At 45.6% G+C, this 144,179-nt stretch overlaps 1 protein-coding gene across 3 annotated transcripts; it reads left to right on the plus strand.

Moving 5' to 3' along the window:
- Positions 1-27,721: 27,721 nt before the first annotated feature.
- WNT9A (Wnt family member 9A) lies at positions 27,722-104,430 on the plus strand. Of its 3 annotated transcripts, XM_061586889.1 has the most exons (5): positions 27,810-27,893; positions 50,502-50,581; positions 85,742-86,001; positions 87,759-88,021; positions 96,774-104,430. In XM_061586889.1, coding segments are annotated over exons 2-5 (999 nt in total). In that variant the 5' UTR covers positions 27,810-27,893; positions 50,502-50,579; the 3' UTR covers positions 97,248-104,430. The 3 variants fall into 3 exon arrangements, with proteins under 3 accessions (XP_061442872.1, XP_061442873.1, XP_061442874.1); XM_061586888.1 differs by lacking the exon at positions 50,502-50,581 and having other exon boundaries at positions 27,722-27,893; XM_061586890.1 differs by lacking the exons at positions 27,810-27,893; positions 50,502-50,581 and adding an exon at positions 71,515-71,608.
- The last annotated feature ends 39,749 nt before the right edge of the window (positions 104,431-144,179 follow it).

Consider the following 144,179-nt stretch of genomic DNA (forward strand, 5'->3'; position numbering starts at 1 on the left):
TAGCAGCGAACTCTTGTGGAGAGTGCCGAAGGAAATGGGGGCAAAATGGGGACACTGAGAAGGAAGGGGGGAGGTATCATGATTCTGAGGTTTGCACAAATAAAAAAAATTAAACATCCCTCTCCCTCAAAAAAAAAAAAAAAAAAAGCCTAAAGAAGATTGTATGCAGTAGTCATGGAGTGTTAAATCTCAGTTGGAAAAAACATTGAAAAGAGGGGACATGGAATGCTTAGAGCCTCTTACAGGTTATAATATCCTGCAGTGTGTAATTCTCTGCATGAATCCTACTCAGAGTAAGCTTTATTAAGTTTACTGACATTTAAACTCAGGTACCTGTGTACAGGACTGCAGCCTAAAAATCTTATTTCATACTAGAGGTGTCCCCAAACCATAAAGCACTCTGATCTCACATTTTAAATACATTTACATTCAGAAATTCACCTTCAAACTCTGAGTAGTACAACAGAAAAAGTTGCCAGATAGATAATATTTGTTTCACCTCCATTTATTGCCATTGCGCCCAAGTAACTTAAAAAACAACACAAGTTTCATTTCCTAATTTGTTTTTAAAATTCAAGGGATGAGGAACCCAGGGCTCTTCAGGCGATGTTGCTCGACTACAACTTCTGTCAGCCCCTAGCCAGCCTGGCCATAGAATCATAGAATAGTAGAGTTAGAAGGGGCCTATAAGGCCATCAAGTCCAACCCCCTGCTCAATGCAGGAATCCAAATCAAAGCATTCCTGACAGATGGCTGTCCGCCTATGGTCTGGGATGATGGGATGATGGCCAATGGTCTGGGATGATGGAAGTTGGAGTCCAGCGCCATCTGGAGGGCACAAGGTTCCCCACCCTTACCAGTGGAGGCTGGCCATTAGGAAGAGTGGGGCCATCTGCCTGCCTTCTTACCATATCAGGGGGCGGCACTGCCTGTCAGTTTTTGTCCTCCTCTCTGTATTGGCTTGTAGAACTCAACAGGGAGGATGTTTACTCTCTCTCTCTCTCCACCTGGGCAAGCGAGAGGCATTATCACAATTCAAGTACACATGCCACGGTTACAATGCTGGACTAGGACCTGACAGACCAGGGTTCAAATCCCCCTCAGCTATAAAGCTCACCTTTTGCTGGTCACAGTCTTCCAGCCTAACCTACCTCACAGAGTTGCGGTGAGGATAAAAATGGTGGGTGGGAGGAGAAGCAGGTATGCCACCTTGAGCTCCTTGGAGGAAAGGTGGGATATCCTAGAATCATAGAATAGTAGAGTTGGAAGGGGCCTATAAGGCCATCAAGTCCAACCCCCTGCTCGATGCAGGAATCCAAATGTAAATGTAATAAATAAATAAAACCACTTGAATGGGGCAGGGAGCGGGGCCATTGATGAGGGTGGCTTCCTTGGACCGTTCCTTGAAAGTTCAGACTAAAACCCGGAGCGGATTCCGCTGCCCCACTGACACAGCCGCCACTGACATTAAGCTAGATGGACCAGTGCTCTGGCTTGGTACAAGGCAGCTTCCTGAACTGTCCCCAGATCACTTGGAAGTGTCGGTATGCAGCCGAGAAATACCCTACACCTAGACGCTGGTTGATGGCAACCTCTGATCAAGAGCTGAGGTGGTCCTGCCCATCTTCACAGCCTCACCATAGGTCATTTATTTCAGCTAAAACACACTTGACGCAACCGCCAACAACTCGGGCCTCAGAAGCACAGCTCCATTTGACTCACCTGGCCTGAAAAAGTTCTGGCCATCATGTTCTTGGCTGGCTGAATTATCCTGACTTAGCCCATTGGTGGAGAAGGCCAAGGTCAGTCATGGGCCATGCCTTCCCTTCCAGGCCGGGACTACCAAGGAGGCCTCCCTTACGGATTCAGCTTCCTATCCCACCACCAGTTCAAAGCCTGAAGGAGAAAGTCTGCAGAATCTCACTCCTAAGGCTGAGCTCAGGAAAGAACGAGAGAATTGATCCCCCCCCCCCTCGGCAGCCTGCTCTTGAACCGCTGGTAGCCGCTGGGGAAAGCAAGTTCTGTCACCCTGAAGGAAGCCAGGCCCACCCTCTAAGCTTGCTCAGTCATGTTCAGAAAGGCAACAATCAAGCTGAGGGGCAGAAATAGGAGGCCCTCTGAGCCAAGCCCACGTAAACCAGTGAGTTACAGGTCAACTTGGCCTCAGTTTCAGGACTCGTAGCAGGCAACATCCATTCTGCAATGCATTGTTTCCCTGCGAACCAGCTGCCGAAAGACGTGCTGTCCCTGAGAGTTTCCCTCAAGCCCCCACGAGCAGCTCTAGGTTTGAGGGGGAAACCTCCAATGGACGTGGGACCCTAACAACACGTGGTCATGAACCAATATTTAAAACGTTTCCGCAAGGTTGACATGGTGAAGCACTCTGGGAAGTTTAAAAGGGCAGGTCGCTGACCCAACCACATATCGGAGAGGGCCTGGGGGAAAGTGGGCTCTGCACCCCAGCAGGTTTGTAGTTGTTGTAAATATCCCACTCTTCCTCCCAAAGGAGTCAAGGGTTGCAAACAGCAAAGCAGCCAAACAATTAAAAATAAAATAGAAACACATTTAAAACATTTAAGAATATTCAGAATATCTAAATACATTTAAAAGCAGTAGCTAGTCGTTCTCAGAAGTACTATTTAACTTTCAGAACTGGCCCCTGAGTGTTGTTTCCTTCCTCTCCCCTCCCTGCCCCCTTTTCCTTTTGTGTCATGTATTTTTGTAACTCGACCCAGGGACCATCTGGCAAAGGGTGGGCTATATTTTTTTTGGCTGAAAAGGATAGTCCTCTATTGGAAGGAATGCCCAGTTCAACCCCAGTGTAGAGTTCGAGAACTCTAAGACGAGACAGTCGGGAAGGCCTTGAGGTTGCCCATCAACTGTTAGCACCTGAACAGCAGACTGAGCCACCTCCCAGCCTTCCCCGTGATGGTGAGATCATGCGTTTGCATTTCTGTTTGAATTGCAGTCCCTGTTTGTACATTTTCATCTCCAACATATAAATTAGCATGTGCAATTTTAATGCAAATTGGCACCTGCTTTTGTCTTTTTTGGGGGGGGGCAATGCGTAAGTGATGGCCACCAGCTTGCATGGCTTTAAAAGAAAATTACACAAATTCGTGGAAGATAAGGCTATCAGTGGCTACTAGTCATGATGGCTGTATTCTACCTCCACGGTCGGAGGTGATATGCTCCTGAATACCAGTTGCTGGAAATTTCAGGAGGGAAGAGGGCTCTTGCACTCAGGTCCTGCTTGCGGGCTTCCCATTAAGGCATCTGGTTGGCCACTGTGAGAACAGGATGCTGGACTAAATGGGCCACTGGCCTGATCCAGCCGGCCCTCCTTACGTTCTTATGCTTTGAATTCTAAAAGAAGATGTGGGCAAATTCAAGCGCGCAGCTCCAACATCATGGCTAGTTTGATCCTGAATTAGAAAGAGTATAGTTTCCTGCCTTTGCTTTCCTGGGGGCAGGGAGGAATTCCTAGTGCTGATTAGGGATGGGGTAGAATATCTGCTAAATCGGACTTAGTACCAGATTCTGAATGAATCTGACAGTCCACTATCTTTTTGGATTGGCACTGAACTACGGTGGCTGTAATTGGCACGGATTTCTCCCCCTAATTCCCCCCCGATTTTACAGCATTATCTTCATAATTTCCTCTAAGTTGATGCATTCTTAACAGTGTGTAGGTGTGATAAATAGGAAAAAATAAACCACGTGAAACCCTGTGATCATTTACACGAGCATTTACGTTAAAAATTATGCGAATGTTTTTTGCAAATGAAAAAACCCAACAGCAGATTGAATCGGCAAGTGGGAATAAAAAAGGGGCGGATCGGGCTCGAACAATGGACTATCGGAATACAAGTGGATCAGAACTAGGCAGCGAACCCAGTCCCTAGTGCTGATTCACAGCTATGCTAAGATCTTGGATTTCTCCCTTGTTTTCTAAGTGACTTCTATTCCACAGAGTGGAAGGGGGAACAATGGTGCCACAAATATCCAAGAAACGCCAAATTATTTGGAGGCCAGACTATGGAGTTATCATTCAAAAGACTTTTAACATGTACAAGTCTATGGAGAGAAGTGACTTCTTTTGCCACTGAAAGGAACCTGCGTGTGGAGAGTCCTGTGTCTCTGGCTACACTCAGAGATGCATTGCATCCCTCAAAGGCCTCTGCAATCTACAGGCTTTCCTTCCATAGACATCCCTCCCATCACAATGACAATCATGTTGCTACCTAGTAATTCCTAGTACTCCTCCTCCTCCCAATTTTCCAACTGGTGCTAAAATCTCATGACTGGACTACTGCAATGTGCTCTACATGGGACTACCCTTGAAGACGGCCTGGAAGCTGCAGCCAGTGTAGAAAGCTGCTATCAAGCTATAAAGTGAGTCAGCAAGATGGGAACATACTGTATATCACAGGTCCTTAAGCCACTATACCAGCTGCTTATGTATACATATAATAGCAAATAAATAAATATGTGCTCCTGGGCCCAATTTTATAGATGGTATTGGCTCAGGGCCCAAGGACTTACAGAATCATCTTCCCAATAGCAGCCAACCCATACTTTGACATCTGTGGGGGACGCCCTGTTGAGGGTGTCCCCAAGGAGTATGGCCTGAGAGGTGGCAATTCACGACAGGGTCTTCTCCAAGGTGGCCCCCTGTTGATGGAATGACCTCCTGGATGTGTGTGTGTCTGAGTCTGTCCTCTACTTTGCTGGGTTTTCAATGAAGACTAAAGACATATTTGTTTGCCCTGGCTTTTGAGACACCAATACCCATGGAAAACTCAGGTGCCAGTTTTTTTTGTTTTTCATTTTTAAGGATGTATTTTAAACATGTTTTTCGTTGTACCAGTTGTCTGTTTATGCTGCTCATTGCCCTGGGCTCCCATAGGAGGAAGGGTGGTCTACAAATGGAAATGATGACGATGCAAATTCTGGGAGGTCAAGCTCAAACCCTTTTCGAAGGCAGTATTGGAAACGAGAGCTTGCTTTCTGACGTTTAGGACAGGGTTTGGGGACCCTTTCAGCCCAAGGGCCGCACTTCCTCAAGGGCAACGTTCTCAGGGCCACATGCCAGTGGTGGGAGGGGCTGGAGGTGACAGTGGGTGGAGCAGCAGGTATTATTCTTCCTGTTGCACAGCAGGCTCCCTTCCAGCCACACAGAAGATTCCAGCCAGGCAAAAGCGCTCAACAGCCAGTGAGGGGATGTGGCTGGGGAGGGCTGTGTGGCCGTAAGCGTGAGGTGCAGCCTCGGCAGAGCCCTGAGGACCGAATAGAATGGACTGGAGGGCCACATTAGTCCCCCGGAGCCTTTCCTTTATCAAAAAGTGGTGCGTGTGGAGTGGAGTCCACCACGCTGCTCGGGTTTCCAAGCGCTGCTGAGGATGCCACGCTTCATCGGTGATTCCCTGACCTCTGGACCCAGGCAGGCAGGCATGCGCTCCTGGCAATGATTTACAGGCTACAGACTGTCCGCTGCCGGGCACATTCCTTGATTGAAATCGCGTTGCTGCTACCCGGTGCATACACTGATGGAATCGCAGCAGGCCTTGATTAATGTGCCCCGTCATTGAATCACGCTGGAGCCCTTGCTCCTTCCTCCCACAATCTGCAATGCCCATGTGAAGGAGAAAGCACATCCAACTCCACGGAGGGCCGCTTTAAAAGTTACAGGATGCTTCTGTGGGAAACCGTTCTCTGGAGGAATGGCTATGCCTTCCCTGTTGGGAGGGGGCATGTGGATGTGAACGGGTGCTAAAGTCCCCCACCCTTTGTGGCGTGGCCAGTAAACATCACCCCCTCCCCAAAGAGAAGACAACAGAGGGGATCAATCTGCATCCAGTTTTGCACATCCTGGTGTATATGTAGAGGTACAAATCTAGAAAGAGTCCTGCAGTTTAGATAGTGATGTAATTCATCTTAATCCAGTGGGAAAGCCTGCAAACAGGTGAGCTGTGCGCCTGCTCAGCGCCTCCTCCAGAACCCTTGATGGGCAGATTCAAGCTGTCCCTATAATCCTTCTTTAAGGTCCTTTACCTTTAAACCAGACTGAGGAGCCCTCCACACGGTCTGCTCTGTGCCCCCAACCAACCAACTAGCCTGCAGCTTGGTGGTGGTGAACACTGGACGCCTCCAGAGACACTTCATCTTGTGCATTCCTCATGATTTATGCTCCTGATGCTACTCTTTGCTCCTGCAAAAGTTTTGGGGCAGGCATGCGGTTTCATTTCCAATCAGTGCGGGTCCCATAGCCTCCTGTTGAACTTTCATGCCACAAACATTACATGGCTGGTTTCGTTTTTTGGTCATCCTTTTATTGCACCACAGTGCAAGGGTGCCCCTTCCGGGCGGCAATAGTACAAAACAACTGATCAAGCAAAATAGTGCTTGGATGGATGGTCCAGTATAAATCCACCATGAATGCCCTATTATTGCATCAATGACATGTTGCAGAGCACACCTGCAAAGCCAGCAGACGAAAAAACACTCTGGAGGGGACTTTGGACTGGGCCATTCTTCAAACAGAGGACACCTCCAAATAGAGGACTGCTCTCAGTAAAAGAGGAGACACAGCCACGCTGCACTCTCTTCTGCTGAGGGCTTTCTTATAAATGGAGCTCTCTTCGCTATAGTCTAGTATTATGTATCGCTTGATTGTAAAGAGAACCTCTAAGCAGTTTACAAACAAACAATAAAATTATCAATAAAAGGGGGAATTAAAAACAGGAACTTAAAAATAAAAAAAATAGCTAAAATCTAGAATAAACCAAAAACAGATTGAAACACATATTTGGAGAGGCTTGCCTGAACAAAAATGTTCTTAGCAGGTGCTGAAAAAAGTACAATGAAGGCTCCTGCTGGATGTCAATAGGCAGGGAGTTCCACAGTGTAGGTGCCGCCACACTAAAAAGATCAACGTCTTACAAGTTCACTCACCTTGCTCATATCACTGTACTTGAAGCATCTAACCTTACTCCCCATCCCAGCTTTATACATCATTGAGGCAGGGATGGATTTAGTGGAAGACTGCATAGATGTTGGGTTGTTGCCTTTGGGGCCCACCTTTCACAGACCAGCTACTCAACTCAGCACTCAACTGCTCAAACAAATCAGACAAACGAGTCATCAGGCATGTGAGTAAATACTACAATTTCCCCAACTCAGGGTCCCAGTGCTAGCCTGAGGAGGGGACTGATCCACATGATGCACCAATCCCCTCGCCCTCAGCACCCCCTCCCACACTGCCCTGGCCGGAGGACGTGGTGCTTCCATTAGCCTCGGAGTCCGACAATGATTCCCCTGGAAACTCTCCTGTTGCACCACCATGCAGGAGCAGGTGGCTGCAGAATAGGCCTTTAAATATGGCAAGCAGCTCTCCCGGGGGAGCCGAGCCAATGGAAGGGAAAACTGTGCCAGCCTCTTTAAAGCTTCAGATAACCCCAGGTGTTGGCTGAGCAACACCTTCACAAGCTCAGCAAGTAGGGCTGGGGCTCCATCCGAACCGGATAGTGCAAATGTAGAAATCTTCATGTGCGAATGTACCGAACGGGGGTAAATAATGCAGGCACATTCTGCCTAAAAATGCAATTAAAAACAAGGGATTCAAAAGTCAAACAAACGGAGATTTTTTCCAACATGTGTGACACTTCTCACCTGGGCTACGGTCTGGTCTAGGGCCAGCCAGGGCCGGATTTATGTACAAGCTAAACAAGCTGCAGCTTAGGGCCTCACATTACGAGGGGCCTTGCGTCAGAAAGAAAGAAAGAAAGAAAGAAAGAAAGAAAGAAAGAAAGAAAGAAAGAAAGAAAGAAAGAAAGAAAGAAAAACCTTTATAACATTGCCACCAGGAAACCATAAACATCATACAAAATGAAGATCATTCTTGGTGGGTATGAATATCATTGTTGCGGCTTGCTTGCCGACAACAGTGAACAGCAAAGAACTCTATAGAACGTCGTACACATGCGGCATTTTGGATTCTTGCAGAAAACAGCCTGCATGTATATATAAATTATATTATATCTAATTTATATATGACAACCATATATTATATTGTTTAATTGTGTTATGTGTTTGACAAACTCCTAAATAAAGAATGTGCACATGTATACCTTGCATTAATACCTATATTACGTGGCTATTAAATTCCATTTAATTGTACAGCTCATATTTTGCATTTCAAATTTTGATTATTTGTTGAAGAGGGAAGGGCGTCACTCATGTTATAGTTTAGGGCCACAACAAGTTTCAATCCGGTCCTGGGGCCAGCCCTGGATTGGAACAAAACCCACAAACGGGTGTCATCGACATCTCGTTTGACCTGAATTGTGGGTTGCTTGTCATGTTCTCCATAGCCACTAGATGTCTCTCTTCATCATGCAGAGGGATGCCAACAGTTGCAATAACAAACGGCCAGCTAAGGGTTGAAAAGGTGCCTCAGGCAATGATTGTACATCAAGGATGGGGAAATGTGGCTAGTCCTCAAGTTGGACTACACCTCCCATCATCCCTGATGATGTGCTGGATGGGGGTTGATGGGAGAAGAAATCCAACAGCATCTGGAGGGCCACAGGTCCCCCATCTGTGTTATAAATCCAATGGGGATGCTTAGGAGTTGATTCTTTTCTCTGCAAGGCCATGTGGTACCCTCCAGACTTGGCTGAACTCCCATCAGCCCCAGCCAGCATGGCCAATGGAGAGGGATGATGGGAGCTGTAGTCCAGTAATAGCTGGAGGCCACCACATTGGCTATCCCTGCCTTAGGGAAACACCTCTGCATCTTAGAAGAAGCATCCTGTTGGCTGCTTGCATAAATGCCACCGGGCTGCAAAGCACATGGGAGACATGCTCCACTTAACTCTGAAGTGCTGTGAATCATTTTGGCTCCTTTTCAGACACACTTCTGTTATTAATTTATTGAATGGATTTGATTTCCCCCCCCCCCAAAAAAAAGATTAAGATCCCACATTGGAAATTTAATGTGACTTTGGAGTGTAAAACTGATCAGTGTCATCCATCTAAAGAGACTGCAGTACTAACTGCAGCAAACCAACTACTGTGGCATAGAAAAATCAGTTTTCCAAGAAAAAAACAATCCACAGGACATTCACAGACGCCTGCCTAAACAGGAGAGACGCCGTCTGGCTTCTGAGAGAGGAGGACATCAGATCCTGCTGGACCTCCATTAGGTGAGAATCTAGCAGTTGAAGGAGTGTAGGCAAGAAAGCTTATTACACCAGTAGCTGGACCCATAGATCTTAGAGGGCACGGGGGAGGGAGGGGGAAGGTTTCTAAACCTTAGAGCAGGGGCTCCCAAACTGTGGTCTGCGGACCACTGGTGGTTGACAAACTTCATTCAGATGATCCACGGCAAGTCTGTGGATTTGCGGTTAAAGATGGAAGATGACACATCCATTGCATTGAATACTCATATTGATTATTACTTGCATTTATATTGCTTCTCTTATGTCCTATTCTGCACTTTATTGTATTGCAGTTTGAATTCTATGGGATCACGATTGCAGCAACAGGAAGAGAAATCATTCAGTGGCCCACGAAGTCTAGCAGTAATTTTCAAGTACCCCATGCGGAAAAACATTTGGGAACCACTGCCTTAGACTCTATGATACAATGAGCCCGGCTTGTATACAGTGTAAAATATAATTGCTAGCACTTTTGAGTTGTGCTTGCATGCCATCACACCTCCAGTGCAAGTTATAAAACTCAGGTCTTCTGTGCTCCTGGTGGACCCTTGAAATGCAGTGGGGAGGGGGCAGTATTTTTGCGACAGCTCCAGCTTCCAAATAGTCTTCAAGGGCAATTCCACACAGATCAGATTGCAGCAGTCAATCCTGCCAGAAATCACAAAGGACAGCTACCGGATCCCTACTTTCTCAGGGATTTGAATCAGATAGGACCAACTGCTTTGGGCTGAGGTTCACACATCTCTCTCCCCTTCACCCAGGCAAGCGAGAGTCACAGAGTTCAAGGACACATTCTAGTCAGGCAAAAACACGCGGAGAGGGTGCAAAGCAGGGAGGGGTGTGGCCAGGGGAAAAGGGGTGTGGCTGAGGAGGGGTGTGCTTGAGGAAGAATCCTGAGGGCCAGCTAGAGAGGCCTGGAGGGCCGCATTCGGGAGTAAGGCTCCCTAACCTTGCCCTAAAGGCCAGCCAGATCAAGAGAGCAGCATTCAGTGCCAACTCCATTCCCCAGTTTTTAAGAATATCTCACAAGGGGTGAGGTGCTGTCTCCTTTCTTCCCTAAAAAGCATAAAGGAACACAGCTGCCTTGCATTCTTTCTCCTCTAGGCCTCGATCGTACTGATTTCCAGATGTTTCCAAGGTACCAGCTGTGGGTCACCTGCAGGCTAAATCAACTTCAACTCAGGACTGACCTACGATAAACTAGCAATGTAAACAAGCCAGGGCTGGAAGAACGTGTCGATTTATTTATGTAGGCCTTTCCCCCCCTTTTTTTTCTTTAAATTGTCTGTCCCCCCAGGCTCAGTGAGGATATCAATCCTCTTATAGAATATAAATATAAAAATCCTCCATACAAAATATTCAAAGTCAAGATAAAACTGCAGGGCTAAATGATTCCCATCCAAAACTACTGAGCAGGCTTTCATATCGGTTGGCATCAATGTCTCTTTAAATAGCCTTAGAGCATAATAGCCTATAAATAGCAGGCTTTGCCAACCTGGCGCCCTCCAGATGCTTGCTGGAGCTGATGGGAGTTGGAAGTCATGACATCAGGAGGGCACCAGGTTGGCAAAGTTGGCTTTATTAACTCTGAGATCCTCCACTCCGTCATGGGTTTCCACTCTGCCACCCCCACCACCCCCGCCAGAGCACGCCTCTACGCATCTACTCAGAAGTAAGTTTGCCTAGGATTGCTGCTCAAGTCTTATTTAATCATTTATTGCTGAGGCTGAGGCTGCAAACCTAACCCCACTTCCCTGGGAGTAAATCCCATTGAATTCAGTGGGGCTCACTTCTGAGTAGACATGCAACAGATATGTTGCAGGAAATGTTGTCATGGATCATCCATTATTTATTTTTCATTAAAGTAGCCACAGGGCAGACTGAGAGGCTCTGAGTGTGAATCAGCACTAGGGTTGCCTGGTTCATGGCCTGAGACTGATCCTGTATCTTTAGGAGAAGAGAAAGTCAGCCAAGTGCAGGTGTTCTTGCAACACTGTAATGAGAAAAACCACAAAGTGGAATCCTCCCTTCCCCCTGCACAACTTTTAAAGATACAGAAGACCTCTTGGAGGCTGACAACCAAGAGGTCTTTTGTATCTTTAAAAGTTGAGCAGGGGGAAGGGAGAGTTCCACCTTGTGGTTTTTCCCATTACAGGGTTGCAAGTGCACTTGGCTGACTTTCTCTTCTCTTAAAGATACAGGATCAGTCTCAGGCCATGAACCTGGCAACCCTGCTCTGGCCCCCTGTGGTTTCCAGCAAATGGCAATCAGAGACATACGGCCTCCCACTATGGAGGTAGAGCATAGCTATCATGGCTAGTAGCCATTGATAGCCCTGTCCTCCATGAATTTGTCTAATCTTCTTTTAAAGCCATCCAAGCTGGTGGCCATTACTGCATCTTGTCGGAGCAAATTCCAGAGTTTGACTATGCGCTGAGTAAAGAAGTACTTCCTTTTGTCTGTCCTGAATCTTCCAACGTTCAGCTTCTTTGAATGTCCACGAGTTCTAGTATTATGAGAGAGGGAGAAGAACTTTTCTCTATCCACTTTCTCAATGCCATGCATAATTGTATACACTTCTGTCATGTCTCCTCTGACCCGCCTTTTCTCTAAACTAAAAAGCCCCAAATGCTGCAACCTTTCCTCATAGGGGAGTCGCTCCATGCCCTTGATCATTTTGGCTGTCCTTTTCTGAATCTTTTCTAACTCTACAGTATCTTTGTTGAGGTGAGTTGACCAGAACCGCACACAGTATCCCAAATGAGGCCGCACCATAGATTTGTATAACGGCATTATGTATTGGCAGTTTTATTTTCAATTCCTTTCCTAATGGTCCCTAGCATGGAATTTGCCTGTTTCACAGCTGCTGCACCCTGGGTCAACATCTTCATCGAGCTACCCACTACGACCCCAAGCTCTCATTCCTGGTCAGTCACTGCCAGATCAGACCCCATGACAGCATATGTGAAATTAAGATTTTTTTGCCCTGACATTCATCACTTTACATTTGTTTACATTGAATTGCATTTGCTGTTTTACCGCCCATTCACTCGGTTTGGACCTGGGAGAGATTCTTTCGGAGCTCTTTGCACTCCCTTTTTGTTTTAACAACTCCGAACCATTTAGTGTCATTAGCAAACTTGGCCACCTCACTGCTTACCCCTAACTCTAGATCATTTACAAACAAGTTAAAAAGCACAGGTCCCAATCCTGATCCTTGAGGGACTCCACTTTCTACATCCCTGCATTGGGCGAACCGCCCATTTATTCCTACTCTGTTTTTCATTTCCTTGTCAGTTCCTGATCCACAAGAGGACCTCTCCTCTTATTCCATGACTGCTAAGTTTACTCAGGAGTCTTTGGTGAGCTACCTTCTCGAAGGCTTTTTGAAAATCCAAGTGCATTATGCTGGGCCTGGGAACCAAGAGGTCTTCTGTATCTTTAAAAGTTGTGCAGGGGGAAGGGAGAATTCCACCTTGTGGTTTTTCCCATTACAGGGTTGCAAGAACACCTGCACTTGGCTGACTTTTTCTTCTCCTAAAGATACAGGATCAGTCTCAGGCCGTGGACCTGGCAACCCTAAGTGCAATCCTTCCGATGCCTACTTAGACTAGGGTGGCCACTAATGCCTTGGCCCAAAGAGGCAAGGCACCACCACAAGATGGTGCTGATTTGCATAACATTCGCAGATGCCGAGGGCCCCTGCAACCCAGAGGGGCCCTGAAGGGTCCCTCCTTTGGGTGGGAGGGTAGCACTCCAGTTCCATGATATGTGGCAGCATCAGCTCCCGTCCCTGTCGCAGATGGCTGAGAGGGAGTAGCCAGGCTCCCTTCGCATGCTCTGCCTACCTTTCTTGTTGTAGTGCATGTGCTGCACACGCGTACCTGCCATCAACCAAGATGGCAGCGGAAGCTTCTCTAAGGGGCTGATGCCCCCGCTGCCATCTTGGTTGATGGAAGGCATGTGCGCCTGGAGTGTAGCTTGCATGGCTGCCATCAACCAAGATGATGGTGGGGACAGAGGCCCCTTAGGGAAGGCCCTACTGCCATCTTGGTTGACGACAGCAGGGCGCACGTAGCACGCATGGCATTCATGCTGACGTGGCAGGAGAGGAAAGTGTGCCACACCCAATGGGGAATGCACGTCCAGGCTAGGCAACAGCCACAATTCAAACGAAGGTTTTACTTATTTTTTAAAGAAAAGAAGCCATTCTTGGAGGACGTACAGCATAACAGTTCAAATGGATTTCTGCAGGGTGGTGATATTCCTGGTTGCAGTTGGCCTGGGATGGCTCAGACGGGTAAGATGTTGAAGCCAGAGGGTCCCCAAACTGGGGAGTGGAGGGACAGGGAAGAAGGGCATCCCTAGGGGAGAGAAGGATGTTTACTGGGGAAACTGCCTGGCGTGCAGGAGGTCCCAGGTTCAATCCCTGGCATCTCCAAGTAGCGGTGGGAGAGATGCCTGCCTCAGGCCCTGGAGAGCTGCTGCCAGTCAGTGTACTGAGCTAGATGGACCAATGGTCTGACAATGGCATAAGGCAGCTTCCAAGGTTCCGTATATTCTGTCAAGTGTATAAAATACAATTAACTGAAACAACAGTATCAAAATAACATTCCTTTAACATCTGTCTGACAGGCAGGAACACAACAGGTGAAGCCATCTCCCATCAGAGCAGCTGTATGCTGGGGAAAAAGTGATGCCTGTTAAAGAGGTGGACCCAGTGTGCGGCAGCTGGGGTCTAGCGAGGGGGGGGAAATTTGGGCATTGCTCCCCCCCAAATGATAATTCTGCCCCCCTGTAAAATTTTCCTTCAGGCCCCAAATTTCTAGCATTGCAGTAACTTAAAACTTCAGTTGAGCTTTTAGAAATACAGCTCAGGCATCCAAAGAGAGGGTCAGGGCAAACTTACCAAGGGAATGTGAACATGGCAAATATAAGAGTGAATGGTGTGAATGAAGTGAATACAAATCTTAATGGAGGGGGGGGAACGAGCTGGCAAACCTAAAGGTTTGCAACTGGAGGAAGGGAAGGCACATAGGACAGTATTGTTATGCACTGCAGAGCATCTCCCCTTCCCTTGTAGTGCTCAGCCAGCCTCTGAAGGTGGTGAGTGTTATTAGTGCATCTGGTGGGTGTGCCTAGGCTTTGGGGCCTTGACTGTGCAGCAGCCTAGCCTAGTCCAGTCCAGGGTAGGACCTGAGAAGCAGAGAGGTGAGCGAGCTGGCTCTCCAAGGCCCAGGAAGCCTCATCAGACCCCTAAGAACTTAGCCCAGGCAATGGGGTGCTGGAATATTGTATGTACGTACGCGTTTGGGAGGCATTTCTTCCCCAGTTTGTTAAAATAGTTGAAAATATATCCTTTCACTCCTGTCAAGCTGGTTCCATTTCAAAATGGTTTTGAAGAGTATATTGTGGCTAGAGCCTTAGTTGCAACAGTTTTAGACCTCCACCCAGCTGTGCAAGTTATCATTATAAATAATTCACCTAATTTAACTTTTCTCATGTGAACTTATGCACTACCAAAATAGGGCATGTGACATTTGCTCGTAGAGCCATCAGAAGCAGGGTTAGTTGACCGGCCCAGGACCTTTCTGTAGAAAAGAGATTGTGTGCTTATATAGTTAATTCTAGTGCCTGTAGTTCAGAGAGATGTATAGTTCCTATGTGATATGCTGTCAAGCATTTCCTTATGAAAAGTGATGTTTATGGGTATTAATTTAATTTTTAAAGTGAAATTTCTCTTAATTGCTTTCCTGGCATGGCCAAGGAGACCAGGATAGTTAGTTGCGAGAAGCAGTTGCCTCAGGAGAACTGAACTCATAGTTCATGAGCTTACTAAAAACATAGCACCTGTACAAGGAAGCCTTTCCATGCCTGTACACTTGATAACCAGCAGGACTCACCTTTGGTGCAGCTACAGCTATGTGAGAAAATCCATTCTCAAGTTTGACGCATGTGCTGACACCATACAGGTGTTCAATGCTTCATTAGTAATCTTGGCTTTTGAAAGGAACGTATTTGGAGGAATTTCAAGTGAACAGTTCCTCTGTAAGTTTGCAGAGAAGTCACGGCGCATTAAACTTTACTAACAGTTCAGATCATTATGGCAGGATGACTTGCACAATATAAATTTCCTTCCTAATCACTGTTAGTTAGCTTACACAGCTATTTTGCATGTGGATAATATTGTATTTTAATTTATTTGCTTTTTTGTAAACTTCACAACTCATTGTTCCTAATTAAAATGCATGTTTTTGTTATGTGCCTCCAAGTCGACTACGACTTATGGCGACCCTATGAATCAGTGACCTCCAAGAGCATCTGTCATGAACCACCCTGTTCAGATCTTGTAAGTTCAGGTCTGTGGCTTCCTTTATGGAATCAATCCATCTCTTGTTTGGCCTTCCTCTTTTTCTACTCCCTGCTGTTTTTCCCAGCATTATGGTCTTTTCTAGTGAATCCGGTCTTCTCATGATGTGTCCAAAGTATGATAACCTCAGTTTCATCATTTTAGCTTCCAGTGACAGTTCTGGTTTGATTTGTTCTAACACCCAATTATTTGTCTTTTTCGCAGTCCATGGTATGCGCAAAGCTCTCCTCCAACACCACATTTCAAAGGAGTTTTGTTGTTGTTATGTGCCTTCTAGTCAATTTTGACTTATGGCGACCCTATGAATCAGCAACCTCCAAGAGCATGTCGTGAACCACCCTGTTCAGATCTTGTAAGTTCAGGTCTGTGGCTTCCTTTATGGAATCAATCCATCTCTTGTTTGGCCTTCCTCTTTTTCTACTCCCTGCTGTTTTTCCCAGCATTATGGTCTTTTCTAGTGAATCCTGTCTTCTCATGATGTGTCCAAAGTATGATAACCTCAGTTTCATCATTTTAGCTTCTAGTGATAGTTCTGGTTTAATTAAAATGCATAAATTGGGGGGGGGTTTGTCAGTACCTAAGAAAACGTTTCCCCCCAGAAACCTCTTTTATAGTGACCGATGCGCCAGCCTTTCTGCCCTCCCCCTCCAATTTTTGTCTCTGCCCACCCAATGGTCTCATTACACTTCTGGATAGCTGTTGGTAGACCTTTCCTTCTCCAGAGAAGGGCTGTAGCTCAATGGACGGCATCTGCTTTGCATGAAGAAGGTCCCGAGTTCAGTCTGGGTAGGGATGGAGAGATCTGCCTGGTTCGGTTCTCTCAGTCTCTCATTTTTCCAATGTTAAATTCAGTTCTCTACATTTCTACAGCGATCTGCGATTTTTTTAAAGAAAGAAATCCTCATGAACATTCTCCACTATTTTGGTGCGAATTTCTCCAAATAAACACATTTTTGTAGGCAGTTTTGACAACAGGACACATTTTTGCAAGCCATTTCTCATCACTTCATGCCTTTTTGCATGCTATTTTCACTCATATATTCATTTTTATACACATTCCCCTAATATATGCATTTTTATAATATTGTTTAGTTGGCAAACTGCATCCCAAAATTCTAATAAATGCGAATTTCAAAGGATGGCTGGGTTTCGGTTCTCATATTGTTTCAGAAAGTGGGAATCTGATACATTCTGCTTGAAATGCGAACTGAATTGAAATTCTCACCCATCCCTATCTCTGGGTAAGGATGGATAAAAGACGTTTCTCTGAAACCCTGGAGAGCTGCTGCCAGTCAGTGTTGACAATATACTGAGCTAGATGGGCCAATAGTGTGTCTCCATATAAGGCAACTTCCTTGGCTCCTGCAAGGAATTTGCCTAATCCCCTTTAAAAGTCCTCAAAACCAGTGGCTCTCTTACCACATCTCGTCTCTATGAATCCCACTGCTTAATAGCTACATGCTGCTGGACATGTTGTCAGTTCTGAAGCTATCATGGATTGACTTTGTCAAATGTTCTCCAACTTTGACTGTGATGGGAGAAGGGGTCTCCCGATTTCCACAGGCTGCTGCTGATGGCAAAACAGTCCCGTTAGGGGCCAAACTCAGTTTGTTGTGAAAGATCCATAGTTCCCCCCAATGTAAGGTTTGATCTATGGTTGAGAACAGCCCAAGTGAATGAAGTGGTGATGGAGAAGTGGCTGGAATCAGAGCCACAATGCTCTCTGTGTGTGCATGGATTTGTCTTTTTCCTTTTCATCATTTCCTTAATGGGATCTGACCCCCACCCATGAAACTGATATTAGCAATGGGAGAGGAATCAAGTATCCAGAGGGGTGGTGGTGGTCAAGCAGGTTGGGGCGATATAAGCTGGGACTCTGAAAGGCCCAGAGAGCTATTATAGGGACGTAAGAAGCTGCCTTATGCTGAGTCAGACCATCTGCTTCAGTACTGACTACAATGACTGGCAGGATTCCAGTCATAGAACATTCCCAGCCCTGCCTGGAGCTGCTGGGGATTGAACCAGGGGGCTTCTGCATGCAAAGCAGATGCTCTCCCACTGAGCTACCACCCTTTTCCATACTAGGAATGGAGGGAGCCACTTTATACTGAGTCAGGTCAACTGTCCATCTAGCTCAGTATTGTCTACACTGACTGGCAGAGGCTCTCCTGGGTTTCAGGCAGGGAGTTTTTCCTAGCCCTATGTGAAGATGCTGAGGATTGAACCTGGGAACTTCTGCATGCAAAGCAGATGCTCTCCCACTGAGCTGTGACCTTTTCCCTTTCAGACTCTATTCTGTACTGGAACAGATGCTGAAACCTAGACCACGGGTTCCCAAACTGTGCTCTGTGGACCACCAGTGGCCTGCAAGCTTCGTTCAGGTGGTCTGCAGCATGTCTGCATTAAATATGCATATTGATTTTAACAGAGCTTGGAAAAGTTACTTTTTTTGAACTACAACTCCCATCAGCCCCAGCCAGCATGGCCACTGGATTGGACTGATGGGAGTTGTAGTTCAAACAAGTAACTTTTCCAAGCTCTGGATTTTAATGGTATTTTTGTTGCTTCTTTCATTTCTTATTTTGTATTACAATCTGAGTTCTATGGAATGAGACCTGTAATAAAATAAAATACAATATAAGGGGGGGGGGAAAGCAGTAGTAAAAATACAATAAAAATCATATAGCCAGGGCCAGGGCCATCTTGGTGGCAGGGGCATCACCCCCTTAAGGAAGCCTCGGCCGCCACCTTGGTTGATGGCAGGCATGCACGTACATTCACTTCAAGGAAAAGGTAGGTGGGGTGTGCAGGCAGATGTTGGGGTCCAGAGCAGGCTGGTGCCCAAGGGCCCCGGCATGCCTGACACCATCCCTGCATACATCGGCTAGGATAGCACATTACAATTGCTACAACTGGCAGAAAAATAATTAAATGGGCCACCAAGACCATCAGCAATTTTCAAGTGGTCTGTGCGGGGAAAAAGGTTTGGGACTGACCTAGACAATATCTCTTTCTTACCTGCAAACTCTACCCCATTGGTTTAGTTCATTAATGCTAATGATAATAAAATTAAAAATACCTATTCTACCTTTCCACAATGGAAACTCAAAGAGTGTCTTACAACATCCATTAAAAATCACAAATGTGACTGCACCATAGATTTACAGAAAACCCTTGTGATATGATACCATTGGAAGTCACCGCCAACAATGGAGTTTCCACTCTGCCTCTGCCCAGTTCCACAACTTGGATTTTCCCCAAACATTACCAAATGCACCAAAAATCTGTGAACAGATTTTTTCTCTCCCAAATCAGGCTAACATATTTGGTGAGAAATTCTTTGAGGAGACCTCCCCCACCTCTTTTTTGGACAAATATTTGTTTGTTACATTTATGTACTGCCTATATAAATATTACAGGCTCTGAGTAATTTGCAACAATCTTGCAGCATGGTCCAGAGGTATTGTTAGAATTGTATTGCAGGTTGGGGTTGGTCTGAAGTTGAGTCAGTAGCTTACAACAACCCTGCAGTGTTAATCCTACCCCCCCCACACGTGTTGCATGTTGATCTGAAAGTAGTATACAACAACTCTGCTGTATAGTTCACAGATATCCCCTATTGCAGGTTGGGGGCCTGTGTTGAGAGAGAATTATGTAAAGCAGCCTTGCAGTGCAGTCCATTGTAAGGTGCGGCTAAAGATACTTAGAACTCCCAGTCAAAAGTCCCCCATATCTCTTGGGTCATACATAACAACAGGCCAAGCTACTTAAATTGCCCTCCCCTTTCCCCTGCCAAATCAAGCATTTACTTGCATGCAGAAATTTGTGCTCTGTTGAGCTGTATGCAGACTGATTGCGCCTTTAAAAGGAAAGCAAACAAAAGCATTAAGTTACAGCAAAAGTACCTGTATTTAATGCTAACTTTTGCTTCTTTTCCCCCCCAGCCCCCTCAGCCAACTCAGGTAGCACACACATGCCAGAGACATGCTACATTTTCTTGCAGAGCCAGTTGAGTGGCATCTTTCAATCTGCACACCATCTGCCTTTCAGTAACCACCGCTGCTCTTCTTATTCACATCTGCTGTTCCTTCTTTATATTCCAAACAACTGGAAAGTATCCTAATATTAATACTTAAAAAACCTGTTCCCCCACTTATTAAGAAAATATGAGCAGCCCTGCTGGATCAGGCCAGTGGCCCATCTATTCCAGCATCCTGTTCTCACAATGAACAACCAGGTGCCCATGGGAAACTCGCAAGCAGGGCCTGGGTGCAAGAGCACTCTCTCCTTCTGCAGTTTCCAGCAACTTCCCGTCAGTAAGCCAGATGCTGGAAACTGCAGGAGGGGAGAGTGCTCAGGTCCTGCTGGTGGGCTTCCCGTTAGCTCATCTGGTTGGCCACTGTGAGAACAGGCTGCTAGACTAGATGGACCATTGGTCTCACCCAGGAAGCTCTTCTTATGTTCTTATTTAGAGGCATACAGCCTCCAACACTGGAGGCTGTATGTAGCCATCATGGCTAGTAGCCACTGATAGCCTTATCCTCCATGAATTTGTCTTTTGAAGCCATCCAAGTTGGGGGCCATCACCATTCCACCAGATGGAATATTGTGGTAGTGAATTCCAGAATTTAGCTATGCTCTGTGTGTGAAGAGGCACTTTCTTTTGTCTGTCTTGACTTTTTCAACATTCAGCTTCATTGGATGGCTCAAGTTCCTAGTGCTGAGAGAGGGAGAAAAATGTCTCTCTGTCCACTTTATTCACATGCTGTCTGATTTTATACTCATGTCACCCCCTTTTTGTTGTTGTTATGTGCCTTCAAGTCAATTACAACTTATGGCGACCCTATTAATCAGCAACCTCCAAGAGCATCTGTCATGAACCACCCTGTTCAGATCTCTTAAGTTCAGGTCTGTGGCTTCCTTTATGGAATCAAACCTCAGGTTCATCATTTTAGCTTCTAGTGACAGTTCTAGTTTAATTTGTTTTAACACCCAGTTATTTGCCTTTTTCGCAGTCCATGGTATGCGCAAAGCTCTCTTCCAATACCACATTTCAAATGAGTTGATTTTTCTTATTCACTTTTTTCACTGTCCAGCTTTCACATCCATACAGAGATTGGAAATACCATGGTCTGAATGACCCTGACTTTAGTGTGCAATGATACATCTTTGCATTTGAGTCACCCCCTTACACACTGTATTTCTAAACTGAAGATCTGCATAATGTTGTAATCTTTCTTCACAGGGGAGCTGCTCCAACCCCTTGATCATTTCGGTTGCACTTTCTGGCATCTTTTCCAGCTCTATAATATCCTTTTTATGGTGAGGCAACTGGGGGGGGGCAACAGCCAGTGTGGTGTAGTGGTTAAGGTGTTGGACTATGACCTGGGAGACCAGGATTCGAATCCCCACACAGCCATGAAGCTCACTGGGTGACCTTGGGCCAGTCACTACGTCTCAGCCTCAGAGAAAGGCAATGGTAAACCCCCTGTGAATACCACTTACCATGAAAACCCTATTTGTAAGGTCACCATAAGTTGGAATCAACTTGAAGGCAGTCCATTTCCATTTCAACTGGGGGGGGGGAAATAGGATTTATACACTGATGCATATTTCCCCAGGATTCCATAGCTAACAGACACATCCCCAATACCTTAGTCTCTTAAGTGGCTACAGGCCTCCCAGATCTCCAGACAACACCAGCAGTCCTGTCAACACATTCCACAGACGAGCTGTATATGAAGAACTTTTCCCCCTGAATTCATCAGATTCAGACCTGGAGTGGAAGAGTTAAGATTTGCCATGAAGTTCCTCCTTAAAATGGTGAAGGTGGATGCCTGCAATTCCACATGCAATTCAGTTAAAACAACGCCACAGATTAAGACATCAGCAGCTGACACATTTGATTTGACGATGTAGGCAGTCAGGCTAATTCTTTGCCTAATTTGTTGTTGGTTGATATTGGACTGAGTGGATATGAGGCTGGAGTGGGCAAGTGATGAAGTTCAGTAGTTGGCTGAGTGAACCTGGTCGACATCTGATTAAATTAAATCCAACAAACATGAACTGGTGTATACAGGCTACCCGACACAATCTAAAGAGAAACCAGACTGAAATGAATTGCACCAGCTCAACAACCTATCTGAAACAAGCTCAACCAAGGTGCAATTCATTCAGCCCAAATTGTTAATCGTTGACTCAAGGATTGCCTAGGAAAGTAATCCTAGTGTTAAATGAAATTAATCAATTCAAACTGAATTACACTTTATTGTCCTAAGAGGCAAAACTCTGTCTTTGGAGACAAACGATTAAAGGCACAACAGAGAGTTTCTGAAAGTTTCTGTCTTTGGGCCCCTTTCAGTTCTCCCCCCCCCTCTATTTGGTAAAGGAAAGGCATATTTGAATTCCAGACAAAGAGGGACCTCTTCCAAAATGGGGGAATATTATTTTCAGAAAATGAAATTCAGAGTTGCCGTCTGTATTTCCTGTTCTTTAACAACAGCTGGGTGTGCAGAAATCAGAAATATGCACACTCATCTTACACAATGACAATTTCTGAGGACTGGGGTCTACTAAAGAAGGCATCCATCCTACCAACATTAACATTCTGTCTTTCTCTGAAAATTAGCATATGGATGAAAAAATTTGGCACGGGATTCCTCTTTGTGCAATGCGCCAAATACTCTCAGAGGCAGCATGCTTCTGAATACCAGGTGCTGGAAATCTCAGCAGAGGAGAGTGCTCTTTGCACCCAGGTCCTGCTCACTGGATTCCCAGAGGCATCTGGTTGGCCACTGTGAGAATGAGACGCTGGAAAAGATAGGTCACTGGGCTGTCTTAAGTCCTTTATAATTGTGGGAACGGGTTTTCACAGTATTAATGTTAATTAATATCAATATTAATGTAGCATATGGTATTATCTACATAAACACCTGGTCCAAACTCTGCAAACTGAACCATGGCAGGCTGGGGAGATCATATGTTTAAGTGCTTCCTTGCATTTAACAAGCCACCCTTGTAAGTAGAAATCTAGCACAGCAGGGAACCGGCGAATGTGCTAACTTTTAACTGTCAAGGAGCATTCAAAATGGTGTCTGCCTCCTGAAGTGGTACAGGCACTGCAGATTTCTACCACCTCATTCTGCTGGATGCTCATCTAATTGCTGCCAGGGATGGGGTTTGGTAGCTGGTTCCTATCCGTGTGAATTCCGACAGTGTGACTTTCAGTCCGCAGTGCCATTTCATCCTGCCATTTTTTTTAATTCCCAATTGTTTGTGCAATTGCTAGTTTGTGTTTTTTTCCAGTGAAAAAAAATAACGTAATTGCTAAAGAAAATACTTATGCTGTAGGCACTTGTTCGGCTGAGATAAGTTAAGAATGCATCAGCTTAGAGGAAAGCTTATTATGAAGACAATAGTGTGAAATTGTGGAATTTTTGTTAAAACCGTGCCAGTGAGAGGCATGACCCGCCGCAAGAAATCAATGCCGGTCCGAAAACAATGTGGATTGTTGGATTATGTCAAAATCTGGTAATGAATCCAATTTAGTGAATATTCTCCCCCATCTCTAATCGCCACACACAGCCATAGTGACAGGGGGCAGGAAGAAAAACAGAAGATTGTTGAGACCTGGCCACTCAGTCCCGAACTCTGAATTTCCAGCTTTCAAAATTTCAGCCTTGCCCTTTCCCCATCCTGTATCCTTCTCCTTTGCATGCATGATGAATGAGATAGACTCCAGCTTTTTGCTTCAGAACAAACCACAGTTTGCTGTGACATTTGAATATGGAACTGGCTGCATTCAGGCATTCAGACTAGCTTTATAAACCATGGCTTATGAAGCAGTGGCCAGGAACGATGGCTGTATGCTCCTTCCTCATCATGGATGAACCCCTTGGCCGTGCACTGCTCCCTTGCTGGTTCCTTTGCCACTTGCTAGGGATGGAAGGAACTGTCCAATTTCTCATTTTCTCATTTTTCTATACTTAAATTCAGTTGTCCACATTTCTTCAGCAATTGGAGATTTTTTAAAAAATCCTCATGAACATGAGCATTTTAGTATTAATTTCTCCAAACAAACACATTCTTGTATATAGTTTTGACATACACATATTTTTGAAAGCACCATCTCCTAATGGCATGGATTTAATTATTTTTCCCCACAAATACAGTAGTGTACTGGCAAATTCAGAAGTGCAGGGTCAGTTCATGATAGTCACAGCCACACACACAACCTTTTTTGCTCCTAGATTCAGAATGAGATCCTTGCTAATGCCTTCTCCCACTACAACAGACATCTCTAGGAGCCAATCAGCATGAAAAGCAGGAGTCTTAGCTGCTGAAAAGAGTCTTCTCAGTGGCTGACTCACCTCCTTTCACTCTAACTGACTCCGATCAGCAAGAAAGACAAGGAAGCATATTAGAAGATTGACTCCCTTTTCATGCTGATTGGACCCACCCAAGACCCTGCACGACTATACTCCTGCACAAATATATTCATTTTTATACACATTTTCCCTGAATAAGTGCATTTTTCTAACATTGTTGGCTGGTGAACTGCACTGCAAAATTCAGGTAACTGCAAATTTTGAAAGATGGCTGTGATTCGCTTCTCATATTGTTTTGGAAAGTGTGAACTAGATTAGCGCTTTTGTTTGCTGCCCTGGGCTCTTGTCAGGAGGAAGAACGGGATATAAATCAAAGAATAATAATTAATAATAAATAAATGTGAACTGAATCAAATTTCTCTCCCATATCTACTACTTGCGCCCTTATCTTGGCACGGAGACCCTGGTTTGCCTTAAGCCACTACATTCTAACCACCCGGCCAGATCCTGTATAATTATTTTGGTTAGTTAACCAACATTAAACCAATATAACAAGGAAATAAGAACATAAAGACAGCCCTGCTGGATCAGGCCAATGGCTCATCTCGGCCAGCATCCTGTTCCCACAGTGGCCAACTAGCTACCTGTGGGGAACCTGCAGCCAGGACCTGAGCACAACAGCAACTTTCCCCTCCTGCGGTTTCCAGCAACTGGTCTTCAGAAGCTTACCGCCTCCAGATGTGGAGACTGCAATGTGCAAGCAGAGATCTGCAGGCCAAAGCTGGAGCATAAGAGGAAAATATTCCACCTTAAACATCACAGTGAGTCGGAGCCTGAATCCAACAGGGTTGGCCAGGACACTGTCTGAAATCTTGGAGAGCTGCTGCCAGTCAGGGCAGACAATATGGAGCTACATGGATCAATGCTCTGCTTCAGTATAAGGCAGCTCTCTATGTTAAAATGATAAGGGAGAGCCTTATAATCATATTCCCTCAAAAGCCTGGGAGAAGAGGTACATCTCAGCCTGGTGCTGAAAGGGTGTCAACGCCAGTGTCAGGAGGGGTTCGCTGGGGAAAGCTGTCCTTAGATGGGGGTGAGAGCACACCTGAAAAGGCCCCATCGCTTGTCACCACCCTCTGAATCACTCTCGGGGGGCAGCTGGAGAATGGCCCCAGATAAATGGATGCAGGGTCTGGGCATGTTCAAGTCAAGAGAGGTGTTCTCTTGCAAAAAGAAAAAAATCCTGGGAACTGTAGCATGTTAAGGGTGCTGGGAATTGTAGCTCTGCGAGGGGTAAACTACCGTTCCCAAGATTCTTTGGGAGGGGGCAGGAATGTGTTTCAAATATGCTTTAAAGGTATGGTGCTTATGGAGCCTTAATCTGGTGCATTCATAGATTTTACAACACAAGCTTACTTTGGAAAACAACGTGCATCAGAGGGCAGCTAGAACAGCCCTCCCTTTCTTTAGGGCTGGAGTGGGAAACTGTATCTGGCTAACAGGCCAGATCCTTATCTCCCCCCTCCCACCCCCTCATCATTTGACAGGAGAGCTGGGCCACGGGAATCACAATGACATCAGGTGACCCATTTTTGCCCACATGATTTGAAATCAAAATGCACAGGCAGAAAAGTGTGCATGGCCCTTCTAAAGTGGCAGCAACTTGGAAAGCCTCTTCTGTGGCACTTCCCAAGCACCAACAACCAGCTGATTGTGGGCACCTCCGGTTAGCTGATTGGCATTGTTTTCAAAGCAGCAGTGACTGGTGGCTCCAAGTCAGTGGGGCACTGGAATCCGCTCTGGGTTTTAGTCTGAACTATAAAGGAGCTGTCCTAGGCGCTGACAGCTTCTTGAAGGTTCAGACTAAAATCCGGAGCGGATTCCACTGCTCCACTAACGTGGAGCCACCAGTCGCCATTTGTTCAAAGCCCCTTTTGTCCAAGTCCTCTCTTTAGCTGTCTCACGACATCAGGTGTAGGGAAGGTGAGCATAGCTTGGATGAAATGCCCAAGATGGGGAGACCTGATGGGCCTAATTTGGTTTGTGGGCTGTAGGTTCTGTACTCCGGGCTTAGGGCCTAAACTAAGGGTGCCATCCTATGCATGCATGCTTATTTGGAAGTCCCATAAAATTCACAGGGACTAACTTCTGAGAAAACCTACACAGGATTGCACTGGAGGGCTTACTCTTTTTTTGCCAGAGCTTCGTCTGGGCATCAGAGTTCAATGCCTGTGTCTAAACTTTGAATCTATGAAGCAAGAATGGCTGCAAGGGCCCCCAAGCAGAATGGGTTGGGCCACTCACCAGAGAGAATCCCCACATCCCAGGGATTACAGTTTCCAGATCCAAGGGTACATTTGCATCATATATTTAAAGCACATGACTTCCCCCAAAGAATCCTGGGAACTGTGCTTTGTCAAGGCTGCTGGGAATTCTAGCTCCATGAGGGATAAACTACAATTCCCAGGACTCTTTGGGGAGAAATAATGTGACTTCGGTGTACTTTAAATGTATTTCCTCCTTTGTATTTATCATATATATATATATATATATATATATATACCATCTTTCTGATGCAAAACTCAAGGCAGAATATCTGGAGTTCCTAGGTGGGAGTCCTAGATCTGTTTCTGGTGGCAGCAGAACATGCCCAGGGTCTAGAGTATTTTGGAAAGGAAATATTGCATGGCTAAAATCTTTTGTACACTTCCCTAGAACCCCTGTTGATCTCAGTGGGACTAAAAAGCTCCAGATGTTCTAACCTTTCCTTGGGAGTCGCTCCATCCCCTTGATAGCTATAGTTGACCATTTCTGCACCTTTTCTAGCTCTACAATGTCCTTTTTGAGGTGTGGTGACCAGAACGGTACACAGTATTTGTATAATTTGAGAGACAGTGTGCTGTAATGATTAGGGTGTTGGACTATGACAGGGGAGAGACCAGGGTTCGAATCCTCACTCAGCCATGAAGCTCACTGGGTGACCTTGGGCCAGTCACTGCCTCTCAGCCTAACCTACCTCACAGGGTTGTTGTGAGGATCAAATAGGGAGGGGAGAACCATGTACACCCCCTTGAGCTTCTTGGAGGAAAGGTGGGATATAAATGTAATAAATAAATAAATAATGGCATCATGACACCAGCAGTAAGTCTTTCCTAACCATGCCTAGCACAGAATTGGCCCTTTTCACATTTGCTGCTATGCAAGATTCATAATTAATTAATTAATCAATCAGTCGTCTTCCACAGATGAGTCTGAAAGCGATGTAGACAATATAATTAAAACAGCTTAAAAAAAAGCCTGCAACAGATATACTCCATTAAAACAACACATCTCTACATAACATTTACATAAAATGGGACCAAATAATCATTAAAAATAGCAATGAACACAGTCACATCCATCAAATGACGAAAATGTAGATAAAATTAACAATTTTTTTAAAAAAACCTGCATAATAAAACTCCAAGTTTAGTCAGAGCATGCCAAAAAAAAAAAGTTTTTAGCAGGCGTCGAAACCAGTGCAATGTCGGCAGGGGCTTCTACCGTCCGGAAACGCCAATTTTTCTCTCCTCTTCGTCTGTCCGCCCTCGGATCCGACGCTCGCCGACTTTGCAAACGCGAAGCGGCTTATTCCTCGCTCTGCCCGGGAAGGAGGGCGGGTGGGGGTGGAGCCGAAGAGGGGCAGGGCGGGGCCTCTGGGTCTGGCCCCGCCCCCTCGGCTTGGCCTCCTCAGCGTCCGCCCCGCCCCCGCCTCCCAGCTGGGCTCGGGCAGCCGACGGCTGCCTATAAAGCGGGCGCCTCGAGCCACCCGCCCGCTGATCCGGCTCCGCAGGGGAAAGAACGAGATGGTCAGCCCGCGCGCCGCAGCAAAATGCTGGATGGACACCGCCTGCTCCGCTGGCTCTGCTTCTCCGCCTCCTGCGCGCTCCTAGTGCTGCTCGCCGGCGCCCCGGGACCCTCCCTTGCCTACTTCGGGTAAGCCCTACTTCGGGGAAGGGTACCTCGCTTCGGGGGTCAAGCGGGCGTAGGATCGGGGCTCCCCACCACTCCGCTTCCACCTCGACGGGGTCTGACTCTGCAGGCGATCGGGTCGCGGTGCAGCGCTAGAGCGCGCTTCCTCGGGAGTAAGGGAGCCCGGGGTCCCTCCGCGGTCTTGCCGCGGGGCCCGACTCCCTTAGATCGGGCTGCAGCAGCGTGCGCGCTGAGCCGCGTGGAAGCGAGGCCGCGGTGGTTCGGTGCTGGCTAGCTCGGAAGCAAAGCGTCGCCCAGTATTGGGGTTTGTGTATGGGGAGCGGGGGCTGGCCGGCTCCGGCGGCAGCCCCTGTCCGCGTTTCCTCGCGAGCAAAGCACTGGTGGGGGGGGGGCGCGGCGCGCGCGGCGCGCGCGGCGCGGCTTTTGAGGAAACCTGCTGACAACTTTTCAACGAGCTTTTATGGAAGCCTGGCTCGCCTTTTGCAACTTTGCCCCTTCCTGCCTTCCAAAAAGCTCTTACTGCTGCGACTTTTTTTTTTTTTTGCTTTGCAAGGCTCTCTTTCTCGCTGCGTGCGCCCATCCCCGTGCCATCAAACCGGCCCCTTCCCCGTGAGGACCTCCGCCTCTCCGGGGTGCCGCTTGCAAGCCCTGCATTTGCAACTTTGGCTGCGCGTAAGAGCCGCCGCGCGCTTTCTCGCGCCTTCCCTGAGGTTTGGATGTAGGGCGCCTGCCGCCCCCCACCTTCCCTAGCGTGACTTGGCCGCGGGCCGGCCGGCCGCCTCTGTCTCCCTGAGGAGTGCCCCTTAATCCCGCGTCACCTTCCAACAGAAAGCGGCAGGTTCCTGCGGCGGCGGCGGCACGAGCCGCGAGCGCTTCTCTGCGGCGCGCAAAAATCATGCCGCAAAAAAGCGCTTTCTTGTGTGGCTTGACGCCCCCTCCCCGGTGCAATCTGCATTTCCCCTTTCCTAATGTCTCCTTCTTATGAATCGCTTCCCTCGCCCACGCCACAACCCACCACACATCCTACTTCGGTCGCGCTAGGAAACGTTTCCCAGACCCCCCCCCAAGTATAAATGCGCGCCCTGGGGGTCAGCCACCTTCTTCTACCTGCCGGCTCTTTCTCCAAAAGCCCTTCGCATGCATCTTTCACCTGCCTTCCCGCCCCTCTGGTTCTTCTGCAGATGGAATCGGGGCTGTTTACTGTACAGAGTAATCCTCTTTATTCTCCCCTGCCCCCCCCCCCATGGAAGCATTTGGGGTCTCATCCATCAGGCTCATTTCTAATTCCGTGTCCCATGCACAACTTGGAGAGCCAACCTCCTTAAAAAAAGAAATCTGATTGCGTTGAATGAAGGTGTGTCAGGGGCATGGGATGCTTTTTGATGCACATTTCCCTGCTCAATCGTGTTGCTCTCTGGAAAAATGGAAAGGGACTGCCTTCAAGTCGATCCTGACTTATGGCGACCCTATGAATAGGATTTTCAATGGGGTGTAAAAAGCAAATATCCTGCTTGATTCCCTGCCTTGCCCCCTCTACTGCTCTTTTAAAAGAATTGTGCCTCCCCTGTCCCCAAGAGATGCAGTCACTCTTCCCCAGGTGTGTCCAAAGATGGTTTTGTGCTCCCCGCTGCCCTCCCAGTTACCTTTCCTGATCTCGAAATAACAAGGTGTCTTTTCCCAGGCTAAAGGTATTACAGTGGGTGTTCAGGGAGAGGTGGCAAAGGTTGGGTGTGTGTGGCTGATTTGGCTCTCTATAAATGACCCCCCTCCCTTGTGCTGGGCTCCCTGTCTGTGATGCTAGCTTTAGGCAAAGACACCCCCCCTTGCATTCTGGAAGAGTATGCATTGCTTGTCTCGCTCCGCATTTCTCTGGAGGCTTCAAGAGGGACAGGTTTGCTATAAGACATTGTGCTGATCTGGACACACTCTTATTTATTTTTCTCTTCTGTAAGATTTAGCGGCCTGGTTCTGCAAGCTGACATTGGTTTTCACATATCTGTGGTCCCTTCTTCCTTTCTGTCTCCTGGTTTTTGCTGGCCCTGCAGTTTACTGCTGATGACTCCATTAGGAAGCGGGAAGACACACCAGATTTCTACCAGGGGTCATGGGACAGGTCGTCCCCTAAAGGGTCAGATGGCGCTACCTTGTGAGGCGGAGGGCTCATTGCAGGACAAATGGGGGCATCTCAATTGGCATCTCTCTTCTGTTTTCCGCAGTAGTGAGACTGACCACGTAAATGAGATGAAAAAAAGAGGGAGGGTTTCAGACGAAGATTGTTTTCTTTTTGGTAGTGGGTCTCTTATTAAAATTTGGATCGGTTCAGCCTTACAAACCAGTCCCCAAAGGACATAGTCCTCTTATTCCGTGCAGGTCTAGGATGGCTTGGAAGAGAACAGGCTTCTGCTCCTTGGGAGGACATCTTCCTTGCATGCAGAAGGTCCCAGGGTCAATCCTCAGCAACTCCAGATAGGGCTGGGAGGGACCCCTTGCTTGAAACTCTGGGGAGTCCCTGCCAGTCAGTGCAAACAACACTGAGATAGATGGACCAATGGTCTGACTCAGTATGAAGTTCATTTCTGAGCTGGAGGTGAAAGGCACTTTGCAAATGGGTGGTAAGAAGCCCCTGGAAAGAGCTGGCAGAACTACTTCTGCAACTTAGGCTGGGATCTTGCGGAAATAAGCATCGCGGTCCTTAAGAATCCCAATTATAGTGAGTTTTATCTTTGGGGAGTGCAACGTTGCTGGGTGCTGTGGACAGTGCGTGTGAGGCTTCTCTTCCAAGGGCCCAGGGAATGCATTTCTGGAGGGGTCTGGGTGCATTTCTGGTAGCCGTGGAGGGGGGCATGGGGCTACTGCATCTCTCTTCTCCCCCCCCCGCCCCAGCCGTAGTGATTACTCCTAGCATGTGTTTCCAAGTGCTGGCATTTGGTGGGCAGGAAATCAAAGAAAAGCAAGAATAAGCTTTTTTTCTTCCTGTATTTCATAAGACTCTTTCCACGTCTGGGAAAGTTCACCCTCTCCCCCCCCCCCAAAAGAACTTTCTAGCCTGTCATGGAAGTAGATCTCTCCTCCTCCCCCTCCCCACCCCCGGCAGGCTGGTATGTTGGATTTTTTTTTTTTGCCTGCTCTGGTTTCTGCAACTTCCTTTCTGAAAATGCAAATTGGGTGGGGAGCTGTCATAGGTCGAAAGGGCTCTTCTGGCTGTTGCAGATCCCTCCCTCTGGGAGGGGCAAAAGAGGAGCAAAAATGCTGCATGCTGGGTGTCTTGCAGCTCTCCCCCCTCCCACCCCTGGCACATCATCCCATGTTTATGGACAATATACCTAATTTACTCCTGTTTGATCATGCACACTCCTGTGGCTCTCTGATCTACTATTGGACTACTCCTTCTTTGAATTAGGTCTAATGGCAATTGGGGGTGCCTCTCTGATGCTGTGTATAAAATCGGCTTTAAGGAAAAACTTCCTAACTGTTAGAGCCATATGACAATGGAACCAATGACCTAGGGAGGTAGTGGGCTCTCCAACATTGGAGGCATTCAAGAGGCAGCTGGACAGCCATCTGTTGGGAATGCTTTGATTTGGATTCCTGCATTGAGCAGGGGGTTGGACTGGATGGCCTTATAGGCCCCTTCCAACTCCACTGTTCTATGATTCCTTGCCTCTTGCTAAACTCGCTGGTTGAGGTAGGGGAGCAGATGGTTTGAAGTGCAGTTCCCACACTTGCCAGCAGAGGGGTCCATTCATCCATGAATTAAAAAAGCAAACAAACCCAGCTACCCTCTGGTGTTAAGACTTGCAGGTGTATCCTGTTCTCTAAGAAAATAAAATATTTTCATGGGAAAGTTTCTTTTTGCACTCTCCCTCCCTCCCCTCTACTTGTTCATTCCTATTTATTTTGTTTCTCTCTCTGGGAGGATCCATTCTCTGTAGGCTGGAATCTGAGGCGAATAGCCACCCCACCCCCCGCCACCCCAAATACCATAGCAAGATGAGGCTTCTTTATAGGGCAAAAAATGAAACTAAAATGCAAGGGGTTTACTTTAATCTGTTTCCTTCATTGGCTTTCACCTCTTCAACCTGCCAAAGTCCTCGGCTTGAAGCATGACCCTTTCTTGCCTCCCTTTTAAATCCATTTCTTACTCGATGACTTGCACTCCCCAAGAATGTCACACACGGAAAGTGCTTCTGAGTACATAGCAGTCATCAGTGGATCTTTTTTATGCATGGACAAGAGGGGTCCATATGCCAGATGCAGTGGAATAGATGTGATTGTTGGCGCATGTGATGATCTGCATAGGGCAAAACATGTTGGGAAGCCCACTTAATGTATGTGTGCAATGCCTTTTGCAGTGACTGGGAAAGCCAGCACACTGCAGGGTTGTGGTTGATGCGTGTGGGTGCATTGCACCCCCTTAGTGAAAGAGTTCCATTTATAGCACATTACCTAAATGGGCATTTGTGTGTGGTCTGGGGGTGTCTTTGGAGAAGGTCTGCCTTGCAGAAACATTGAAACCTCTTCAAAGGCCCTGTGGAGGTGGCTGAGTCCATGAATGCTGATAACTCTGCATACCAGTTGGTGGCTGGCAAATGCGAGAGACTGATGGCTTCATCTTCTGCTTGTGGGATTCCCAAAGGCTGTTCTGGTTGGCTGTTGGGCACAAAAAATGTCCCGTCTTCTGCCAACCTGTTGCCTTTCCAGATGTCTTGGACTACATCAGTTCCAGCCAGCGCAGCTGTATCAGCTGGGGCTGATGGGAGTTGTAGTCCCAAGACATCTGGAGGGTGTCAGGCTGGTGTGACCCAGCTGGGCTCTTGTGGGGGAGAAGCCTGTTGGCTGGTGATCTGCCCCAATCAAACCTGCTCCTCTTTGCTTTGCTTCTTCCTGCCTTGTGCTCTTGGTCATGCTGTCGGGTGACGGCCTGCGGGCAGGTGGACAGAATGTTGTGAGCTGGCTTGGATGTCGTAAGAGTGTCAAAAGTGTGTGGGGCAGAGTAAGCAAAAGTTCCCGGGCAATGGAGGGGGCGTTTCTAAGAGTGGATGGATGGGAGTAGCAGAGGCAGCGTGGGTGAGTGTGAGCAAATGCTGTTGCGATGCACTTCGGTCCTGCATGTGGGATGGGTTTGTTCTCCCTTTGCTTTTGGAGGCAGTACCAGTTGCTAGAAACCGCAAAAGGGAAGAATGCGGATGAGCTCATGCCCCATGTGTGAGCTTCCCATAGGCATCTGGTTGGCACACTCAGGGGGGTAGTTGTCCAGGCTGTCGGGGGGTCTTAGACCCTTCCTTTTTTGGGAGCAGGGTCCCTGTGTCTCCAGCATCCTGTGAGCCAATTGGCATGAAAGAGCAGTATCTTAGCCACTGAGAAGAATCTTCTAATATGCTTCCTTGACCTTTCCTGCTGATTGGAGCCAATCAGAGTGAAAGGAGGCGAGTCGGCCACTGAGAAGACTTTTCTCAGTAGCTAACACTCTCCCCTTTCATACTTATTGGCTCCTAGAGATGTCTGTTGCAGCTGGCCTCTTACTTAATTTTTTTAAGGCACGATTTTGCTTTGAGATGAAGGCTCTGGGGTTAAATTAGAGCAGACTTCCCCAGCATTGGGGTTCCCGCATGTTGCTAGACTATAGTCCCCATCATTTCTGACCATTGGCCTTGCTGGCTGGGGCTGGTGGGACTTGCAGTCCAGCAACATCTGGGGATCCAAAGGGTGGGAAAAGCAGAGCTAGAGGCCTCCTGGGAGGACAAGGTTGATTTTTGAGGAAGGCATTGAAGGGAGGGACTGAGGTAGTTCAAGGCATGGGGGAGTGGGCCAAATAGTGAAGGCAGGAGGTTTTTTGGGGTAATGGCTATATAAAATTCCTCGGGCAGAACAGGTCTTCATTGCTGCTTGGGGGCAGGTTGCATCTTGTGCTGTGAAGTTTTGCCAAAGCGGCTTGGGCGGTTTGTTGTGTTGAAAAGCTTTTTAACGTGGCTCTTGTCTCCCAGAAGAGGTTTTGTTAAGAAATGAGCAAGCTGTGAAGATGCTTGAAATTTTCCTCCCAGTCTGTTCTGGCTACAGCTGCTTGGAACACGTTGCATGGAAATGTCCCTTGGAACCTGGTGGCAATTGGGTGGATGGTCTGGCCAAACATCTGTCACGGTTGACTCTTATGACTTGGTTCCCAGCGTTAGCAACTGGGGAAGTCGCCCTTTGTGTGAATCAACTTGCAAGGCTGTGACCGTCTTGAAGATTCAGTGTCAACTGGCCCGCGACAGGCTTGGCTGGGTCAAAAGATGCCTTGTGGGTTTGGATCATAGCTTTGTCAATAATTGCCCTGCAATAGAGCTAAAAAACGGCAGTGCTGAGTTTCTGCAGCATCCTTTCCTTGCAATTGGCTGAGCTTCCGTGATGTCATGGCATGTGCAAAGCCCTTGGACTGAAATCCAGAGTGGATTCACTGCCCCACTGACATTGGAGCCATGAGCCTCCACTGATGTGGGACAATACTGGAATTAGTTGACTCTTACTGTCATTGGCTTGGCTCCACCTACTGTTTGGACTCCTTGCCTTCTGCTTCATGAGTCCCAATGGGCACCAGTGACCACTGTCTCCTCATCTGTCGCTGCTGCGTTATTCCTGTGCCTGCTGTGTTCCCATGTTGCTGCTGCTGCTGGTTTGTCGGTCGTTGCTGCGGCTGGGTAACGTCTGTCGCTTGCCGGGACTGCGACTGGCCGTTGCTGGGTGGTCCGCCCGCTCCTGTTTCTGTCGCCGCGGCAGATCAGGCCCTTGTTGCTGCCCCTGCTAGGAGCTTCACCCTGCATTGCAGCCTGTGCCCCGTGGCGGTGGCAGCTTTGTTCCTTGCTACTTCTGGCGTTTTTGCGGCTGTGTTTATGTTTTTCCATCATCGCTGCTGCGATTGTTGCTTCCTGTTGGTGGCCTATGTCTTTTGTCACCACTGCCATCTGACTGTTTAGGAGAGATCCCGGAGCCTGCTCCTACGCGCACAGAGTGCGGGATTGCGTTGGTGTGTTGATCTGGTTGAGATGAATGGCTATCATAACCCGGTTCCTGTTTTAAATTGGTGTATGTATGGATGTATAGTTGTATGAATGTGTGAATGTGTATGGACTGAATTGTATTGATTTAGTTAATTAATTTAATTTGATGTAATTTAATTAGTTTAATTAATTAATTAATTGGGTTAATTACTTTATTTTAAATTAGTAAATACTGCTGCTATAGGGTACGGAGGCGGGTCTCCAGACTAATTTTATTAGGGTGGGTGGCCTGCTGATAAGCAGATAGGGATTGAGGCATGTGCAAGCCGGAGAGGGAGGTGGGGGGCCAAGTTATAGGAAGTTTGGGCGGCAGGCGCTGGAAGGGTGCTGCTAGCAGACCACGCCGGAATAGGGGAACACGGGACAGATGCATTATATCCATCCCATGTTCCGGGTCTGCTCAGAACCAGACGGAAACTGGGGGACGCAAGGTTCCTACCGACCTTCGACTGCTGTTATGTAATGCCAGGTCTGTGGCTCAGAAAACCTCGCTCATCCATGATATGATCTTGGATGGGCGCGCAGACCTGGCATGTATTACGGAGACTTGGCTGGACGAAGCCTCTGCTCCAATTCTAGAGGCCATGTGTCCGCCAGGTTTCCGTTACGCACAGCAGCTGAGGGTGGGAAGGCAGGGAGGGGGTGTGGCAGTCATCTATCGAGAGTCCTTGGTTTTTGCCAGACCTCCCCTCCATAGGACTCAATTTGTTGATTGTATGTACTGGAGGTTGGGCCCGAAGGGCAGTTTAGGGATCTTGCTGGTGTACCGCCCACCCCGCTGCACGGCAGATTCCCTGGCCGAGGTGCTGGAGGTGGTCTTGGCTGTACGGGCATTGTCCCCAGAGCTGTTAGTTCTGGGTGACTTTAACTTGCATGCCGAGGCCGCTCTCACTGGAGCCCCTCGGGATTTCCTGGAAACCATGGCTTCCTGGGAACTGTACCTAAGTAATACTGGGCCCACCCATGTAGCCGGTCATGCTCTCGACCTAGTATTTGTCCTGGGAGAGGAGAGAAGTGGTCTGAAGTTGGGAGTGATTCTTGCCACTCCTGTGTCATGGTCAGACCACTACCTGGTAAATATGGACTTCTCGTTGCCATGCCCCCTCCGCAGGGGTGAAGGACCTATTAAAATGGTCCGCCCCAGACGCCTGATGGATCCGGATGGATTCCTGACTGCGCTTGGGGAATTGGAACCTGCTGAAGGTCGCCTGGTCGAAACCCTGGTGAAGGAGTGGAACGTGGGGATCATCAGGGCATTAGACCGGGTGGCTCCGAAACGTCCTCTCCCCCTGAATAGAACTCAGCTAGCACCATGGTATACACCGCGGTTGCGTAGTCTGAGACAGGAGGTGAGATGACTAGAGCGCCGGTGGCGGAAATCCCGCTCCGAAGATGTCCGGACACAGGTTAGAGCAGCAGTAGCTGCCTACCAAGTGGCAATAAAGGTAGGAAAGAAGGCTTTCTTTGCTGCCTCTATTGCGTCTGCGGAGTGCTGTCCCAGGAGGCTGTTCCAGGTGGTCCGAAGCCTGGTCGGTCCAGTTGCTCAGGAACCCTTGGAACAGTCAAAGGCCTTCTGTGACTTATTAGCAAAACACTTCGCCGATAAAATCGAACACTTACGGAGCTCGATCCCGTGCGCCGTGGACACAGTGGATGAACCAGAGTTGGCCAGTTGCATGCCGGTAAATTGGGATCGGTTTCGGCTTCTCCCTTCTGAGGAAGTGGACAAGGTGCTTTCATCTGTGAAGCCAACCACTTGTCTTACTGATCCTTGCCCTTCGTGGCTCCTTGTGAGCTGCAGAGAGAAATTGGGCGAGGGGATCAAAGCGGTGGTAAACGCATCCTTGAAATAGGGCGTGATGCCATCAGCCTTCAAGGAGGCAATTGTAAAGCCCATCTTAAAGAAGCCCTCCTTGGATCCCCAAGTATTCGATAACTTCCGCCCAATTTCGAATCTACCTTTTCTGGGCAAGGTCATTGAGCCAGTGGTGGCCAACCAGTTGTCAGCACACTTGGATGAAACGGATTATTTGGATCCATACCAATCGGGTTTCAGGACTGGTCACGGAACTGAAACAGCCTTGGTCGCTCTGGTAGATGATTTGAGGAGGGCATTAGATAGGGGAGAATCCACCTTTCTTGTCCCCTCGATCTCTCAGCGGCTTTTGATACTGTCGACCACAGTATCCTTCTGCTTCGCCTGGAGGGATTGGGAATTGGAGGCACTGTATTACAGTGGTTCCATTCCTTTCTCTCCGACAGGTACCAACAGGTAGCGTTGGGGGAGGAGGTATCAGACCCTTGGCCTCTCAATTGTGGTGTGCCACAGGGCTCTATCCTCTCCCCCATGCCATTTAACATCTATATGAAGCCGCAGGGGGCAATCATCAGGAGATTTGGGCTGCAGTGTCATCAATATGCGGATGACACTCAGCTCTATCTCTCGTTTAAATCTTCACCGGAGTTGGCTGTGGAGACCTTGTCCAAGTGCCTGGAATCCGTGAGTGGATGGATGGGAAGGAACAAGCTGAAGTTGAACCCTGATAAGACCGAGGTACTACTTGTGGGGGACAAGAGAAGGTTGGACGACATTGACCTGAAGTTCAACGGGGTGAGTCTACCCCTAAAGGACCAGGTCCGCAGCCTTGGGGTTGTGCTTGATTCCAGGCTGTCCATGGAGGCTCAGATTTCGGCAGTGAGCCGGGCAGCCTGGTACCAACTACACCTCATACGAAGGCTGCAACCCTACCTTCCTGTTCACCAGCTCCCACTAGTGGTACACGCCCTGGTCACCTCTCATTTGGACTACTGTAATGCGCTCTACGTGGGGTTACCCTTGAAAACGGTCCGGAAATTACAACTGATACAAAATGCGGCGGCTTGACTACTTACGAATAGTCGCCGCCGAGATCACATCACACCAGTGTTGTTCGACCTACACTGGCTACCAGTTGTTTTCCGAGCCCAATTCAAGGTGTTGGTATTGACCTTTAAATCCCTACACAGTTTCGGCCCAGTTTATCTCACGGAGCGCCTTCAACGCCACCAATTATGCCGCCCGACAAGATCGGCCACACAGGGCCTTCTCTCAATCCCACCAACAAAAACAGCCAGATTGGTGGGTACTAGAGAGAGGGCATTCTCAGTGGCGGCCCCCACTCTTTGGAACTCCCTCCCACAAGATCTCCGGCACGCCTCTTCCCTAAATGTGTTTCGGAAAGCCTTAAAGACCTGGCTCTTTCAGCAGGCCTTCGGGGTATCTGGGGAGGGTTAATTGTTATAACTGTAATGCCTCCTGCCCAGTTTTAATATTGTTGCTGCAGATGTATTGTTTTTATATTGTATTATTATATTTTATCAATTGTATTCTAACAAATTTGTAAGTCGCCTAGAGTGGCCATCGGCCAGATAGGCGACGAAGAAATTAAATTTATTATTATTTATTATTATTATTATTATCTCCGTCCATTCATTCTGCTGCAAGGAGCATCTGGAGGTTACAGCTCTCCCAATTTTATGTGGTTGATCTGCGGAGGAGCTGCAGAGCCTCTTCCTCAGGAAAAACTTCCTAACTATTAGAGTGGTACGACAATGGAACCAATGACCTAGAGAGGTGGTGGGCTCTCCAATGCTGGAGGCCTTCAAGAGGCAGCTGGACAGCCACCTGTTGGGAATGCTTTAAGTTGGATTCCTGCATTGTGCAGGGGGTTGGACTGGATGGCCTTATAGGCCCCTTCCAACTCTACTGTTCTATGATTCTCCATCGTGGCAGCCTCTCTGGGCCTGTTTAAGGGTTGGAAGAGTTGGCTTTCCATATGGTGTGTGCAGGTTTAATAATGGCGTTGGTTGTCTGTGAGCAAGGAATTGGCAAAACCATTCTCCTGCACACATCTGGACTCTTAATCTTCAGAACTTAACTAGGCTCCCACCAGAGGTGGTGATGGCTACTCGCTTAGGCCTGCTGCGGTAGAGTTCTTCTGTGGAATGGTTGGACTATGTCACTAGTACTGTGTCCTGTTTTCTGAATGTGTTCCTGTTTTGAAAAAAGCCTTCCTAATTTGTAGAGGAACTGTCCCAACATGCTCTAGCTTACCCTGCTGTCCTATCTTGCTGCAGTGTGTGTTGTAACTGCGGGGAATGTTTTCTGTTCCCTGTATTTTCTTTTTAAGAAATGGCACATCCTGTTCTACTGTCATGGCCTGCATAGACACCATATGTTTAAAGCGCATGATGTCTTGCAAAGAATCCTGGGAACTGTAGCTTGTTAAAGGTGCTGGGAATGGTAAATCTGTGAGGGGTAAACTATAGTTCCCAAGATACTTTGAAGGAAGTCACGTGCTTTGAATCTGTGCTGTGTACACAGCCTTATTCATCCACATTGATCTCTTTTGAAAGGGGATTAGACAAATACATACAGGAATCTATTAAGGGGTATTAAGACCAGGAGAGGTCAATGGAGCCTCCATTGTTATGGGAATTATATCTTTGCTTGATTCTGGTGGAAAAGGAAAATTGTCGTCTTCATTATACCTTGATATGTCCGATTCTAACTCCTAGTTAGAAAGAGGACACTGGGCTGAGATGGATCTTCACTCTGGTCCAGCAGAACAATTGCATATATTCTGTAGGACGCAGCAATCTGACATTGTGCCTGAAGATGAATAATATCCCTTGTTGCTGATAGACATGCACAAACTGAAAGAATGCTGTGGCTGTTAGTCTACTGCTAATATCCCAAGAGGTGCATCAGGAGTGACAGGGCTGCATCCAACATTAGACACATTCTTATTAAACCCATTGAAATTAATGGACATGGCTAACTTACGTTCACTAATTTCAATGGGTCAAGGACTGCCTCTCCCTATATGTAACAGCCCAGACTTTGTGCATGGCATTGGAGGTTCTTTGTGTACCCCCTTCGAAGGAGGTGCAGAGAATGGCAACACAAGAACAGGCCTTCTCAGTGGTGGCCCCCTGTTTGTGGAACGCTTTCCTCCAGGAGGCATGCCTGGCGCCATCACTATCCATCTTTAGGCACCAGGCAAAAACATTTCTCCCAGGCGTTTCCTTCTTAAATTTGGAAGGCTTTTGGGGGGGCTTCTGTTGTGTAGCCTTCCTAAGAAGGGTGCTTCATCTCCATGTGTACTACTTTGTTTTTAACTTTTCTTATCTTTTAGTTTGGGGCAGAATCTAGAGCCCTGTTCAGCAGAATAAGCAGAAAGGTTACCAATGAACCAGGAAAGGCATCTTGGGATCTGTTGTGGAAATATATATATATGTATATATATGCAGAGATACTCAGTGGTCTGAGCTGTGTGCGCCAGTGTGTGTATCTACCTAAGTAGCAGGCTTTTACCCTGCATTTAGATCACTGAGACTTAAAACTTGGTAAAATAAGAAAAGCTACATGAAAGTCATACCTAGTTCTAACTAAGTTGGAGGCGCAATGCCCAGACGTTGGTATTGCCCTCATGGCTCAGGAGAGAGAGCAAAGTCAAACATGTCTCCTCTCTCCTCGGACAGTCGAAGAAGAAAGACAAAGGAAGGAGGGTCAGGTCAGCTTCCCTGAGCATATCAGTTTACAACGGAAGGAAGCTAGGTAGAGAAGAGCACAGTTAAAGGTAGGCAATTCTAGCAAGCTGGAGGGCCCTCACTCTATCTTCCATCTGGAAAACAAACGAAAGAACCCAAATGGGAGTTGCTCTTGCCCCACTTCCAACAGGATCCTGGTGGATAGCTTAATGAAAACGTTGACCGAGCATATGGCTGCTCTGAAAAAGCTGCTTTTCCCTATTGAGGATCATCAGGAAAGAGGCTGCATATAAAATGTACCAATCTGTGAGGTCGCCACATTTGGAAGGCTGTGAATGATTTTGGCTGCTGCACCTCAGAAGGATGTTGCAGAAGTGGGACAGCTTGGAGAAGGGCTGTAGCTCAGTGGTAGAGCATCTGCCTTGAATGCAGAAGGTCCCCGGTTCAATCTCCAATGGCATCTCCAGGGAGGGCTGGGAAGGACCCCAGTCTGAAACTCTGGAGAGCTTCTTCTGGTTAGGGTAGACCTGGGGTGGGGAACCTCTGGCCCTCCAGAGCAGCTCCAAGCATTCTGGACCGTTGGCCATGGTGGCTGGAGCTGATGGCAGCTGGAGTCCAAGAATGTCTGGAGGGCTGCAGGTTCCCTATCTCTGGTGCAGACAGTATTGAGGTCAGTGGACCAGCGGTGTGATTCTGTATAAGGCAGCTTTCCAGGTTCATGTGATACGAGTGCGGGATGTTCTTTCTGTGTGTGCCGGTAGGTGGAGAGGTGCATATAAAGAGGGAGGTGGCTTTGACCTTTTTTTGAAGACAGACGGTGAATAAGGGTGGGCGTCGATTCTGGCCTGCAATCTCCCCGATAAAGGCTAAAGTGAGTGGAACAGGTGATGTGTGTTTGTGGTGTGGGCGCATGGCAGTTCAGAAGGCCATAATGCAGGAGCATCTGCCACAGCCTCCTACGTGGCCTGCAGTAGCAGCTGGTGCAACGTGCTGAATGCCGTTTTCCCAGCGAGGCTTGTCGGCATGCAAACTTTCACTAAGTCTCTGTCTGCTTGTGCCGGCTGCGCATCTTTCCCACTTTAGGTTGTGTTGGGAAGCGGAGTGACCTTGCCTGCTTTCAGTGTGGCCACTGAAGACCCTGCCAGAGAGATCCTGGGCTACTCTAGAAGGTCTATCAGGGCCTACCGGTAGATTAGTGGGTGATCTGCATTCAATCGGCAAGGTTTTCTGGCTCTTAATGGTTTAGCACTAGCGACAAAGCTACTTTCTCCCCACCTAAATTAGACTGCTGAAATGAAGAAAGTGAATGAGAAGCGAACTTTAATGTGAAAAGCCTGAGTTCAGTGCTGGTACTGAAAACAAAGCCTTAGCTTTGGAAATGTGCTTGAAGCACCTTGTTGCTTAATTCTTCCTATACTAGGGTTGCCAGGTTCCTGGCCTGAGACTGCTCATGTATCTTTAGGAGAAGAGAAAGTCAGCCAAGTGCAGGTGGTCTTGCTACACTGTAATGAGAAAAACCACAAGGTGGAATTCTCCCTTCCCCCTGCACAACTTTTAAAGATATAGAAGACCTCTTGGTTGCAAGCTCCAGCTCCAAGAGGTCTTCTGTATCTTTAAACGTGCAGGGGGAAGGGAGAATTGCACCTTGTGGTTTTTCTCATTACAGTGTTGCAAGAACACCTGCCCTTGGCTGACTTTCTCTTCTCCTAAAGATACAGGATCAGTCTCAGGCCAGGAACTTGGCAACCCTATCCTATACGTCTCTTGCCTGACTCCCATTGGTAGATCTTGGGGTTCCAGAAATAAACAAAGTAGACTTGAGAGGGCTGAAGTCTTCCCGCCTCCCCCCTTAGAGCACAATCCTGCCTTGCTTAATTTTGTCCTGCAAATGCCAGAACTTGCCTTAAACCAGGTCAGTTCACATGGTAGGTGGTGAACCTCTTGTCTGGCAGGGGGGGACTTGCATAGCTGAAGTTCCTCAGTTTTTTTTTTAACCCTTCTCTGCAAGCAATGACAACAGAAGATTTATGTAACACTAAAGTGGGCAATGAGGACATTGAACTTGTCAAGGGTTATCAATACACAGTCATTAACCAAAATGGAGACAGGAGCCAAGAAATCAGAAGAAGGCTAGGACTGGGGAGGGCAGCTATGAGAGAACTGGATGTATCACTGAACACTAAATTTAGGATAATTCAGACCATGGTATTCCTGATCTCTATGTATGGATGTGGACAGTGAAAAAAGTGGATAAGAGAAAAAACTCATTTGAAATGTGATGTTGGAGGAGAGCTTTGCGGATACCATGGACTGCGAAAAAGACCAATAATTGGGTGTTAGAACAAATTAAACTAGAACTGTCGCTAGAAGCTAAAATGATGAAACTGAGGTTCTCATACTTTGGACACATCATGAGAAGACATGATTCACTAGAAAAGACAATCATGCTGGGAAAAACAGAAGGGAGTAGAAAAAGAGGAAGGCCAAACAAGAGATGGATTGATTCCATAAAGGAAGCCACAGACCTGAACTTACAAGATCTGAACAGGGCAGTTCACGACAGATGCTCTTGGAAGTCACTGATTCATAGGGTTGCCATAAGTCGTAATTGACTTGAAGGCACATAACAACTGCAAGCAACATTTTCACACCAGAGAGAGCAAAATCTACCCTACCTTCCCCTCCCTGATGCGTTTTCTCTGTGGAGGGATTTTTGTGTAAGCATGGACAATTGTCATGTGAGCCCCCACTTGTCCGACTAAGCGATATGGCCGACAGTTGATGCTACAGAGAGCCAAGTGTGACCTAATGCAGAAGACTTGTGCTTGAACCTTCTGATGTCTCTCGCCTCCCCCCCCCCAGTTGAAAGAGCTGCTTTGGATTGAAGTTGCGATGCTGAAGAATGGCAGGGTAAAAATGACTCAGAAGTGCCACGACCACCTGAAGTTTAGTTGGTAGCTAGGAAGAGCAGGATTTTCTCCAGTGGCCCCCTTTTTGGTGGAGTTCTAGCTTGGTATTGTCCAGTCTGACTGGCGACCACACTGCTTTCCGGGATCTCAGACCAAGTTGCATGTCCCCCGGCTAGTTGACCTTCTTAAAATGGAGATGGCAGGGCTTGAACCTGGAACCTTCTGCATGCAAAGTGTGTGCTCTGTCACAGAATTAATGGGTTAAAAGAACACAGGAAGCTACCTTCTGCTGAGTTAGATCCACTGTTCCATCCAGCCCAGTATTGTCTGCACTGACTGGCAGCAGCTCGCCATGGTTTCAGACGGGGAGTCTCTCCCGGCCCTCTCTGGAGATACCAGTCATTTAACCTGGGACCTTCTACATGCAAGGCTCTACCACTGAGCTGTGGCCCTTCTCAAGAAGAGAAGGCAGCTACATAAAAGAGGACAGTTACAAAAACCAGTTCTGGTCCTTAGCAAGTTGTAGGAAGAGGGGAAATGTCTTGCTTTTGCGCCGCTAACTTTGTTCGGAGATAGAAAACATGATCTGCTGGGTGTAACCTCAAAGTAAGATCAGCCCAGAACCTTCCGAGCCACTGGTAATTAGAGGCTTTGCCTTACTACAGATCCTTCCAACTTCCATCTCTTGTAGCTGCCAAGAAAATCTTTGTGAAAGAAATACAGCTGTCTTAGACTCGGCCAGACCATTGGCCTATCTAGCTCGGCGTTGACACTGACTGTCAGCAGCTGTCCTGGATTTCAGGCAGGGGACATTCCCAGCCATACCTGGAGATGCCGAGGATTCATCCTGAGGCATCCTGCGTGCAAAGCCAGGTGCTCTTCCTCTGAGCTTCAGCCCTTCTTAACCATGAGATTTAATGGGAGGTGCAACAGCTTTTTAGGGGGTCATCTGTACTTGCACAGGATTCCTTAGGTGAGAGGAACAACTGTGGACTGCTCAGTCGATCTAAGATGCCACTAGCATAGCAATCTGTGGGTAAATATTCCTGTCTTAGAGCTCTCTGCTGTTTTAAGGCAAACTTCCCTGTTTGTTCCACGGCATTCTGTTCAATGGAACGCCTTCAGCTGCCTCGTAGTTTGGCGATTAATGTTGTTGTTCTTCAGTCGAATTGCCAGCAGCCGCGTTAAACAGATGCCCCTTTGGCAAAATGGCCCGCCGGAGCCACCGCTGCTCTGCTTCACGGTCTGCCGAAGGAATCGAGACAGCTGGGGCTAATCTCTCTCTCCAGCCCCAACGTTTTGCTTGTATTTCAAGCAAAGAATTTTTGGCCTTTCCAAATGTGTGGCCTATCCTGGAATCAGAGCGGCAGGACAAATCTTTCATGGTTGCCTGTTAATGGGATGGTGTCAGACTGAAGCTATGCTGCTTGTCTGGCAGCTTGGTTGTTGGCAACCGGGAAGGCGGGTGGTGGGCGGGGGGGGGTGAGGTAGCAGGCAGTGTCAGGTGGGCCCATTTAGTGTGGGCGAATGACTTATTTATTCCCTGGGTAGGTTGATGGGCCTAAATAGGATCTTCTCTAAGTGATGCGCAAACCGGGGTTTTAAATCCTCTTACACATTCATCTGCCAAAAACAGTTGTGTGGTTTTTAGGGAGAATTATCATATAAGGATGGATGGATTTTGTGGTATAGGAATGGATGACTCTTGTCAATTTCAGCTCTTCATTTTTCCAGTCTTGGGGCATACTGAACTTTTATTTTTCAGTTTGATTCCCTTTTTTTTTTTTTTAAGGACAATTGTATGCCTTTTGGGGTGCATTTTTCTGCATACACATTTGTGCACGGTTTTTGCAAAGCATTTTGTGTGCATGATTTTCACTTGTGCACATTTTTGTATGCACGTCACTCAAAAGATGCCGCCTTGTACAGAGTCCTCGGTTGAAGGACTGCATCAGAAAATTCAGAAGTGTGGATTTTGAAGGACACCTTTGTTCCACTTTGTTAAGTTAAGTTTTACTGTTGGGTTCTTAAATTTTAATTTTTTAATGTTCAATGTATTTTATCTTGTACGTCGCCCAGAGTGGCTGGTCAACCAGCCAGATGGGCGACTAATAAATATAATAATAATAATAATAATAATTTGTTCTGTTGATTTGGGAAGTACAAGCTAGATAGGCTCATGTAAGTGTGAACAAATGAGTGTCTTCCCTGTTTCCTGTGATCCTATTAGGAGGCTGTACAAATTGAACACATGTCTAGATGTGAATTGAATTTTAACACCACTTTACTTAAGAAGCCTCCTTATACCCCCTTGCACAGTATTGTCTATGCTGACTGCTGCAGCTGTCAGGAAGAGGGTGCCTATCTGATCTGGACGCCCCAAGGATTTAAACCCTGAACTTTCCGCATGCAAAGCAGGTGCTCTGCTGTTGAACCAAGGACCTTCTACCAGAATTAATGGCTGTAGGAATGGTAGTATGGTGAGGGTGTTGAATTTAGAACTATAGTTCCCAGGCTTTCCTAAACAGAATGACTAAACAGAGGTTGGATGTATTGCTTTGGTCTCATGGCTATCGGGTAGGAGCAGCTTTAAGTTGCTTTATGGGACAGTTTTCACTCTATGGGAAGCTATCAGTGGACAGGACTCTTCTGCCTTGAACAGCTGAACTTGAGGATATAGGCTTGTTTGCAAGATACTGAACATGGGTACAAGCTGTCTACATCTTTGCAAGTGTTTGTGTGAAAGAGCGTACACTTGTTCATTTGTACAACTCTACTATTGTGTACAGAGTCTCTGCTTGTTGAACATCATGTGAATAACTGTACTAAAGACCTTCCTTTTTCAACAAGCCTTTTAAGTAGAGACTTCATACCAGTCTGTGTCTGTGTTGGAATTGCTTTTTGAGATGTTTTTAAAGGTTTTTTAATATATTTTTCTTTTAATATATTTTAAAGTCCGTTTTTAAGATGTTTTCAGTGTTTTGTTTGCCGGCCTGGGCTCCTCCTGGGAGGAAGGGCGGGATATACATTTAATAATAATCATACAAGTGCAGAGCTTGGAAAAGTTACTTTTTTTGAACTACAACTCCCATCAGCCCAATCCAGTGGCCATGCTGGCTGGGGCTGATGGGAGTTATAGTTCAAAAAAGTAACTTTTCCAAGCTCTGCACAAGTGTACAGCTCTGTGGAACGGGTACTTCCACAAGTGTCCCATGATGTTTGTTCTGCACTTCCAAGGAATCAATCCTTGCATGCGTGGCAGCCTCCGCACTTTGGAACTCCTGTGCACTGATATTAGGCCTTTGCTGTACTGTAAAAATGTTTTTGTTTAAGCAAGCTTACCTAGACAAGTGCATCTGACACATACTTTAGTTTTATGTATATTTTTAAAGTGGCTGATCTTATCACTAATTTTCATGTATAGTTTATGTAAATCATTTGGTGGGTTTGATATTTAGAAATCCTGTTAAGTAAAAATAAATAAAAGTTTTGTGTATGCAGATCATACACACATGGAATGTACTATATGCAAGAAGGATCTTGGAATAAAATATCTGTGTACACAGTTCATGCACACTTGGAATGTACCATGTCAACGCTCCTGTTCTTCATTCTCAGCACAGTGACAGATGATACATTGATCAAGTAGTAGTACAGCTTGTCACTCTGCACTGTCCTCCTCCTGAGCCATGGTGTCCACTCATAAGGCCATAAGAAGAGTCCGGCTGCTGGGTCGAACAAGGGCCCATCTCGTCCATCATCCTGCCCAAGCTGTTGCTGATCAGAGGCCTCTGGGAAGCCCGTAGGCAGGAATGCAGATTCAGCTGACAGCTCAGTTAGCTTCTGTATGAGGAATGGTGGGGTGCCATCTTGTAATTCACCACGGGCAGCAAAATGTCCAGATATCCCTGTAGGCATGCCAGTTAGTGGGCCTTGATGGTGCCACATCTGGCCTGTGTTTAACTATCTTGTCCCTTCCTCTGATTGTACATTAGAGACCTGGATGGGTATTTGGGGCATCCGACGATCTGACACCAACACACAGTCATGCTTTGAAAGTGTGTGGTATACCTACCCTTCAAAGCTACCTTAGTTGGAAGAGGTTGTGAGAATTGCCTTCGCTTCTGGAGCTAGTGCTAAATGGTGTGACAAAGGCTGCATACACACCATACACTTAAAGCTCATCATTTCTGCCAAAGAATCCTGGGAGCTGTGTAGCTTACCACTCCCAGAGTCACAATTCACAGCACCCTTAACAAACTACAGTTCCCAGGATTCTTTGGGGGAAAGTCATGGGGAGGGTAATGAGCAGGGTACCACAAGGCTCAACCCTGGGCCCAGTGCTCTGCATATTTATTAATGACTTGGATGAGGAGGTGCAGGGAATGTTTATTAAATTTGCAGATGATACATAATTGGGAGGGACCAGAGCTTGGAAAAGTTACTTTTTTGAACTACAACTCCCATCAGCCCAATCCAGTGGCCATACTGGCTGGGGCTGATGGGAGTTGTAGTTCAAAAAAGTAACTTTTCCAAGCTCTGGATACCTTGGAAGACAGAAACAAAATCCAAAGGGATCTTGATAGGCGGGAGCATCGAGCTGAAAACAACAGAATGAAATTTAACAGGGATAAGTACAAACTTCTACACCTAGGAAAAAGAAACCAAATGCACAGTTAAAAGTTGGGATACTTGGCTCAGCAATGCTACATGCAAGAAGGATCTTGGAATTGTTGTTGACCAGAAGCTGAACGTGTAATATGGCTTCAAAAAAAGGCAAATGCTATTTTAGGCTGTATTAACAGAAGTATAGCTTCCAAACAGCGTGAAGTACTAGTTCCCCTCAATTCAGCACTGGCTAGGCCTCATCTGGAGTACTGCATCCAGTTCTGGACACCGCACTTTGAGAAGGATGCAGACAAACTGGAACGGGTTCATAGGAGGGCAATAAGGATGATCAGGGGACTGGAAAGAATGCCTAGTGAGGGGAGACTGACAGAACTGGGCATGTTTAGCTTTGAGAAGACTGAGGGGAGATAAAAATAGAACTGTTCTAGTACTTGAAAAGTTGCCCTACAGAGGAGGGCCAGGATCTCATCTTGATCATCCTAGACTGCAGGACAAGGAATAAAGGGCTTAAGTAGCTGGAAACCAGATTTTGGCTGAACATCAGGAAAAACATCCTGTTGGAGCAATACAACAATGGAACCAATGATCTAGGGAGGTGGTGGGCTCTCCAATACGGGAGGCCTTCAAGAGGCAGCTGGACAGCCATCTGTTGGGTATGCTTTAAGTTGGATTCCTCCATAGACCCCTTCCAATTCTACTATTCTGTGTGCTTTCAGTGTGCTATAAATGTCTAGTGTTTATGGAGCCTTGCCTTCTTTCCCTGCACCCCAATTGGCTGTTGCGCCCAAAGTGGTAAGCTAATGCAGCAAGAAAGTTTCCCCTTCAAAAATGAACCATGCAGTTTTGCATCAACAAGCCAGTTGTCCTGATGGCTTAGCCAACTCTTGGCAATATGCTTGAACCACAGTATCCATAATACACGGTAATTTGCACAACTGTTATGCTTGACTGGTTATGGATTTCCTTGCTTTTGTGAGCTTTGAGCTGATGTCTGTATTAGCAGTATTTCATTCTTAAGGTTTTTTTTTTACTCCAAGTCTGTATTCTTTGGGTTGGAGAATGGTATGATAGTGGATAGTACAATGGGGCTGGGAGACCTTTTCAGCCTGCTGACTTCTGCCGCTGCTCTATTCTGCATGCAAAATGGAAGGAATCCCATATTTTGACATACTTTTCATCTTGGGTTTCCAAATGCACAAGGTGAACTGTATTTTATTAGATACTTTGGGTTGGGTCCAACCCGTAAGTGCACCTTGATTCTGAAAGCAAAGCTTGCTACTTGGTTGTCCTGTCCATAAGTGGCTCAAGTCCAATAAGTCCTACAGCTCCATTCTCTTTTACCCCGGCTGCCTCCACCCAGCATGATGTCATGCCATGATATCAATGCAGGCAGAAGTTGGTGTTTTGGAAGCCGGTGGAGCCACTCCAGTTGCTGCTGAAACCTGACTGTGTCCTGCTGCAAGGTTATGTTGCATGGTGCAATTGTCACAATATGGGCAGGGAAACCTTGGGCCCTGTATAGAGATTTGGCTTGTCTGTACCATGGAGCTCATTGTATTAGGTCAGGGGTATCCTGTCTGAGCAACCCTCTGGGGACCACGAGCCAGTGGTGGGCAGGACCAGAAGCAAAAGTGGGTGGAGCAATAGATGTAAATCTTACCTTTGTCCAGTTCACTAGTTTTTTTCCATGCATGCACACCTTTCCCTATCCAGGCAATCAGGAAGCATTGTCAGAGTTAAAGGACTCATTTCAGCTAGGCAAAAACGCTTGAGGAGGGTGCAGAACAGAAGTGATTAGGGGTGTGGTCTAGAGAGAGGGGGTGTGGCCTGGGGGATTGTTGAGAGGGCTGCAGAGCCACATTTGGAAGGACAGCCAAAGACTGGAGTGCAATCAGGCTGACAGCTGTTTGCATGCTCTGTAAAAAGAGTAAAATAAAGCATAGTAAGTCCATAAGACAAGGGCCAGGAGTGGAGTCAACCTCTGATGCAACAGCACATGTTGCTTGCTGCAGCCACTTTCCACAAAAGAGCTTCCAGCTCCCTGAAGCTGCGTTTGCCAACCTGGTGCCCCCCCCCCGAGGTTTGGAAACCACAGCGCCTATTGGCCCCAATCTAAGGCGTTGTAATCCAAAGCATTTGAAGGGCCCCAGTCTGGCAAAGGCTGCCGTGGAAGAAAATACCCCATGGTGAAATGGAGGTAGCAGCAGAGCTCATGTGTTCTGAACTGGCTCAGATAGGTGGAAATACTGGCTTATGTGAGTGGCTTCTTCATGCAAGTTATAAGACGTATATTCTTCTGGCACAGCCTCTTCCTCCCTTCCCTGCCAACCCTGATGCACAATGGTCAGGGATCCTGGGAGTTGTCATCCAAAACATCTAGAGGGCACCAGCTTGGCAAAGGTTGTTTTTGCTTTCTGTTATATACCAATTGGTAGGAATGTGCGAGGTGATCCCCTTCTTCCTCCAATTTACCACATGTGCTCTTAGATGTCCTTGCTTTTCAGAACCACCTGTGTCCAAAGGATGCACAGCCCATAAGGGCTTCTGAATGTGAGCTTGCAGCACCCAATGGCTCTCTTCGGATGTAAGTATCTGATGTAAGGGTTTGGGCTTAATTGTCCATACATAATTGTCTATGATATTGGAGAAAACTGAGTCTGTTAGATTACCATGATGTCCCTACTTAATGACTTCACCCCAGTGCACAATAATTCACACACTACAGTCAAAAACTGAGGTTTTTATCCAGAGCCAGTCCTGCACAAAGCAGACCCAATGGGCATGATGAACTTAGGTTCATTAATTTCAGCAGGACTAGCATTCGTTGCAGTATCTGCATGTACACAATTGTTGATCTGTAAGAATAAATACGTGTACACTCTATGCACGTAGAGGCTTGTACTTGTGTTCAGTGTGACATGTGGACAGCCTTTTTTAAAAAAACAACATGTGGTGGGGCCAAGTGCTGGATCCAGGGAGCCAGCATCTTGGATGAAATCACATAAAACTGCTTGGGACAGTGATTCAAGCAAACTTGATGCAGAGTTTTGTGTGAGGTCAGATCTCTTTGGAAGGCCATTCCTTGACGTTCTGTTGCTGATGCTGCTTGATGATCAGCTGTAATGTTTAAGAACATAAGAAGAACCTGCGGGATCCGGCCAGTGGCCCATCTAGTCTAGCATCCTCGCAGTCGCCAACCACATGCCTCTTCTGAGAAGCCCACAAAGAGGACCTCTCCCCTCCTGCGGTTTCCTGCAACTGGCGTTCAGAATCCTACTACCATTGACCGTGGAGGCACAGCATATTTACCAGGGTTAGTAGTTTTTGATAGCCTCATCCTCTGTGTATTTGTCTATTCGAGAGCCGTCCAAGTTGGTGGCCATCACTGCCTCTGTGGAAGCAAATTCCATAGCGGTGCTTTGAGCCATGATTGACGGCTGGAGGAAAATTCTTTCATAAGAAACTCCTGGCAGTAGGATCACATATTCATTTACTTCCAGCGCTGTTTTGGGCAAAGATAGTTCCCCCCCTTCCTTTCCCTAGAAGGAAAGTCAAGCGAATAAGCACCCAAAAGGTCACTGCTCCTAATCTAAATAAATTCTTAAGATTGAGAGTTCCAAGTTCAGAGCTATTTCCTAGGGTTTCCAAACCAGGTTGGCACTCATCACGGCCTCCTCTGAGAGCGACTTCCAGAGTTTCACTATGAGCTGTGTGAAGAAATACTTTCTTTTGTCTGTCCTGAATCTTCCAACATTCAGCTTCACTGGATGCCCACGAGTTCTAGCGTTATGAGACAGGGAGAAATTTTTTTCTCTGTCCGCTTTCTCCATGCCATGAATGACTTCTTACACCTGTATCTGGCTTAAGACCTCGCAGTGAGTGGGGATCAGAGGCAACAGCCTCCCAGTTCTGTCTCCAGTGTTTGTGGAATGGGGTGGAGAGTGGGACCAGACGCACATCTGCAATGAAGCGAAGGCTCTGGCCCCCTGGCTGTGTGCAAAGACGCGCAAGGCAAGGTTGATGATTAACTTAACCTTATAAACGCTGCTGACAGCAATGAGACTGAAGGGGTAGGGGGAAAGCATGCACACCCCCACGGTGCCCCCTCTTACCGGAACCCTTTTCTGTTTAATCATTAAAGGGCATGTGCTTTATCTCTTATTTTAACATTTCCTGTGAGCAGGTAATTGAATTGGCATTGGAGGCTGAGCATCCAGGGTTTTTGGGGGGTGGGAGAGAGGAAATGAACTGCAACACAAACCAGACGTTGTCAGGAAATACTTTGTGTGTGTGATTTGTCACAGGAACATCGGAAACTGCCATATATTGTGGTTCAGACAATTGGACATCTAGCTCCGTGTTGTCTGTGTTGACCAGAGCTGGCTCTCCAAGGTTTCAGACAGCCTAGCTGGAGATGCTGAGGACTGAACCTGGGGCCGGTTGCATCTCTGCCACTGTGCTGCAGCCTGGTCTCAGTCATATTGCAGAGGGACATGCACAAACCCTGGGCTAGCATTAGGGTTGTCAGGTTCCTGGCCTGAGACTGATCCTGTATCTTTAGGAGAAGAGAAAGTCAGCCAAGTGCAGGTGTTTTTGCAAACCTGTAATGGGAAAAACCACAAGGTGGAATTCTCCCTTCCCCCTGCACAACTTTTAAAAATACAGAAGTCCTCTTCGTTGCCAGGCCCAGTCTCCAAGAGGTCTTTTGTATCTTTAAAAGTTGTGCAGGAGGAAGGAACAATTCCACCTTGTGGTTTTTCCCATTACAATGTTACAAGAACACCTGCACTTGGCTGACTTGCTCTTCTCCTAAAGATACAGGATCAGTCTCAGGCCCTGAACCTGGCAACCCTAGCTGGCATGACCTGTTGCCAGCCAAGCCACGTATTTTGGCCCACCAGATGCTTGGCATGTCCCACCCTGTTCGGATGGCTTTAAAAGAGCCTGATATCTCATGAATTTGTCTAATCCTATCGGTGGCTACAAGCTAGTGATGTCCAGGCTCTGCCTCCATCATTGGAGGCAGCCTGCTTCTGAATACCAGCTGTTGGAAACCACAGGAGGGAAGAGCGCTCTTGCACCCAGTTCCTGCTTGTGGGCTTCTCATCTGGCTGGCCACTGTGGGAACAGGATGCTGGACTGGATGGGCCTTGGCCTGATTCGGCAAGTTTGGCACATGTTCTTTCATTCATGAAAAGATGAGCAAGCCCCGATCTTGGTTTTAGATCTTGTCTGTTACTTAGTAAGCCTTCTTTTTCCTTGTTTCCAAGAGCACAGTTCTAGCTAATGCGAAGGAATACTGGACTCAACAGGCTAGCAAATGCCAAGGTTTTCTGGTTGGAAAAAGCAGGCCCGGATCTCTTTGTTGCTGTTGCTCTGAGGAGTCAGAATAACTTCATGTCTTGCATGTGGTTCTCAGCTTCTGCTTCTCATATTAAATCAGTCATTTCCAGCGAGAGCTCAGGGTAGAGGAACTTCATGGTTTTGGTTTTATATGTAAAAAAACTTGAAGAGGGTGAAAGCATTTTAAGACTGAGTTACTTCCTCTGGCTTCAAATTTGGCAACCATCTGCAACATAAAAGAGTATGCAGTGGGCACTCCACAATGGCAGTTCATGAACTTCAAGCAGCTTGGCTGCAGGGTCTTTAAAAATACGGAGTTTGCACAGACAAAGCCTGATGTCAATTCAGTGTTGAGTAAGTTTGATCTTAAAACCACGCACACAATTGAGGGATCTGTCTCCAGCAAAAGGGCTGTAGCTCAATGGTACAGAATGCACATTGTGCGAGGAAGGTCTAGAGTTCAATCCCCAGGATTTCCAGGTAAGCCTTGAAAAGATGCTGATCTTGAGACCCCGGACGGTTCCTACTAGGGATGGCGAATCTGTCAGTTTTGGCTTCCGTTTCTCATTTTTCCTATTGTAGCTCCAGTCAGGGCTGGCTCCAGGCACGCCGGGCCCCTTGGGCATCAGCTTGCCCTGGGTCCCGGCGTGTGCATGCATGTGCGTGGCCCCCCACCTACCTGTCTCCTGTCTTTTACCATTGCCCTTAATGAAGATGGCGGAAGTGGTTTCCCTAAGGGGATGAAGCCTCCACCGCCATCTTTGTCGATGGCACCCATGCGTACTATGCGAGCACATCTCTGCCATCAACTAAGATGGCAGCAGGGGCTTCATCCCCTTAGGGAAACCGCGGCCGCCATCTTCATTAAGGGCAATGGTAAAAGACAGGAGACAGGTAGGTGGGGGGCATGGGGGGTGCGGATTGTGGAAGGGGAGCGGAGGGGCCGCTGAGGGCCCCCCTGTAGCTCCAGGGGCCCTTGGGCCAGTGCCCCTTGGGCAGTGCCCCTTGGGCCAGTGCCCCACCAGGCTGCCCTTTAGAACTGGCCCTGGCTCCAGCGCTTCCTGTTTCCACATTGGAGGCAGCCTAATGGTGGCTGCTTAAAAACATCAGAGGATAGAGTTGAATAAAAAAATTACAGAACAGTATTTGCACATGCTAACTTAATACGTGCAGATGCAAACTTTGAAATAATTTAAATGGAAATACGGTGCAACTCACCACAGTGGGGAAGACGGTGGGGACATCAGAAGCTCCTTCTACTGAGTCAGACCATTGGTCCAGTGAACTTAGGGTTCTCTATACTGACAGTCAAGGGCTCTCCAGGTTTTCAGACAGGGGCGCTTTCCCCACCCCTATCTGGAAATGCCAAGAATTAAACCTGGGCCCTTCTGCATGCCAAGGAGGTGCCTTACCACTGAGCTCCAGCCCTTGGTGACCTGTGTGCTTCCTCAGTCATGGTGTCCAGATGCTACCTATTGATGGACAACTTCAAGGCCTCTCCTGCTCTCCCTTCGTAAGGTACTGTGGCTGGTGTTCAATGCTAGCCCTGCTTAGAGCAGACCCATAAATAGGTGTTAATGGTCAATAGACATGACTAACCTAGGCTCATTGCTTTCAGTGGGTCCATTCAGAGGATGACCTAGTTGAATACATCCCCTTTATTATTTAAATGGACTTAAAATTCGACAACCCTTCAAGTAGAGGACTGGCTTCTGTAATGTTGGCTGCCTGGCTACCCTTTTTCAGCCATGAAGCCACTGGGGACCAATGGTTCTTATGAGGATGGTGGAATGATTAGGAGTGGCTCAAAAGGATCGCCAGTTCTCTCTTACATGTGGGATGATCCCCCGATCCTCTCCTTAATCATAGCCGAGCATTGCATAGGAACAGACCCTGACCATGGTTAACATGAACCAGGTTCCGGCTCTAGCTTAGACAGAAATAATCGGTAGCCTCAGTCCATTTTCAGTCGTTGGTGAGGGTGCTCCTGGAAGGTGCTCGCTTAGACTACTGCAGTGCGCTCTACGTGGGGTTACCCTTGAAAACGGTCTGGAAATTACAGCTGGTACAGAACGCGGCGGCACGCTTGATCATGCATAGCCGTCACTGGGATCATATCACCCCAGTGTTATTAGATCTTCACTGGCTACCAGTTGTCTACCTGGCCCAATTCAAAGTGTTGGTGTTGACCTTTAAAACCCTATACGGTTTCGGCCCAGTAGATCTGAAGGAACGCCTCCAGAATCACCGATTGTGCCACCTGACGAGATCAGCCTCGCAAGACCTTCTCTCGGTCCCACCGGTGAGAACAGCTAGGCTGGTACGGACCAGAGAGAGGGCCTTCTCTGTTGTGGCCCCCACCCTCTGGAACTCTCTCCCTTTCGATCTCAGACAGGCTCCCTCCCTGTCCAGCTATCGCCGAGCCTTGAAGACCTGGCTGTTCAGGCAGGCCTACAAGATTGGGACAGATTAATTTATGTTCTGAATTAATGAATGGTTTTTTAGCTTAAAATTTGATTATGTTGATCTATATGTATTGTTTTTATTCTTGTTGTTCGTCGCCTAGAGTGTCCCTAACCCGGACAGATAGGCGGCTGAAAAATAAAATTTATTATATTATTATATAAGGAGCGTCTGCCTGCTCCCTCTGCTAGAGGTTAATGGAGAACATGCAAAAAGGATCAATATCCCCAGACAAAGGAGAAGGAGGAAGAAGGTAAATAACCCCACCCTTTAAGGAAGTTACATCATGGTAAACAAACATATCGAGAGATCCCCAACACTGGTTAGAGGGATCATCTCCCTATCAAAGGGGGTGGCATGCAAGCTTGCTTAAACCCAACACCTCCTTCATCAGGGTTTCCTAACAGGCTTTCAATCCACCTTGAAGAAGGAAACCTGGTTAGCATTAATTTTCCTCCTGATGCAATGCTTAACATCTGCTTAAGGATAGGGTCATTCTTTGCGTTGGAACAGTTTCCATGAACTACTCCTCTCCCTATGTTTACAGACTTCCCAGTGGCATTGTCGACTGTAGCCTTTGGCAAGGCCCTTCTGCAATATCTAGGGCCATAGCTTAATGGCAGAGCATCTGCTTTGCATGCTGAAGGTACCTGGTTCAATCCCCAGGATTTCCAGGTGGGGCTAGAAAAGCCTCCTGTCTGAAACCCTGGAGAGCCACTGCCTGTCGGTGTTGACATTACTGAACTGGATGGACCATTGTTTGCTTTCACTTGTTAACAAGTCAGCTTCCTATTGGATTAAACAACTGTTTTGATGTTTTCTGAAGCACTTTGAAGGTTATATTCTTGCTGTGGCAACCATGGCATGCGGCGCTTCAACTGGATTTGGCTTTTAATGCACGTTTCCCGTAGTAACTGGTTGCTTAAGTCTTCAGGAATGACCATGTGGTTAAATTCAAAGTAGTTGGCAATTGGTGCAGAAGCCCAAATGAAGGCAGACATGACTTGAGGGACATAGATGGCCTGTAGAGTGGTCTTGGGCCATCCTGGGCATCAAGGGCAAAAGGGCTTAATGGCTTATGCTGTGCTGAAGGCTGTTGTTTCTGAAGGTCTGGCCTGGGGTGGAAATGAGAGGCTTAATGGAGGTTATAGGGCTGATACTAAAAGCTTGGTCGCCGGGGCCTTTTTTAACTTGGTTGCCAGCTTTCTGGGCTCCTTTATTCTCTGACAAAGTGAACCGTGAATAAAAATAGTTTCGGAGATGCATGTGTGGATGTGGTGCTTTGCTGCGCTACCACGTGCTGTGATCCCGCCAGGCTACTGAGTCAAAGCAGGTTAGCGATTGATTGCAGGACCTACGATGGAGAATTGAGCATTAGCTTGCCCCCCTTAATGTTCCTACGCAGAGCTCAGCTGGATCACAGCAAAGGCCCATCGACTCCAGCGTTCTGCTTCCAATGCGGGGCAGCAATTTTTCTGGAAAATTTCCCAATCCAAATTAGGTTATATTCATGTAGGGTAATTTGTATTGGGGAAATTGTCCAATGCCCTAGATCAGCCTTTCCCAACCAGTGTGCCTCCAGATGTTGTTGGACCACAACTCCCATCAGCCTCAGCCAGCATTGCCAATGGTCAGGAAAGATGGGAATTGTGGTCCAACAACATCTGGAGGCACACTGGTTGGGAAAGGCTGATCTAGATAGTGCTCTAGTTTGGCGTGTTTTCTTTTACTTGCATTTAGTCAACAAAAACCCTTAAGCTGCCAAGCTTGTCTAATGATTGTATTCACAATTTTGTCCATCCATCATTAGTAATAATCTTATGAAACAGAATTTTTTTTGCAGAAAAATAAAACTTGCATCCCCCCCTGAATTTTCCAATTTTTCCCAGAACATTCCCCCCCCCGATATGCGAGCAACCAATTGCCTCCAGAAACAATAACTTTCCAGTGTTCTGTATCTAGAAATATACTGTCTTCTGAAGTAGGAAGTTCTATTTGGCTATCGTAGGCAATGTGTCTATCCAGACACTGTCCTCCACTAACTTGGGGAAACTATTGCAGCTCAGAGGTACAGCGTGTACATTGCATGCCAAAGGCTCCAGGTTCAATCTTCTGTGGCATCACCAAGTAGGACTGGGAAAAACTCCTGCCTGAAACCCTGGAGATTTGTTGCCAGTCAGTGGGCCAAAGTTCTGACTCTGTATAAGGCAGGTTCCTGTGTTCCTTATAGGGCAAAGGCTGAAGCTCAGTGATAGATTGCCTGCTTTGCATGCAGAACAACTCGGGTTCCATCCCCACCATCTCCAGAGTAAGGCTGAGAATATCCTCTCGCTTTGGCTCTCCTGGGTTTCAGACAGTCAGCGCAGGCAGTGCTGAGCTTGGTGGGCCAATGCTCTGAGTTAGTATAAGGGAGCTTCCTATACTCCGAAAAGCCTTCTTTATCAGTGCTGATCAGAGCATTTTTATGGGAGGTGGGGGCTGCATTCCACAAATGGTGAGCTGAGACGTACGGCTGGATGTATTTCCATTAAAGTCACATGGTGCCCTAGAGTTCTGATGCTGTGGGGTTGGAGAAATATTTTATTTATTTATTTATTGCATTTGTGTACCACCCCATAGCTGAAGCTCTCTGGGCGGTTTACAATTAAAAACATTAGAAACAAATGTACAAATTTAGAAACACATTTTTTAAAAAGCAATTTAAAAACACATGCTAAAATATCTGTACTTTCTCCTGGAACCTACAGCTCTGTAAATCTCAACTCCAGTCTTCCTACTCTTCCAGTCTCCTTTTCCTGTAAAATATTCCCTCCCCATCCCAAAAAAATCCCACCCACTTTATCCTTTTCTTTTGGGGAATATGTTCCACCCTCTGATCACTTGGGTTGCCCTCTTCTTTGTCCAGCTCTATAACCTCTTCCTTGAGCTAAGCCTTCCCTATGGGCTGTGTGGTTGCTGTCTCCGAGAAATCGATATCAGTTATAATAACGGGTACAGTAAACATTTCCTATCCTGGACTGACTAGATAGACGTGGTGAGCTGTGTCTAAATAACTGGTGCATGGGCAGGAGAATGTTAAATAGCTGGCTGCCTTGTACAGAGTCAGACCACCATCTAGCTCAATAATGTCTACCCTAGGTATGGAGAATCTGTGGCCCTCTAGATGTTGCTGAACTCTATCATCCCTGGCCACTGGCCATGCTTGCTGGGGCTGATAGGAGTTATAGTTTGTCAACATCTGGAGGGTCAATGCATCCCCACACCAAGTCTACACTGACAGGCAGCAGCTCTCCAGGGTTTCAGACATGGGGCATTCCCAACTCTACCTGGAGATGCTGGGGATTGAACCTGGGACCTTCTGCATGCAAAGCAGGTGTTCTATCACAGAGTTATGGCCCTTTCCTAAAGTCAGTGTCTAGTGCAGCATGTAACCTGGGTGCATATCTGTACAAGTTGCAACCTGGCTTTGCCTTCCATCTATGGTTGCCCTCCGAGTAGGGCAGAACATTTCCAACATCTACAGCCTACTTTGGGATTGCAAAAAATAAGTGTGTAACCATATTGTGGACCTCTCCCCCCCTCCCCCCCCAAGCAGGCTTGTGCTCTGCTTGGTGGGTTGCTAGTTGTGCTGGCCTATCTACTGTTGAGATAGGGGGGAAGTCACTTTACTCGACCCTCACAAATGGATTTTGTCTCCTTTACAGCAAGCAGCAGCCATCCTTGTGTTGTTGTGATGCAAAAGCAGCAACTCCTCACTCAGGTGCAGCCAGTGTGGTTCAGATGTTGCAAGACAACAGCTCCCATCAACCCTGCTCGGGATTTATTTATTTATTTATTTAATTTAATTTATATACCGCCCTAAGCCCGAAGGCACTCTGGGCGGTGTACTAATCTGCCCATTCCAATGTCACGTTGCTAACCTTATGCATTACTTTGTGATTTTTTTTTTTTAGTCCTCAAAAATGTGTCAGAGTTTTAGTGCAAAGTTTTCCTAATACACTCTTTTTTGCGAGGAATTTTTTCCAATCGAATACTTGGCTTTTCAGTGACATATGCATTTTTATGCCCGCTTTCCTTCTAATAGGATAGAGTAGCAGGACCTTCCTGGTGTTCTTTGGTCGGTAAGGACAGTCCCATCTGAACTGCTTGTCAACTGCCCCCGGAGTCTTCTGTTTCTGTGCCCCCTTCCTTGTTGAAGGAAAGAGATTTGCCTAATGCAATGGAAACCTCCAATTCCATCAGGGGAGGCCCTTAGTTTTTCAGGCCGCAGCTTGGGAGAGGACCTCAGCCGCGCGCTGCTTCTCTCTCTCTCCTCTCCAGGAAGTTCAGCCAGAGAAAATATCAACAGTTCCATTAAAAAGTCTGCCGTTTTGCTAGAGTAGGGAAATAAACATACCTGTAGGCAGAGCAGATTGAACCGCACAGGAAACATTAACTAGAGAGAACACACACGGAGCCCTGCTTGCTCTCCCCTGTTTAATCTGCCTGCTAGAAAACATTGCAAACGCATATGGCAAGGAATAAATCAGAGCGGCAGCCGGTGGAGATTGAGCTGGGATGTGGAGAGGGGGGTGGGAGAGGAGAGACCCAGCTTGGATCCAGTGCCAAACGGAGCGGTGGCAGCAGCACAGCCAACAAAAAGACTTGTGCCACAGAACTTGACAGGCAGAGCATGAAACTGGAGCTGTAGACATGGGAGAGCCAAGTCGGGACATGTTTCTTTTCTCAGCTTGTTGTTAGTGGGGTGCGGGGCGCCTGCAGATCAGTGGCAGAGCACTTTAGAGGTCAATCTCTGGCCTCTGCAATTGATTGAGAAGATCTTGATGGAGATGGGGAGAAGTGTCTGTCTTGAGACCTTGAGTTCCACGTCAGGTTCTGGACACCGCACTTCAAGAAGGATGCAGACCAACTGGAACGGGTTCAGAGGAGGGCAACGAGGATGATCAGGAGACTGGAAAAAAAGCCCTGTGAAGAGAGACTGAAAGAACTGGGCATGTTTAGCCTTGAGAAGAGAAGACTGAGGGGAGATATGATAGCACTCTTCAAGTACTTGAGAGGTTGTCACACAGGGGAGGGCCGGGATCTCTTCTCGATCGTCCCAGAGTGCAGGACATGGAATAATGGGCTCAAGTTGCAGGAAGCCAGATTTCGACTAAACATCAGGAAAAACTTCCTAAGTGTTGGAGCAGTACAACAACAGAACCACTGACCTAGGGAGGTGGTGGGCACTGGAGGCATTTGAGAGGCAGCTGGACAGCCACCTGTCGGGGATGCTTTAAGTTGGTTTCCTGCATTGAGCAAGGGGTTGCACTTGATGGGCTTATAGGCCCCTTCCAACTCTATGATTCTATGATAGACCAACTACAACTCAAGTCATCCCTGACACTTGACCATGCTGACTGGTGGACTCCAAGCAGCATCTGGAGGGCATCACACTGGCGATCTCTGGAGCAGACAATGAATGCATCCTCAACAGCCAGTTGTTGGCACAAGGCAGCTTTGCATATTCACTAATGGAAGTCAGTCAAGGTCACGAACACTATGTGCAGGTGAAAATCCAGCATGGTTTTGTCCTCAAAAGTGGTCAGTCAGTTGCTGTGTGAAGCTCAGGAGAAAGGGGGTAGAAGGTGATAGCCCTGAATCTCAAGAACCTCTGTGTGAATCTGAATGCTTAGAGGGTCCAGCTAGCTATTGTGGCCAATAGCTGTTGACAAGGCCCACCACGCATGGTTACTTGTCCAGTGTGAATTTGTACTTTCAAAACAGGAACGTGGGAAGCTGCCCTATGCAGAGTCAGACCATGGGTGCATCTAGTTCAGTACTGTCTACTGAACTGTCAGCAGTTCTCCAGGGGTTCAGCCAGGGGTCTTTCCCACTCCTACCAGGAGTTGCCGGAGACTGAACCTTCTGCATGCAAAGCAGGCGCTCTTCCACTGAGCCGCAGTTCTTCCCTAATGGCTGCCTTATTTGGAGACCCTTGAAAATGGGGATGTGGAAAAAAGGGCTCAGGGGCCCAAGTCCAAGAAGGCATGGAACTGAGTGCTTCATTGGTTTGAAATAAGCCAGAACTCTTGGCTGCAGGCATTCTGTTTGTAAGGGTACCTGGGGAGAGATGCTAGCAGAGGAGTGGAAGCAGATCTCGGACACCAGGAAAGAAAATTAATCTTCTTTTGGCTGAAATCTAATGATTTTGATAGGGGAGAGTGCTGTTGTGCTCATGCCCTGTTTGCAGGCTTCCCATTTGGGTCATCTAGTTGGCTACTATGATGCTGGACTAGGTGGGCCACTGGCCTGGTCCAGCAGGCTCTTCTTATGTTCAAAATCTAAAATAAGGTGACTAAGCAAATACTTGTATTTGTGCTTGAGTACGTATGTGGTGTCTGTTCAGAGCCATGGCTCCCCTTGGTGGTGGCTGCTTTCTCCTTTGGTGCTTATGGAGTTCTGCCTATCAGGGACCATGTACAGAGCCCTACCCATCAGGGATTGCATAGAGACTGGAACCATGTCAGCATGCTATACCTGATGGTGATGTTTCTGATATCTTATGATAATGGTGATGTTTCTGGTAGCTTGTTGATCATGTGGATTGACACAATTTAAGAGACAAGTCTTTCCCAGCCCCGCCTGGGTTTGAACTTGGGACCTTCTGCATCTAAGGCAGACGCTCTGCCACTGAGCTGTGGAGCTTCCCTTAAATGATGCTGACTGCCAGAAAACAGAGGTCCTTTTTTGTTGGAGGACCACAAAGTTTGCCCAATGAAGTCTTGGTTTGGACCTGGTTTTAAAAAACTTACCTCCAAAAGTGTTCCTTTGCCACTTGTCAGTCCTGTGCCTTTATATGCAGGACTGTTAATACCTATTCTGTTTGAAGTAGGCTCTCCTTCAGTAAAACACATCTCTTGATTCCTAGCCAACTCTTTTGGGCGTAGCAGTCTCTCTGCCTCATAACTTCACTTTCCTTTTTCTGGCATGTTGTAATCTGGCAAGAACTAATTCCATTGGCGCATGCCGTGTGAAACCTGGGCAGTTCCTGTGGCTGGCCTCTCCAGTTTCATTTTTTTTAAAATCCAGGGCCCTCCTTGGCAGGAGATTTTACCATCCTTCTCTCTCTCTCTCCCTTCCTGCCCCCCCAACTATTCTCAGGGATGGATGGAGAGATGAGTGAAGACTTGGCTGTCAGTGCAGAAATGTTTGGCAAGCAAGGCCTCTGGGTTGACTCCCGTCTCTCAGCATGAAGGCTGGTGACGAGAGCAGAAAGGTTCCAAGTTCAAACAGATTTCAGAAAACATCCCAGCAGCTTAGTACGATACTACAAATCATGGCTCCTTGCAGACCTTCTGGAGAAACAGCTGCCAATCTCTTCTTTTAACCTTGCAGTGGGGCGGTAGCTGGGAAAACCTAATACCTGAAACCTGAGCAGGAGTGGGGAACCTGTAGCCCTCCCAATATTTGCTGGGTTACAGTTCCCACTGTGTCTGGCCACTGGCCATGCTTGCTACAGCTGATGGGAGTTGGAGGCCAACAACATCTGGAAGGCCACAGGCTCCTACCGCTGATCTTGAGAACGTCCTTAACCTCAAGGGACTTCCATGGCTGGTCACCTTTCCGACTTAGATGGGACGGTTGGAAGTGGGCAGATGGCTTTGGCTTTCAGATCTACGAGGGCATCAGGGCACTACTCAACTGGCCCTTTAGCCACTTTGCCCAACTCTAAACAGTCTCAGATTATCAGTCCTGTCCATGAGGTTTGAGGAGAGTGTGGCTAAAATCCTGGTGAGATGCACCTTTTAAAGTATGCTTTCTGCTTCTCTCTGGACCTTACATTTTGGGGACTAGAGTCAAGTCCTGATGGGCTCAATCCCTGTTGCTGGCCAGTATTACTCCACATTGCTGATGGAGGGAGTTGAACCTTTTTTCTTTCCCAAATTTGCTGGGTGAGCCTTGGATGAGCTTTGGAAATGGGGACTTCGTGATCTGTGCTCCTACTGCATGTTAACCACTCTGGTGTAAAAATCTAGTTTTGCACATCATGCCATTTGCAATGCAGATTTTTAAAAACTTTTTTTAAAAACAAACAAACCAACAAGCCCATTATTAGCTGAGCAAAGGTCTTCTGGTCACTTTGTGATAAAGTTTTTATTTGCCAAAAAAAAAAAGTTCTCTTCCTGTTCCATTCTATTTTTTCCCCTGGGAAATACTGAAAGCTTCTGTGTTCTTAGACCAACTGAAGGGTTGACTCCCTCCGCTCATTTCTGAATTTTAGTACGCACACTCCAGTAACTGAGGACATAGGAAGGTGCCTTATATCAAGTCAGACCAAGGGCCAGTCTAGCTTAGCATTGTCTACACTGACTGGCAGCAGCTCTCCAGGGTTGGACAGGAGTCTCTCCCAGCCCAACCTTGAGATGCCAGGGACTGAACCTGCAACCTTCTGTATGCCAGGCAGATGTTCTTCCACTGAGCCTCTGCTCTTCTAGTACTTATATGTTCCCAGTCTAGTGTGAGGGTGCATGCTTTCTAGAAGCTGAGCAATATAGGCAGGGCCCGTCTCTTCTTTAAACGTAGACTTTTTGAAGACTAAATGACAACAGAAGATTTATGTAACTTTAAAGCTGACAACGAGGACATTGAACTTGTCAAGGATTATCAATACCTCGGCACAGTCATTAACCAAAATGGAGACAATAGTCAAGAAATCAGAAGAAGGCTAGGACTGGGGAGGGCAGCTATGAGAGAACTAGAGAAGGTCCTCAAATGCAAAGATGTATCACTGAACACCAAAGTCAGGATAATTCAGACCATGGTATTCCCAATCTCTATGTATGGATGTGAAAGTTGGACAGTGAAAAAAGCGGATAAGAGAAAAATCAACTCATATGAAATGTGGCGTTGGAGGAGAGCTTTGCACATACCATGGACTGCAAAAAAGACAAATAATTGGGTGTTCGAACAAATTAAACCAGAACTGTCACTAGACAGTTTAAATGATGAAACTGAGGTTATCCTACTTTGGACACATCATGAGAAGACATGATTCAGTAGAAAAGACAATAATGCTGGGAAGAACAGAAGGGAGCAGAAAAAGAGGAAGGCCGAAGAAGAGATGGATTGATTCCATAAACGAAGCCACAGACCTGACCTTACAGCATCTGAACAGGGTGGTTCACGACAGATGCTATTGGAGGTCGTTGATTCAAAGGGTCGCCATAAGTTGTACTCGATCTGAAGGAACATAACAACACAAACTCAGACAGTGGCTGGCAAAGTAGTGGCCTAATGTTTCCTAGCAGCCGTTTAAGCATTTTTAACATCTCTTGAGCATATCTACACAGCCAGGGAGATACTGGTAAACTGTTGAGCCTCAGGCTGGGAAGCCACAGGTCCAAATACCCACTTGGCCATGAAGCTTGCTGGCCCCTTGGAGATGGCCATTATTTCCTCCAAAATGTAATAGTATGCCGGTTGCTTTTCTGTCATTATTGATGGAGTGATTGGGCCCTGTCCAAAGTACGGTTGTATGTTGAAGTCCCATTTTGGTTTCAATGGACTTTGCATGTGCTTACTTGGCTGGCTTGTGCTGAAATGCTACTATTTCAGGAAATTTGGCAGTATCTCTAGGGATTGACAAATCTGTCAGTTTTCAGCTTCCCTGTTCCTCATTTCCCCAAACTTTTAAAGTTCAGTTTGCCACATCTCCACAGCACTTTAAAAAAACAAGCCCAAAATGTCCTGACAAAAGTTGTATGCATTTTAGGGCACACTTCTTTTAATAAACACCAGGTGGTATCTAATGTTAGTCCTACTCAAAGGTGACCCATGGAAGTCACTTAAGTGACTTAAGTTCATAACTTAAGTTCATTAATTTCAGTGGGTCTATTTAGCTAGGCACAATCCAATTTTGCAAGCAGTTCCCCCCCTAATTTTGTATGCTTTTGCTATGCATCTTCATTCACAATACATGGAGTTTTGTACATTGTTTTTGGTAGGCAAACTGCAGCATCACAGTTCAGGGAAATGTGAATTTTGAAGAGTAGCTTTTTTTTTTTGGCTTGGGTATGGTGTTCAGGAAGTGCTAATTAGATTCTCGGGTTCAAGTCCAAACAGAACCAAATTTAGGCACATAGGAAGCTGCCTTCATGTTGAGTCAGACCACCAGTCCATCTCGCTCAGGATTGACAATAAGGCTTGGAAATCGAGTAGGCTTTTGGTTCTGTGATAATGTACTCTCCCCCCCCCTTCCAGTTCACTGCACAATGCATCCTCTTTTGTAGCTTGTATTTGGGTTAGTCTCATTCAGGATGGTAACTTCTGCCTAAATCCCTTGGCTTGGGTCTATTTTTAGGTGGGTAGGAAGCCCTCATGGTACCCCTGGGAGCCCTTTGCATAACGAGATTGCTCCCAATTATTGCAGCCTTGAGCATAGCCTAATCAGACTGAAATGCTTTGCTGCATTTTTAAACACTTGTTTTTGGGTTTGAATCCCCACACAGCCATGAAGCTCACTGGGTGACCCTGGGCCAGTCACTGCCTCTCAGCCTCATGAAAACCCTATTCATAGGGTCGCCATAAGTTGGAATCGACTTGAAGGCAGTACATTTAAATTATTTAGGTGATACTGTAAGGTTTGAAAGGGAGGTTGGTTTGCCCACCAAACAGTACATCTCTTCCTTCTGATTTTCTTTTTGCTGATCACCTTATGTGGGACCAGGAAATAATTCTGCCTTCTCTGTGGTGTAGTGGTTTGAATCCCCACACAGCCATGAAGCTCACTGGGTGGCCTTGGGCCAGTCACTGCCTCTCAGCCTCAGAGGGAGGCAATGGTCAACCCCCTCTGAATGCCGCTTACCATGAAAACCCTCTTTGTAGGGTTTCATAAGTCAGCATCGACTTGAAAGCAGTCCATTTCATTTTCCTATTGAACTTTGACCATTGGTAGGGCCCCTGCAGTGTAATTAGAGTTTTGTCCTCTTGTAGGGGACAAGCCAACTGTGGTTGCCAGTTTGTTTCCAGGCTCATTTCAAGGTGTGCACATTTGTGTTTCAAGCCCTCAGCAACTTAGGCTCCAAATGTCTGGGAGACCGTCTCCTTCTTGGGGTATATGTTTTTAGGGCCCACCCCATTATTGTGCCTATACCTTATTTTAATAATGAATTTTAAATTGTTGCCCTGGCACCTGCTGGTGAAGGGCGGGTAATAAATTGAACGATGCCAAAATCCTTACTGTCATCAGTGTCCAACACTGAATTGGGACTCCATTTCTATCCATATCCAGTAGGAATGGAGAGCTGGTGGAGAGGCATCCTGCCATTGCCATTCCTTGCCAATCTTCAGGATGGAATCGCACAGGTCAGCAGTGAAGAGAGAGCTTGGAAGGTTTCTGTGGTGGCATGGTGAGGGTGAAGTTTGGGTTTGGCATGGAGAGAGTCCTCAGGGCATGATAAGAGGCCTGGAGGGCCATTCGACCCCTGGGCCTGGGGTTCCCCATTCTTCAGCTGTACTCCAAATGATGGCAGTTGTACTCCAAAATGTCTGGAGAGCACTAGGTGGGGAAGGCAGCTTTTCAGACAGATAAAGAGCCAGTGACATGAAGCTGCTGACTGCTGTGGGGATGCATGTGTTCTCTGCAGTCTTGATCCCAAAATAGAGCATTATGTGGCTGAGCTGTCCTGATCTTGAAAGGCCACAAAAACCGGCCGAGGTTAAATGGCTTTCCTTTGGGTCTTTCAAATCCCCATTTAATCAAGAAGCGTGCCACTTTTATAAAGGGAAGGCTGCACCGGCGAGTGGGTCTGGTTTCCAGCAAGTCTCAACACTTGGCGAGGGTTGGTTTTGAGTTCTAGAATGCTGAGAGCCTCGTCTGTTGCAGTTCTGGGGAGGAACTGTTCCTCCAAAGGTGCAGTGTGCACTGGGAGGAAGTCCCCATGGGTGCCAGTCTGGGGGATCCTCTCAATGCAAATAGTTTCAGAGGAGGGATTTTCCTTTGAACTGCAGTCAGTTTAAATCCCCCCCCTCAGTGGGCTGTGGGTCTCAGTTTACCAGTTCCCTTCCAGTGGACGCTGCTTTCATTTTTAATAGTGTGTGTTAAATGCTGAGATCCATTTAACATTGTGTCTAGTTTGGCCCATTGCCTGGAGGTAAATGGTGGGTGTGTGCAGCTTGGCTCACTTAAAGCCCCAGTATTTCCCAAGTTGTTGCAATCATATCGGCTTGCCTAAGGCAGTGACTACATGATGATTCCTTCCATGAATTTGTTTCCTGGCAACGGAATCAATGTGTGCCCTTTCCTCATGTGCATCACCCCCCATTACATGGGTGCAAACAAAGTGTCATCTCTGGCAAGCAGGGTGCAAACACTTTCCCATTTGCCTCCCTCCCATGGTGCAAACAAATGCATGAATATGCCCAGTCAAAATGCTCAGTGATTCCCCTAGTTGCACGTAGGCCCATTTCGATTAGTCCCTGAGTTCTGTCTTAAAGTACTGAAGGGCTCATGTAGGACACAAGTTATTTTTACACAGTATATTTTAGCCTCACAATGGACTGCTCAGTGCAGGAATCCAAATTTAGGCCTCCTGACAGGTGCCTGTCTAGCTGCCTTTTGGATGCGTCCACTGTTGGAGAGCCACCATCTCCCTAGGTCATTGGTTCCATTGGCGTACCGCTCTAACAGTTAGGAAGTTTTTCCGGATGTTCCATGGCTTCCTGCAACTTGAGCCCATTATTCTGTGTCCTGAGTTCTGGGGCGATCAAGATCGCCCTCCTCTGTGTGGCAACCTTTCAAGTACTTGAAGAGTGCTATCATATTTCTCCTCAGTCTTCTCTTCTCAAGGCTAAACATGCCCAGTTCTTTCATTCTCTCATAGGGCTTTGTTTCCAGTCCCCTGATCATCCTTGTTGCCCTCCTCTGAACCTATTCCAGTTTGTCTGCATCTTTCTTACAGTTCAGTGTCCAGAACTGGACGCAGTACTCAAACAAATCCTAACCAGAATACTTCACATGATTTGGAAACTATACTTCTCTTAATGCAGCCTAAAATAACATTTGCTTTTTTTGCAGCCACATCACACTGTTGGCTCATATTCAGCTTGTGATCAACCACAATCTGAAGATCCTTCTTGTGTGTAAAGCCCATCTCGGGCTGAAAAATGCCCCCTACTGCCTGATTTATGTCTTCAAGGATCACGTCTTGAAGCAGTGGCTGACCCCAGTGCTCTCCAGATGTTGATGGACTCAGATTCCCATCAACCCCAGCCAACGTGGCCAAAAGTCGGGGTTGCTGGGAGTTGTAGCTCATCAGCATCTGGACTTCTGGAGAGCCTCAACTCACCCATTCATGATTTGCTGCCTAAATGAGCCAAACTGGCCCAAGAGGCAGCATTTGAATAAGCACCAAATGCCTCTGTTTCCTCTTTTCACTCTCTCCCTCAATGTCTTGGCTATAAACAAGGCTTCTATCTCTCCTGCTGCCAGAAAGGGGTGGCGGGGTGGAGGAGGGAACCCTTTCTTTCTGTCAGGCTTGTCTATCTGTAGTGGCATGATCCCAGCCCAGGCGCAAACCTCAGTCCTGCTTATTGGGGTGGAAGCTTGCAGCACGATGGCCCATCCATCACAGGGCTGTTTTAAATTTAGGAGATGAGGCTTAACAAAAGGCTGGCTGATGTGTTAAGGGGAGAAATGGGAGGCTGATGATGAAAGCTGGTTGTGTGTGTGTTCTCTGGCATTGGTGGGAGTGAGCAGAGACTGACACGCATGCATGGCTTGCGCTGGGCATTGATGGAGAGCTGCTGGTGTCCTCAAGGCAGGAGAGAATATGAGAAGAGTCCTGCTGCTCCTGCATCGGGCCAAAGGCCCATCTAGTCCAACATCCTCTTCTCACAGTGGTCACCCCGATGCCCACGGGAAGCTCGCAAGCAGGAGATGAATATAATAGCATTGTCCCCCATCTATGTGATCCTCAACAACTGGGGACAACAGACTGTCTCTGACAGTGGAGGGGAGAGTGTGGCCTTGATAGCCTTATTTACCGAATCATCTTTTAAAGCCACTCAAGTTTGTGGTCTTGGCTACATCAAATTAGGGTTGCCAGGTTCAGGGGTTGAGACTGATCCTGTATCTTTAGGAGAAGAGAAAGTCAGCCAAGTGCAGGTGGTCTTGCTACACTGTAATGGGAAAGAGGTCTTCTGTATCTTTACAAGTTGTGTAGGGGGGGGGAGGGAGAATTCCACCTTGTGGTTTTTCCCATTGCAGGGTTGCAAGAACACCTGCACTTGGCTGACCTTCTCTTCTCCTAAAGATACAGGATCAGTCTCAGGCCATGGACCTGACAATCCTGCCTGCTTTTCCACAATTAGATCGTGGAATGGTCTTATGACGAACCGACCGGGCATTTAACGGTAACACCACCAGGCTCTTGGGCACCGTGGTAGAACCTCCGGCAGAGTCCCAAGGACAGGTAGAAGCTCAGCGAGGGCACAGGCTGAAAGTACCTGTAATCCCCCTGCCACTGTTTTCTCCTCTAGCCATGTCTGTTTCTCTCCTTGATCATGGAGATAGGCCATCCTGCTGTGGCCTCATCAGGATGTCTCTCCCCACCTTCGGCACATTCTGCCTACAATCCACTTTCTTGAAGATGGTCCCAGGCTCTCAGCCAAACAGAAACCCACCAGCAAACTTGCTGTAGCCAGTCCACACTAGGAGGGCATGACACAACAATTAACCTCCAACTGTACTCCTTCCACAGGCATTCCACCCCACCTCTCACCTGGAGCATTGCAAACATACAGCGTTCCCTGTCTCCCACCTGGGGGATGCTCATTTGCAGGGTTCCAACAACCTCTCACATTAGGAGATGCACACAATCCCATGTACGGTCGAGCACACAGCTCAGTCTCATATAGTAATATACTGACAATATCCTGGTGGGGGGAGTAAAAGGGGTGTGCCCATGCTGTTGTTCTGCCCCCAAAGTGACAACCCTGAAGGGACAATCCCCTTTGGAGTGGTCCATTTGGGGTCGATCTGCCATCACACAAGCAGGCCTGTTTTCATGGCTGAAGGGTTTGGCAATTGACCAACTTAGCTAGACACCCCCAGGTGCTAAAAATCAACCACAATCAAGACTGCTTGCTGGAGCTCGGATCGCTTGAGTAGGCAGGCACTGGAGTTCCAAGCTAGCAGGGGAATAAAATAGCTGAATGTTCTGCTAGCTGTTGATGCCCAGCATGAGAATTGTGCATTTTTCCTAACTGAGCAGATATCTCAAAAAAACCTATTTCTGCAGGACCTAAATTTAGATACCTGGAAGCTTTGTAGTACTTGGGATTTTTTGAACAGGGTTGGTGGTTGTGGGAACGGGAATCTTTTTTGGGAGGTGGCAGAGGGGGAGGCAGATCACTGAAGCCCTAAAATCCCACTCCACTCCTGGCTTTATTCATAATACCATGTTTGTGTATGAGACAGAGAGGCAGAGTGTTTGTGGACACACAAAATACATTTGTGGGCTAGTTCCCTCCCCCACTCTCTGTTCCTGCCCTTGCAGGTGTAGCGCTTAAAAACTGAGTGGGCTCTCTCCCAATTGGAGTGATGCTTAAGTTGAAGAATAGTTGGGGGCGTGCAGATTAACGGTATCTATGTTTCTGCAAAGAATCCTGGGGGTGGGTGGGCTGCATGGATCTTGCAAGCCATTAGTTGTGGGCGGGAAGGAATAAATCTTGGCAAACGCGATGCCAAAAGGTTGAAGGGAAGGGGGTGTACATAGGATGAAGAGTAAGAAATCCTCTGCTCTGTGCACATTCCACTGATACCGTAAGTCATTTTGCAAGCTAGAGAGCGCCGCCTTTTCCCTCCCTGCCTGCGCGTGATCAGCCTTTGTAGAGGAAGAGATGGTTGGTTGGAACTTGTGTGTTGCTCCGCTAACTGAAACATCCTTTAAGAGGCACAGGCCAGACATCCAGGATGCACTGCAACAATTGCTCAAATGGACTTAACTGTGGAGTGGGGGACCTGTGGCTTGCCAGATACTATTGGGATTCCCACTCCCATCCTCCCCAGCCAGCACGGCCAATGGTTGGGGAAGATAGGACTTGTAGTCCAACAACAGCTGGCATGCCGTAAGCCCCCCCTGACCTAAAGTCACTTCTGCGTTAAATGCTGTGAGGTTTCCCTTCCACATTCACACCAGACATTTATTCAACTTTTATTCCACCTTACACAGGCATGGCTTCCTCCAATGAATCATGGGAAGTGTAGTTTGTGACGGGTGCTGAGAGTGGTCAGGAGACTCCTGTTCTCCTTGCAGAGCTACAGTCTTTCAGAGTGGTTTAATAGTCATTTCCTCTTCCCAGAAAACTCTTGAGAATTGTCGCTCTGTGATGGTAGCAGAAGACTTCTAACAGCTTTCAGCACCCTTCACAAACTACACTTCCCAGGATTCTTTGGGGGAATCCATGACTGTTTAAAGTGGAATAAAAGCCTGGTGTGAATATGGCCAAAGACATTCAACCAAACTGTGTATGCGTAGTCTGTCCCTAGAGGCCCTCTCGGGTGTTGAGATCAGCAGAGGGGGGTCCTTTTGGTAGTTCCACCACCTTCAGAAACTCGGGGCGGTGGTGCTCTGGGAGAAGACATTGTCTGTGGCAGCTCCTAGGCTGTGGAACGCGCCTGGCACCTTCGCTGTAGCGTTTTTGGCAAATGCTGAAGTTGCACCTCTTTACCTTGGCCTTTGACACCTGAGATGTATCTTTTTAGGACCCATCCTATTTTTTGTGATGTCCTGATTTTAGGTTGTTCTAAACTGTTTTTAATTTTAATGTTGAAGTTGCTGTAACCTGCCCTGGGACCTTTGGGTGAAGGGTGGGTAATAAACAAATCACTTCATTATTGTTGTTGTTGATATGATGATAATGATGATAAATAGAAGCCAAGGACGTGGCATAAAAGTGCAGGTCTAGCAATCCCCTTTTTAACAAAGTTGTGCTTATGTGGAGTTTGCCTTTGGGGAAAAAAACTTCTGGAAGACTTCTCCAGAGCAGGAGGTCCAAAGACAGGAATGTAATATTTCATCAGACCTGTCACCCCAGCTGGCCATAATTCTGAGCTTTCACTCATGGATATTGTCGGGTGAGACTTGGCACATCAAAACTTTGTATGTGTAATTGGGAGAGGAGTCTTTTGATCTCTGCAAGTGGGGGAGAGGGGCAGTCATGCTATATCTTGAGTCCTATCCCAAACCAAAAAGGCTTCTTCTGCCAAGGGAAGCAGATCTCCAACTGCATGCCCCAGCACAAAGGAGGAAGAGGAGGCAAGCCTTGTGCATCCCTGGGGTGCTCTGGGACCCATGGCTGGGCCGCTTCCTGGCACAGCAAGGAACAGGTTTTGGAAGGGAGGTGGAACTTTCCCTGTCCTCCTCCTAAAAACATCCAAAGAGCCTGCTGGATCAGGCCAATGGCCCACCTAGTCCAGCACTCTGTTCTCACAGTGGCCAACCGGATGCCCTTGTATTTTATTCCTTGCTGTGAACCGCCCAGAGAGCCATAGGCTAGGGGCGGTATAGAAATGGAATGAAATAAAATAAATAAATAAATAAATAAATGGGAAGCCCTGAGCAGGAGCTCAGTACAGTAGCGCTCTCCCTGCTCGTGATGCTCAGCAGCTGGTATACAGAGGCACACTGCCTCCAACAGTGGAGGTAAACACAGCCATCGTGGCTACTAGCCATTGATAGCCTTATTCTCCTTTTCCCTACCAGTCGTTCCAGTCTCTGCTGCCATTGGGGAAGTGCTGTCGGGGGTGTGGGTAGAGCACCTGTGTTGCATGCAGAAGGTCCCAAGTTCAAACCCTGCCTGAAATCTGGGAGAGCTGCTGCCAGTCAGTGTAGACAGTACTGAGCTAGATGGACTAATGGCCTAAGGCAGGGCTGTAGCTCAGGGGCAGAGCATCTGCCTTGCATGCAGAAGGTCCCAAGTTCTATCCTCAACATCTCCAGGTTGGGCTGGGAGAGACTTCTGCCTGAAATCCTGGAGAGCTGCTGCCGGTCAGTGTAGACAGTACTGAGCTACATGGGCCAATGGCGACTTCCGGGAAGGATTGCTTCGCTTGTGCCTGCCTCTGAGATGAGCTCTCGTCTCAGAGGAAGCTTTTTCAGTTTTAAAACCAGCCAAAAGTTTTTTTTTTGACTGGTAAAAACTTTCTCCCAGGCAAGGGAGAAATGAAGAGATCATCCACAAGCTTCATTGTGTTTGTTGGGGGACTTGAATTCATTAGGATTGCCTATGAACGAAGGACCAGCCAGCAACATTGGACGGAGCCAAGGAATTTCAAGCAAGCTCAAACCGATTAAGCGAGATGTTTTTCTTTTCTTCAAAGAAAAACAGATTCTAACAGGCAAGCATTCTTCTTTCTATCCTTATCATTTGGCTTAAATTGTTGCAGTAAAGAGATTTGTTAAAAGAATCAGCAGTAAAGAATCCCTGGGTGAGTTATAACTTTTCTCTTTTATACACGGAATTAAGGCGGAAGGAAATCGAAATAGCTTATCTTTGTTTTTATTGCAAAAAGCTGGCCTGGAATTGAGAATTATAAAGATACAAACGGATGAGAGATATCTAATCTGAGGAGAAAAATTTTGATTTATATGAACTTTTTGTCAGGCTTAGGTGGGCAACACAGCCAGTTCCAGACAAGACTGTTAGGAGTTAAAGACACAGTGAAGCCGGTAATTGACAGCACTTGGCAGAAACGCCCAAGGTCAGGCTGCAGCTGTAACTGATGAGTGAAGCAGCGATAAAAAGGCTTCAATGAGCACACAGAGGTGTGGGGGGTAATAGGAAAGCATTATAGAGTTGGTTGGTGAGCAAGAGACGGAGCACGGTGTGAAAACAGTAAAGTTTTGTTTTCTTAAAGACTTGGCTGATGGTCTATTATTACGGTCGGCAACTGGCACTGATAAGCAAGCTAAAACGCTACTGGACTCTACTGGTTATACTGGTTAATAGGTGCTGCACTCTACAAGGGTTATGGGCCCAGTTCCAAACCAGTAACACCCAGTTAAAACCAGTGAGCAAGCTTGAGCTACGCCGGAAAACCGAAGGAAGCCGAGCCAGAGAGCTGGTGAGCTGTGGGAGAGCGGCAAAGCAGAGATAGAGAACCGTGTTGCCTGGAAACCAAAGTGATAAGAGGTCTGCAAGAATGACTGGAGTAACTTTGGCTGGCATTCCACTGGAACGTCTCTCTGAACGAAATTACTCATGCTGGTGGCTGCGGATGCAAGCCTATCTAAACAGAGAAGAATTATGGAAAGTAATTGACCAACAACCCCCCTCCGTTCCACCACCTGCTGAATGGCTACGCTTGGATGAAAGAGCGAAGTCATTAATTATCTTGGCTGTTGGAGACTCGCAACTACTGCTTCTAAGAGGTAAAGAAACTGCTAACGAAATGTGGACTGCTTTAAGAGCATATTATGTTCAAGAAACAGCTAGCAGTAGAATAAGTCTTGCGAGAAAACTATACAGAATGCAGCTAACTGACGAAGTAACTATGTCAGAACACTTAATGAACATTACAAGCCTGTTTGTAGAATTACAAGAAAGGGGAGTGGAACACTCTGAAACGCAGCAGATCTATATCACTCTTTCAACACTTAATGACTCTTGGAATCCTGTTATCAGCGCACTTGAAGCGATGCCCGATTCTGGACTTTCGTTTCGATATGTTGCAGACAAACTAAAGCAAGAGTGGGAGAGAAGAAAAGAAACAAAACAAAGGCAAGAGGGACGGAACGAAAGGAGTGAAAGAAAAGAAAAGACTGAGATAAAGGCTTTTGGGACTAAAGCTTGTTACAACTGCGGCTCCTTGCATCATTTAAGGCGGGACTGTGACTTACTGAGAAGGAGGAGGGACGGAAGAAAACCCTCACACGTGCAGTTGGTGAGTGCAAAGACAAAGAATGAAAAAGACTTTGTTAACAGAGACAATAGTTTGTGGGTCCTGGACTCAGGTTCCACCCATTCACTGATAAAAGATAAAAGTCTATTTAAAACAAAGGTGCCAGCTAATGAAGACGTGAGTTTAGCTGATGGCACTAAACAACAGGTGATGGGTAAGGGTACTGTACAGTTATGTGCTTTACAAACAATAATGACAAATGTTTTATTTGTGCCTAATTTAACTAACAACATTCTGTCAGTTTCAAAACTATTGCAAATGAATTATAGTGTGTTATTTAGTAACAAGAAATGTGAAATAATGAAAAGGGGAAAGGTGTGCCTAAAAGGATATTGTGAGGAAGGCATGTTCTATGTAAATGTAAACCTTGCAGTAGTACAAGCCTCACTAGTAACGCATAAGAAAACACATGATAGATGTATCCATGAATGGCACCGAAGGCTGGGGCATGTAAATTATGAGACTGTGAAAAAGGCAGAGCAATTCAGTGCTGATGTACAACTAAAAGACTGCAAGCAATACATGCAGTGTGAAGTATGTCAGCAGACAAAGGCCACTGTAGCTCCAATTAACAAAGTAGCTGAAAGAAATACAGATAAGCCTTATCAGACAATACATGTTGATTTAGCGGGACCATTTCCCAAAACAAAAGGTGGTGCTAAATATTTTCTCGTGATTGTTGACGATTTTTCAAGATTTTGTCATGTAAAGTTATTGAAAACAAAAGATGAGGCTGCAGAGCAATTAAAACGTTTTCTAAACAGAGTAGAAGTGCAGCATGGTACGCAGGTGCAACAGATTAGATCTGACCAGGGCGGGGAGTTCACAGGAAAGTCCCTGGAAGAATATTTTGAAAAGAAAGGAATAAATCATGCTGTAACCGCCCCGTTTTCTCCACATCAGAACGGGACAGCAGAAAGGAAAAACAAAACATTGCAGGATGCAATGAGAGCCATGTTAAAGGATTCAGGCCTTGATCAATCTTTCTGGGGAGAAAGTTTAATGTATGCTGCTTATATTCAAAACAGAGTACTGCATAGAACTATTGCCATGTCACCATATGAACTGTTGTACAAAAGAAAGCCCAGACTACTACACATACTGAGATTTGGTTCCCCATGCTGGGTGCATGTTCCCAAGGGAAAGAGAAAGGGAAAATTGGCTCCCAGAGCGAAGAAAGGATATGTGTTGGGGTATCAGAATGTAAATTACCGCGTGTGGGTTCCACAGGATGGTAGTGTAACACTCAGCAGGAGTGTTAGAACACAAGAACAAGACTCAGAGAACCACAAAACATATGTAAATCTAGATTGCAGTGACACAAATGACATAAATGCAACAGAGCCTGCTCAACAAATAAAACAGGAAAGGGAAGAAACAAAACAGGAGATAGAGACAAGCAGCTCTGATTCCAGTAGCAGTGCATCAAACACAGACATAGATACAGAACAGGAACAAGAAACAGAAACATTAAGGAGGTCAACAAGACAAAACGAAGGGAAACCTCCAGAACGTTTCCAAATATCAGCCGTACAGGGTGAGACAAACAATGAGGAAAGCAAACAGTGCAAAGTAATAACAGACAGTGATACTCTGTTCATCAATAGCATAAGAGAACGAATGGCAAAGTATGCTCAAGAAGGTGACAGTGACTGTGCATATATGTGTTAAATGTGTAAAGAATGTAGAAAAGTGAAAAATGCCTGAAGACTGTACAAAGTAAAAAGCAAATGTATGTAACAAAGGAAATGTATAATTGTACTGTGAAAAAAAAATGTAAAATTGTAACTTGAAACGTCTGTCCGGAAGGTGGGGGCTGTCAGGCTTAGGTGGGCAACACAGCCAGTTCCAGACAAGACTGTTAGGAGTTAAAGACACAGTGAAGCCGGTAATTGACAGCACTTGGCAGAAACGCCCAAGGTCAGGCTGCAGCTGTAACTGATGAGTGAAGCAGCGATAAAAAGGCTTCAATGAGCACACAGAGGTGTGGGGGGTAATAGGAAAGCATTATAGAGTTGGTTGGTGAGCAAGAGACGGAGCACGGTGTGAAAACAGTAAAGTTTTGTTTTCTTAAAGACTTGGCTGATGGTCTATTATTACGGTCGGCAACTGACACTGATAAGCAAGCTAAAATGCTACTGGACTCTACTGGTTATACTGGTTAATAGGTGCTGCACTCTACACTTTTGAGTATTATATGTCTGGGACTATTTTTTCTGGTCTACTTCATTTTGACGAATCTGCTTGTTCTTTATGCCACTAACTATTTGGAAGCTGTGAACTAAATTTGTTTTGCATTCTTGGACACATAAGAGATAAGGCAGTTTGTGCTGTCTACATTATGATGTCATCAGGTTTGGAATATTAACTCCTTTGTTGCTGGAAAAAGAAATAAATTGCTCTTTGCTTGGGAATAGTGCTATATTGGAAATTGAAGGGGTTTTTTTTCTTCTTGGTTTTAAAAATGACAATTAAGAAAGTGGCTGAGACCCTGGAAGTAAATATGTTCCAGAAAATAATGGATGAGATTGAGATAACGAGACAAGAACTTAGACATGGCAAACAAGAGATGAAAATTGAATTTGGCAAAATGAAGCAGGAGCTGAAAGAAATAAGGGATTTTATGAGAGAGGAGGTTGATGAGATCAGAGATATAACTAGACAAGCAATAGAAAAAGAAAGAAAAATTAAAGGGAAGATGCAAGTCCTGGAGATTGGAACAGATATATCAAAAGTGGAACTGGAAAAAGATTTGGAGTTTATGGACCTTAGAGATAAAGATTACTGTTTGGAATTCAGCGTTGTCCCTGAAGAAACTGATGAAGATATCAGAGATAAAGCTATCAATGTTTCGAAAAAAATTCTTGACTGGAATGATGTGATGGAGCTTGAAATAGAGAAAATTTATAGAATTAATTACAGATAATGTGACAATGGAAAAACTCTCAAGAGATGTGCTAGTGCATTTCGTAAAAAAGAGGAACAGAGATATGACTTTACAACAACATTTCAGTAACACATTCAGAATTGATGGCAAGGAAATATTTGTGAGGAAGGAAATTCCCATCAGACTCTTATTATATGACTATGACTATGACAGCAAGATTATTATGGATGCAAGGATGGAAGATGGAATTAACACTTATAATGGAAGAATGGCTATTGAAATTACTGGACCTAGCAGACTTGATGAGATGGATTAATCGACATGTTTATTTGGAGAAAAATCGATGGATATATTTCTCAAGGACTGGAAACCTCTCTTTGACTTTTTGCGGAAAGAATAAAGTGATGTTAATGAGATTTGATGATTAATTAAGATAACTACTGGAGGAAAGTGATTTTGTAATATATTCAGAGACAGGTTTGTTATATATTATAGACCTATAACTGATCTGCGACAAATCGGAAGTCAACATTTTATTTTATTGTATTAGTTATTAATTTGTTTTTGTTTTGTTTTGTTTTGTTTTTTGAAACTTTGAATAAAAAAAAAAATTAATGAGAGCTACATGGGCCAATGGCCTGAATCAGAATAAGGCAGCTTTCTATGCTCCTAAGGTGAGTTGCTGTGCTCCTGTTAACAACTGATGCTTCTTGTTGGCTCGCCGCTGCTTCTTCTGCGTGAGCGGCTGAGGCTGCTCGCTCCTTGCCTGGCCTCTTCCTCTGGGGGGTGAAGACTGAGCCTACTATCTCTAGTGATTTATCAAGCAAGCTCTCAGTGGATCTTTCCCTCTTTTCGAACGCTGACAGCTCTCTCGTTGCTTTCCCAGAGCAGGGTGGCCAGACCAAGAGGCGTCATCATGCCCGCGTCTCTCTTGGATTACGTTCTTCTTTGAATAAAAATGCGAAGCCCAAATGGGCAGCACACAGGCCCTGAAGATGCACCTTTCTCTCTCCAGTGTACCGGCAGGGCTGGGATGTTAATCGGTTGGATTCATTCAATTAAGAACCTCTTAATCGACTAAAAAGATGTTCCTTGTGTTTGGGGAGGCAGAGCAGGTAGCCCCTTTGAACTGGGCGTGCGTTTTTTAAAGAGCCGTTTGTGTGTGTCTGCAAATTTATTTAGTTTTATTCCCTTAGTAAAGCTTTCTCCAACCTGATACCCTCCAGATGTTTGGGGCTACAACTGTCTGGGGCCGATCGGAGCTGTAGTCTGAAACATCTGGAGGGCACCTGGTTGGCCAAGGCTGCCTTAATTTTTCATTTGTGTTTTAGTTGAAGACTTCAGTTGGGTAACACACTTCATCTCTTAATAATCTGACAAAGGTTAGAAGTGCCATAAAAGTGCATGTTTCGCGTCTCGCCACTTACATTAAGCGCTATCTCGACCTGTTCGCGCAACCATTGGGGCATTGTTGATAGGGATGGATAAATCTGTCAACTTCAGTTTCTCATTTCCCAAAGTTCAGTTCAGTTCACCACATTTCAACATCTTGTGATTATTATTTTTTTAAAGTCTTCATGTGAATTTGTTGGCATTTTCATTTGCATTCGTCCTAGTAAATGCAATTTTTGCAAGGAATTTCCCTAATGTAATGCATTTTAATGTTATTTTCACTCATGAATATATGCATGGTTTTCCCTAATATGCACATGTGTGTGGATGGGAAACTGCATTAAAACACAAACTGAACTGAATTCTCCCCCATTCCTATTTGTAGGATGATCTGCAGCTGGTTCAAAATGATTTTTTACTGAACGCTCAACTTCAGATAACTTATTGCCACCTGATGTGGAAAGGGCCATTAGATCAGAGCTTTTAAAAACAGAAATAAGCCAGTGTGTGGAGGATAGTTGCCATTATAGACCTAAATGGAACCTCCATGTACAGAGAAAATATACCTCAATGCTAGATGCTGGAACAAACAGGACCTGACAGTAACTCTGTTCCTCCCATGTGGGTTTCTTGGGCATAATATGGGAACTAGTTGGGTCTTGATCTGGGATGGCACTCCTTTGTCCCAGAAGCCAAATGTGGCCCTCCAGTCTCTCAAACTGGCCCTTGGGACTCTTCCCAGATCCTAGGATGTGACCTTGAAGTCCGATAAAGCTTCTTGCTTGACTGGATGGAAGCCAGAGAGGGGTGTGCGTGTGTGTATAGAAACTAGCCTACTGTACCAAAGTCAGATTTACATTTGTTGTTCCTCCTACTTTTGCCCCTGGCCCTGCCCAACACTAGCATGTGGTCCCCAGAAGATTGCCTGTAAGGGAATGTGGCCCTCAGGCTGACAGAGAAGGACCACAGCTCAGTGGTAGAGCATCTGTTTTGCATGCAGAAGGTCCAAGGTTCAATCTGCGGCATCTTCAGATAGGGCTGGGAGAGACTTGTGTCTGGAACCCTGAAGAGCTGCTGCCAGTCAGTGTACACAGTACTGAGTTAGATGGACTAAAGGTCTGACTCAGTATAAGGCAGCTTCCTAAAGGCCCCCCACCCCTCTTATCCAGCAACTCTTGCCTTGGCAAATCCTGTAACCTCTGGCTTGGTGAATCCATTGACCACACTTGATGTTGGTAGCGAGTCAGGGGATACCGTTGTGCTTGCCGTTCTGTTGAGGACTCCGATGAGCTTGTGCTAAGGCTGGCAAGAATAGCTCCTTTATTGGAGGGATCAGCTGGGCCTCTTTTGACACAGTGACCTCAAGCGACCCCCTCCCCATTGGTGCCGTAAATGGCATAAAAGGGTTTTAAGGGATTATAGGGGTGCCATGTAGAGGCTGCTCCCGACCAACGTTCTAAGCCCTGGCCACGGATATGGCTTGTAATGTCTATCCTCATGAGATCTTTTGTAAAAAGGAAAGTACCTTGGCCATAAAATATTAAAATTCTATAGCAAAGTCCTGGCACAAAGCTTTTGCCTGCAACAGACGTGAGGCTTCCACGTGTAGAAAGGGATCTTCTTCTGAGGTGGTGGGGAGGAGGAATTTTCTGTTTTGGTGCTTCAGCTGTTGACTTTGGTGCTTCAGCTCTGGGTTGAAGAGCTGGGTTGTTTTTTTTACCCCTTCCAACACCAAAGGATAGTTGATATAGAGCACCTTGCAGTAAGTTACCCTGGAGATCATTTTGTTGTTGTGTGTCTTCAAATCGATTATGACTTATGGTGACCCTATGAATCGGTGATCTCCAATAGCATCTGTCGCAAACCACCCTGTTCAGATCTTGTAAGTTCAGGTCTGTGGCTTCCTTTATGGAGTCAATCCATCTCTTATTTGGCCATCCTCTTTTTCTACTCCTTTCTGTTTTTCCCAGCATTATTGTCTTTCATGTCTGCTCATTATGTGTCCAAAGTATGATAACCTCATAACTCATACTCATAACTGGAGATCATAAATGTAGATTAACGTTAATATAGGAAAACCTTTCATATCTGGAAAGGTTGCAACACTTGGGGCTTAAAAAAAAAGACTGCTAAGGGTGGGTGGGGAGCACGATAAAGGTGCCCAAAATGATGTATGCCGTGGAGAAAGTGGATAGAGAGATTTTTTCCTTGCTCTTTCAGAATATTAGAATGGTGACCAACGCAGTCACCCAATGAAGTGGAATGTTAGAAAATTCAGGTCAGGTGGAAGAAAACCGCCCTGGGTTCCTGCCGGGAGGAAGGGCGATTGTTGTTGTTGTTGTTGTTATGTGCCTTCAAGTCGATTTCGACTTATGGCGACCCTATGAATCAGTGACCTCCAAGAGCGTCTGTCGTGAACCACCCTGTTCAGATCTTGTAAGTTCAGGTCTGTGGCCTCCTTTATGGAATCAATCCATCTCTTGTTTGGTCTTCCTCTTTTTCGACTCCCTTCTGTTTTTCCCAGCATTATTGTGAATCATGTCTTCTCATGATGTGTCCAAAGTATGATAACCTCAGTTTCATCATTTTAGCTTCTAGTGACATATATGCATATGTGTGTGTGTGTATAAGTAAGAAAACACATCTTCACATGGTACATAGTTATACTCTGAAATTTGCTGCCATAAGAGGTAGCGACAGCCACCAACTTGGATGCCTTTCAAAGGAGCTTGGTTAAACTCATGGAGGATAGTGCTGTTGAAGGCTACTAGCCACAATGGTATGTTCTGACTGTGCTGTTGGAGGTGCTATGCTTCTGAATACCAGCTGCTGGGAATCATAGATGGGGAAAGTGTTTTTGATCTCAGGGGGGCTTGTGGGGACCTCCCATTGGGGCATCTGGTTGACCTCTGTGAGAACAGAGTGCTGGACTAGATGGGCCATTGGATTGATCCAGCAAGGCTCTTAAATGGGGTTGGCAGGGGTGGATCGCAGCCTCCTTGCTGAACGGAGACCAGTTCATCTTGTTGATGTCTGCCAAACCAGAATCCCTTTAATGAAGCATAGCTGTAGGATTCTTGGTCAACATACTTAGTTCCCAGCAGTTTTAGGCAGTTTTTAATTCTGGCACCAGAAGTCCCGTGTGTCTGTGTTTCCCTTTTAGTGCTGGAGGAATGTACACAAACTCCTTTATGGAGACTTTTGCTGACTCCCCCTTCCCCAGCACCTGGTCAGAGGAAAATCTGTGCCAGGATGTTGGGTGCATGGCAATCCAGCCAGCAACACTGCATACAGTTCCAGCGTATGTTCCTGCTGCTTGTGTTTAAACTCCCCTGCAGCCAGTGCCAGCCTGGTCCCCATCCAGCATATTGTCACGCGGCACTGGGAACACTGTCCTGGCTTCTCTTCATTGCACGTTCGTGTGTGAGAGAACAGCTAAGCCATGTGCTCTGAGCAACTCTGGGAAGGAACAGGGAGGAACATGTTTCCCATTGGGTTGGTATGTTCTGTTTTGTTTTTCTTGAAGTCTGCCTTGCCAAAAATTAGATTGGCCTTCAAGCAGTGTGGTATCTGGGTGTCTTGCAGATAAGGACAGAGGAGAAATTCAATTCGGTTTGCCTTTAAAGGTGAATCTATCCAATTTGCACTTTCCGAAGCAATATGCAAACCGAAATGCAGCCCTTCCTTATCCAAATTTTGCAATACGGTTCTCCAGCCTATGCTTACAAAAATGTGTAAGTTAGGGGAAAGTGTGCATAAAAAATGAATATATTATTAATATATTAATTTATTAATTTATATAAAATATTTCTATGCTGCCCTTCTACCCTATAATAAGGCACTCGGGGCGGCTTACAATAAAATCACACACATACATAATAAAATTGTACATAATAAAAACACAAAAACATTGAAGTAAATTAAAATACATAATATACAATTAAAATACATAAAATAGTGTATACACACACACACACACACACATATATAGGGGAGTCGTACTAAAGGGACTAAAAATTAAAAATTAAAATAAAAAGTGAAAATAACATGCAAAAATGCATCCTATCTGGAAAAAGTGCTTGCAAAAAGGTGTACTTTAGTCAAAACTACATATAAAAATGTGAGAAATGTGCACTAAAATGTTAGTGAATTTTGTGAGGATATTCGTTTTTTTTAAAAAAAATCACAAATTGCTGTAAAAATGTGGAGAGCTGAATGCAAGACTGGAAAAAGGAGAGAACTGAAATTCAGATCCTTCCATCCCAGGTTGCAAGTACACAGATAAGCAGGCAGGGACCAGCAAGCTACTCTCCTGGAAAGGATTGCAACTTAAGTTGGTTGAATGGCTGAATGATGGTTCTTTTTTGGGGGGGGTATGTGTGGTTAATGGCTTCTCAGCACCTGCTGTTTTCCAGAGAGCTTTGGCCCTCCAGATGTTGCTGAACTACATCTTCCTTCAGCCCCACCAAGCGTGGCCAGGTAGGATGGGACCTGTCGTTCAGCTACGTCTGGAGGGCCAAAGGTTCCCCATATTTGGCTTAAACTATTGTATTTGCTTGCAGGCAAGACTGAATCAGCCTTCCCACAACCTGCAGCCCTCTTGAGGCTTTGGACTACAATTCCCATCAGTCGCAGCCAGCACAGCCAATGGCCAGGGATGTTGTAGTTGACAACACCAGGAGGGCGACAGGTTGGGGGAGGCTGAACGAGACCTTTAGCTCTGGGTGCCTGGCCTAAGCCTGCCGGATACAATTGGAGGGTTGACGTTTGCTTGACGTTCAGGTTCATTTTGAGCCAGGCTGGCTTTTTAATGAGACATACTGTTCAAGACCTTTGTTATCCATCCTGAGTTGTTTGCTTTATCCTGAAATTACAGGAGGGCCCTGCAACTAAATTGTTGTAGCGTAAAGGGCTGTTTCAAGGTTCCTGCCGCTCAAGTCCGTTCCCCAGTCTTTTACCACCTTGTTTTTATTTCCCAGGAGTTAGCATGGGAAATAGTTTCCATGGCTGCGAAGCATGCATAGTCCTCGTTGGGCCATTTTGGAGGCTTTTATGTGCCACTGCCCCTCAGGTTTTTTTGGCATTTCTGTAAACTTTGGGGTTTCTCCAAACCTGCTGCTATCTCCTTTCTTGTGCACGGATGGGGCTGTTTTGGCTACAAAAGGAATGGCACTCACACCCTGGTAGGAACAGGATCCGTTGGCTGGTGCCAGCTTGAAGGCATTCTGTTGACCTAACAGGCTGGTATCGATTTGATTTCGTTCTTTGTCCACCAGCTGCTTTTTTTTACCGGTCTGTTTTTTTCCTTGCAAAAAACATTGATATTAATATCGATCATTTTAAAAAACATATTGATAAAATTATTGTTCTTAATATTGATATCTTAGAGGCAGTTTTTTTTAAAAAAAGAAATCTGTTTTTGAAAATAGCTGCGGGAAATCTCTACCTAAAAAGCCCATCTGCGACTATAGGGAATAAGCAGATTAATGGGAAATTCGGTACCAAATCCAAATCGGGCAGACTTCTAGCACATCCATACACACTGGACATGGGAAATAGCAGGAATGATGCTTATGCTTGCAGTAGCATTTATTGATATGAAGCACTTGAAGGCTGGCATTTTAGGCCATTGCTTGAGGTTGTGTTGTATTAGGTGGATGTATCTGAGTCTTCACATTCCTCATATAGTGATCTTCATCTTCTCCGCCCCCAAGGTTGACTGGGAATGAACCCTTGACCATCCTCCCTCTGACCTCAGAAATGGAGGAAGCTGCCATCAAAGCCCATTACAAAGTGTGTGACCGCCTGAAGCTGGAGAAGAAGCAGCGGAGGATGTGCCGGCGCGATCCCGGCGTGGCCGAGACCCTCATGGAGGCCATCAGCATGAGTGCCCTGGAGTGCCAGTACCAGTTCCGCTTTGAGCGGTGGAACTGCACCCTCGAGGGCCGCTACAGGGCCAGCCTGCTGAAGAGAGGTGAGTGGGTGGAGGAGGGAGGCAAGAAACCAGGGGAGGGGGAAATGCAGCCCTCTGTCTCTCTCTGCCTGGCCCTCAGAACTCTCCCCAGACCACACCCCTCACTGTTACTGCTAAATGGAATGTGTTGCCTGACTGGAATGTTACCTGGATGGAGGATAGACAAGGGTATTTGTATAGAAACTAGCCTACTGGTCTGATGGCACGTGAGGCTAGCACTCTGCTAAAGCTAAGCAGGGTCAGGTCTGGTTGGTGCCTGGATCGGAGACCTCCTGGGAACCATATGTAAGCCGCCTTGGGTTTCTATGATGAAAAGAAAGGCGGGGTATAAATTAAAAAAATAAATAAATACTGTGCAAAGGTCAAATTTACATGAATTGTTCCGCCCACTTTTACCTGGGGCCTTACCCACCTTTGGCATGTGGCCCCCGGAAGATTGCCCAGAAGGGAATGTGGCTTCTTGGGCCAAAAAAGATCCCCCTCTGCAACAAATGATGGAGAAGAAATTTGGCAGCTCCTTGAGAACGTGATGGGAGTATGCAAGTCACCAGCGAGTCAGCACAGAGTTGGTTGTGGTTACGGTTTGGAGCACCAACAATTCATGCCTGCGCTGATTAAACTTGGGTTCTTGGACTCTCACGTTATCCTTGGTTGCATTCACACATTGGGTTTGTTGAGTTAGTTTTACTGATCACAACGGTAGCTTTTCTGCCCCTAATATTAATATTAATGATACCACCCTTCACCCAGAGGTCCCAGGGCAGGTTACGACAATTTTAAAACATGTAATTAAAACAGCTAAAAGCAACCTAAACAACATTGCAGAAAATAGGATGGGTCCTAAAAATATAACATCTCAGGTGTCGAAGGCCATGGTAAAAAGGCGCAATTAGTGGCATTCCTTTCACACTGCAGTACCTGTTGCGTTATGGAACTGAGGCTTTCTGACCATGTTGTGCTGAAATTCATTCACACCAGTGAACGTCACAGGACATGTCACTAGTCCTCCACTCTTTCTGCGCCTGCACACTTCTGTTCCCCCATGAAAATGGCGGGAAAGAAGGATATGCCGGTGTTCCACCTCAAATCTCACTACTTTGCCATCATGATTTTCTGGATTAATGGTTTGCAAATGGATTTTTTTTTCCTGGAAACTATTAACCCGGAAATGAGCACTAAATTTCCACTATATTCTGCTAGATTTCCAGAAGTGGCTTTTACATTGTAAGAACGATCAAATAAAATGCGGAAATTACCAGGTAAGGAAATGTTGGGGAAACGGTCTGCGTCTGTGTTGGAATTGCTTTTTAATATGTTTTTTTTAAAAGCCTTTCTTTTTCTCAACAATATGTTTTTAACCCTTTTTATTTAAGATGTTTTTAAAGCTTTTTAAAAGAATGTTTTTAAAGTTGTTTTGTTTTAATGTATTTTAAGGTCTGTGTATAATGTTTTAGGGTGTTCTTAGTGCTTTTGTTTGCAGCCCTGGGCTCCTGCTGGGAGGAAGGGTGGGATATAAATCAAATAATTAATAAACAAACAAACTGCTGTCTGAATGCAGCCCTGGTAAGCATTCCTTGAGGCAACAAGATCAGGCCTGGGAGTGTTGCTTGGAGGCTTTGGTGAATGGCACAACACATGGCATTGACTCTGGGGTTAAAGTTGGGGCTAGTAGGTGAAGAGGGCCAGATTTGGCTCTGAAGCTTCTGAGAACTAACCATGCCACTAACAGTGGGTAACCATGCCGTTGTCCTTTTCAGGTTTCAAGGAGACAGCCTTCCTTTACGCCATCTCTTCAGCGGGGCTCACCCACGCCATGGCAAAAGCCTGCAGTGCCGGGCGGATGGAGCGCTGCACCTGTGATGAGGCACCCGACCTAGAGAACCGCGAGGCCTGGCAGTGGGGCGGCTGCGGCGACAACCTCAAGTACAGCAACAAGTTTGTCAAGGAGTTCTTGGGGAAGAAATCTAACAAGGACCTGCGAGCCAGGGTAGACTTCCACAACAACCTGGTTGGCATGAAGGTGAGTGTATGATGGGGGGGGGGTCCTTCTAGTACTACTGGGCCCAAGACCTGTTAGGGAATGGTGATACAAAGGGGAGGGGATGCTGACTCTTTGCTGTTGCATTTTGGGAGGTGGAACAAAAAATTCATGCTGCACCTCTCTGATGGGTGGTGGACATTCTCCACGCCTCATCAAAAATGCCTTTCAAAAATGACGCCATCATTTAAAAACGATTTAATATTGCAAATAAAATGAAAAGAAGCCAGCGATACTGGCTCATGTTAACAATAATAATAGTCCATCCATCCTAATTTAAACATACACAGACAGTCTCATAGGTCCCAGTTTGGAATGGAAGGATCTGTCAATTTCAATTCTCTCTGTCTCTCACATTTCTGGTCTTAAATTCAGTTCTCCACGTTTCTGCAGCAGTTGATGTGTGCGTGTGTTTTAAATCCTCATGAAAATTCTTCAGCATTTTATTGTGAATTTCTCCTGATAAACACATTTTTGTATGCAGTTTTAACTGATATGCACATTTTTTCCAAGCAGTTTCTCCTCAGATGATGCATTTTTGTATGCCGTTTTCACAGTGTATGCATTTCATAGACACTTTCCCCTAATATATATGCATTTTTGTAAACATTGGTCGGTTGGCAAGCTGCATTGCAAAATTCAGATAAGGGCGAATTTCGAAGGATGGCTGTGTTTCAGTTCTCATATTGTTTCAGAAGGTGCAGATTTGATAGAATTGGCTTTAAATACAAACTGAATCTATTTCTCCCTCATCCCTAGTTGCAAGTTAGGCTTTTGCAACTTGTGCAGTAGCACCCCAAACTTAAAAAAAAAAAACAGCTAGAAAAGCTGGTTGAATTTTCTGAGATTCTGTTTCAGGGAAAACAAAGGGCGCCTGCACAGGGAGGGGGAACTGGTCAAGGTAAGCTGATGCTAATAAGATTTGGGTTGGAGCAGCGTGTTAATCAGACCTGAGAAGCTTCGTGGGAGTGTGCTATGGGGGTAGCTTTGGGGTGTGGCTTTCTGGAAAGAGTCAGAGAGAGCGCTGCAGAAAATGATTTGTGTATGCAGATGGGACATAGAATATCAGGACTGTGGAGTCCGCAACTTTCTGCCAAACTCAAAAGCTAGCATTTACGGCAAGGATATTCACTTCCATTTCTGTCCTGTTTTTCCTCCTAGGACAGCCTTCCTCAGCCTGTTGTCTTCCTCCGGATGTTTTTGGACTTGTGGCTGGGATTGCTGAGAGCTGTAGGACTGGGTGTATAGGGAGGTCTCCCCCATGGTACACACTAGCCTGATGAAGTAGGTTAGGCTGAGAATAACTGGCCCAGGTGACTAAGTCGGCATTTGGACCCTGGTCTCCTCAGGACCTGGTCTGACACTCTGACCCTTGCATCCTGCTGGATGCCCAAACTTGGCTCCTTAGACTTGAAAGCAGGAGCTTGTCATTTGAGGGTATTGAGGGATTCTCTGTTACTAGAGCCCTAGAACTCACACAAAACTATGGATCCTGTGGAGGAGTGATGATTAGGGATGTGAGAATCTTGATTTCTCATTTTTCCATTCTTAAGTTCTGGTCTCTGCATTTCCACATCAGTTTGCAATTTTTTTAAAAAATCCTCATGAAAATGTTATAGTGCAAATTTCTCCTAATACACCCATTTTTAAGTGCAATTTTGCCTAATTTACACATTTTTGGAAAGCAATTTCTCTAATACAATGCATTTTTCCATGTTATTTTCACTAATATATGCATTATTATGCACACTGTACCCTTTTTGTATAAATTGCTTGGCTGGAGAACTGGACTGCAAAATTCAGAGAAGTGTGAATTTCAAAGGATGGCTGTGTTTGGGTTGGCAGGCTGTTTCGGGAAGTGTAGATTTGGTAGATTACCCTGTAAATGTGAACTGAATTGAATTTCTTTCCCATCCCCAGTGACAACCGAACCAGCTTAAGGCTGGTAAGACAGCTGCGGCCATTTCTGGACCGGGATAGCCTGACCACTGTTGTCCATGCAGTGGTAACCTCCAGGCTGGATTACTGTAATGCGCTCTATGTGGGGCTGCCCTTGAGGTTGGTCCGGAAACTGCAGCTGGTGCAAAATGCGGTGGCGAGACTGCTCACTGGGGCAAGGTATCGCCAACATGTCACCTTGCTGCTGAAAGAATTGCACTGGCTGCCCATTTGCTACCGGGCCAAGTTCAAGGTTCTAGTTTTGGTGTACAAAGCCCTATACAGCTTGGGACCAGGATATCTGAAAGACTGTCGTACCCCTTATATACCCAGTCGATCACTGTGCTCTGCAGGTGAGGGCCTCCTGCAGGTACCATCTTATCAGGAAGTCCATTCCGCACAACATAGGAAACGGACCTTTAATGTGGCGGCACCTACCCTGTGGAACTCCCTACCCTTAAATATTAGACAGGCGCCATCTCTGTTATCTTTTCGGTGCCTATTGAAGACCTTCCTCTTTCCACAAGCCTTTTAAGTTGAGGCCTTTTTCCCAGTCTGCGTCTGTGTTGGAATTGCTTTTTAATATGTTTTTAAACCTTTTTTAAATATGTTTTTAACCTTTTTTCTTTTTTTAAGATGTCTTCAAAGCTTTTAAAAATATTTTTAAAGACGTGTTTTAATGTATTTTAAAGTCTGTTTTTTATTATGTTTGACAGTGTTTAGTGCTTTTGTTTGCCGCCCTGGGCTCCTGCCGGGAGGAAGGGCGGGATATCAGTCAATTAATCAATCAATCAATCAATCAATCAATCAAAAGGCTGGGCTACAGCTGGGCTAGCGGTCTAGAAATGTGCATGCCAGTTGGAGCCACTGAAGGTGTCTTCGCCAAAGCACCAGCTTGGTGGTCTCTCAGCAGTGTGGAATGTTGTGTTTTCCACTACACCACACATGTGTGGGCAATATGCATCTGATTGCAATGGCTCTCCTCAGGCTTGGTAGATGGGCTTATGCCAGCCAGTCCTTTGAACTAGCAGCTACTTGCTGCTTCTGGGACAAGGAGATCCTTTTCCTTGATTCCGTGCTAGAAGTCAATTTCTGGGTGACGCATCTCTTCCAATGCCAAGCTTGAAATATGCCCCCTATGCTGTCATTGAAATGTTTTCTTCAAGGAGCTTCGTGATGGAGATGTCACTCTCCCCCCTCTCTTTTTTGCACCCTCCCAGCTCAGCTGTGCACCTTTGCCACCAAAGAGGGCACAATAATTGCGCTCCCCTCAGCCCTGTTGTGCCCATTTCATGCCTCGCTAAGTGCTTACGAGATGACCTCAATGCTGGTGACAAGGTGAGCTTGTCTGGCACAGTGAGGGGAGGTAATTAGCCAGAAGGGCTTTGCTATGCTCCTTCTCTCTCTCTGATGAGCAAAGGCTTCAGCGTTCCAGATCTTATTTAAAAAAGAAAGGAGGGGAAGCAATTTTCTCCTCCCTGCCAGATCCATCTCAGCTCATTCGACTGTTCTTGGGAAGGGAGTAGCAGTGATGGAAGTAGGAGTGAGAAACTGCAGACTTCCTCTTCTCTCTCTCTCTCTCTCTGCTCACCTGGTGCGCCAAGGTCACTGGCAGACTGGTTGCTGGCAATCACTGCTCCAACAGCTGATGGTTGGGACTTGCGCCTAAATCGATTGGTTGTATCCTTCTAGCAGTGCCTCAACTTTTGTCTTCTGTATGATTATCACCACCCACCCACCAACACGCACAAATTCTCCCCTCAATTGCAGTTCTCCCTTTGTATCCCATTAATGAAAAGTCAAGAGTGTTAGCACACTTGATTTTGTTCCACCTGGCCAGAGTTAAGTGATATTTTAATTAAATCCCCCTCCGCCTCTTGCCTGCATTTCTCAGCAAAGTATCATTAAGCTTGACTTTCTGACTACCTCTCTGGAGCGTTGCTAAGTTCCTTAATCCCCAGAAGGGCTGACCCCTTTTTTCCTTTCTCTCCCCCCCCTTCTACACACCCCATCCCCGTGAGCTATGCCTGGTCAAGTGTGTCTTACAAATCTGAGGGGCGCTGTGAAAGGGGATGCTGTTACCCAGAGCAGAATAATATCTGCCTGCCTATGCAGCCACTGAGTAAGTCTGTGAGTGAGCAGAATTCTACACCTCAGATGCTTTCCTGGATTCCAACCCAGGTGCAGAGCATGGGGCATTGGCTCTGTGGTGTAGAGCACATGTGTTGCATGCAGAAGGCCTCAGGTTTGATCCCAGTCCTCCAGAAAGCGCTGTGGGAAGACTCCTGTCTAAAACCTGGGAAAGCCACTGTGTAGGAGGCCAGGGTGAGTAATCCAGACTGACAGGCTGGATCTTTACCTTCCCCACCTCCTGTGGGCCAAATTTGATAGGTGTGCAGGGTTGCTAACCACCCAGTGTCACAGCTACATCAGTTGGCCTGTCTTTGCTCCATCAGCTGATGGTTGAGACTTGGAAAAGGCTGTGCATACATTGTGATGTCAGGTGTATGGCACGTGAGCATGGGTGAGCCAAAACGCAGTGACAGCTGGTGCCTCCATGTCAGCCGGGCAGTGGCATCTGCTCCAGGTTTTAGTCCAAACTTTCAAGTTTGGAATCAAGCTCCTTGAAAGTTTGCAGTAAAACCCAGAGCTGATTCCACTGCCTCACTGACATGGAGACACCAGCCACCACTGCCAAAATGGTCTTACGAGCCAAATGGCAAGGCCTCTCGGCTCTGATGTGTGTACGAGAGGATCCACACCCTTGTAGGAGACAGTACTGAACTGGATGGACCACTTCTGCTGGTTGCTTGTTGGAGAGTTAGAGCCCACTGGCTACTCTGATGTCACTCTGTCTTTCTGGTAATTTCTCACTGTACTGAGTAGAAATGGATGTTGACACAGGTCAGGTGTACAAGAGCGAATATGTATCCATCCAGGCAAATGGCTGGCTAAGTAGCTAAGACCTTGATGGGGCAGGGAGTCCCTGTCTGATTTCAGAGTGTGGTTTGGTATGTAAGGAGCTTCACTCTGCCCAGCTGTGTAGCTGTAGGGTTGAGTTTCAAATTCTTGTCTCGGTATCTGACGAGGAACACGTTAAGTAAGGAAATTATAGGGGGTGGCCAAATCTTTCCATGATGAAGCCTGGGTTTGCATGCGGAAGGTACCATATTCAGTTGTTGGCTCCAGATGCACTGAAAGCAGCCTTCCCCGACTTGGAGCCCTCCACGTGTTTTGGACTACAACTTATCCAGAATGGCCACGTGGTCACGGATGACGGGAGGCGTGGTCCAAAAATAGTTTGAGGGCACCGGATTGGGGAAGGCCTAGTTAAGGTGTCTCTGATAACTGAGGAGTCCACCTGAAGGTTTGAGAGAGCTGCTTTTAGTCTTAAGTACCAACCTAGATGGACCGACAGTCTGTTCAGATGTTTATACTAGTTTAAGGTGGGAAGAATGCCTTGTATTAACAAAGAAAATGGAAATTGTATAAATTAGGCCAGTTAAATGAATGGTCAAGTCAGTGGGGAGGGGGAGAGTGCTCTTGCCTTCAGGTCCTGCTTGTGGGCTTCCCATTGGGGCATCTGGTTGGCCACAGGGAGAAGAGAATGCTGGACTAGATGGGCCATTGGCTCCAGCAGGCTCTTATATGTAGAGTACTGGGAAGTACAATGACAATATCTTGGAAAATATTGCAGAGCGGAAATAACAAACATCCAGATTTCGTTTATAATTCTCCTCTACTAACACTACAATATTTTGGTTTAGATTGGTTTTCTCTTAAGCACATTCTAAAAAATGTTCCTTCTATACTTTAATCATTTGATGTGTATTTAGCTCTTTCTCACCCGAACTCCTTTTGTACCATTTGGTCATTTATTACATATAAACAAATGTCCCTTGCGTTCTTTATGAGATGCTGTATTGCTCTAATTGTTATATACATCTTTTTAAAAGAACCTTAACAGTATTAGAAATAAAAGGAGATGCATGGACAATCTTCTTTTGCATGCTCCACTGAACCCCACAAACATCCGGGCCAGAGAGCATTTGCCCACTTCCCCACTCCGTGAATCTATGAGAACCAGTGTGGTATAGTGGTTAGAGTGTTAGACTAAGCCCTGGGAAACCATTTGACTTTTGACTTCAAAAGAGGAAACTTCACAAAAATGAGGGGATTGGTAAAAAGAAAGCTGAAAAACAAAGTCCAGAGGGTCACATCACTCGAAAATGCTTGGAAGTTGTTTAAAAACACTATATTAGAAGCTCAACTGGAGTGCATACCGCAGATCAGAAAAGGTACCGCCAGGGCCAAGAAGATGCCAGCATGGTTAACGAGCAAAGTCAAGGAAGCTCTTAGAGGCAAAAAGTCTTCCTTCAGAAAATGGAAGTCTTGTCCGAATGAAGAAAATAAAAAAGAACACAAACTCTGGCAAAAGAAATGCAAGAAGACAATAAGGGATGCTAAAAAAGAATTTGAGGAGCACATTGCTAAGAACATAAAAACCAACAACAAAAAATTCTATAAATACATTCAAAGCAGGAGACCATCTAGGGAGACAATTGGACCCTTGGATGATAAGGGAGTCAAAGGTGTACTAAAGAACAATAAGGAGATTGCAGAGAAGCTAAATAAATTCTTTGCATCTGTCTTCACAGAGGAAGATATAGGGCAGATCCCTGAACCTGAACTAACATTTGCAGGAAGGGATTCTGAGGAACTAAGACAAATAGTGGTAACGAGAAAGGAAGTTCTAAGCTTAATGGACAATATAAAAACTGACAAATCACCGGGCCCGGATGGCATCCACCCGAGAGTTCTCAAAGAACTCAAAGGTGAAATTGCTGAACTGCTAACTAAAATATGTAACTTGTCCCTCGGGTCCTCCTCCGTGCCTGAGGACTGGAAAGTGGCAAATGTAACACCAATCTTCAAAAAGGGATCCAGAGGGGATCCCGGAAATTACAGGCCAGTTAGCTTAACTTCTGTCCCTGGAAAACTGGTAGAAAGTATGATTAAAGCTAGATTAACTAAACACATAGAAGAACAAGCCTTGCTGAAGCAGAGCCAGCATGGCTTCTGCAAGGGAAAGTCCTGTCTCAGTAACCTATTAGAATTCTTTGAGAGTGTCAACAAGCATATAGATAGAGGTGATCCAGTGGACATAGTGTACTTAGACTTTCAAAAAGCGTTTGACAAGGTACCTCACCAAAGGCTTCTGAGGAAGCTTAGCAGTCATGGAATAAGAGGAGAGGTCCTCTTGTGGATAAGGAATTGGTTAAGAAGCAGAAAGCAGAGAGTAGGAATAAACGGACAGTTCTCCCAATGGAGGGCTGTAGAAAGTGGAGTCCCTCAAGGATCGGTATTGGGACCTGTACTTTTCAACTTGTTCATTAATGACCTAGAATTAGGAGTGAGCAGTGAAGTGGCCAAGTTTGCTGACGACACTAAATTGTTCAGGGTTGTTAAAACAAAAAGGGATTGCGAAGAGCTCCAAAAAGACCTCTGCAAACTGAGTGAATGGGCGGAAAAATGGCAAATGCAATTCAATATAAACAAGTGTAAAATTATGGATATTGGAGCCAAAAATCTGAATTTCACATATACGCTCATGGGGTCTGAACTGGCGGTGACCGAGCAGGAGAGAGACCTCGGGATTGTAGTGGACAGCACAATGAAAATGTCGACCCAGTGTGCGGCAGCTGTGAAAAAGGCAAATTCCATGCTAGCAATAATTAGGAAAGGTATTGAAAATAAAACAGCCGATATCATAATGCCGTTGTATAAATCTATGGTGCGGCCACATTTGGAATACTGTGTACAGTTCTGGTCGCCTCATCTCAAAAAGGATATTCTAGAGTTGGAAAAGGTTCAGAAGAGGGCAACCAGAATGATCAAGGGGATGGAGCGACTCCCTTACGAGGAAAGGTTGCAGCATTTGGGGCTTTTTAGTTTAGAGAAAAGGCGGGTCAGAGGAGACATGATAGAAGTGTATAAAATTATGCATGGCATTGAGAAAGTGGATAGAGAAAAGTTCTTCTCCCTCTCTCATAATACTAGAACTCGTGGACATTCAAAGAAGCTGAATGTTGGAAGATTCAGGACAGACAAAAGGAAGTACTTCTTTACTCAGCGCATAGTTAAACTATGGAATTTGCTCCCACAAGATGCAGTAATGGCCACCAGCTTGAATGGCTTTAAAAGAAGATTAGACAAATTCATGGAGGACAGGGCTATCAATGGCTACTAGCCATGATGGCTGTGCTGTGCCACCCTAGTCAGAGGCAGCATGCTTCTGAAAACCAGTTGCCGGAAGCCTCAGGAGGGGAGAGTGTTCTTGCACTCGGGTCCTGCTTGCGGGCTTCCCCCGGCACCTGGTTGGCCACTGTGAGAACAGGATGCTGGACTAGATGGGCCACTGGCCTGATCCAGCAGGCTCTTCTTATGTTCTTATGTTATGTTTAACCAGGGTTCAAATCCCAATTTGGCCATGAAGCTCACAGGGTGACCCTGGGCCAGTCACTGCCTCTCAGCCTAACCTACCTCACAGAGTTGTTGTGAGGATAAAATGGAGAGGGACCATGGACGCCACTTTGAGCTCCTTGGAGGAAAGGCGGGATAGAAATGCAGTAAATAAATAAATAATGTCCTAGCTTTTAGAAACTGTTTTTTTTTCTAATGGGAAGAGGACATGTTTGGTTTGTCTCGAACCCTGAACGGGAGCACTCTGTGGCGTTACATCTTGTTGCAGGCGCGCTTGTCTCTTGTTGGTTAACGTTTGGTTCCTTTTCTGCAGGTCATCAAAGCTGGTGTCGAGACCACTTGCAAGTGCCATGGCGTTTCAGGGTCCTGCACCGTCCGGACGTGCTGGCGGCAGCTGTCTCCGTTCCACGAGATTGGCAAGCAGCTGAAGCAGAAGTACGAGATGGCGCTGAAGGTGGGCAGCACGACCAACGAGGCGACGGGTGAGGGGGACATCTCCCCGCCCAAGAGATCCATCCCGGGCCATGGTGACCAAATCCCAAGGACTACAGACCTCGTCTACATTGACGATTCCCCGAGCTTTTGCCTGTTGAGCAGGTATTCGCCCGGCACGTGGGGCAGGAAATGTTACAAAGACAAGAACTGCGAGAGCATCTGCTGTGGCCGGGGCCACAACACCCAAAGCCGCGTGGTGACCAGGCCCTGCCAGTGCCAAGTCCGATGGTGCTGTTATGTGGAGTGCAAGCAGTGTACGCAGAGGGAGGAGGTCTACACTTGCAAAGACTGACGTGGGCATGGCGAGGGTTCTTGTGCTCAAGCGGATAGCCTTTAATGATGGCAGAGGGTCACCCATGGAAGTGAAACAGGGTTTGAAAGGTGTTTCATGGTGACTGAAAGCTATGCTGAGATGATGTAAGCACTTTGTTAGGGTACTGGTGATCCCCCCCCCCCACGCCGTTACCTTCTTATTCTCCCAACTTCTGTCTTCTCTGCAAATCAATCTGAGGTCCAAGTGCAGGGAAACAAGTGCTTGTCACGTGGAGTGTGTGTTGACTTTGGGGGCAGTTGAGCTACTGCCGAAGAAGTGACAAAATGATTCACAGTGACTGGAAGGGATTGCTTTCTATTCCATCTAGGTCCTTTCCCCCCCCCTTGCCATCCTCTGCAGAACCTTGGCTACATAAGGTATTCTCCTTGGGTATCAAACTATGTGTGACCTATAACATGGCCGTGTTTATTCCGTGGCTGGCCTGACTGTCTTGAGAGCCATAGGGAGGAACTAAAGAACCCGTTTTACGAAGAACTTGTCACCAAAAGCGTATCAACGGACAGGGTGGTGATGTTGGACTTCTACAACATCTCTTCAAGAAGGGGAATTGAAGTTAAGAAGTTGCATACGAGGATCTCCAAAAACGTGGCTTAAATGTGGCCTGCTTGAAAGGAGGCTGTTCTGGTACCTCAAAGAGGAAACTTTTGATTCTGCACTTTGAATCAGAGATTGTGTGAATTCCTTCCAAATGTTTTTTGGTCCAGCCGGTCAAGGTATCTCTTTGCACACTCCACCTCCATCCACCGTTCACTTTTTTCACTTGTCACCTTCATGATCTACTTTTGTCAACGATAAAACCACTAGAGGCCTTTGTAAACCAGCACCCTATATTTGTTTTGTACCTCTTATTGCTCCAAGACTCGCCCTGTGGACGCTGCTTTAAATTCCAATGCATAATATAATCCAAATTTCCAGACATGCAGTTTTGGCAAGCTGCCTTTTTGACGATGGAGAAACCCTGTTGCCTTGTGGGCCACAATACTGCTTTTACTTTTTCCTTGAAAGCCATTCTTGACCAGATCGCACATCCCAAAATTCTACATCTGCTAGGATTTCATTCCTGTTACACTCAACAGTGGTAGCGGTATGAACTGGCACAAATCTCCATATTGATCTCTATAACATTTTTTTCCCTTAAACCACTAGATTGAGGCTTGCATTGTAGAAGTTACAAACAATGAATAGCGACAATTAACAGCAATGAAAATATTGGATTCCAAGTGACTGATTAGGAAAGATCAAGGCAGGAGGAAAGGAAGCCAGAGAAGAAGCAGGACAGCAGCTACCAAAAGCACTGGTGGTCTGGCCTCTGCTTGTCATCCTTCCGTTGCTTTTAAATTGGAACGTTACAAATTTTGTGGCTTGGCACTGCTGACTTTTCTTCTTCAACAATCCTACTTGGATTGGAAGTGTCTGGCTAACTTCCTGGCGAAGTGCCGTTGTAGGCAGTGATAATTAGCATTAGGCAATTCTGATTCTCCAGTAGTAGCAATTTTTCTACTTTTTTTAAAAAAACCTTGTTGACCTGGTTTTCAGTGGGGAGCTGGATAAGATAAACCTTCTGCATGGTTTCCATTTGCGTGCCTGGGGCTGTCCTGTCTTCCAAGGACGCTCTCTTCCTTTATTGGAGCTTCTTTAAAATAAATAAAAATAGTAGCCACTCGCTTGTATCTAAGGTATATTATTGTGCATCTACTGGGAGGGGATGGCTTTGACTGGCTTTGTATTCATGGGAACAATCAACCAAATTTGCAGCCTGGGGTATTGCCATACTCTTGAAGCTGGTCAAGAGTCAAAAGCATTACCTGCTTTCTTTTGGTGGTCCAGGATTCTGCAAAAGTGGAAAACAGCAGTTCTTGTACATCTTTTTGAGGCCAGTTACAACAGAGGTGCAACCTCAAAGACGCCTGCTCCCCCTCCCTCTCTGCCCTGGTGGCTCGACATGGCTATGTGCAACAGACTCATTGATCTGAACTGTCCTTGGTTATCACACGGGATGGACCAGTCCTGAAGTTCTGTGCAAAAGTTAAAAAAAAAAAAAAAGACTGAATAGAAACCTAGTATTCAGTGTGGATATATATATGTGCCTAAATATAAATATTGAACATTTATTTATTAACCCTTTCAGAAGGACCTTCTTATGGTTTCAATGTGGTATTATGTTTAGTCCTCACTTGAGTATGCTTGAGCTCTTCCCCCCCCCCTCTTTTTGCACACACGCATAACTTTGGGAACAAAGTGTCTTTTTTTTTTTAAAGGTCTCCAACAAAATTGGGCATGGCTACAGAGTAAGATATGTGCCACATTCTTCAGGGTTTTCTCTCTTCCTGTGTGTGGGATCTAACTGAGATTAAATATGTATTTTAATACCTATTTTGTGATAAAACTTTTGTACAGCTTTCCCATAAAAACAGTTCACAAATGGATCCATAAGTGGGATGGAACAGACACATATTGCATTGATATGGACTAGATATTGGTTCATCCATCCCTAATCTTGGAATGGTACCTTAACAGCTGCTAGAACTGAGAAAGAAGTATCATTGTAAGCTGAGTGGAGAGCCAAATTGAGCAATCTTGCATTGGGTGGGGCTTGGAAGCACAATTTGTGCTTTCCTCCTGGGGAGTTTTTTTCTGATTTGAAATAGATTATTTGGCAAGGATGACTATGTAACTCAGAACACTGACCCTACCCCCAAAGAGTTGGGTTGAAGAGAGTCAGGGAGTTTATCTCCTCATCCTAGCCAGCAACTTCTTGGTTAGTCCAATGCTCCTGGTCACCTGTCCAGCTTCAGGGATTGCAGGAGCCTTCTCTACTTCTGGCCCTGTCCCCCTTATCAGCTATGAGTGGCCTTGCTTTCTGGATCTTTGCCTGTCTTGACAGATGAAAGAACAGGCATCTGCTCATATGCAATTTGCTGGGCTCTAGCCCGCACATCTAGTTTTTTGCTTTCGTTGGTGTTCAGCTCCATTGAAATCATCCAGATTGAGACCAATGTGTAAAGGCTGACTTTATGTAGAAGAGTTTGCTCAGTGTTAGTCTTAATGGCTGTAGCTCAGTTGGTATTCAGAAGGTCCTAGCTTCTCTCCCCAAGCTCTCTAGGTAGTGCTGAGAAAGGCTTCCTGCCTGGAGACTCGTTGCCCGTCTGTGTAGATAGTACTGAGCTCTTGGGCCAATGGTCTGACTCTTTCTGTGTCCAAGTTTCTCTGCAATAAACACAAGAGGACTTCCATGATCCTTTGATTACTGTTAGTGTTGTGAAAAACCCTGGTTGTAGGAAAAACTGACCCCATGGATGCCACGACTGCGTTTTGGCATTTAAGTCTGGCTGAATGTTTTGTTCCCCAGAAAGCCAAAGTGTGGACTGGCCAGCTTGAACAGCTTGCCCATATGGGTAGTGTAGCGCTGTGATGGACCATAGGAGCCTAGCTTTTCTGCAGATGTTGATCAACCTGTTCGAATCGGAATTGGTAAACTGCAAAATGCATCTTCCTGTGAAAAAATCTTCTCCAAACCCAGAAGAGGGTTGTAATCAGTCCTATGCATTTGGGAAGGAGCAGGTCTATGGGGCTTCCTCTAGGGATCTGCATAGGATCACAGCCCTAAATTATATTGCATCTCCTAGTAAATTGGCTGTATATTCTACAGGTGGCCCTCTCATGACTCAGAGCGGAGCAACCTCCCATTGGGTGGCAGATCTGGGAGTACCATTAAAGACGGTCAATTACAATCCTATGACTTTACTCCTCAGTAAGTCCCACAACTCTTGTTGAATGGTGTGAATTCCCCTCCCCACAATGGACTTCCCTTGGAAAAACTCAAGTTGAAGTCTTCTGAGCTGAGAACAACAGTAAAAGGCCATCAATTTTTTTAAATAGTTGAAATGTGGCAGAACAGTAAAAATTTGCAGCTGTATATTCTGGAAATATAGCTCTCAGTTGTGTACTACTTCTGCATGTGCAGTGCTTTATTCAAGCATTGGCCCAGTTTGTGTATCACAGTAAACCATAGTTAATGGTTTTCCATAAGCAACCTACCTTGCATGCAGAGGAAGCAAGTCACGATTCCTGGCTTAGTGTTGTGTCCAAACCCAAGGTTCATGGTTTGTTTCGCTCAAATAAACCGTGATTAATAATCCAAGAACGAACCTTGGCCACAGACCGTGGAGTGCTTTTTTGTGGGGTGGGGGAGCGAAACAAATCGCATTCCCTGGTTTGACTGCAAGCCAACGGTCATGCTTTGTTACTCCCCAGTGGGGAGAAGCAAAGTGGATGCAATGGGCTCATGCATAGTAAACTGTGGTTTTTATGGCTTAGCATGATGTGCAAAAGTTGTCTTGTGTGCAACAGTGCAAGGGGAGAAGGGGAGAGTCTCTTGCAGGGCAATCCTCCCCACGTTTGCTCAGGAGCTGGTCCCACTGAATTCTGTAGGACTTGCTCCTGAGCAAGTGTGTGTAGGATTGTGGCTGTTGAGCTGAGAGGCAAAGGAGTGAATGAACTACTGAGTGGGAAAAACTCTTCTTTGTATAATAATTCACGCACTGAAGCCTGGGGTGTTTCTGTAAGTATTTAAGAAATGTATTTATGTTAATGCAAATATTATTGCTTTCTTGTAATATTATATATATATATTGTAAATAGTAAGGTCTATTCTCCTGTGGTTTTTAATATATATACTGTATATATAAATAGTATTGAAGCACATGCATTAAATTGTATAGGCAGGTGTAATACACATTCTGTTTTTATTAACCCCTTTTTGAACTTGGGAGAACTTCTATGGGCCTTTTGTCAGTCCAAGGTCATATTACAAGTTATCCTCCTCAGTAAGCTTGATGCCAGTGCTTTCTTGACCTTAAATCCTGGGTGGCCATCATGGTGCCCTCCAGATATTGTTGGATGCAGACACCCATTAATCCTTGACCATTAGCCATGCAAACTGAGGCTGATGGGAGTTCGGAGTCCCAACACCATTGGGAGGACGTTGCATGGGCTATCCCTGCTGAAAACATTGGTGGGAAGAAAATAGACCAGGATCCAAAGTACTACCCTTCGGAGAAGCATCCAGAGGCTGGCTTGTGTCCAGTGAGATGTGTAATTTCAAGTTGACACTCATGCTAGATCTCAAAACTGCTCTGGACTCTCCTTGGTTTCAGAAAAACCTTTGAGCAGTGGAGAACAGCGGGGAGGTTTCTGGTGTTTGAAAATGCATGTCCAAAGCCCTCTGATCTAGTTCCTTGATGGTTCCTTGGATGATGCTCCTTGGAGGCTGTCTATGGAACAGAAAAAGGGAAGGGAAGTCCTTAAGGCAGCCTTCGTCAACCTGGTGCCCTCCAGGTGGTGTTGGACTACAACTCCCATCAGCCCCAGCTAGCTGGAGATCACCAGGCAAATGGATGCCTTAACATCCATGAAGCCTTAATGAAAGTGTCCTCCAGTGGCTGAGAACCAGCAGAGTTCTTGGATCCTAAATCTTCTATATTGCTTGCTGCTTGCATCCCTCGGGGCTGTTTTGTACATTAACATTTTTAGCAAACGCTCAAACTTACACTACGCAATATTTTGTAGAAATATATATATGCAATATGGGTGCATACTGCAGAGTATTTTTTTATCAGCTATGGTGCCGTGTGGCACGGACCCATTTGAAGAAAGACTGCATTCCTGCAGTCTGTGAAAGTTGTGTGAAAAGCCGGTAGTTTAAGAGTTGATTTTAGGATTTAAAAAACACACACTCAGAAACAAAATCCAGGACATGGTGTGTTGAACTACTGAAGTTACAAAGAACCTGTGACTATCCCTGGAGTCAAATCCTTAAGGGCCAATGCACCCAACGGACATGTTAAGACAATGAGCTGACTATCATTGGAGCTGCCCACCCATTGCATTGGATTCGGCACTGTCATGGAGATGGCATCGTCATGTGCCAAACGCTAGCTGGGCCCAACATATCTCTGCTCTAAATGGGCCATTTTTTTTGTCCCATGACCTAACAATGGGCTCACTCTCTTTGTAGCCCGGAGGTAAGCTGTCTAGGCCACCCGTGGCTGAAAATGATCTAGACTTTTTTGACGCTTAACACATTGAATGTGTCTTAAGATAGACATGGCCCTAGTCTGCGAGTCTGATCCTTGAATATTTGAGTGGCGGTTGTTTCACTCTAAAACAGCTGGTTTTAATTAACCTAAGAACGATCACAATGGTTGGCTCCTTTGTAAAACCTGGAGCAATGCACTTGGACCTTCAGTCTTTAGCCAGAAATTAAAAAGGAAAGCATTTAGCTTCTTCTAAATCTGACTCCATATGAGACCTAACCAAGGAGGAAGAGAGAATGGAGTAAAACCCACCACAGCTTTGCTAGCCCAGGGAAGACCAGGAGCATTAATAAGGAAGGCTGGAACATAGGAAACTGCCTTTTGTTGAATCAGACCATTGGCCTATCTAGCTCAGTACAACCCACACTGATTGGCAGTGCCTCTCCAGGATTTCAGGCAGGGGACATCCTCAGCCCTACCTGGAGATGCTGGGGATCGAAGCTGGGACCTCCTGCCTGTGAAGCAGATGCTTCCAAAACATGTCCAAAAGATTGCAGGGAAGGCAGAGGACCTGATAAGAGTTGTTGCTTAGCAGCGGTTCTTGAACGTTCATAGTTTCAGCCTCTGTTTTTTTGGTTCTGGGCACAACAGAGAGAGGTGATCTCTTCGACTCTCCCCAAAAGCCATCTTTGTTGTGAGTTCTTAATTTAAGAAATTGCCATTTGAATTTGGACCAGCATCCCTTCATTTCTATTGTTTTGTTTTTGGATGCATGGGTCATTCTCATTCAACATGGCATCATCCCAGCTCATTTGACGGTTGCTGATTCCACCTTTCATTCAAGCAGTATGAATGGGGACTTGGCAGACTGGTTATGCGCCCTCGGGGGGCAGAGTTCCTTTTGGGGAGGGTTGTGAGGAGCAAATGCTAACATATGAAGGATTTGTAGTATGCAATTTCTATGGGGTGGGGGGTGGTTAACGTCTTATGGGGGCCTAAATTATTTTTCTCTACCTCATATGTACAGCTTCGTTAGGTATAAATCTGATTCTTGAGTGACTGTGGCGAATGTATTTAAATTATTTAACATCTTTGTATAACAAATGAGAACAAATGAAACAATAAATGTATTTTAAATTATATATGGAGCCTGACTTCGTATCTTCTTTTTTTTTTAAATTAAATTTATATCCTGCCCTTCCTCCCAGAAGGAGACCAGGGAGGCAAACAAAAATACTAAAAGCACTTTAAAACATCTTAAAAACAAAAGACTTTAAAACATTAAAACAAAACATCTTTAAAAACATACTGCAGGGATGAGACTGTGCTGGGACCATCAAGGGGCAAGCATTTCCACCTGCCTTGCCCCCCACCCCTGCTCTTAGTGACATTTGTTTGGGGACTGTCCTTTACCAGGAAGATGAATGTTTTTGGTTTGCTGTTCCTGTTTTTTAGCTTTTCCATTATTGTTAGTTGTTATTGTTAGTCTCTTAATGTTTTGATGTTTGCATGTTCTGCTTTGTACGTCGCTTAGAGTGGCTGACAATTCAGCCAGATAAGCGACTAATAAGTCGAATAAATAAATAAAACAAAACATCTTAAAAACATCTTTAAAAAAACAACTTTAACAACATCTGAAAACCAATTAGATATAATCTAGCCCCTTCCACAAATGCCCTCCCTTCCACAATCCCCTCCCTCATCTTGCTGCGGTGGATGATGGCTAAAGATTACCCCCTTATGTCTGCCTCAAAGTGGGGGAGTATGAGCCCCATGGTCTCCAAGACTTCCAAAAGTTTCCAAAAACAGTGCTTTCCACTGGGAATGCAAAGGATTGCCAACTATAGCATGATGCTGTGTCCAACTCTTAATTATAGCAGAGGCGTGGGGATCCTTTGGCCCTCTAAATGCTGCTAAACTAGAACTCCCATATTCCCTGGCCATGCTTGCTGTGACTGATCAGAGTTTTAGTTCAGGTTCCCCACACCTGTTATAGATGATGGATATGCAGCACAATCCAGATAATGTGGGTGAGATGCTTTCAGCAGCTAATTCATTTGTGTAGCTCAATCTCACGCAGCACTAGGGATGGGTAAGAAATTAGATTCATTTTGTGATTCAAGCCGAATCTGTCAAATTTGCACCTTCTGAAATAATGCGAGATTTGAAACAAATTTGCATTTAAATTTTGCGATGCAGTTTGCCAACCTGAACAAGGTTTATAAAAATGCATATGCTAGGGGGAAGTGTGCATAAATGAAAATATGAGTGAAAATAACATACACAAATGCATTAGATGAGAAATGGCTTGCAAACGTATACATTAGTCAAAACTCTCTACAAAAATGTGTATATTAGGAGAAAATTAGCACCAAAATGCTGAAGAATTTTCAGGATTGATTTTTTTTTTACAAAATCGCAAATTGCTACAGAAATGTGGAGAACAGCATTTAAGATTGGCAAAAATGAGAAACTCAGAGAACCAAAATTCACAGATCTTTCCACCCCTTCACAGCGCATGGTTAAACTATGGAATTCCCGCCCGCGATTGGTGGTGATGGCCACCCTTTTAATGCATGTACATTACTCAGAGAGGCTGACATCAATCAAAATTCTACAACCCATAATAATGCCAGTTGTGGGGGATTCTCTTCCCTTAGAAGCAAAGCAAGCCTCAACATTATTATGTTCTCATCATCTGTTGAAAACTTTTTTCTCTCTCAAGCTTTCCTAAATTAGTCTATTCCCCCCCCCCCTGCAGATTTTAGGTTTTATTATTCTGGTTCGAGATTTTAAATGTTTTAATGTATTTGGATGTTTTATTTTGTACACCGCCCGGAGTGGCTGGATGGCCAGCCAGATGGGAGACTAATAAATTCAATAAAATAAAATAAATAAAAATAAATAGCATTAAAAGAGGATTAGACAAATTCATGGAAGAAAAACCTATCAATGCTTGCTAGTCACGATGACTATGTTGTACTTCTAGTGTCAGAGACAGTCGGTCTCAATGCCAGTTTCTGGGGATCACAGTTGGGGAGAGTGCTGCTGTGCTTGCGTTCTGCTTCTTGGCCGCCAAAGGCATCTGGTTGGCCGCTATGAGAACAGTGTGCTGGACTAGATTGGTCTTTGGCCTGATCCAGCTGCTAGTCTTTTCTTACTTTCTTATATTCTTTGGGTGCTTAGAAGTTCCATTTAACCCATGGATTTGTTCCCTAAAAAAGTGTCTAGGACTACAGCCTTGATATTGCTGGACGGTGAGCTCTAATGGGAAATGGATTCCATGGTTGGGGCAGCCCCTAAACATTTTCAGGATGACATATGCGAATGAGTTGGGTCTTGAGAAGAATATCTTGAAGAATATAACTCTACTGGCTGTTTTGGTGCCTTGTTTGACCATAAATTGAGACTACAGTGTACTTAAGCATTAAGGCAGATCCGTGTTGTCAGCTGCTATCTTTGGTTTATTCAGGCTGATATTACGATGCCTTTGTTTATTTTGGCTCTTCAGAAAAGACAACAGAAGCAACACCCATGTCTGCCTTAATGTGGACTTCATACTACAGAGATGTTAAATACTCTATTTATTCCGCAAACCACAATGGGATTTTTTTTTAAAAAAATTGCTTGTTTAAAACAAAGCAAGTTCTCCTAGTGTAGGCTTGGAACAGGATCAGTCAAACCTTAATGAGTATCAGTTCCTCGTGGTGGTTGGTCTGTAGCTAGCTACTGCTTTAAACCACAGATGGGGAAGCCTATGGCCCTCCAGATGTTGTTGGACTCCAACTCCCATCAGTCTCAGCCAGAATGGCCAATGGTCAGGAATGATGGACACTAAAGTCCAACAACATCTGGAGTTGGGATGGGTGAGAAATTCAATTCAGTTTGCATTTAAAGGTGAATCTATCAAACGCACACTTTCGGAAACAATAGGAAAACTAAAACGCAGCCATCCTTTGAAATTTGCACTTACCTGAATTTTGCAATGCATAAATGTTAAGGGTAAGTATGCATAAAAAGGCATACATAAGCGAAAATAACAAAAAATGCATTCGATGAGAAATGGCTTGCAAAAATGTGAACATTGGTAAAAACTGCTTACAAAATTGTACTAGGAGAAATTCACACTAAAATGCAGGAGGATGTTTGATAAATATAAAAAAACAGCAAATTGCTGCAGAAATGTGGAGAGCTGAATTTAGGACTGGAAAAATGAGAAGCAGAGAGAATTGAAATGGACAGACCTATTCATCCTTCACTTAGAGGGCTGCAGCTTCCCTGCTCTCCTTTCGAGGGCTGTGTGGAATATTCACATCAGCATTCCCCAACCCAATGCCCACCTGGATGTTTTCTACTACAGTTGCCTTTTATGCTTCTTGTAAAAGAATAAGCACATGCTTATTCTGAGATCGTTCAAAGGAAGAAAGAGCTACAAATTTGAAATAAAAAAGGCTACTCTTATGCATGTTCCATACATGTCTAAAGAAGAGCAATATAGATGGATGGAGTAAGGCTATGACTCATTTCTGTTAGTGAAACCCTATGGCTAGGTCTCTTAGTCCCCCTCTAGGATGCACACCTTAACTTGGTGAGGGGGTTTGAGAGTGTTGAAGAAGCTAAGAGCAATGCCGTCAGGAGTCTAGACCAAGTGGCTAGACTCCGAGCAGGGGCACCCATGGCAGAATGGTCAAAGCTGAAACACCAGACTAAGATGCATCCAAACTTAGAGGAAGGCAATGGTAAACCACCTCTGAATATCTCTTACCATGAAAACCCTATGAACAGAGTATCCAAAAGTTGGATAGTGAAAAAAGCGGATAAGAGAAAAATCAACTCATTTGAAATGTGGTGTTGGAGAAGAGCTTTGTGCATACCATGGACTGCGAAAAAAACCAATAATTGGGTGTTAGAAGAAATTAAACCAGAACTATCACTAGAAGCTAAAATGATTAAACTGAGGTTATCATACTTTGGACACATCATGTGAAGACATGATTCACTAGAGAAGACAATAATCCTGGGAAAAACAGAAGGGATTAGAAAAAGAGGAAGACCAAACAAAAGATGGATTGATTCCATAAAGGAAGCCACAGACCTGAACTTACAAGATCTGAACAGGGTGGTTCATGACAGATGCTCTTGGAGGTCACTGATTCATAGGGTCGCCATAAGTCGTAGTTGACTTGGAGGCACGTAACAACAACAGGTCTCATAGTCTGTGTATATACCACACATTTAAAACAGATGACTTTACAGTTCCTAGGATTCTTTGGGGGAAAAGTCATGAGCATTTAAATGGATTATTATATTAGACTTATTAGTCACTGGTTACCTAAGAGGTCTCAAAGTGTCTTACACTGACAAATGTAAGCATAAATACATAATCATACCCTAGAAGAATGGAGGTAAGATGTATAAACCCTACAGTTTATTAATATACATAGAGAACATATGAAAACCCCATAACAGCTACAGGAAGCTTTTGGTAGCACAAGACCTCTTGGTTTATTTATTTAATTTGTATACCGCCCCATAGCCGAAGCTCTCTGGGCGGTTTACAGTTGCCAGGCCCAGCCTCCAAGAGGTCTTCTGTATCTTTAAAAGGTGTGCAGGGGGAAGGGAGAATTCCACCTTGTGGTTTTTCCCATTACAGGGTTGCAAGAAAACCTGCACTTGGCTGAATTTTCTCTTCTCTTAAAGGTACAGAATCATTCTCAGGCCCTGAGCCTGGCAACCCTAATCCTCTGGGTGGTACGTATTGTGATTCCTACTCAGAGTAGACCCATTTAAGTTAATAGGCATGACTAGCTTAGGTTCATTAATTTCAACGGGACTCCTCTTGAGCAGAACAGAGTCGAATACAACCCTTGCTGTGTTTTGTTTTCCCTCCCAGATTCCATCTGAACATCTTCTGTGGTTATTTTCAAGAACAACCTTCTGCTGCGGCCCTCTTCAGGGGTTCTGATGCTGTATTTGGAAAATGTTTATTTTATTTGTTGTTACATTTCTATCCCAACTTTCCTGCAAGGAGCTCAAGGTGGAGCACATGGTTCTTCCCCTCCCCATTTTATCCTTTCAACAACCCTGCAAGGTAGGCTAGGCCTGCCTAACTGCCCCAAGATCAGTCATTGAGCTTCTTGGCTCAATGAAGGGGCTGTGAATCAAGCAGAGGGACTGTGGCTCAGTGACAAAACACCTGCTTTGCATGCACAAGGTCCCAGGTTTGACCCCGGCTATCTCCAGGTAGGGCTGGGGAAGAGCCCTGCCTGAAATCCTGGAGAGCTGCTGCCAGTCTGTGTAAGCACTACTGAGTTAGATGGACCCAAGGTCTGACTCAGTCCTGTGAATCCTTTCCTGTGAGTGGACACTTGAACCCTGTTCTCACAGGCCTTAGTCCAGCACTCTAATCCAGATATGGGGAACATTTGGACCTCCAGATGTTGCTGAGCTGCTTCTCCTACTAACCTCAGCAAGAATGGCCAATGGCCAACGATTGTAGGAGTTGATTCAGCAACATCTGAAGGGCCAAAAGTTTCCCACACCTGCTCTAACCAGTATACCACACTGGGTCCACATCCACACTCTACATTTAAAGCACTCTTGCAGCACTTTTAACAGTCATGGCTCCCCTAAAGAATCCTAGGAACTGTAGTTTTTTATGGTGCTGAGAGTTGTTAGGAGATCCCTGTTCCCGTCACAGAGCTGCAGTTCCTGGACTGGTTTAACAATCAATTGCTCTTCCCAGGGAACTCTGAGAACTGTAGTTCTAGGAAGGGGAATAAGGGGTTTCCTAACAACTCTCAACACCCTTGACAACTGACAGTTCCCAGGATTCTTTGGGGGCAGCCATGACTGTTTAGAGTGGTGTAGGCATGCTCTCACTATGTGTGTCTTTGAACCCTGGGGTTCTTAAATGTGTAGGGCATCTTTGCAAGAATGGGAAGTTCCCCACTTTGAATAGCTGTCCTCCAAATCATAGAGGGTGATGAAGATGATGGTGGGGAGAGGTAGAGTTAGCATGCTGGTCCCTATACTCTCCCCCCCCGCCGTCTCTTCGGTGAGTTTAGTGAACATAGCATCAGAATGGCTGGCTTGGATAGTTTCTCTAATTGCCTGATGTTTCACCAACAGTAGCTGTGAGTTCATACACACGTAACTTTATACACTCATCCGTAACTCACGTGCAGAGCTTGAAAAAGTTACTTTTTTGAACTACAACTCCCATCAGCCCCAGCCAGCATGGCCACTGGATTGGGCTGATGGGAGCTGTAGTTCAAAAAAGTAACTTTTCCAAGCTCTGCTCATGTGTCAATGGAATCCATTGAAAAACCATGTAGTTGAGCTCTGGTGCAGCAGTAAGTACACAAGTTATTTTGGTGGTGGTTGATATGGAATGGCTCAGTCAGACATCCAGGTCAACACTTGATCCCTGTGGGGAAGCCCCACGGCTGAAGAAACCATGCTTTGCATGCAGAACGGTCCAGATTCAATCCTTAGTTGACTAAATAAAACAAATGGGTGGTATTCAGTGCTAGTCCTACTCCAAGAAGATCCACTGAAATTAATAGACAGGGCTGACAGGTGCATTCATTTCAATGGGTCTCCTCTGAGAAGGACGTAGCTGAACACACCCCAATATCTGCAGATTGGACTGGGAAAGTCTCCTTGTCTGAAACTCTGGAGAGCTATCGCCCCCCATTGTCAGTCCAGGGGTAGCCTGGGTAGGCCAACGTTGTGCGGTCTGGATCTTATTGGACTTCAACTTTCATCATCCTTGATCCCTGGCCATGGGGGCTGGGGCTCATGGGGGCTGGGGCTCATGGGGGCTGGGGCTCATGGGGGCTGGGGTCCAACAGCTGGCAGAGTCTGGCTGCTCCTAACATAGCTGTTGTTGAGCTAGATGAACCACTGGTCTGACTCTCCACCACGGGGCAATGGTATGCTCCCGGATGAGCTCTTCTGGATGGAAGTAGCTGGCCACATCTGCCCTAAAGCTCCCACCTGGTGGTATAGTCTCTCTCCCAACAGAGAAGGCTTCCTCCCAGGCCGCTACCCAAGATTCAGGGGTTGTACTCAATGGCTTTAATGGCCCCTTCCAGCTCTACTAGTCTAAGATCCTTTTCAACTGGAGGCACCCAGGCTTGAACCTGGAAATGTCCACTTGCAACGTATATGCCCTGCCACTGAGCTGTGGGCTCGTCTAACCAAATTAAAAGTTCTAGCTGCCGATGTCTCTCTTCTTCCAGCACGCCTTCTGTCGCATGAACTGGTGTACCCTTTTTTTTTTTTTTTGCAAAACAGCTCTCGGACCCAGACAAGGCGGCATTGATGGCGATGCCATGTTTCCACCAGCTCTGCGACCACCTTGGGGAAGGCAAATCGAGCTCGGGTGTACCTGTCATACGTCAACCTAAGTTACACCCAAATCCTAGCTGGCAAAGGGAGATGCAGCATCTTTCCTTCCCCCCTCCACTTCCCTCCTTGGCGGGGCTGTTTACGCACGGCACAGCAGGTGGGTCTGTTTTGGTTTGGGCTGCCTCCTCGCTACCAGCGATGCCACCCAGCTTCATGCAAAACTTTATTCTTTTTCCAGCCTCTCGTTTTGAAAAGGCTCGAGGGGGTGCCCGCCGAGAGGTAGCAGGGGTAATGAAAGAACCGTCACCTCAGTGCTAGGCAAACAAGTTAGGTCACACTGTTTAGTAAACCCATTTCCTTTTTGCACTGTGGAAAGAACCTGTCCTTTTTGCAAACTCCTGGAAAGTATAACGTCGGCTCTTCCCCCCCTTCCATATTTCAGTGTGTAAGGTTTATTCCATTTGTTGAGAATAACCCACCTTTGGTTCCTCTCCCCCCTTCATACAGGTTTTGATTGTCACTCGAGCAATTTGAGGAGCACCACTCCCGCTCTCCCTTTCCCCCTGTAAGGCCTTTCTTAACTCCCCAGATAAATCTGAGGAGCTGTTAGCATGGGTTTTATTTTCATTGGCAACTGTCAAGACTGGAACCACCCGCTCTTTTCCATATAGAAGACCTATTAATCAATACTAAACAGCTGACGCTTCAAACAGCAACGGAGGACTTGATTAATCAATGCAGGAAATTGTAGCCCACAAAGAATGTGTAATGAGACCTCACTTCAAAGAACGCCGTTTGAACCAGGATTCCAGGCCCTGTGGAGATTGTGTCTGTCTGTGTCTCATAACAGAGCCAGCCCGACCATTAGGGCGTTGGGACACAATCCTAAATGCAAGCTCCTTAAAACCCTGTTGACATCAGTGGGATTTAAGGAGACTAGCTCTGGACAGGATCACAGCTGTGTTTGGGTATCTGGTCTAGGGTTGCAAGCCTCCTGGGAAAGCTGCCACAGCAGTTGTAAAGTTGAAAGGTGTCTGGACTCAACTTCCTCACGAGATCTAGAACTGGTGGCCTGGGGGCAGGACAAAGTGAGCCACCAGTTGAAAAATGGAAATGGCCTGCCTTCAAGTTGATCCCAACTTCTGGGGACCCTATGACTAGGGATTTCATGGTAAGTGGTGCCACAGCTGCACAAGCCAGCCCCTGCCTTGTCCGCAACAGCCGGCTGGGGGGCAACTAGGCTCCTTGGGACTATACCGCTTGCCCACGGCTGCACAGATGGCAGGGCACGTAACCCCTGAGCCACTCACTGTGGGGTGCCCTTTAGCTGGCCCTTGACACCCAGGAGACACGAGTGGGGATTTGAACTCACAGACTCTGGACTCCCAGCCAGGCTCTCCTTCCCACTTAGCTCTGGTCAAATGAGGCAACTGCAGGGAGGGACAGCCACACCAGTTAAGGGAAGGGTTGTGGCTCAGTGGAAGAGCACCTGCTTTGCATGCAGAAGGTCCCAGGTTGAACCCTCGGCATCTCCAGGTAGGGCAGGAAAAGACCGCTGGAGAGCTGCTACCAGTCAGTGTTGGCAATATTGAGTTAGATGGACAAATGGTCTGACTCAGTATAAGGCACCTTGTCATGTTCCCACGTTCTCTTCCACGGATCAACAACAGGCTAGTGGGCCAGGGGGCGTTCTCTGACCTTTACAAAAGTTTCCAGGTCAGGAAGCTTGTTGGCTGGCCTGAGCGATGAAGAGATTTCACTGTGGCAGGCAACAGGTGAGGCTGCTGTACCGCTCATGGGGCAGGTCTGCTCAGAGAAGTCATAAAGTGAAGAAGGTGAAGGGCAGGCCCAGTTTATCTCTTGTCAAATAAAAACTATTTAGCAGAACTCTGACAGAAAACTGTACAAATTGGATGGCAGGATGGTACTAATGTCAGAACAAATGATCTAAAATCTCATCTGCTATCAACAAGAGGTCCCAAATCTCTTTTCTGATATGCAAACTTAGTAATGTTACATTTGAAAGCCTTGTTTCCTTTCTTGAAAATAATATCACCAAAATAATACAATCTGAAACAAGTTTTTGAACTCAGAGAATAAAGGGTAACAATAAAGTAACCACTATGAGAATGTTCACATTCATGTTTTGAGAGCATTCGAATGCAAGCTGCCCATAGGGTTGCCATAAGTCAGAATTGAAGGCAGTCCATTTCCATTCTTTTCCATAGTTTTTCCTAGAGTTGGAGGGAGCATTTTCTTCTATGTTTGAACACTTAAAAATAAAAGTATAAAATCTAAAGTCTACAAGAACCTCTTGAACACCCCCCCAAAAATGTGGATGAGAACGGTTCATTCCAGCCTAGGGATGGGGGGGGGCTATGGCCCTGCAGATGTGGTTGGACTACAACTCCCATCATCCTCAACCATTGGCCATGCTGGCTGGGGCTGATGGGAGTTGGAGTACAACAGCATCTGGTGGGGTGGGGCCAAAGGTTCCCCTTCTCTGTCCTAGGACTAGTATACATAAAGAAGCGTCATATCAGAAGAAATTATTTGCAAAAATGTATGTGTTTGTCAAAACTGCATACAAAAATGTGTTTATTAGGAGAAAAAAATCACAAACTGCTGCAGAAACCTGGAGAGAAACTGAGAACCAAAACTGATTTATAATAAATCAGAACATTGCTTCACCCATCTGAGCATTGTCAACACTGACGGGCAATGTCTCTCCAGAGTTTGACAGGAGACTTTCCCAGCTGTACCTGGAGATACTGGGGACTGAACGTGGGGTCTTCAGCATGCAAAGTATGTGCTGTGACGCTGCAGTATGTTCCTTCACTTGATGTTTTCTGTGGGGAAAAACTTATCCTTCTCTTTATTTGTTTGGGGTGGGGATTGGGGAGAAATTTGATTCTGTTCGCATTTAAAGCAGAATCTATCAAAATTGCACTTTCCGAAACAATATGGGAACCGAATCACAGCCATCCTTCAAAATTCTCCGAATTTTCCGGTGAAGTTCTCCAACCAAATAATGTTTACAAAGAGCAGAAAATGTGCATTAAAAATAAATATGTTGGTGAAAATAACATACAAAATGCATCATATTAGGAGAAATTACTTGCCACACTATGCATTTGTCAAAACTGCATACAAAAATGTCTTTTTTGGGAGAAAGCATCACAAATTGCTGCAGAAACTTGTAGAACTGAATTTAAGATTGGGGGGAAAATGAGAAACTGTGACAACCAAAATTGACAGATCCTTCCATCCCTAGTTTGGGGGATTCATACATGCAATCCATTTTGTCCCTCTCCTCCCCAGTCTGGGGGTACACAGTCCCAAAACAGCCTTACCAGTTACTATTATTTTTAAAAAGTATCAACTGACATTGTACAGACTCCTAAGTGCTGAAATGATTGCTGAAGTTGCAGCGGGGAGACTCCCCCAGCACATTTTCCTAAATGGGTTTTGCAAATGTTAAATACAGTTTCTCCTCCCAGTTTTCTGAATTATGGATGCAGTTAGATTTTGAGATTTTAGGGACAGAGAAATCACTCCATTAAAGAGAGAGAGAGAGAGAGAGAGAGAGAGAGAGAGAGAGAGAGAGAGAGAGAGAGACCCCATGAACATAAGAAGAGCCTTCTGGATCAGGCCAGTGGCTCATCTACTCCAGCATCCTGTTCACTCAGTGGCCAACCAGATGTCCCAGTGGGAACCCCACAGGTAAGAACTTGAGCGTAATAGCACTATCTCCCCCCCCCAGTGTCCAGCAACTGGCATTCAGGCATACCACCTCTAACAACATTTAATAGTTGTTTAATCTGCTCCTTTACTGTTTGCTGACTTTTGAAGCTCCCCTCCCCTCAATTTCAACAGAGGTTGCTCGTGCAGTGTGATGGGTGCTGATTAATGCTCAAAACTGCTCCCCTCCTTGTGCATAGAAATGTCAGAAGAGCCCTGGTGGGTCAGACAGAAGGTCCATCCGGTCCAGTATCCTGGTTCCGACAGTCACCAACCAGGTGCCTCAAGGAGAACGTCAAGCTGTCCTCCTTGTTTGTCACCCAGAGAATGGTACAATGCATCAGGAAGTGGAGGGTCTTGTGACTCATGGCTGTTGATCAGAGCCAGCCGAAGGCATTTTCCTGCTTGCAGCAAGGGACGAGATGCCCCTCCCCAATTCATCATCATCAAAATCATTTTATTTGTATGCCACCTTTCCACAAAAGATTGTGCTCAGAGCGGCTTACAATAAAGCAAACAGCAATTGCGAAAACAATTTCATAATAACAAAAATAATAAAACAGTAACATAACAGCAACTCTCACAGCAAACACAGAAACCTTTTCAATACAATAAAAATAATGTTACATCTGTTAGCTGGCAACATTGCACTTCCTGGCAAAACAACAAAAATAAAGGGGAATGAGACAACTTCAACTTTGCTCCTAGAAGCACCCTACCTGTGATGTTATTTGGAGTCCTTCTCCTGCAGCAACTTCTTACGAGCCGTTACAATTCAATGCACCAAAACGGACCAGTGGACAGTTGAGTCTTATGGACTAGCATCTACCACCAGAACTGAGGACAGTGGGTTAGGGGCAGCAGAGGATGGTGCGTTAAGGTGAGAGCGCTCCACCCCACCAACCTCAGTCTGCCCCCAGACAGCCCCTCCCTGACTTGTCTTCCTTCTTGCAACCAGTCCAGGGGGTGGTCCTGGCTCTCAGCTTCCTCCTGAAAAGGTTGCCAGGCCCAGCCTCCAAGAGATCTTCTGTATCTGTAAAAGGAGTGCAGGGGGAAGGGAGAATTCCACCTTGTGGTTTTTCCCATTACAGTGTTGCAAGAAAACCTGCACTTGGCTGAATTTTCTCTTAAAGATACCGAATCATTCTCAGGCCCTGAGACTGGCAACCCTACTCATCAGTGTTGACTTTGTAGAACCCAGCAGGGAGTAGAACTAGTTGGCTCCACCTATCATTGCCTCTTCCTCTTCCTGGCTGGCTCCACCTACAGTTGCTGTCCTGGGCTCCTATTGGGAGGAAGGGCGGGATATAAATCTTAGCAACAACAACAAGTTGTGGAATAGCCTCCCCGAAGAGGTCCGCCTGGCGCCTACATTATTATCTTTTCGGTGCCAGGTAAAGACCTTTTTATGCTCCCAGGCATTTTAATAATTTTTAATCATTTTAATCGTATCGTTTGAATCGTGTTACACTAATCCTAATTATCTCCTATTTTGTTTCATTGTACTTTTCTTCTTTTGTATTGTATATGTTCAGTGATTTATTGTTATCTATGTATTTTATCTCATGTTGTCAACCGCCCTGAGAGCTATTTTGCTAAGGGCGGTATACAAACCCAATTAAATAAATAAATAAATAAATAAACAACAATATATTTGGGCTCCCTGCTTTCTGCCCTACCAATGGGCACCAGACACCATTGCTTAGGGGTGCAGAGCAGGGCACACAGCACTCATAGCTCTGCTCTCCAATACTTTATGGCTGCCCTCTGTCTGCTCCCCAGAGGTGGCCAGCTCACTCTCCCTAATGGTAGGTCTGGCCCTGCTGTTGATACATCTCTCCTCCATGAATTTGCCAACATGGAATCCCCTTGTATAGCTCTACAAGGCAGAGGCTATCACTGTATCTTGTCGCAGTGAGTCGCAGAAGTTAATTACATAATGTGCAAAGGAATTCTGTCTTGCAGTATGGGTCCTGAATATAATGCCCATCAATATTTTTTTTTGGTTTGGTGACCCCAAGTCCTAGTGTTGTGAAAGGGGGAATCTCTATCCATTTCCTTTGCATCTCCACAAGGAGAAGTCTATCCTTTCACTTTTGTTGTATTTATTGACAGCTAGATATAGATACTGAGACTGAATCTGTCCACATTTTGACAAAAATCTGTCAAGAAATATGGAAAACTAAACAACGGCCCACAGACTGGAAGCATTCAATATATATCCCACTTCCAAAGAAAGGGGATCCCAGAGAATGCAGTAATTTCCGAACTATTGCCTTAATATCCCATGCAAGTAAAGTAATGCTCAAAATTCTACAACAAAGGCTCTTACCATATATGGAGCGAGAAATGCCAGACATCCAAGCTGGATTTAGAAAGGGAAGAGGCACCAGAGATCATATCGCAAACATACGTTGGATAATGGAATGGACCAAGGAATTTCAGAAGAAAATCACCCTGTGCTTTATAGACTACAGCAAAGCCTTTGACTGTGTAGATCATGAAAAACTATGGAATGCTTTAAAAGAAATGGGGGTGCCACAGCATCTGATTGTCCTGATGTGCAACCTATACTCTGGACAAGAGGCTACTGTAAGGACAGAATATGGAGAAACCGATTGGTTCCCCATCGGAAAGGGTGTGAGACAGGGGTGTATTTTATCACCCTATTTATTTAATCTGTATGCAGAACATATCATACGGAAAGCAGAATTGGACCAAGATGAAGAAGGTGCGAATACTGAAGGGAGAAACATCAATAATGTAAGATATGCAGATGACACCATACTACTAGCAGAAACCAGTAATGATTTGAAACAAATGCTGATGAAAGTTAAAGAGGAAAGCACAAAAGCAGGACTACAGCTGAACGTCAAAAAGACTAAAGTAATGACAAAAGAAGATTTATGCAACTTTAAAGTTGACAATGAGGACGTTGAACTTGTCAAGGATTATCAATATCTTGGCATAATCATTAACCAAAATGGAGACAACAGTCAAGAAATCAGAAGAAGGCTAGGACTGGGGAGGGCAGCTATGAGAGAACTAGAAAAGGTCCTCAAATGTAAAGATGTATCACTGAACACTAAAGTCAGGATCATTCATACCATGGTATTTCCAATCTCTATGTATGGATGTGAAAGTTGGACAGTGAAAAAAGCGGATAAGAGAAAAATCAATTCATTTGAAATGTGGTGTCGGAGAAGAGCTTTGCGGATACCATGGACTGCAAAAAAGACAAATAATTGGGTGTTAGAACAAATTAAACCAGAACTATCACTAGAAGCTAAAATGATGAAGCTGAGGTTATCATAATTTGGACACATAATGAGAAGACATGATTCATTAGAAAAGATAATAATGCTGGGAAAAACAGAAGGGAGTAGAAAAAGAGGAAGGCCAAACAAGAGATGGATTGATTCCATCAAGGAAGCCACGGACCTGAACTTACAAGATCTGAACACGGTGGTTCATGACAGATGCTGTTGGAACGTCCCTGATTCGTAGGGTCGCCATAAGTCGTAGTCGACTTGGAGGCACATAACAACAACAACAAAGATATAGATAGACAGATATTGCATTGTAAATTCCAGTGTTTACTTTGATTGCCCTAACATCAATTTTTTTAAAGAAAAAAGTAGCATCTAATTTTTTAAATGAAGAAATACATTTGATTAACTGTGATCACGTTTCAACTGCTCTTGTCATCTTTTGCTTCTTCTCCTTATGTAAAAAGCCCCAAACAGATATAAAACAAGTGGGAAAGTCTTTGGGTCCTCCTGACCAAAAAGAGGGGGGGGGAAGGGAAAATAAGCAAAGTTTTCAGATGCATAAACATCGTAAGAAGTTCAGATACTGCTATTGGTCCAATAGCTCAGTATTGGCTACACTGACTGGCAGCGGCTCTCTGGGGTTTCTAGACAGGACTCTCCCCCAGCTCTGCCTGGAGATGCCGGGGATTGAATTTAGGACCTTCTGCAAGCAAAGCAGATGCTCTGCCGCTGAGCTATGGCCCTTCTCCTACAGCAATATAGGAAGCTTATACCATGTCAGATTCCTGGTCCATGTAGCTCAGCATTGCCCGCACTGACTGGCAGCACCTCTCCAGAGTTTCCGGTGGGGATTGCTCCCAACCTTACCTGGAGATGATGGGGGTTGAACTGTTTTACCTTCTGCATGCCAAGCAGATGCTCTGCCTCTGTGCTATGGCCCTACCTGTCTATGTGAGGAGGTGATGAGGCTACATCCTATGAGTGCTGCTGTTTCTTCTGGAGAATCCTGCGCCTGCCTGCCTGTGTTCTCTTCCCCCAGGGCCACCTCTCCAGCTCACCCATTTGGTTTCTGTTTTGTTTTCTCCCGACTTTGCCCAAATCATCACTAGATACTTAGCCAGCATTCTCCATGGAGCAGAGCCATTTCTCCCCTTCTCTCGCCCCCCATCTCTCCTTTTTGCCATGCCCAGACTCCCCCTTCCTCTTTCGTTTGAAAATGCCTCTGCAAAGAGATTTCTTTTGGCATGGCTTCAGGAAGTCAGTCTTTGGAAACCTCGACTCAGAGGGGAAACCAGGTGATGTACCCTTGCCACCTTAGGCCGGCATGATGGCCTCTGGAGAAATGCCGCCTTTCAGAGACGTCTCCGTCGCAATCCAAAGTTCACGTCTGCAACATTGACCCTTCCCTCCCTCTGCTCTGCTGTCTGCTCTGATCCTTGCCTTGCCTTGCGGCCTGTGTGCTTTGGATCCAGTAGCTCCCCTCACTCTCTCAGGCTACGGGAGGCAGGGAAGCCGCCGCCGCACGTGTTAAAAGAGCAGATAAACCTTGGGAAACCACCGCTTCCAAAAATGAGTCATCCCGAGAGCTGATCTGAACCAGCAGCTGTGCTAACATTGCCTAAGATGCTTACTAAAAATATTGGCAGGCGAAGAAGGATCGCTCACCATTTGATCATCCCTCTTTCTTTCTTTCTTTTTGAATTTAACAAAACAATCTGGGGAGATGTCAGAATAATTCCTTTTTAGGGTCAAGATAAGGCCTGTTGTTTTTCACGGTAAAACCATCCTCTTGCCTCTCTTCAGCACACGTTTAGAAGAGCGGAAAACTGATCTTTACCAGCCACTGTGCCCTTCCCATGGGATGGCAACTTAATCTGCCCACTCCTGGGTTTCGCTCTCGCTCGCTTTCCCTACAGCTGGAACAGGCCAAAGGTCCCTTGTTCCAACACTCTGTCGCAAGAAGTGACTTTTGCTTTGTAACGTGTCTATTAGCAATGGATTAATTAAGGGAGAGGGCTGCTGAGTGTCTGAAATGAATCCACCAGCTCTGCTTTGCACTCTCCTTCAATGCTTTTTGCTGGCTGGCATGTCTGTTTGAACTCTGATACTGGCTTCTGCTTGCTTGGATGGAAGACAGAGAGGGGTGTGAGAGTGTGTGCTGAAACCAGCCTTCTGTATAAAGGCAACATTTACATCCATTGCTCCGCCCACTTTTGCCTCAGGCCCTGCCCACCACTATGTTATGTGTCCACAGTTCTCATGTCCAGCTCGCGGGAAGGTGGCCTGTTCTGGATGGGGTTGCTCTTTCCTTGAAGGGGCAGGTCTGCAGCCTGGGGGAACACTTTGATCCAACACTGGAGGTTCAGGTGGCCTCAGTAGCTAGGAACAGGGCCAGCTCCAGGCATGCAGGGGCCCTTGGGTACCAGCTTGCCCTGGGCCCCCAGTGGGTGGGTTGGTGTGCGCGCGCATGCACGCAGCCCCCCATGCGGCCCATGCGGCCCCCCTACCTGTCTAGTCTTTACCATTGCCCTTAATGAAGATGGCGGCAGCGGTTTCCCTAAGGTACTGAAGCCTCCGCCGCCATCTTTGTTGATGGCACACGTGCGTGCTACGCGCGCACATCTCTGCCATCAACTAAGATGGCGGCGGTGGCTTCAGTACCTTAGGGAAGCTGCAGCTGCCATCTTCATTAAGGGCAATGCTAAAAAGCCGGCTGACAGGTAAGTAGGGGGCGTGGGGAGGGCGCGGATCGCGGAAGGGGAGCGGAGGGCCCCTCAGGGGCTCCTGTAGCTCCAGGGCCCTTGGGCCAGTGCCCAACCTGGCCGCCCTTTAGAACCCGCCCTGGCTAAGAGTGCCTTTTCTCAAGCTCCGGCTGGTTTGCCTGCTATGGTCCCTTTTGGACAAAGAAGACTAGGTCACAATGCTCCATGCTCTGGTAACTTCCAGACTGGATTATCGCAATGCGCTCTATGTGGGGCTGCCCTTGAAGATGACTCTGAAACTTCAACTGGTCCAAAATGCAGCAGCCAGATTACTGGATGGGGTTCCCTTTAGAACTCATATAACCCATTTTAAAACAGCTGCGTTGGTTGCCAGTTCATTTCCAGATCCAGTTCAAGGTGCTCACATTAGTGTTTAAAGCCTTAAACGACTTAGGTCCCAAATATCTGAAAGACCACCTCCTTCCCTAAAGATCCTCTCAGGTGCTGAGATCAGCAGAAGGGCCCTTTTTGGTAGTTAAGCCACTCTAGCAAGCTCGGGGTGGCGGCCTGGGAGAAGGCCTTCTCTGTAGAACTCCATCCCCACCGGAGTGCATCTGGTAACTTCATTGTACAACTTTTGGCGAATGATGAAGGCACACCTCTTTACCCTGGCCTTCGACACCTGAGATGTATATTTTTAGAACCCTCTTTATTTTCTATTATGTTGTTTAGGATGTTTTTAACTGGTTTCAATTATGTGTTTTTAAATTGTTGTAACCCGCCCTGGGACCTCTGGGTGATGAGTGGGCAATAAATTCTTCTTCTTCTTCTTCTGAAAAACATTCCCCACCCATGGCTTAGAGCACTGAAACGTATCCATGCTCCATAGAAACTCTGAAGGGTTTCACTGGTATCTCTGTTCAGTTCAACCCTCAAGAAATGTCCCTGCAAAACATAGTTTTACAGCAAAACTCAACCCAAGATTCTTCTCTTTCTTTTGGGCCTGCGGTTAATGCCTTCCTTTCCACTCCCACCATGCTCCAGATCTGTGGACCTCCGTTTCTTTCGTCCTGTGTAAATTCTGCACAATGGCTGATCTGATCTTTGCCCTTACCTATATTATTTTAATTTTTTTAACATCCTGTGGAATGTGGGATTATTCCTTGGAATGCAGGGCTCAAAGAACCTTCAAGGCTAATAACTCAGTTCCCCAAATCAAATTTTTTTTTTAAGGCCCCGTTGCTTTTCCTAATGAAAGAAAGGGGATTTAAGAACAGGATCTCAAGACTTCACAAAAGGGGGAAAAACACATAATAATAATTCAAAAATCCCTTTCCCAATGCATTAAGACCCTTTAGTATTTCAGAGAGCTGGCAATTTAGTAGCTTAATCCATTTGACAAATGCGGGACAGTGCAGGCATCAATGGTCCCCAGCTTGGAGGTTTTGTCCATGGGAATGTTTGCTAACTGGATTCAATAAGGACAGGAAAACACTCTGCTTCTTTTAATCGGGGGCAAACCGAACATTCTCACAATGTTCCATCGCTGCCTTTCCTTTTGCAGCGGTGGGAATGCGAGGGAGCAAGAAGTCTGAGTTGCCGTGGTGTTGGTGCCCCCAAAACGCCACCGTGCCATCTGGTGGGAATTCTCTCTGCTGGGCCCCTAGTTTGAGCTGGGGAAATGTTAATCCTCCGAAATTTCACCTAGCAAACAATATCCTGGTCACAATTCAAGGAAGGCTTCAATGGTTGGCTGACAGGAATAAAACGTTGTTGGAAGGCTTCAAGCAGGAAGGAAGGTACCTAGGTCCATGGACATGCAACAGAAATGAGAATGCGCAACAAGTGCACCTGTACACCTTTATGCCAGGTGTCAGGAACCTGCCAACCTCCAGGTGTTGCTGGGCTCCACATCCCACCAGTATACCCAGTAGTCAGGGATGATGGGAGTTGTAGTCTAGTAACATCTAAAGATCCAGTGGTTCCATACTCTTCTTCTTTAAGTACTTTTGGTTCTAGGAGGGTCATCTTCTAGGCTACATGTGATACCAGAGCAGAGCTCGGAAAAGTGACCACTGGCCACTGGATTGGGCTGATGGGAGTTGTAGTTCAAAAAAGTAACTTTTCCAAGCTCTGTACCAGAGATATGGGATCTCTGGCCTATGGGCTGAATGTGGCCCTCCAAGGATCTCTTTCAGGCCCCCAGGACTTTCCCTAGGTCCCAATCCCTCACCAGTCCTCATTTGCATCTTCCCTTAGTGTTTCTGATAATGTCTTGTGCTTGCCTGGATAAAGGAGAGGGAAGGGTATGTGAGTGTGTGTAGAAGCTAGCCTCCTGCACAATAACAAAAATTAGTTTAGAGAAAAGGAGAGCAAGAGCAGACATGATAGAAGTGTATCAAAATTATGCATGAAATGGAAAAAGTGGATAGAGAAAAGTTTTTATTCCCTCTCAACACTAGGACTCACAGACATCCAGTGAAGCTTGTTGTTGTTGTTATGTGCCTTCAAGTCGATTATGACTTATGGCGACCCTATGAATCAGCGACCTCCAAGAGCATCTGTCATGAACCACCCTGTTCAGATCTTGTAAGTTCAGGTCTGTGGCTTCCTTGATGGAATCAGTCCATCTCTTGCTTGGTCTTCCTCTTTTTCTACTCCCTGCTGTTTTTCCCAGCATTATTGTCTTTTCTAGTGAATCATGTCTTCTCATTATGTGTCCAAAGTAGGAGAACCTCAGTTTCATCATTTTAGCTTCCAGTGACAGTTCTGGTTTAATTTGTTCTAACACCCAATTATTTGTCAGGACAGACAAAAGAAAATGCTTCTTCATACAGCACTTAGTCAAACTAAGGAATCCGCTCCCACAAGAGGCAGTGACGGCCACCACCTTGGATGGCTTTAAAAGAGGATTAGACAAAACCATGGAGGATGAGGCTATCAGCGGCTACTCACCATGATGGCTCTGCTCTGCCTCCACAGTTGGAGACGGCATGTTTTTGAAAATCATTTGCCAGAAGCTGCAGGAGAGGCGAGTGTTCTTGTGCTCAGGTTCTGCTTGCAGACTTCCCATTGGGGCATCTGGTTGGCCACTGTAAGAAAAGGATGCTGGACTAAATGGGCCACCGGCCTGATCCAGCAGGCCCTTCTTCTTTTCTTATGGATTCCCTAGCCCTGATCCTGCCAAAATATGTTTCCCTTGTAGAGCTAATGCCATCCACATCCTGGGCAGCCGTGCTGACGAAAAGCCTTCAGGAAAGTGTGGGGGTAGAGGTGGGTGAATAATGCAGTTTTGCTTTCTCATTTTTCCAACTTTGAATTCAGTTCTCCACATTTTCACAGCAATTTGAGGTCATTGTTTTTTTTTTTTAAAAAAACCTCATGAAAAATCCTCAGCACTTTAGTGCGGATTTCTCCTAATATGCACTTTTGTATGCAGGTTTTATACACATTACTAAAATCATTTCCCCCTAATAGAATGCATTTTTGTATGCTATTTTCCCAGATGTATGCCTTTTTATGCACACTTTAACATATGCATTTTTGTATACATTGTTTGGTTAGAGAACTACACTGCAAAATTCAGGGCACCACAGATTTCAAAGGATAATTGTGCTTTGAGTCACATACTGGTTCAAAAAGTGCAAATTAGGTAGTTTCTCATTAAAATGCAAACAAGATCAAAGTTCTCCCCATCTCTAGCTGGGGAAGAGAGGTCTAGTGCAGAACAAGGTGTGCCTTTTTGGGGACAACTATGTGTATACTAGCCAGGGAGTGAAAGAAACACAACCTCCCTGCACCCTTGCTGAGAATATTTAGTTCGAGTGCATTGGTGCATGTGTGCATGAGGATGTGTTTGAGATCTATGGCACATTTCCCTCCCAAGTTCAGATGTTATGGCAGGTTTTGCTTTATATGCATGTTGAACACGATACTAAATTGCAGAATCACTCACCAGGTTGTATCTCTACTCCCTTGATTTAATGTCAAATCTCTCTACATAACATAACTCCTTTCTCTTATACAATTTGTCGAGCAAAGATTGAGAGATCAGAGGATAGCCTGGACACAGTCTGGAGAAGTGAGCCAAGTATGATATACAAAATGATATGTCTGGGCATCGTGCCATTGGAATATCATCAGATAGGAACCAATCTTAAGGGTATGTTGCATATGAAAGGTAAGAATCTGTTCTTTTAGACTCTTCCTCCCCCCCCCCCGCCCTGACTTTGAAAGTATGTGGAATGGGATGAAAAAAGTAAACTAACCTTGATCAGTGTTTGATTGTCTAGCAAATTTATGGAAAATTGTGGAGTCTCTAATGAATAGTTGGAGAGTTTGAATGCTTCTCTGTGCCAATAAAACCTAAATGTATCTTTCAGAAGTAAAGATAACAAGAAGCTCAGCTGAGATGTGAGGAACAATATGAAGGATAAACATTGCATTTCCATTTTTAAAAAATTAAAAAATGGAAAATAAGGATCCAATTAGTGGGAGGGATTGCATAGAATATACAAAGGAGATAAAAGCTGAGGAATGTAATTGGAAACACTGACACTTAGTATCAAACTATCCAAAGCATGTTATCTAAGCTGCAATGCTTTTTGTGGAGAGCAAAAGGGGTCGATGCTCTTCAGGGTTAGTAGCAGAGAGCAGGCAGTGATGACGTTGCAGGACATTTGTGAGGCTCGTGCGTGAGATATTGGTAGTATGAACAGAAGAAGAGCATTGCTGGATCAGACCAAAGGCCTGTCTAGTCTGCAGCTTGTGGTCAGTGCTTCATCATGAGTCTGGGCTCAGATGACACGCTAAGCTAAAGCTTGGCTTCGCTCTGCTTGGTGTGGGAGTGGAAAAGACCAAGGAGGAGCAAAGTGGTTGTGAGCGCACTCCAGGAACCTGCCCATCCATGTGGTCCTGATATGCCAGGGGTGGCAAACCTATGGCCTTCCAGATGGTTTTGGCCTATGGCTCCCACCGTCCCTAACCATTGGGCATGCTAACTGGGGTCGATGGGAGTTGAAGTCCAGCAACATCCAGAGGGCCACAAAGATGTAGCCAACCCACTCATTCCATTAGCACAAGACGTACACTCGTGCAACATCCCTTCCTCTTCTCCCTGTACATGCCCCATGCCCTCCCCAAATCTGCTCCAGAGGGTTGGGGTAAAACCAGAACAGATGTAGGGGGCACACAGGGAAAAGAGAGAGGGGGAAAAGTCAGCTGGGTAACAGTAAATCGTTGTGTTAATGGAATGAGTTACTGAGCGCTACACTGGATGCAAACCATGGTTTTTCCATTCATTTGGGAAGTCATGGTTTGGCTTACCACAATGTGCTAACTGGGCCTTTCATTGATTGATTGATTGTTGTTTGAGGTTATTTATATGCCACTTTTCACAGCAAGCTGTGCTCAAAGCAGCTTACAAGAAGCATTCAAAATATCAAAATATAAAGCATTGGGATAAGGAAAAGGAGTCAGTTTACAAAACATAACAATGAACACTGGAGGCTGGTGCCTCCAATGTCGCTGGGGGCAGTGAATCAGCTCTGGGTTTTAGTCTGAACTTTCAAAGAGCTGTCCAAATTGCCAGCACCTTGGACAGCTCTGTGAGAGTTCACACTAAAACCCAGAGTGGTTTCACTGCCCCGCTGACATCGGAGCCACCAGCCTCCACTGACAATAAATTCAAATAGGACAAACCCCAACAACTTAACAAATATAAGATAAATTCAATATTACAAAATCTAGACTTAAATACATAAGTACAAAGCAAAAGAAAAGAAAAGAAAGCTAACAGGCTACAGAGCTCTAAGTGCTGGTCTTACTGCACTCCAAGGAGCCTTGCAGCCCGACTTAAATCACTTTGTGTTTGAATATTGGGGCTCCATTTTGAGATATAACCTTTCTAGTACATTTCTGAAAGCTCTCTCAGTGGCCATCATCTAATGACAATGAATTTTGAAAAAATGGCCTGCCTTCCAGTCGATCCTGACTTACGGATACCTATGAATAGGGATTTCCAGGTAAGCGGTATTCAGAGAGGGTTACCATTGCCTCCCTCTGAGGCTAGTCCTCCCCAGCTGGCTAGGGCCTGCTCAGCTTGCCACAGTTGCACAAGCCAGCCCCTTCCTTGTCTGCAACTGCCAGCTGGGGGGCAACTGGGCTCCTTGGGACTCTGCAGCTTGCCCACGGCTGCACAGGTGACCGGGCACGTCACCCCTGAGCCACTCCCTGTGGGGGTGATCTTTAGCCGGCTGTTTACACCCAGGAGACACGAGCAGGGATTTGAACTCACAGACTCTGGACTCCCAGCCAGGCTCTCCTCCCTACTGTGCTATACCAGCTGGCAATGAATTTTACCCCATGCTTATACATCCCATAAAGAAATGCCTCTTTCTGTTTAACCCTAGCCCACTGCTGGTGAATTTCATTGGGTGGCCCATTTCACGACATGTGTTTGCAATAGCTAAGAGCCATAACTGCTCACTGGGTGGCCCACAGTTCTAGTGTTTTGAGATATGGGGTGGGTTTGGGGAGAAATTATTTATTATTATTATTATTATTATTATTATTATTATTATTATTATTATTATTATTATTATATCCCATACCTCCTCCCAGAAGCCCAGGGTGGCAAGCAAAAACACTAAAAACATATATAAGAACTTCCTAACAACATATTTAAAATATATATCTTTAAAAGACATTTTAAAAAAAAATAAACTAAAAACAATTCCAACACAGATGCAGACTGGGATAAGGCCCCTACTTAAAAGGCTTGTTTTAAGAAAGAGAGGGAAAAGGATGAAGTTAGAGAAAATCTCTCCCTGTCAGGAGACACTACAGCAGGTGAATGTGGCCCCCAGATCTCTCTATCTGGACCTCCTCCCAAGCAACACTCCTCATTGGCCCTGCTTTGCACCTTCCTTGAGTGTCTTTGCCTGGGTGGAATGTGCCCTTGAATTCCGAGTCAAGTTGAATTCTAACTAGCCCAGATGGAAAGAGGTGGGTGAGTAAATTAACATTTGTTGCTCCACCCACTTTTGCCACTGGCTGTGCCCCCCACTGCCAAGTGGCCCCCCAAAGGTTGCCTAGAAGGGAATGTGGCCCTTGGGCTGAAGGAGGCTCCTTCCCTTGCACAACTTTACGAAGGGCTTCTTATTTCAGGAAAACCAACGGTATAGATTTCAGGGTGAGGGGAAGGGCATGATAAATATAAAGTCGGCATGATGTGGAGAAAGTAGACAGAGAGGACATGTTCTGCCTCTTTCATAAAACTAGACATTATGGTCACCCAATGAAATTCGGAATAGATTCAGGACAGGCAATGGCTGTGCAGCCATAATTAATGGTTTACAATGAATGCACAAGAGATTCCCACTTTATTCCTACCCTAGTGGAAGGGGAAGCCACAAACTGTGATCTTTAGTTTGGTGTTACATATGATCCAGCAACTATGGTTTTTTTGATCTTGGTTTAGCAATTTAGACTTGAATGAAACAAACCAAGATCCCTAGTTTGGATGTAATATTAAGCCAGGGACCGTGTTTTGTTGCTCCCACTTGTGTTACTGGGGGGAGTGAACTCTGTGTTTATGGTAAACCATTCATTTGCTTACTGCGATATACGAATGCCACGATTGCTTCACCCAGTGCCTAATTCACTTATGCCATTTGTTGTCCCAAGAGAAAGCATTTATTCACACAGCCCATAGTTAAACCCTGGAATTTGCTCTCACAAGAGAAGTAGTAGTCATAACTTTTGGCAACAGTGAAATGGCCCACACTTTTGCCACTTGAATGTGGTCTGCTGTTGGAGGGGGATGCCATTGGGGTCCACATTTCTTCCATACAGATTCCTACCATTTGGTGAGCCTTCTGTTAGTTGCTGAACATGAGTCATTTTTGCACTGACCATAGAAGGGAATGCACCCCGCTCTATCAGCGACCAAACTTGAAAGTCTTGCTGGGCTCTGATCATCTCCTGTTCAGTCCCCCCATGCTTGTTTCCAGCCCCCCGGCTTCATTTTTGTGCCAGCCCTGATCCGATGCCACTTGATAGTCTTTGGCTTGCCTGAATAAAGGCTCCAGTCCTGACCCCACTTACCTGGGAGTCGACTCCACTGAATTCAGGAGGACTTCTGATTAGACATGGTTAGGCTTGTGCCGGAAATCAGAAGAGCATCCCCCCTTCTTTCCAAAGTACAGGACAATAAAGAACTCTTACTTAAAGATTATTCAGTATCATTTGCAAGTAGGGATGTGGGAGAAATTCAATTCTGTTCACATTTAAAGCCAAATCTATCAAATTCACAATTTGCAAAACAATATGAGAACCTAAACACAGCCATTCTTCAAAATTCGCACTTATCTGAACTTTGCATCACAGTTCTTCAACCGAGCAAAGTTTACTGTGCATATATTAGGGGAAAGTGTGCATATAAATGAATATATTCCTGAAAAATAACATACAAAAATGCAATATATTAAGAGAAATTGTTTACAAAATTGTGCACATTAGTGAAAACTGCATACAAAAATGTATTTATTTGGGGAAATTTGCTCTAAATTGCTTTAGAATTCACATGAGGTTTTTTTTAAAGCAAATTGCTGCAGAATTGTGAACTGAATTTAAGATAATAAAAATGAGAAACAGAGAAAACTGAAAGGGACAGATTTTGCCATCCCTACACGGGGAGCAATCCCCACTGATTTCAGGAGGGCTTCTGATTAGACATGGTTAGGCTTGTGCTATAAGTCAGGAGAGCAACTTCCCTCCCTTCCAGAGCACAGAACAATAAAGAACTCTAATTAAAGATTATCCAATATCATTTGCAAGACAAGGAGATCCCTGGGAAGAGAAGGGGAGAATGAACCAGCCAGCAGCGCAAACACTTGTGATGGGTTGGCAAAGTGCCCAACATACCAAGCAATCCAGTCTGGCTGGCCCAAATCCTTTGAGGATGGAAAACCCTAGTTCCATTCAGATTCTGAACAACTGCAGTGAGATGAATCAGCTCGGTGATATCACTACAGCCTTGAAGCAAAGGCGCGCCAGTTGCATTTCCAGTCCTCATAACTTTTGGCCAGCCCAAGACAAAAAAAATAAAGTAAAATAAAACACACTTTCCACTTGTGTGTCTGGCCTATTGTTCTCCTTGCTCTTAAACTACGTGTCAAATATGTCTCTTACTCCATCCCTCCGCCCGTTGGTAATGGCTAACTTCTCTCCCAAGAGCTGAATGCTTTCCAGTCCACTCACCCTTTGCAGAGAATGTATCCGTTAAGGCTCATGGAATATTTTGCATCTTCTGGACCAGGCAGGAAGGCAGAATTCGGGAGGGTGGGTGGGGGGAAAGACTACATATCTCCCGACGTGACATTGTTTTTCCAAAGAGGTCTTCACTTGCTTGAGTCAAGATTAATATTTTTTCACCGGGATGCTCCTTCAAGATCTTCCACCAGGAAAATAAAATAAAAAAGTGTCTTACTCCTTAAATGCAACCCTGTATAATCTGTAATTAGAACGAGGCCAAATTCTAAAAGAGTTGTTTTTTTAAAAAAACAAGCAAGACTTACTTCAAAACAAACTAATTTCAGTTTTGAAAGTGTGTGTGTGTGCGTAGTATCAATCTCCCACCATCCTTTTTCCTCATGGAAAATATCTGTGGAGTGACGTTTTCCTGCTGAGGAGTCTGGGATGTACTCCCAGAGTCGGGTGGTAAAGGATGCTCTGCCCTGAGATAAAGTTTTGGGGCTTTGGGGAGGCAGAGACAGACCTCAGCCACTTACTAGACAAACAGGAGGATAATTGGAGATCCCTACTTTAAATGCTTAGAATGGCTATATAAAGGACCACCTACAATGCCAGCACATCTACCTTGCATGCAGAAGGTCCCAGGTTCAATCCCCAGCATCTAGGTAGGGTTGGGAGAAAACTCGGCCTGAAACCCTGGAGAGCTGCTGCCAGTCAGTGTAAACCATACTGAACTAGAGGGACCAATGATCCGACTCAGTGTCCCTATGTTGACTTTCTTCCATGCGATTTCTCTTCCAGTGAAGATTGGCCCTTCTGTGGGTGTGTTTGCCTTTGGAAGTCAGGTGAGTGGCAACCAGAGAGAGACCCTTTTATGTGGTGGCACCAGAGCTGGCCTTCGGGGTGGGTGAGCTGGGCAGTCATCCAGGGTGCTAAGCTGAGGGGGGGGTACCAAAGTGAGCTCAGTGGATGTGTTTTTTTCCTACATGGTGTCTGCAGTGAGCTAGGGTGGCAAAAAGCAAGAGTCTGAAGCCTTGTTTTCAAGGTTCCACACGCTGTTTGGGTACTTACAAAAAATGATCTTCCTTCACTCACCTTGGAAGTATGTTTCTTTTTCAGTTTGTGCTAAGTAACAATCAGTGGAACACAGTTTTACCTTGGGGCAATGTTACTGAGTACTTAGCACTTGAGATACTATGAACGCTTTATAAATAATAACAACAAAATAAAGCCATAAGTTGTAGGAGGACAGCTGGATACCTATTTTATTTATAACTTTTCTTATTCTTTATTCTCTTTTTAAAGATACACAATAATTGCTATTCTACAATTAAAAATGCTTACCAAAAGCAAAAACAATATTAAAAGTAAAACCTATGATAGTTCTGCTGTATTGCATAGAACTAGGGTTGCCAGGTTCAGTCCCTGAGACTGATCCTGTATCTTTAGGAGAAGAGAAAGTCAGCCAAGTGCAGGTGTTCTTGCAACTCTGCAATGGGAAAAACCACAAGGTGGAATTCTCCCTCCCCCCTGCACAACTTTTAAAGATACAGAAGACCTCTTGGTTGCCAGGCCCAGCCTCCAAGAGGTCTTCTGTATCTTTAAAAGTTGTGCAGGAGGAAGGGAGAATTCCACCTTGTGGTTTTTCCCATTACAGGATTGCAAGAAAACCTGCACTTGGCTGAAGTTTCTCTTCTCTTAAAGATACAGAAGCATTCTCAGGCCCTGAGCCTGGCAACCCTAAGGAGGACAGCTTGCAGCAGGAGCCATTTTGTGTGTGCACTGAGCATAATAAAGAATTTAGGCCTACAGCACCACGAGGACTGCAACTCCATAAGAGTCATCCTTTGAGAGCCACCCACACCACATGACAGACTTCATTGGGATCCTAGACCTGGAACAGGAATGCTCTGAAAGTAGAGCAAAGGAGCTCAATCTGGGCCCTTTTCATGGACATTGCTGGGGAGAGGCCTGGGAGTAGCAGAGCCTGCTATGTTTTGCAAACCTGCACAAGCCACACAACTTGGTAACACTGCAAAGCTACAGGGCTGCCCAGAGGACAGCAGGCAACTGGGGTAATTTGTCCCAGGCCCCCACAAAGCAAGGGCCCCACTGCCTTAGTCCCTGTGTGTAACCTTGGCCCCAGTCCTGACTCTGCTCACCAGAATTCTTGGTATCTTGTTTACATTTTTTATAAAAAGAGGACATGGTATGTTAGAGTATAAAATGACACTAAATCTCAACATGTAATTGTGATATAATGGGACCTCTCCCCGGCCATGATGAAGTAAATATTTTACATAGTTGTGCATGAAACAGAATAGATGCTCAATTGAGGTTTACACTGGCTGTAAAATGTATCCTTAGGAGGCTGGAAGGGAGGGACCTGCTTATTAGCTAGGCCCGCAGTTCAACTATAAGAGACTGTAAACCAATCACAATCAGATAAAATCTTTCTTTATGTCTGGACAGCATAGAGATAAGATTGGTCATGCAGTCTTATGATTGGCCCAGGCCAAGTAGCCCCAGTTACAGAGTTTGTTGTAAGAAGAGAAGGAGCAGAGAAGCTTTAAGGAGGGATTCTGTGGCAGAGCAGGTTGCCTGTTCTTGTCTCAGAAAGAAGTCCAGGCTAACCCAGGAAAGAGTTCAAGGAGTGTGAGTGAACGCCACCTAAGATTTCCAGGAAGGTGCCACTGGAGAGTAATCTTCTGTGGCAGTTACCACAGGGAAAGGCATAGGAGTCATGTGAGGCCAGGCCTTAAGGGAGGACTCCTTCCTGGGCGAGTAATGGAGAAGGCCAGCAGCAGGCCAGAACCAGAAGACCTGTGAGACTGAGCACCAGGAAGCAGAAAGAAGCTCTCCCAGAAGGGTTTTGGGTTTTGCAGGAGGTACTCAGGAGAAGCACAACCCAATCCTTATTCCCTTATCCCCATGTGAGAAAAAATGAAGCCCATCTATCCTTCTGCTTGATCCCAGGGCAAGGCGGAGCTGCAGACAAGAATGCTCACATGTAGTTGGTGCATAGTTCTTGCATGTGGCCCCCCAGCTTTGTCCTTATTGGAGGCCGCAGAGGGGCCCCTAACATCACACTTACACCAGGCCCCATAATGCCTCTGGGTGGCCCTGCAATGCTGACCATGGGGGAGGGGGGTCCTAGGGCAGACACTGAATGGCACCCAACTTATAGCTTTCTCTCCCCAAGTAATATTAGCCTGGCTGACACCATCTTTGCTATCACTTAAGGACCGGGTGGTACCCAACCTGTTCTCCCACAATCTGACTAGTGTTTGGTATCATGCTGTGCTGAAATCTGTCCTCCGGTTTCTCAAAAGTTATTTGCATCCCCCTCCCTGTGTGAAAGAAGCTTCCATTTTCCTGTCTCATTCTTAAGGCACGTTAGAGTTTCGGCTGGTGCAGGATTTTGAGCTTACCTTATCATTGTGATGCGGCCAAGTACATGGTTTTTCTCTCTCTCCAGGATACATTTCTCCAACAGGCTGCAGCCTCCCCAGCTGCCTGCCCTTCCTGATCTAAAACGGCCCCTTGGGAGGAGTTAACTCGTGATGATGTGTTCCCCTGGGCTTTTATATGAAGTGCCGGCACCCAGGAAGGCTGCAGAGTGTAGGCCACTGGTGAGATGACTTATGGAATGACAGACCGGACACTCACAAACACCCTTCAGCCACCTCAAAGGTAGGGAACAGCACAAGGCAGGGGGGCAAAGACAACACCAGGGACTATTCCAATCAGACTTTTCCTTCCCCCCACACTGGGCCATCTTTACATTTTAGTGTTTTAAAATTATAAACTGCCTTGGGTCCCTTGGCAGAAGGGCAGTATCAAATGCAATAAATAAATAATAAATAGTAAAGTTGCAAAGGTATATTCTGAATTTTTTTTTTTTTGGAGCAAATCTATATCCTCCTCCCTCCTTTTTTCTCTTGACTGGAGAGTAGACACAACCCTGCTAATTTCTCGGTCTCCCACATTACTCACCCCTGTCTCCGATCCATCAAGGTAAGTGTTGTTGTTGTTGTTATGTGCCTCCAAGTCGACTACGACTTATGGCGACCCTATGAATCAGCGACCTCCAACAGCATCTGTTGTGAACCACCCTGTTCAGATCTTGTAAGTTCAGGTCTGTGGCTTCCTTTATGGAATCAATCCATCTCTTGTTTGGCCTTCCTCTTTTTCTACTCTCTTCTGTTTTTCCCAGCATTATTATCTTTTCTAGTGAATCATGTCTTCTCATGATGTGTCCAAAATATGATAACCTCAGTTTCATCATTTTAGCTTCTAGTGATAGTTCTGGTTTAATTTGTTCTAACACCCAATTATTTGTCTTTTTCGCAGTCCATGGTATGCACAAAGCTCTCCTCCAACACCACATTTCAAATGAGTTGATTTTTCTCTTATCCGCTTTTTTCACTGTCCAACTTTCACATCCATACATAGAGATTGGAAATACCATGGTCTGAATGATCCTGACTTTAGTGTTCAGTGATACATCTTTACATTTGAGGACCTTTTCTAGTTCTCTCACAGCTGTCCTCCCCACTCCTAGCCTTCTTCTGATTTCTTGACTGTTGTTTCCATTTTGGTTAATGATTGTGCCAAGGTATTGATAATCCTTGACAAGTTCAATGTATTCATTGTCAACTGTAAAGTTGCATAAACCTTCTGTTGTCATTACTTTAGTCTTTTTGACGTTCAGCTGTAGTCCTGCTTTTGTGCTTTCCTCTTGAACTTTCATCAGCATTCGTTTCAAAGGAAAGTGTAACAAGGTCCAAAAACTGGATCAAAGGGAGAGTTCCAACTCCCTCAAATTGTAGGCGATGGTTTGGGAGGACTTCAAGGGAAGTTGCTGCAATTGCCCCACTGTTTCTCGCCCTGCCTTGGGCTGTTTTATTAAAACCTGATGGGACTCTGACAAATTTCTCCATATCTTCTCTTACTCAGTTATTTCCCCCTCCACCAGTCTTGGCAAAGAATGCAAAAGTAAAATAGAATAAAATAAAAGCTCCAGGCCATAGACACCCCTCCTTACTTAATTATGCTAAACCATACCCAGAACTCTGAAACAGAGAATGCAAAGAGTACGTGCAACCGAGGGGTGAGGGAGAAATAAAAGGGGGGACTTCCTAAATTTGCACTTTCTTAAACTATACATGAACTGAAATCTAGCCATCCTTCAAAATTCACATTTCTTCAAATCTCGCAGTGCATTTATCCAGCCAAGTAATGCGTACAAAAAATGCATATACTAAGGCAGCGTTTCCCAACTAGTGGGCCACCAGATGTTGTTGGACCACAATGCCCATCTTTCCTGACCATTGGCAATGCTGGTTGAGGCCGATGGGAGTTGTGGTCCAACAACATCTGGTGGCCCACTAGTTGGGAAAGGCTGGACTTTGGGAAAGGTATGTAGTCCCAACTCTGCAAAGCCGTAAGTTAAACACATACTGTTGCGAACTGTGTCTGCCTGAAAATTCACCAATATACCTCCTAGCTGATATCACAACTACACCCAATTCTTCTAGCTTTAACAACTGAGCATTATCAAGTCCTTGAAGCAATTATACTTTGCCAAGGGTAATGCATAAGCACTGGAGCAGCCTTTCCCAACCAGTGTGCCTCCAGATGTTGTTGGACCACAATGCCCATCTTTCCTGACCATTGGCAATGCTGGCTGATGCTGATGGGAGTTGTGGTTCAACAACATCTGGTGGTCCACTAGTTGGGAAAGGCTGGACTAAGGCAAAGTGTGCATAAACATGCATCGATCGGTGCAAATAACATATGAAATGTGTTATAACAGAGGAAATTGCTTTGCAAAAGTGTGGAGAACCTATTCCTTGACCAACAACCAAAGCCAAATGAGCTCCTAAAGTCAAGGTCTAATAAAACATGATATATTCTGAAAAATATGCAGAAATATGGTCCGTGGCTGATAGCCAAACAAATGCACAGTATTGACCGACTTCTTATGTACATGCAATCTACTCCCACTATTTGTGGTGTAAACTGCTTGCTGTGCTGACAACATAGACATGCACTCCCAATGACAACACAGTAAGACATTACAAAGATATTCGAAAACAAAGGTATAAAATGCAAAGATAAAATACAGAGCTTGGAAAAGTTACTTTTTTGAACTACAACTCCCATCAGCCCAATCCAGTGGCCATGCTGGCTGGGGCTGATGGGAGTTGTAGTTCAAAAAAAGTAACTTTTCTAAGCTCTGATAATACACCACATATCTCAAATAATTTGCCAGACGCATTTTGCCTTGAAACAAGTCTACTACAGTGGCGTCTATTTGGAAAGTTTCTCTTTGAGCGTGGATTTAGACAAGGCAATACTTTAAAATACATAAAAAACTTTTTTACTAACATGAAAGAATGTACTAATTCATCTTAAAAAATATACTTAAAATTTAAATTTTTTAAAAAGGCTTACCAAGTGAACTAAGTTGCTGCTGCAGATATCATCTGTGGAAAATACTCTACAATCCTTCCATAATGCAGCAAGATGCAAGACTGTATGAACATAACCACTCAGGATAATATTCCAATTCAAACAAGAATTTAAAATAAAAATAAAATTAATAAGAACATAAGAAGAGCCTGCTGGATCAGGCCAGTGGGCCATCTAGTCCAGCATCCTGTTCTCACAGTGGCCAACCAGGTGCCTGGGGGAAGCCCGCAAGCAGGACCCGAGTGCAAGAACACTCTCCCCTCCTGAGGCTTCCAGCAACTGGTTTTCAGAAGCATGCTGCCTCTGACTAGGGTGGCAGAGCACAGCCATCACAGCTAGTAGCCATTGGTAGCCCTGTCCTCCATGAATTTGTCTAATCTTCTTTTAAAGCCATCCAAGCTGGTGGCCATTACTGCATCTTGTGGGAGCAAATTCCATAGTTTAACTATGCGCTGAGTAAAGAAGTACTTCCTTTTGTCTGTCCTGAATCTTCCAACATTCAGCTTCTTTGAATGTCCACGAGTTCTAGTATTATGAGAGAGGGAGAAGAACTTTTCTCTATCCACTTTCTCAATGCCATGCCTAATTTTATACACTTCTATCATGTCTCCTCTGACCCGCCTTTTCTCTAAACTAAAAAGCCCCAAATGCTGCAACCTTTCCTCGTAAGGGAGTCGCTCCATCCCCTTGATCATTCTGGTTGCCCTCTTCTGAACCTTTTCCAACTCTATAATATCCTTTTTGAGATGAGGCGACCAGAACTGTACACAGTATTCCAAATGCGGCCGCACCATAGATTTATACAACGGCATTATGATATCGGCTGTTTTATTTTCAATACCTTTCCTAATTATTGCTAGCATGGAATTTGCCTTTTTCACAGCTGCCGCACACTGGGTCGACATTTTCATCGTGCTGTCCACTACAACCCCGAGGTCTCTCTCCTGGTCGGTCACTGCCAGTTCAGACCCCATGAGCGTATATGTGAAATTAAGATTTTTGGCTCCAATATGCATAATTTTACACTTGTTTATATTGAATTGCATTTGCCATTTTTCCGCCCATTCACTCAGTTTGGAGAGGTCTTTTTGGAGTTCTTCGCAATCCCTTTTTGTTTTAACAACCCTGAACAATTTAGTGTCGTCAGCAAACTTGGCCACTTCACTGCTCACTCCTAATTCTAGGTCATTAATGAACAAGTTGAAAAGTACAGGTCCCAATACCGATCCTTGAGGGACTCCACTTTCTACAGCCCTCCATTGGGAGAACTGTCCGTTTATTCCTACTCTCTGCTTTCTGCTTCTTTTTTTTTTTACAATAATTTTTATTCAAATTTTCATAAAACATAGAAAACAAAATCATAAAACATTCAAAGACAAAAAACAAAACAAAACAAAAATGATTAAACAAAAAAAAATAAAATGTTGACTTCCCATTTGTCACATATCAAATCAGTTATAGGTCTACAATATATAACAATCCTGTCTCTTAAATCATATTATAAAATCACTTTCCTCCAGTAGTTATCTTAATTAATCATCAAATCTCATAAACATTACTTTATTCTTTCCACAAAAAGTCAAAGAGAGGTTTCAATTCTTTAAGAAATATATCTATCAATTTTTCTCCAAATAAACATGTCAATTAATCCATCTCGTTAATAATTATAATAATCTTATTGTCATAACCATAGTCCAAATAAACATTTCGATTAATCCATCTCATCAGAATCTGTTAGGTCCAATAATTTCAATAGCCATTATTCCATTATCCCTATTAGTTCCATCTTCCATCTTCAATAGTCCTGTTAAGTCCAGTAATTTCAGTGTCCAATCTTCCATTATCAGTATTCCATAATAATCTTGCTGTTGTAGCCATAGTCATATAATAAGAGTCTAATGGGAATTTCCTCTATCCCAAATATTTTCTTGCCATCCATTCTGAATAAGTTGCTGAAATACTGTTGTAAAGTCATATCTGTGTTCTTCTTTTTTACAAAATGCACTGGCTCATCTCTTAAGAGTTTTTCCATTGTCACATGGCTGCAGTTAATTCCATAGATTTTCTCTATATCAAGCTCCATCACATCATTCCAGTCCAGAAGATTATCCAAGCCATTGATAACTTTATCTCTAATATCTTCATTAATTTCTTCAGAGATAACGTTAAATTCCAAACAGTAGATTTTATTTCTAAAATCCATAAACTCCAGATCTTTTTCCAATTCCACATTTGTTCCAATCTCCAGGGCTTGTATCTTCCCTTTATTTTTTCTTTTCTCATCTCTGATCTCATTCTCCTCTCTCACAGGGTCCCCTATTTCTTTAAGCTCCTGCGTCATTTTGCTCAGTTCAATTTTCAGCTCCTTACTACCCTGTCGCAGGGTTTGTTTCGTTATCTCAATCTCATCCATTATTTTCTGAAACATAATTACTTCCAGATTCTCAGCCACTTTCTTGATTGCCATTTTTAAAACCACGAAAACAAAGCAAAACAAAAATAAAGAAGAACCACTTCTTATTTCAGCAACAATTGGGTTAATATTCCAGGCTTGATGACATCACAGTATAAACAGAGCAACCTGCCTTATCTCTCTTGTGCAAGAATGCAAAACAAATTTAGTTCCCAGCATCAAAACAGTTAGTGGCGTCGTGAAGAAGCAGATTCGTCAAAATAAAATAGACCAAAAAAAGAATAGTCCCAGACAATATAATATTCCTCGGAATAGAAATCAGGAATAGAAATCCCTCTTCTGTTTATTATCTTTAGAATGCACTTCCAGGACAGCTTTTTGCGACAGAAACAGAGATAAGCTGTTAATTTCGTGAATAACAGAGAAGAGCTATATCTCACCCAGAAGTTGTCCAAAGCCGATCAATCTGACAAATCTCCTTTTGCTGCAACAATTTAAACCAAGTAAAAAAAATAATAGAAAGAAGGGTGCTTGCCTGTTAGTCCGTTCTCTCTTTGAAGAAAAGATAAACGTATCGCTTAAGCAGATAGAGCTTGTTAGAAAGTCCGTCCGGCATTGTTGGCTGGACCTTATCTCATAAATTAATGAAATCCAGTCCTCCCAACAAAAACAGGCTTTGAGGTTGATCTCTACGTTTCTCCCTGCCCGGGAGAAATTTCATCAGTCAAAAAAAAAAATGTTCTGACTGATTTATATCTGAATAAGCTTCTTTTGAGGCGGGAGCCCGTCCCAAAAGCAGGCACAAGCGAAGTCACCCTTCCTGGAAGTCTCTGCTTTCTGCTTCTTAACCAATTCCTTATCCACAAGAGGACCTCTCCTCTTATTCCATGACTGCTAAGCTTCCTCAGAAGCCTTTGGTGAGGTACCTTGTCAAACGCTTTTTGAAAGTCTAAGTACACTATGTCCACTGGATCACCTTTATCTATATGCTTGTTGACACTCTCAAAGAATTCTAATGGGTTACTGAGACAGGACTTTCCCTTGCAGAAGCCATGCTGGCTCTGCTTCAGCAAGGCTTGTTCTTCTATGTGCTTAGTTAATCTAGCTTTAATCATACTTTCTACCAGTTTTCCAGGGACAGAAGTTAAGCTAACTGGCCTGAAATTTATCTCAAAAAAGTTTACTCACCCAAACGTTTTACTTCTTTCTCTTGTTTTTGCTGCTATTCTGCATGCATATGTTTCCTATTATCTAGCTCAAACATAAGCTGATTTATATATTTATTTTACATGGGTTTTTTATATAGGAGCATATGGAAGGATTGTATTTTTATATTTTTTATATTTTAAGTATTGCCTTATCTAAATCCATGCTCAAAGAGAAACAGCTATAGACCATATTTTCCATCATTTATTTCTGCATATTTTCAGGATATATCATGTTTTATTAGACCTTGACTTTAGGTACTCATTTGTCTTTGCAAAAATGTGTACATTAGGGAATATTGCATATGAACATGTGTATATTAAGAACTTTGCACAAAAATGATGGTGGATTTTTATGAGGACTTTGAAAAAATTGCAACCTGATATGGAAAAGTGGAGAACTGCACCTAAAGCCTCATCTGCACTATACGTTTGAAGTGCTGTTACTCCACTTTAAACAGCCACGGCTTTCCCCAAAGAATCCTGGGAACTGTAGTTTGTTAAGGATGCTGAGAGTTGTTCGGAGACCCCTATTCCCCTCATAGAGGTACAGTCTCAGAGTGGTTTAACAGTCAGTCCCTCTTCCAGGGAACTCTGAGACACATCCAGCGATTTTTGAGATCAGCCATAAAGATGTACTAGGTCAGTGGTTTCTAAACTCTCTCTCCCCCCCCACCAGAGCACTTGAAAGTTTCTGAGCGTCACATGCTTAAGAGCCTTATCCGTAGACCAATGAGGGTTAGAAGGTTCTTTATATCAATTCAGACTAGAGCTTGGAAAAGTTACTTTTTTTGAACTACAACTCCCATCAGCCCCAGCCAGCATGGCCTAGCTGGGGCTGATGGGAGTTGTAGTTCAAAAAAGTAAATTTTCCAAGCTCTGAAAATTTCTAGCTTAGGAGCTCTACACTGACTGGCAGCAGTTTTTCAAGATTTTACGGGGCCTTTTCCAGACTCACCAAGAGATGTTGAACATTGAAACAAAGGATCTTCTGCATGCAAAGCATCTCTCCCCACAGAACTGGACATGGAAGAACCCCTGTATCGGTCCAAGGAGGAGTGAGCATGTGTCCTTCTTGACACGGGAGAGGTTTTTTTTTTAAATAAGTCCTGTATTTCAGGGGCAGGGAACTGGATCCTGTGGGCAGACCACCTGTCATTATGACAGCAGGTGGTGACTTTGACTGATGTCAAATGAAGCTGAATGTTGGAAGATTGAAGACAGACAAAAGAAAGTGCTTCTTCACACAGCTCATAGTAAATCTGTGGAATTCACTCTCCACAAGAGGCTAGGGTTGCCAGGTTCAATCCCTGAGACTGATCCTGTATCTCTAGGAGAAGAGAAAGTCAATCAAGTGCAAGTGTTCTTGCAACCCTGTAATGGGAAAAACCACAAGGTGGGATTCTCCCTTCGTCCTGCACTCCTTTTAAAGATACAGAAGACCTCTTGGTTGCCAGGCCCAGCCTAATAGGTCTTCTGTATCTTTAAAAGTTGTGCAGGGGAAAGGTGGAGTTCCACCTTGTGGTTTTTTCCATTACAGGGTTGCAAGAATACCTGCACTTGGCTGACTTTCTCTTCTCCTAAAGATACAGGATCAGTCTCAGGGATTGAACCTGGCAACCATACAAGAGGCAGTGATGGCCACCAACCTGGACAGCTTTAAGAGAGGATTAGACAAATACATGGAGGAGAAGGCTACCTGTGGCTACAGTGGAGGCAATAAGCAGAGGGTGGCTAGCATCCAAATGGGCAATCAAAAAGAGAAGGTCAAAGACCAAGATGCTGGAGAGTGGGAACTTTTATTTTTGATAAAACCCAACGCGTTTCAGCCTGTTATCTACAGGCTTTCATCAGGGGCTATGGTAATCGAAACACGGAGGACAAATTAGTTCTACACAGATATAAAATAATATACATATACATAGTACATATAAATCTTTTGAACAATCTTATACTCACATAATAACTTGAAAGATTAAAAGACGAGCAAATCGCTTTCTGTACTGTACCAATATCAAACCTCTCAAATCTACCTCATGGACAATTTCTAAGAATAAAACGATGAAGGGATGAAGACCTGTAGATAACAGGCTGAAACGCATTGGGTTTTATCAAAAATAAAAGTTCCCACTCTCCAGCATCTTGGTCTTTGACCTTCTCTTTTTGATTAGAGTTGGAGGCAGCCTGCTTCTGAATACCAGCTGCTGGCAACCGCAGAAGGGGAGAGGGCTCTTGCGCTCAGGTCCTGCTTGTGGGCTTCCTATTGGGGCATCTGGTGGGCCACTGTGAGAACAGGATTAGATATTGGCCTGATCCAGCAGGGCTCATCTTTTTATATTCTTAAATCACCTTCAAAGGAGCTCCTCTCAGCTGATTGGAACTGAGAGCAGCTCCAGTAGCCTAGAGGTTCCCCGCTGCTGCTCTGTTTGAGGGGCTGCCCAGTCGCAGTCTGGTATAAAGACCCGTAAGAAGGGAAAGCAGGGGGTGTGAGGTTGCCTGTTAATAGTGAGAGCCTGGAAAGCAGACTAAACAGGCACACAGCTCACAAGGTCACAGCCTTCCCCATGGTGAGATGTATTTTTATTTAAATTATAGCAACTATTTCTAAATTTGCACGCACCAGTTGTATGCATTTTGGATACTCTGTTCATAGGGTTTTTGTGGTAAGAGATGTTCAGAGGTGGTTTACCATTGCCTTCCTTTTGGATTCCTCAACTCCTTTGAAATGTGGTGTTGGAGGAGAGCTTTGCAGATACCATGGACGGCGAAAAAGACAAATAATTGGGTGTTAGAACAAATTAAACCAGAACTGTCACTAGAAGCTAAAATGATGAAACTGAGGTTCTCCTACTTTGGACACATCATGAGAAGACATGATTCACTAGAAAAGATAATGATGCTGGGAAAAACAGGAGTAGAAAAAGAGGGCCAAACAAGAGATGGATTGATTCCATAAAGGAAGCCACAGACCTGAACTTACAAGATCTGAACAGGATGGTTTGTAATGGATGGCCTTGGAGGTCACTGATTCATAGGGTCGCCATAAGTTGTAGTTGACTTCGAGGCACATAACAACAATAAAGTTGTATGCAAATCTGTGTCCTGTTTTAGTCCTCCATTTTGGGGATGCCAAACAGGTGAGCCTGCTCCCTCTAGCAGCCTGTTTCCGGTGCTTTACCTCCTGTGCCGCCAGAATTCTGGATCCTCAGGAGGCAAGGCAGACTAGACCTTAGAGCACTGTTCTTCAATCTTGGGTCCCCAAATGTTGTCGGTCTACAACTCCCATCGTCTTTGGCCATTAGCTAAGCAGGCTTGGGTTGATTGGAATTGTAGTCCAACAATACCTGGGGACCCAAGGCTGAAGAACAGCGCCTTAGAGAAACGAGTGCCCTCAGGGCTGCAGTTCGAGAAGACAGTCAGCTGACTCTCCAAACC

This window comes from Rhineura floridana, chromosome 10 (genome assembly GCF_030035675.1).
Source record: "Rhineura floridana isolate rRhiFlo1 chromosome 10, rRhiFlo1.hap2, whole genome shotgun sequence".
NCBI lineage: Eukaryota > Metazoa > Chordata > Lepidosauria > Squamata > Rhineuridae > Rhineura > Rhineura floridana.

Coding starts and splice junctions, on each gene's coding strand:
- WNT9A (XM_061586888.1), top strand. CDS start 27,790: ATGCTGGATGGACACCGCCTGCTCCGCTGGCTCTGCTTCTCCGCCTCC. Junction 27,894..85,741: donor CCCTCCCTTGCCTACTTCGG/GTAAGCCCTACT, acceptor TCCGCCCCCAAG/GTTGACTGGGAATGAACCCT. Junction 88,022..96,773: donor ACAACCTGGTTGGCATGAAG/GTGAGTGTATGA, acceptor CCTTTTCTGCAG/GTCATCAAAGCTGGTGTCGA.